Raw genomic sequence first — 134,123 nt, 5'->3', positions numbered from 1 at the left:
ATATTTTTAAATTTAAATGCTGATGTAAGATTTTTTTTATTCAGATTATTGGCGATGTATTATGTCACAGTGGATAAGTTCCCGTGGGGAGATAAAATTTGGATTGATATTGATGTAATGTTACTCTTATCGTATAAAGTTCTGCTATTTATTTCTTTGAAAAACCTCAAGTTTCCTCTTTAGGCGCATTAAAGTTTAATGTAATAACCATTGTCGTGAAAAATGGCAGAGTTGATTGTGTAAGCATTTTACCAACGCACCAAAAAGGTGCCAATGCTTCCGTATCGAATTTTTGTCGTCAAATAAGATCATAGCTGTAACAATAGTTTTTCCCAAGACTCAGTGGTTACAATGAATTCTACTACAGCTGAGCGTTGTTTTTTTCCTAATGCTCTTAGCGCTGACACACCTCTTTGTCCACACCCTAAATACGCTACGTCACGTTTCTCTCTACGATCATATTACGCAATTTATATCTTTTTTTTCTCGATATCCCGGCTTTCTCGACTCTCCAACACAAAGCGCGTAATTTATTGGACATCTCATTTTTTTTTTTTTTTTTCCACTACATGCTTATGTTGTACTCGCCGCAATCCGGGTTTTTGTAGTAAATTACGATTCTCTGCTCCGTGAACGATAATCGTTCTCAATTATCTACCTGCATATCGATGCCATTTGATTTTCCCTATATATATCGTACAACTCGTAATTTAAAGCGATTAATGATCGCGGTGAAATTTTATTCGTCCAATTGTGTGAAAAAACACATTTCTCCGTCGAATTTTTTAATAAAATAAACTTTGGCGTTGTCCATGTATCTTCGATAACTTATAAGTGATTTATCAGTATAGTTAAGATATGGAAAACATATTTTTATTTTTGATGCTAACAAATTCATAAAGTTTCACAATGAATAAAAAGCATTTCCAGCTGAAACAATACGTGGAAAAGTATTCCAGATGTTATTTACACTCATTTACGCAACTATTGGGAAAAAAAAAAAGTTATTCACGAATGGCTAACTGTCCAACGCACCTGACCCACATATAGTATATAATGTGAAACGGTAATTTTGAAAACAAAGAATCAGCGATATCGATGATTGTAAATTTTTTTTCCCCCCGCTAATTACATGCCACAACAATGACTTCCCTGTTCTCCGCCGTGCACTTGTTCAATGTCAAGGAATGACAAAAAAAAAGTGTAGATTTATCTGTACGCCATTATCATCGGAACGAGTACAAAAATAGCTTCGAAAAATCAATAAACATCCCATGTCTGTAACTGTCATTTACGTAATAGTGTTGAGCGTACATGTGGTTATCACTCATACGGCGCTGTAATTACATTACACCGATTGATTCGAATTTTCGCCCCACGATGGGCATTAAAAATTCCTTCTGATGTCAAATCTGATGAACGTCCATCATCCACATAAACGAACGAGCGTTATAATAATCCCCAACGCGCGTACGAGCTACATTATGCTGTACTCTCGGCCAACTTGATTCCTCTCAATAATGCAACAGTTCGGGCTTGTCCATTGAGCGAGAAAGTTCCCTCCAATTATTACACTCGTCGCAACGTCTAAAGCATTGGGGGAAAAAAAAAAAAAAAAAAAAAAAATTAACCCACTCGTACTTCGCATCATTTACCCGCACGCCTCCACTTCGAATTCCACTGTTCAGGAATTCCCTCTGCCAACGACATATAGTATAGCATAAAACATTCATCGCGCGGGATATCCTCCACTCGCTGCGAGCTCATGACTTGTGTACCTATATATGTGTATGCGTGTGCAGAGAGACTCTTGGAAGGGAATCCTTGATGGGTAGATACACTGGAAAACCGTGCATAAATCGCTCGTAAGGAAAAGCGCGAAAATTTGAGGCGAGTCGTTGGGAAAGTAAGTGTAAGCGCAGGTGCAGCTCCTTTGTACGAAAAGCGTTCACGCGGGAAACAAAAAAAAGCCCCGCAATCGAAGAGGACGATGAGAGGACAATCGATATTGTGTGTGTGTGTGTGTGTGTCGAGGGAAAAAGCATATAGGAGGTATATATAGGAAAATGGTGCACGGGAAGAGCGAGGAGGAAGCTCGGTGTACACGTATAAATATATACGGCACGTGCAGGCGTGTACGTCTAGAACGAGGGAGGCAGGAAGGGCAAAAAGAGGGCGCTAAGAGGTGAAATACCGGAGCAGGAAAAAAGAGGTGGCTCCGTGGGTGTGTGTGTGTGTATATGCAGACAAAAAAAAGCCATATTGTACGTACGCGGGATGGCGGAGCGAGAGAAAAAAAAGGAGCCAGCTTGCGAAAAAAAGGGGGTGGCCGGGGAGGACGCAACGAGATAAGCAGCGATAGAGATAGAGAGAGAGAGAGAGAGAGACTTCACCCACATCGATTCTCCCCGTCTTTATCTGTCGTTAACTCGACGCCGCCACCACCACGCGCAGCGCTTCGTCCTTGGTCTGGCTCTCTATCTCTTTTACACCCTGTCGCAAGCTCCTTCTTCTCTCTCTCTTTTTCACCCCCATCGGAAGAAATTCACTTTCGAGGAGAGACGAAGGAAGAGGGTTAACCCATACGCATGTCGCAGTGGCGAGAGCGAGCGAGAGGGGGTGAGCTGGGAATAATCAATGGGCGTGCCCCATTGGTCGAAAGCCCTTGCTCCGGTCCGTGCCCATTGGACGTAACTCGCGTGGCTGGGCGTGGCTTTTCAGATGAGCTTTCGTTGTGTGTCATCGCTTATATTGATCACGCGCCCTCGCTCTTTGCCCGTGTACTTATGTATATACATTGTCCACACGTACAACTTCTACTTTGTATATATTTATGTACATGTGCACTGTATCCGTCCTGTGTTTCTACACCCACACACACACACATATATATATATATAATTTCGTAATAGCGTGAGGAAAAGGACGCGCGAGCGCAGAAAGAAAAATCCACGGCTTTGCGCTCCCATTTGACCTTCTCCGATAAAAACTCGAAGTACTTGCATTTTTTTTTTTTTTTTTTTTTTCCGTCAAGCGACAGAGTAAAACTGTATTTATCAGTATGGGTCTGCCTTTGTACTATTAACGAGACGTTACACAATTATGAAAATATATGGTAATGCTTGCGGGACAAACTCGGAGGTTTTGCCTCAAGAGAGAGAGAGAAGAACTACAAGACTACATAGTCGGGAATCGCGGCCGCGCTCTTCAGCAGGTTTGCTTTATTTGTACACCGTTCCATATTTAGAGGATGACTGCAGGGGGTGAAGTAGAAGGGGAATGGGGTAGACTAACGTGGGGGGGGTAGGGAAGGGGGGAGTGGGTGAAAAAAAAAATGCGAGGACGGCGAGGGTATAGCCGGTACGGCGTTTTGATGGATTAATTCGCAAGCCGAGCGGAAAGCCAGCCACTGCTCTAGAAACTGCTCGTTTTTTAACCGGCCTCTCTTCCGCGTTTGTACCCCTGATGGCCGCGAGCTCGTGTTTTTGGTGTATACGCACAGGTACACCAGCTATACCCAGGTTGTTGCGCTATACTCCCGTACCACACTGAGGGAGCGCGGCAGCCATCTCGAATGATTTGTTTTCGTTGAATTCTTCATGGTGACGGAGAGCCTTAATCGCGGCGCGTGATTGGAAAATGAAAAATTTACCAGTCTCGCGTTTTTGCGTTGCCGCACATTTTTTCACCACTCGTATGTACGCGTTGATGCAGGCTTTGGTTTTATTATGTTTCTGTCCCCTCTAAATATTGAAGGACAAAGAGACGCTATGCGTATCAAGTTGCAAGGGGCTCTTTGATTTTTTTAACTTTGTAGTTTATCGCTAAAGTCAAGATCATTTTTACTACATTCCGCATGAAGGAACCTACGTATACATTTATACTGAATTTTGTATAAATTAATATATATGTACACGCTCACGGAACATTCGACAAGCCATACTTTAGTCAAACTTTACTGACTCATCGAATCAACGTTAGTTCAGTTAATTTTATATGGTTTATCCTCCAATAACATTTGTGTAATAAGAAATCTAACTACGCTCATCGAGACTAATACTTAATGATGTATACTCAAGAAATTCGGCTACTATTATGTGTGTATATATATATAGGAGTCCTTTAACAATTAACTAAAATATGAGAAACAAAAAAAAAGTATAATCGTATCAAAAGCTCACTGTTTTACTTACTCTTCTGTTAATTTCGTATAATTGTTATTTTTACAATCTATCACAATTCAGGATTCATTAGCTAAAATCTTGATAAAAGATTTGACTAATTATTAATAAATCAATTTTTTAATAAGTAAATAAATTTTGCCCAAAGGTAATTTATAATTACAAAGGATACGTTATTAGCTCAAAACTAAAAAAAAAATAAAAAAAAAAAGGTTAAATTTCATAAATTCCAATCCATAACCCATCAAAGCTCATCGACAATGTCACTAAATAATACATACAGTCAAAGGAAAATTCATGGTCCCATCAGAGTATCATCTCCTGTAAATTTTCCAAAAACCAAGCTGATCCCCGTAATCGCTAAAACCGAAGGGGGTGGGGAGGGGGGTAGTCGTCCTTAGCGTGGGCGTCGTTGCAGATTGATTTTGAGAGCATGTGCGCCTCAGTCGAGCCGGCATATGGCCAAGTCATGAAGCCACTGGGAGACATACACACATACCCGGGACAGTAAATAACCTCGTGCTATATACCTGTCTCGGCATCCCTGCAGCCATGATATACACAAGCAGAGGGTTCGCCGGCCGTACAGCCATTTGTATGACACCGGGGCAGATTTGTTGTCGCACGAAGGAGGAAGAAGAAGCTTTCCGTTTCGAATGGGCAGTGGTGATGGCCTGCAATTACGACGCTGTGGGGTATCGTCCCATGAGTGTTATCCGCTCTTGTATATTCGATAGACAATGCAAAGAGACGCGTATTTTGACGTTGAATTTTTTTTGTCCTTTTTTATTCTCTTGTCTCGAGTGGGAATTAATTGAGTGACAATTTATTGATGTTTTGAACGCGCGAATGGTTTGGTTCATAGGCCATATTACTTGAAATATATGTACAAGAAAAATTCATGTCATCTTAGCAAAGTCTTATAAAGTGTAGGAGTATCAATTAATACAATACTACAAAATGGATCAAGTGTCATCATAAAAATACAACATTTTTACTTATTTACATTACTTACATTTTAAAATACCACGGCATTTATATTGATTCGATAAATTGAAATTTTGAAAAAAAATTATACATCTTACAATTTACATTGTTTTGATTTCTTAATTTTAAAGGCAAACTATCGTAATATTTTACGTAATAATCTAATCACTTTTTGGATTAAAAAAAAAAAATAACTTTGAGGAATAAATTTAAATAAAAAAATAAAATAATGATAATAATAATAACATTTCTTGACTTTGATATATGATAGAGAACATTTTAGTGCTGCAAATAAAGGACAAGCAGCATACTTATCATTTTGCAATCAGATTTTCAGTATGAATAAATGCTTCTTCATTTCAACCACTAGATTTAAAGTATACTATTTATTTTTATTTTTCTCCCTTATTTCTGCAGGAACTAAAATATTTTGACGATGTTATCTACGCGCAGACGCTGCGAGAAACTTTTTTCCTCGCTTTCTTATATATAGTAACGCGCGACCCAAGTCGTACATAAGCGCTTTCTCACGCACCACCATCAAGTGGGGATATAGCTCAGTGGTAGAGCATTCGACTGCAGATCGAGAGGTCCCCGGTTCAAACCCGGGTGTCCCCTACAAAAATTTTTTTTTTTTGCTGATTATTTTTTATTAATGGTAATTAACAAATAAAAATCAAGAGTGCATTGGAGAAGAAGATCCAATGTACTTTTGTCACGTTGATGTTGATTGCACAATTTTATTTCTTTTGATAAATAGTCTTTAAAATATTTTTCTTCTACTAAAGTCTATTTTTACAACAATCGTATATTTATCATTCCTTTTTATAACAAACAAGTGGTCTTTTAACGTTTAATGCATCGACAACCCCGGATTTTACTGTTTTTGAGACAAATTTACTTTACTACTTTGAGAACTAACAGTCAGAAACCGATCGACTCCCCAGTTAAGTAACATTTATCAACATTTACTCTAATCAGTTGCATAAGCTAAATTAAAATACTTTAAAAAAACGTTCTTTACTTCTCGTTTGCCAGCATCTTCCAAAGAGTAGGCTTAATTCACGATTTTCATTATTTTTTTGTGTCATAGAATTTAATTCTTAAACTTTATATTATATGCAACCTCAATCGATAATAAGTAAAAATACCTACATCGTGTTTGTGTCTAAGGACCAAATTTCTTATCATAATTGGCTCAATATACCTATTTCAGATGTATAATAAATTGAAATTAAATTTTTTTTTTGTACTATATTAACATTAAAAATTGCGTGAAGATTGCGTGAATTCACGTAACAATTAAAAACTCATTCTTATCCAACTGCTATACATATTCGGCTTAAAGAGCTCTATTAAAAAAAAATAATTCAAGTGTAAATATTGTTGTTTAAGTTAACTTGGAATAAATGTTTTATGAAAAATAGTTACCGTTTCAATGCTTAAAAAATATTAAACTTGAAAAAAAATATCATAAAGTATTCAATCACAAATTGTACATCTCTAAATGTAAAATTTTAATTTGTACTATAGTTAATAGCAATCTAAAAAAAAATCCATGTACTTATAATTGTTGATTGCAGATTACTCATTGCATATTAATCACAACAAAGCTTGAGCCGATAAAACAATTCATACACTGAAAAGTTTACGTATTAGGAGCTTGTGTTGGGAAAAATCAATACAATATACTTATAAATCAACACAAAGTCGCCTAAAATCTCAGCGTGTAATCCGCATGTATAACCGATAGCGCACGGTATGTATTAGTATACATGTATTTAAAGGTCAGTGTAATCTCGAAGCGTTTAAGCCGCAAACAGCCATCAGAGCTAAGTACTTATTCGGCAAACCCGTGAAACGCCCGCATTTCAGGCTCTCTCTCTCTCTACGGCTAATACATAGATACTGTCGAAACAACGCTGCTCGCTGGAGTCACAAAGCCGATCGCGCCAATTGGCCGCCGTCCAAATGAAATATATAGGTATCCCGAGACGAGTCTCCCTTTATTGGTGGTTCGTGGTGCTACGTACTTTTACCTATACCTTTGACAGATATTGAACTATTGAGAGACTAACTGTAAAAAATACATGTGATGGTTATTGTTGGGCTGTTTTTTTTTTTTGTTTTTTGTTTTTTTTGTTAAATCGGCAGTGCCAAATGTAAATTTCTGCAGCTGAGTAGGCGGTCTAAGCATTATATTAAAAATATTACATAAATACGAGTGATTGCTTTAATATTGCTGATATAAACTGTTAACTTAAAATAGTTGGGGAAAAAAAAAAAAAACTTGTTAGGTTGTGTTCGCAAAGGCAGCATTATTTTAAGATGTTTGCTCATCATTTTTTCGCAAAAATTGGACGTATCCGCTCATCCGATCCCAACGACATTAAACTACCCGGTACAATCAACCGGTAACAGATATCGTTAAAATCCATACCGGTCACCTTTATCCCTAAAACTGATACAGCTCATTAAGACAGTCAAATAATATATGTATATTCCAACAATAGGTGTACTGCCACCCCGATCGGCACTCAATATAATGTTTGCGGATGAAAAATAACCCACGCATCACCGGGCGCCCCGAAAATTTTCCAGATTGTCCACACATGACTCTTGGCATCAGCCAAAGCGAATAAGCGACAGACCGACAGTGCACCCGAGCACGCACATATACACACTGCATGGGAGTACGTAGGTAAATATAACGAGTAAGACCACGCGCTGCACCATTTAATCGTAGAGAGAGAGAGAGAGAGCCGACGACAGATGGGACCCCACTGAGCCACCATAATCGGCAGCAATGATCGGGGGCTCATGTACATGTATATATATATACACGCACAACCATACCATCAGAGCCCGTGAATTTCTATTCATGAGCTCGAGGATCAATGACAGTACCCATACAGCCCCCCCTCCTACCCCCCCTGAGTTTGTAGTGGCACAGGAGCGCTTTGCGAGGATTATACTGCCGATGCCGTGACGACTCGTTTTTGTATAATCCCGAGCCTTCTCCGACGCGTACTCGTAAAAAGTGATAAATCCTCCAAATGTGTTTGCGCCCGTGGTACATTTGCATGGAAGGGTCGGTATATAAGGGCGCAGGAAAGACGTTTTAGGCTTTTTGTGAAAATCTCGTGAGCGTCACCGCCCGCCAGAGGACACGATGATGTGACACTGCGCGTCGTATATTATATACATATACGCATTCCGTATATACAAGTGATTTATATATTTTTCACAAAGAGAGAGATGCACGTGTATATAATATATGCATGGGTGGTCGTGAGGTGGGGCCCACTCGTACTTTATTACCCACTGTTTTGACAGTCATTAGTATAATGATGCGGACATTATTGGCATTCCAAATCTAGGTATACATGCATTGCGTGATTTTGTTTTTATTTATCATGAAAAAGTGTAAACAATATATTAATACGATAAATCTTGGTATAAGTTATATGATGACTGTTACAGAGGCACTGTAATTATTACAGATAAGAAGACGTGAATGATTGTTGATGGGAATAATTCACTGCACCACGAGCAATTATGTGAAAAAGCACATTCAATCACGTTAAAAGAAAATTAATAAAATAAAATAAAGAAAAGTAATGATCAACCGATCACCCAATTGTTACCCCAAGTTTTCCTGACTCATCGTTTCATGGAACGGAATCTCCCAAATTTCAAAGCTGAGGAAAGGTTTTTACGAAATTACGTCACATCTCTCTATCAGAAGAGATAAAGCGAGAGAGAGAGATAGAGGTATATATAGACGAACAACAAACACCAGACGCGAATAAATAATCCAACGAGGGGCTCTTATCTCGCGGGCTATTTCCATTTAATTCGCCAGCAAAGTGAGCCACCGAGAAATCTCGCCAGCAAATCTGCTGACAAACTTATACATTGCTCTTTGATTTTGAGTGAGTATATAATGTATTACTCCTCTACTCCTCTTCCTTCCCATGTATACCCTCTAAATGATCGCCAAAACACGATGGACGGCCCCTTCGAGCGAATCAGACGCAATAATAACAATAAGCAACTCGCGATACTGATATACAGAGTCGGAAGAAATTTATCGAGCCGGGCGTTTTTTTTTTTTTTTTTTCCTACCCTCCCACCCTCTGTTCCTTAATACGTTACCGGAGCAGAGGATGTGAGAGAGGGTCTTAATTTCTCTTGCGCGACTTCCTCCACGTGGGTAATAATTTAATTGACACACTCTTCATGCGCGAGCAAAGGTCGTTACGGGCGCCCCCTTTCCCCCGTGACGGGGGTGTAAGTGAAGTGCGTGGTATAGAGATGGAGAGAAAAAGGGTCGTCGATGAAAACGTATATGCCATAAACCATAGGGGGGTGGGGGGACCGCTCCAAGAGCCGAGATGCATGGGGTGAAGACAATTGAATTTCATGGGGGTTTGCCCGCTCATCCAGCTAATTGGTTATACGAGCGTATCCGTTTTATTTTTCCGCCTCTTCCTCAATTTTCTTCTTTTTGTTACTTTTTTTTTTTTTTTTTTTCTTATCTTATCTTTTTCACGCGACCAGTCGTATAAAGACATGGAGTTTGAGGTCACCGCTAATGTGACAATGTTCTATATACACAAGTGTGTCTACCATACGCGCAGAAGAAAAATTTGATCCATATTAATATCTGAGACGTGCGTGCGTTGGCTTTTATTTCTTCTCCTCCTTCTTCTTCTTCTTGTTTGTCCTTTCTATTTTATGATGGTTGACGTTAGTGAGGAAATTACTGAGGTAAGATGTTATTGATAGGCTTTTATTGGAGTCTCATTGATCAGACAATTGGATTGCAATTGATGTAATAATATGATTTTTATCACGAAGACGAGTTTTATTGTATTTACGTGACTATTAATCATTTGGAGTCTTCTAAACGTGTATATATAGTATTTATATAATTGGAGAAATTCTTTCAGCTGTTTGAGGAATTTATCAATTACGTTAGCTGAGGGGAATTATGATTAGATTTTTTTTTTTTTCTGAAACTGGTGTAAATGTAACATAAATATCAAGTTGAGGAGCTAGAGTTAATGGACGATGGCTGGGAGTCAGATTTGAATATACATCCATCGCCTTTGGAAATATATTTTCTTTTTATAGTACTCCTTAGGATCTTCTATTGGTCGCTTTTTAAAGACATCAGCTCTTTTAAAAATACATTTTTATGTAAGATAAACTTAATTTTTTTTTTTTACAATAGACATTCTTAAATCGTAAACAAAATGATCGAGATCGTACATACATCGTATAGGCTGAGCGGCAGTAGGTGCGTTCTAAGGGTGTACGAGGAAAAATCGTCTCATACCTACTGAGTAGAACCACTGACCGTGAATTTTTGTAAAATAAAAAAATTAAAAATTATAAATCGTTTTTTTTGTATAAACAGGTAGGTACCGAAGTATGTGTTGCAACGAATAAATAAAAAAAAGGTCACTTCCTCGGAAGTGACTCTTTGTAGGCTCCGGAGGGATTCGAACCCTCGATCTCCTGTTTACTAGACAGGCGCTTTAACCAACTAAGCCACGGCGCCGTATGCCCGTACGCTGCAATATAGTGTATTTCAGAAGTGGAAAGTTCTGAAGTTTCAATTTCCATTCAATATCGATGTTTAAACAAAAATGTGATAATTTTACAGTTTATAATTAATAATCTCATGCAATATTTGTATGCATTAATAATAAGGTGCACTTTTTTGTTTGTAAATAGCCCTAACATTACTGTACATGTTTGTAATACTTTTGACTGTATTGTGATGATAAAAAAAAATCTACAAAAAACAATATTTTAAAGTAAAATAAAACAATAAATATGAATGGTATCTTCCTTATCGACATCGCCAGACAATATTCCGACCATCACTGCGTGTCCCATGGATCGATAAAATGTTGTGTATATATTATGTAGACATTGGGTGTAAGTCAAGGTATTTTAAGTGCTTTTCAAATACTTTATAACGCAATAATTTTTTTTTTTTTTTAATATAATGCACTATTCATGTTAAACATTCAGGTATAAAGTTAAATTTTTTGAAAAAAAAGCACTACTTTTTTCAACCCTACGTAATTAGAAATTAATGAGCTAAAATTTTTCCTAGAAAAATACAGTATTCCATTAACCAAAGCAAAATACTACTGCTCGAGTCCGAGAAGAGGAAACTTTATTTTGGTTTATTGATTCACCCATATCGTCAAACTCATTAGCAACATTTGGAAAAAAAAAGAGATCGGAAAAACGCGATGGAAAAAAAAAAAATAACTCGAGCAATGCCGTAAGTATACATGACGTATCCGTGGGTCACAGCGTCATGCAGACTCCATATAATTTTCAGCCTCGTATTTCTTCGGGCAAAAAATATCACTCGGGGGAGGAGGAAAAAAAAAAATCCATCTACACAGCACCCCCCCACACACACACACACATAGGGAGAGGGCGCGAAAAGTCTCGGGCGCTGCTACAAAGTTCTCGTGCTCTATTTTATGCTTTATTTTTATTTATTCTTTTATTTTTTTTTTTTTTATTTTAAAACTCGGGCGCGTTGGCCAACCGACTGGCTGCTGGATACTTTACACATTTACACACACACACACTGCCCACATAACGGGGGAATGAAAAGTGAGAAGAGGCCGCGAATCGTCGTAAATTCTCGCTCGCTCGCGCCCGTAAAATATACGTGCACGCCAGAGGATATAGGTGTATATATATGTGTGGGGGTCGACCCCCGGGATCTCTGCATATGTCATCCGCCCTCCCTTTCTTTCCCTCTGGTATACACACGAATATACTTACCCCCAGCACATGTCATGCCAACACGCATACCTATATATACACGCCATTACCAATACGCCCGCGTGCATGGGTGGCTGTTTCCGCAAAAGACGAACCGAGCGTGTGTGTATACATAAATGTGTGGATGAGATACACCCGTGTATGGGTCGCGGGAGGGATGCTGTGCTCCTCGCACGCAATTGCGGTAGCTACACGCTACTCCTTGCTCATGTGTCTACCTACACGCTTTATATGTATGGTAAGTTCGGTATGTGCGGTTACGCAAAGTATATTGGAAAGGACGGGCCGCAAGATGCGGCGAATATGCTAAGATATATACATTTTGCGGATGAGCAGTAGACTGCTTTGGCAACGGAATGGAGAGGAGTCTGCTGCCACCCCCGACCCTCCTTGCCGGGCTTGCTTGTACTTTTTTTTTTTTTTTTTTTTTTTTTTTCCCTCTCCTTTCCTTTCTCGTGTCTTTTATACCAACGACCGCGAGCTGCAGACGCACTCGGACATTTTGTTTCGCTCGCCTCAACCCTTGTATATACCCGTACATATACGTATAGGCACTGTGGGTACATACCCGTCCTCTCCGCCTCTTGTCTTCCTTTTCAGCCAAGACGCTCCTTTTTTTTTTTTTTTTTTTTGCCTTTTCCGTTGTGTACACGCTGTAGTTACATGCACAAAAGGGTTCGGGACAATGCCGTTTGCAAGCTCACTCCCGTCTACCACGGGCAACCATATTTTTCTCTGAAACACGCGTTTTTCGGATTGAATTGCTGCTTATACGTCTTACTTGTGCCTATACGTACATACAATACAAGTGAGTGTGATCTAACGTCGAGCGATGGGCTGTGGGGGATGTTGATGATTGCACTGACTGAAAAAAAATGAAGTACGAAAAAAGAGTTTTTCTTTGAAAAAAAATTAAACAAGCTAATCGCTGGTTTTTTTTTTTTTTCATTGGACGGACGGTTTATGTGATCTTGTCTTGTCGAAACAAAAACTGAAATCTATGGGGGTGATTTTTTTTCAACCCCTTTCATTGGAAACAAAAGAATACTTCAAATACATGTCCATCGGAAGGGTTTTAAAAACCGTCAATAAATAATCCTCCGAAAATGAAGCATACAACGATCGAGCTTTCACAAGAGACACTGTTTTATTTGACTCTCAAGGTACGTTTGAAATTTGTTAATTTCCATCGAAAGCTTAACTTTACACCTGAATGAATACTCTTAACATCGCGTACAAAGCTGATAGTTCCAAGGTTCAATCATACATATGCAAAATAAAAAAGCAATGGGGACACCGCTCAAAGGTGCACACCCAATCATCATCATCCACACGGTTTGGGAAGGCAAGTCGCCTGAGTAAGCGCATTCTCGTTAACGCGAACAGGAGCACATCGGCTATACACAGCACCATCACGTAAAACTCTACATCTCTGACCCTTACTCAGGTGTATATGTGTACACACACAAGCAGCGTGTACATACAGTATATATACTATATAAAGCTCGGAAAGCACAGCCAAGAGAAAGAGAGAGAGGGTATATATACATATATATATATATAAATGGACACACTGTAAATACGAGTGTCACGTTACCATGACAACCAGCTCGCCCTAGCATCGTTAGGGGAGGGATAGGAGGGTTGCAGAGTCTATACACGGATATACCATCGTGCACACGGGGGTGTGGAACTCCGCCCTCGCTGCTCGCTGTCTCATTCTCCTCGCGACGCTCTGCTCCACATTTTTCCCGTCCCTTACTCCTCTCTTGCTTTCGCGTGTAAAAAAATATACATATGGCGGAGAAAACGCGAGTGTCGCGATGGAAAAATTCGCCCGTTCTATTCCGCCCTCTCGTGCGATGGAATACATGGCGCGACGCACAACATGTATGTATGTATGTATACTCGGTGTCCTGTACCATACACATCACCGCGTATGCCGCGTGTCACGGGCTTTTAATTATTTTTGCTCTTTTTCCACCTCTCTCTCTCTCTCTCTCTCTCTTTGCTATATGTACAAGTATACGCGTGGCGCGAATTCGGTGGGCGGATGTAACATAGAGCAATGGTCTTTTATTTTTACTTAATAATGTGCTTTTTGAAGATTTAAAAAAAATTTTTTTCTAAGCGTAACGATGAAAATACTATTTGTTTTTTTTCCAGTCTTTATTTGTTAATGATTTGCATACCGGTCTCTCTTTGTTCCATAAATTGCATGCAACACCTGCATCTTCGCGTACCTAGACATAGTTCTTACAATGAAAAACGAAGATATTGTGGCTGTTAAGAGGGAGTGAGAAAGAAAATAATGTAAGTACCTTTAAAAAATGAGACAAAAGTTATTGCCAGCACCGATACCTAGAGTGTGCCTTGATTATGGTCGACCTCGCCAGTGATCGAAGATGTGAGAACAGAGGTAAGGACGTTTTGCCACGAGATAATTTCTCGAGATCAATGAGGAAATAAATACTTTGACAATAAAAGGTTGGCTCGCAGGACTTTGCTCTCTATCTCGGTATACAAAAATAATATCGAGGTATCGGAAAACCATACTGTTACGACGCTGGCAAGACCCTGTCTCTCTCTCTCTACAGCTCTTTCTCTTTTCTTCGTTCAATTTTGTTGAGTGCATCCGTACCGGCGTGTACTTACCTACGGTCCTCACTGTATACACTGTATCGTTAGCCAACACCTGTAAACGTCTATACCTTCCGATGATTTTTTATGTGTACGTGTAATCTTTCGACCGTCTCTGCGTCACCGAAAGTTGCATATTTCACGTCTATAGATATCAATAACATCGAAAATTTACAACATAAAGTATATATGTATTTACCTCGTTTTAACTGCTATTCAGTGATACAAGAGCTTGCAAATACGTATATATACTAGGTACATTTCGACACTTGTTCTTTATAACAAATAATACGTGCAGTGGAAAGAGAGCGTTACACGCCATGATACCCAAAACGTACTCGTGTGATGATCAGTACACACTTATTTAGGTTTGGTACACTTAACTTGGCTTTAAATAATATATTATTGAATTTGGATGTATACGCATATAATGGTTTGTCGTTGGAAATTATTATTATTTCTTTATGTAAGTAGTATTAGTCGTATTACATGGTATTTTCATCATATTAATTCGATTTTTTCGTACGACATAAATGTCACTAACGTATCGTATTTTTTTACCAGACTATTATTATAGAGCCTTGTACTGGACATTACCAGCATGAGGTATTTGAGATTAAGAGATACTTCGTGGACAATTACGAGTACGTTATGTAATTTTTTAATTTTGATGAATGCATTGAAAACTAATATTTAATGAGTACAATACTATGATATATATATGCGCGTTGAATCTAATTTAAATTTTTGTATCGTTTATTATCAAGTAGCGCTTTGTTGACAAGTTGGTTGTAAAAACTGTACATATGTGTACGTATTTGATTACAAAAGAAAAAAGATACGAGTATCATCACAAACAAAAAGGAAAAACAATCGTCGGACTTTTCCCCTCGTCCAATTTTTAAATAGTATCGAATTTCCATATAATACGATAACAGTAAAATGCACAAAGAAAAAGAAAAAGAAAAAAATCTCCTGTCAAAACGACCGACCGAGAGGGCCTTTTGTGAATTTCAAATTTTCCAACTCAAGACTCCGATACCATTATTTTTTTTTTTCCCACCCCTATGGTCGTTCAGTTTGTATTTCAATGTATACATTACAAGCCCAGTTTGACAAAACCACCAGGAAAACGAAAAACTATACATGATCGTCTCCTGGCGTCCATGGCTCACCCAGTACATACGTCCAGCGCCAAAAGCTGGGCACGCCACGTACACCCCCAAGCACACCAACAGCCCCAGGGAGGGTGGGGGTGAAAAAAAAAAAAAAAAAGTAGTCGGAACCAGGGGAAAGGACAAAGAGGCGCGCGCATCGGGAGCGAGCTTGCGGGAGCAGACCTCCCTTTCTCCTCCTTTCGCGGGCCAATCCCCCTCCACTTGCCTCTCGACGACCCCTTTCGGCACTCGCGCAAGCTCCCACCCACATTTGCCCCACGTTCATAACTATATCACGCTTACACCCCCCCCTCACCAGCCGTGGCGCGCAGAGGGACGGACGTACGTATCCGGCTTCTTGTGTGCGTTTCCCGGTTTCCTGCGCCGGCCCGCGACGCCCCGGCCACGCAGGCATACAGGCTGGCCGACCAAGGCTCCGAAAGGACAGAGGCTCGCGCTCCAAGCCACCACCAGCAGCTACGAGACCGACTATAGTTTTTCTTTGTTGTTGTTGTTGTCGTTTTAAATGCTCGAGTCGAACCTGGTGCCTCGCTTCCTCGTTCTTCGTACGCGCCGTCGGGGTGACCGTTGACCCGCCCCCAGTTTTGGTGACTCGGACCGTGTACCGCTGCGTGTGTGCGCGAGTTTTGAAGAAAAAAAAAAAAAAAAAAAAAAAAAAAGTGAGGGTGAGAAGAGAAAAGAATCAAGTGGGGTGTAAAACGGAAAGAAGCCCGTAACAACATTTTACGGTACACACAATGAAACGCTAATGCGAGGAAGGTACTTATATACACAACAGCCGGCCATGAAAGGGCTGTAAGTACCCCAAACAAGAGGAAAAAACTCCACTGCACATATATTCACATCGGTGTTTATTGTAAACCCATACAACGAGGACGAGAGGACAGGAGGGGGTGTGGGGTCCTCCTTATCTCATTGAGGATGCAGCTCGCGAGAGCAGTTGTCGTCGCGCGAGCGAGACGCCGGCAACAAGAGCGAGCCGTCGCGCGGAACCCGACGTTTCTTGCCACCACACGGGAGAAAGAGGAGGAGGAGGAGGAGGACGGCCAAGGAAAGGCCAGCAAAAGGCTTCGGGACGGGATCGCGTTTTTGTTTTCTCCCGTTTTACTCGGTAACCCGCGCGCACATTAACATCGACGCGCGAGCAAAAAGCCACCCCGTCCGTTCGGCAGGCACGTCCCCCTGGATTTTCGGAATCCACGATTGATTGATCGCTTCTGACCCTCCTCCGCCTCCTCACCTCGCGTTTTTTACCCGTCCTCGGCCTTACGTGCATGGAGAGCTGGCAAAGAGTCTCGACGATCCCGAGAGAGCATACACGCTAGTTGTGTTGCATATACTTACCGATCGGCCAAGTGTATCGGCGAGCCGTGTGCAGGGGGTGCCCCTGGTGATCTCTCTCGTTGTCGTTGGTCGCTACCATACGATATCGTAGCCACGGAAGAACCGCAACACTCTCGTGTTGTGTCTCGAGAAGAAGAAGACACGCTGGTGGTGCGAATCTGAGAACAATAAACAGCAAGAGAGAGGGAAGGGGAGACCGGGCAAGGTTATGGCCACGGCGATAAGCCGAGCGGGAGCCAAAGATAAGCCGGCCTCCGTCGTCGCTCTCGTACAATTATTCCTCTTTTTGTTGTTTACCGCCGTCTGACCTGCCGCGCGGACTTGTGCATAACGCGCGACATAGCACTAGTATATAGAGCTGTGCCGATGCCGTACTTTTTGTTTGGCAATGTGACCCCAGTTACCGCGTGTTGTGCCGTATGCAGTGGTGTTCCGTGACATGTGTTCCCGCACACGACTCGGCCCCGAGATAACCCCGTAACCCCGAGCGGAGCCGAGGAAGCCAACCTCCAGAGGGGTGTGCGCTTAAGCTGGAGCTGTACCTGCCTTACGCGCCGCTGCCGGCCGGCGGCGGCATCCTGCCGTCGGGTGTCGGTGGGCCGGCCGGTGCCATCACTTGCCGGCCGGTGCTGCTCGGCGGCGTCGACCTATCAATGTCGGCGGCCGCGGCGGTCCACCACCACCACCACCACCACCTGCACCACCACCACCAGCAGCAGCAGCCGGCGCTGACGGGCCCTGGGGCACTGTTGCACCACCGCCATCCTGCCCCACCCGGACTGTTGTCCCTGCCTCCGGTGGCCGCTGCTGCCACCGCGGGACCGATGATGCTGCCCAGGCCCAGCCAGCCGGCGGCACAGCCGGCACGGAGCGCTTCGCAGCCGTCGGCCCATCAGGAGCCGCCGTCGGATGCCGGTGCGGCCGACGTGCCCCCCAACCCCGACGTCCTGCTCGCCCTTTTGGCCAGAAACAAGAAGCTCGAAGGTGAGTGTGCTTTCACACCCCTATTTGGGTCAAGAGTGCGCGCAGACGCGCTTGATATTTCATACGTCTCTGTGTGTCTGTGTGTGTACGCGTTTATTATCGGCTCATCGATGTGCGCTCGATAAGATTGGGTCCTGATGTGCTCGCGGCAATTGCCCGAGATTTCTCAAGAGTATATTATCGGCCACCTCGGGTTATTTGGGTGACGCGACCGACGGAATTCTTATGCGATTCGGGGGGCGGGGGGGTAGTTGCGTTTAGACGAGGAAAAAAAAAAAAAAAAAAGTATGAAAAAGCTCGTCGAGAAAACCGGGACGATGGGTGCAAAAGCAGCTTTCTTTGAACTCCCGTTCCCTTTGCGTTTCTCTGCACGACTTTGTCCCAACGGGGCGACAAGTGTGAATGCAAAGCGGTAAAACACTTTCTCGCCCGTCCCTCAAACTGCACCCGTTAGCCTCACAGTTGCAACAATGAAAACAAATTGCACTCTATAAATTTGAAATAGTAAAAATTCAACTATTTGCGAAAACGAGCGAGATTTTCACTGGCGAAATAGTAAACAATTTGGATCGTTTATTCACGCCCAATCGATATAAATTTTAATCCTAAATCTTTATCTACTTTGAAAAACGTTGTACATATACCCACTACTATTGTTAATCTAGAGAGTAGTAGGACTGACGATCCAACTGTATTTTGTGGGGTAAAGTAAAGAATCAATTTTAGAAGAAAATAAAAGAAAAAAAAAAAAACAAGCCCAAAAGAGCACTCATTAAAACAATATACTTTTGTCCCAGCACGCATCAAAGCAGAGCTCCCTTTCCACCTACGTGGTCGTAGCTGTACTCCATCACATCTAGAGTCGCGTTCTCGCGCGCAAGCAACAGCTGATAGTGTCCCGTGGAATTCCACCCCCGCCGGTCGTAAAAGACCTCTAATGTCCTTACTCCGCGAATAAAACACCGTAGAGCAATCTTCCCAAAACACGCTCACACACAGTTGCGGGGACGTATAGCACAGATTCGCTCCCGGTAATGCCTGCAGCAGTACCCAAGATCAGTCCAACCATATATGTATATATCCGTTGCAATGTGTCTCCGTGTACACGTGCGAGCGCAACCAACCTGAGTTATTCATCGGCTCAATCTCGGTGAGTGGAGCAAGGTCGTGGGCGGACCCTTTTAATTATGCACTCGTTCGCGAGAGAGACGATGGTTATAAAGGCTTAGAGAGAGACGTGACGCGAGAGAGTTCTCGGTCGTTCGGGGATGCCTTCACGACTTACCTATTAATCGCCACTTGCACCGTACCAAAACCCACCCACCTTTTGAATATTCCAGGCGCGCCGTGCTTGCAAGCTATACTGCACCCGTTATACCGTCATACCTTACATATGTGTATGGCTCGCCTGATCGTCCGCGAAACGGATCGTCGCAGGCGACACGCTACTGTTCCGCCGATCAAGTGTAGTGGTGATGATTATGATAGTGCCATTGGCACTACAATGACCCTGCTCGAGGACTACACGCCGAGATTTTTCAAGGAGTCACGACGTTTGAGAGGTGCATAACATAATTATATTGTATAGCGTCATCTTTTTTTTTTTTTAGTTGCATTCGCGCGATGGAACGTTGTTTTTGATACAATATGTCCCTTATGCGGATAGTGTCGGGGTTGCAATTAAGGCTGAAACAAAATGGCACTTTTAAAGGCAAAAAAACTTATGGAAAGGTGTATTGCGTACAAATTAACAGAGGGCCGTTTGGTAATCACGAAGCACCGGCAAAGAGAGAGAGAGGGAGAGTGGAACAAAACCGCTGTTACCACCGCGATTACCAGTCATACCTTGTGCGAGGGGGCAGTATATACGAAAGAATGAACGAAAGAAAAAAAAAAAAAAAAAAAAAGAGCAAGGAAACGATGCGCGTAAGCAAAGAGGAAAAGAGAAAATGGGCTATAGCTGTTATGGGGGTTCAAGGGTGGAGGGAGGGAGGGGGGGGGTCAGTCGCTTCGGATATTTTAATAAGGTAAGTGCTGCAAGCACGTACGGTGCGCGTGTGTACGTGTGGCCCCACGTATAGGTATACATCACGTAAAAGTGCGAGGGCTGGAAACGACGACGAGTACGAGGACGATGTTCGGACGAGAACGGTTTAATCATGTAATGTATTCGCGGAGCCTCCCTCCCCCCCCTCCCCACACGGTGTATACAGTTGGGTGCTCTCCCGCCCTCTGCAATCAATAAATAGAATATTGCTCCAGCGCTGCGCAACAACGGATGTACTTTATCCTAAATCTAAACTCCCTCTAGGCTACACAGTTATACGTGTAAATGCGTGCGAGGATGTGTAGGTGTGGAAGGATACACGCATATAGGTTGGGGCGCGATGGCAGCTTTTTTTTTTTTTCTCCCTTTTTACTTTTACCATTCTCTCGGCAGGTTTTTCTTTATTTGACCGAGCGAATGTACTTTTTTTTATATATACATATAATTTGAGCCAAGCGCCTTTGTTGTGTATAGACGTTGTTGTTGTTGCTCCAACACCTCGTCACTTGGCTGATGGGTATAGAAATATTAGTATTCTATTCTCGTTTGTCGCTCGAAATGGCTCACACGAGCGCGATCGTATCGGCTGCACATATAGGGAAAACGTCAGAGATGACGACTGAATTTTGTTACATTTTCTACCCGTGTATATTTTCTACCTCTGGGGTTTTAGTTCTATATCGGAACACTGTAGCATACGGTGGTGCCATTAATCATTCATACCGTTAATGGATAGTTATATGGCCGCGAATTGTGGAAAAGCTGGCGGATAAACACTCGCCAGCAACGCTATCCTCGTCGCGTTGGTGCTACTTTCGGCGCAACTATTCCGGGACGTGGTGCGCGTAATCCATCATTTCCCTAAATACACCCGCGGTGATGAAAAATACAATATTGATAGCCGAGAAATCCAATCCTCGCGTTATTGCATACACACGCAGATACTTGGCGCCACCACTTTTTATCGCAAACCTTATAATTGTCGCTCGGCCATTCATTCAGGCTTCGCTGACGAGTGGAACATCAAGGAAATTGATAGCACTACCATTAAATATTTCATCCTTCAATCGACGAATCGGCACCTCAATCGGCTAGTACGACAAACTACCAGATTTTATGAGCAAACGGGATCCAAAGTCCATTCAACCCCTTGAAGGAGTCCTTCGATAAATACCCCAATTCACATACCCTCTCATTACATCACCATGAGTCCACGTGCTTCAACGACATAACCCAACAACCCTGTAAATCTGCAAATATGGGACATTATTTTTACAGTTGGCAAACTTACCCGATGTTATGTCACGAGGGGGGTTGTTTTTACCCACCACGTCAAGGTCTTGCAACCCTCTCGGGATTAAAATCGAATGACGCTCGTACAATGATGAAAGATCTCATGGATTATTATTGAAAACAACATCGGTCGGATAATTGACATTTGTGAACTTGCCAGACATACAAGTTTCATTAAGCTTTTCTAGCATCAACCCCGTACTGCACGTGGACGTACCTTGTGCACAAATAGTTTGATAGGGAGAAGCAACGAGTCAATCGCGGATACGATTTTCCAGTTGAAAATCGAAAACTCGTCGCAAAAGTGACGAGGTATATATTATACAGTACATATTATATACCGGGAGCGCCACGAGAGAACAAGACGGCAAAGAAGTACGATCGGTGAAAAAAGTCGTCGCGATCGGCAGTAGCGACTCGGAACTCGACTACCCACACAAGTTATACATCGAGGAAGAGAGAGGGAGAGAAGGGAGCTCTCGGGCGTATATATAGCGTATTCTTTTACGACTGTTAGGGAGCGTCTGCCTTTGAAATGAGCTTCTCCTCGTTTTTAGGGTCTCCTTCGGCTCATCGTTATGGATGACTTATTGCCATGAGAAAAAGTGTCGCTGGAACATTATCGACCGCCGCGTGCGCATACCTGTGTACATATGCACACATGAGCGACCCGAGAGCCGCAAGGCACGCGTCCGTGTATATACCTACGCGCACGTATCGAGTTACAAAAGGTCCTCTCGCTTTTTCTCTTCCCTACACGCGGCGCATTACCGCATTATAGGACGGCCCCTTTGTTTTTTTCATTGTCCTTTATTGTCGTTATTATATACATATATACTATCTCTCTCCACGCGCATTCCTCGCCGCGTGTCCCGACGACCCGAAATTTTTCACCAGCGATCGATCATTGGCTTCATACAGGTAGACGTGCCTCCGTGTGTTGACAGCGTATATTTTTTTCTTTTTTTTTTTTTCCTCCCCAATATACCTACTTGGTATAACAAGCTAACAGGCCGAGCTTTTTTAGCTCTCGGTGGCATAACAGGGCGTAGGTATATATATATACGGCCTATACCCGTGCGAATGCTTCCTCGCTGTTTATTCATAATGGGCGGAATAAGGGGGTGTTTTGTTTTTTTTTTTTTTTTTTCTTCCCTCCAGGTGGCTCGTTATGGATTGCACGCGAGTATATTCTTGGCATCGCAAGAATGCCGGGGTTCGCATGAGGAATTCGCGAAGCGTAACATTTTTTCAGGGTCCCCCACGAGGTGGGGGGGGGGATGTAACTATATGGTCTTTGCAGACGTCGATTTAGTATTCGAGTGCAGTACGGATGTGGTGGCAAAAAAATGTTGAAGCGCCTAGCGACAACGTATCGTCGATGGCTAATAACATGATTCAAATGGTGTGCGAACCTGGTCACCCCTAAAGGGAAAACACTCGAACAAATATGTATCCGCTCATCAGCAATACAGTATAAGTATATACAAATACATCCAAGGGATAGCTCGCCGTGAAAATCAGCGACCGCATGATTTAAGCTGCAAATCTGTAGAGTGCAAGTATACGCCCAGGGTTCGTTGCAGGCGTCGAGAGGTAACCCAAAACCCACTCCGAGGCTGTGTATATTGTACACCCTTGTATACGCCCATCGGTTCTCCGCTTACGCGTGTGGGAAAGACGATTGCACTAGACCCACGTACATAAATATATCCATACACGTGTGTATATACGTATAGGGAAAGCCCGCGGGGCAACCCACGCACAAGCAGTTGAGGATGGCCGCAGCAAAGGGCGTGTTCGCGGTGTTTGGGTGCAGTGCTCACTTTGACGGCACGTGGCCACCGGCTACATTATGCTTGTATATTTATATGTTCAGTCGTGCTCGTGTCCCGGACATAATCATGTGTATCGCGGGGCTATTGTTACACGGCTCCGTTATATGCCTCCGAGGCATCGGGGAAAAAGCTCTCGTGCGTGTGTATACATGTACTTTTACGCCCCCGATTTGTTTCTCGAGGGCTATAGCGCGTGCACGGAAATCACCATTGTACCACCAGTGGGTTTGCGCGAGATTAGAGATTAAGTGGTCCTTGATGGGAAACTAAACTGTTTTGCGTTACCGCGCGTCCGTACCTCATTGTTTGTTATTTGTTTATCTTGAGCTTCGACTAACGTATCGGATGTTTGGCAGAGACTAGACGCGACTTGTTTCGAGACAAATTTTTTTTATCGCCATTCAAGTTTTGTGGGAAAAAAAAAATAAAAAAAAAAAAAAAACGAGGCCAGACACACTCGTGACCGTCTTACATGGATTGATATTTGTGTTGCTGGCATATATATTTTTTCGCGCGCATATCTAATGAGAGCTCGATTTTATTGTCAAGCGCGCAGATAAGATTAGAAAGATATTACGTGTATCTATATAGGTGTTGGACGCAGATACGACGTTTAACTCGAGATTGAAACTTTTATTTATTATATCGTATCGTCTTGTCGACGAAAAATCTTACCCTGCAACTATCGGATTCCTGTTTTTCCCCACGTCTATATCCGCGGTATCTGGGTTACCCACATTACGTGTGTCACTTTGGGTAGATTATTTTTTTTTTCTTTCGCTTCATAATCGATGATGTAACGTTATACATGCCTGTCGGGTAATTCTACCAAACTACGGATATTTTTTACTCGCTACATCGACTCAGAAGTATCGCCTTAAATATTATTTCATAATTTATAAATAAATGAAACTTAAAATCATCGCTTGTTGTTTTGGTTTGGGCATTTTTCCCCCGGAAGTTGTAGACGTATTTTTACCTGATGTTAAACACGATTTTTCATCGGTTACTGCGGTACGATATGGTGACAGACAACCAACACGAATGAACTGATTATTTCCCCTTGATCATCCTCGTCCGAGATGGGAAAAAACAACCATACACGGAGGAAGAAAAAAAGGGATTGACAATTGAAAAGGTCTCATCTCGAGTCTCGTACCTCATCGCGGGCTTTGCAAAGTAGGTATACCAGACCCCGATCATCGAGAGTATCGATAAGTACCTATATGTATATAATAGTAAATCAAAGCATCGGAGCCCGGATGACGTGTATAACGTGTACGTATACATGATGGGTGTGCGCACAGGAGCCTTTGAAGTGCCGGTATCATCGTGATCCACCTCTTCCGAAGCTCACTGGTCCTGCACCGACATCGCTCATCCTCAGCCGTACGTGAAACTCGTATACAAAAGCACTCGAAAAGCCCATATGGCCCCGTACGACCTCTACTCGCGTCCGATAGCAGCCCGTCCTAGCGTGCACCCCGTAATGTGTATACCATTTGGCCCCTTGAAGCTCGAGCCTCTCTTGACTGTCTTTCGGCTGCTTTTTCCTTTCTCCTCCTCCTCCTCCTCGTGTGACAATGGCTCAACGGACGATTAGGACACTCTGCTCGCTTTGGTCTCCATCATCTCTTTGGAGAATCAAAAAAAAAAAAAAAAAGGTGCGCCCCGTGCGCTGGTGTGTCTTTATGGAATTGCAAAGAATACAAGGGTGCCAAGTGACCACTCGAGCGTGGCCCTTCTGGTATGCGTCCATCCCAGCAGGGAAAATTATGCGGGTACATGCACATGAGTGTTGTATTGAGACATATATATGTCAAGTGGTGTCTTTCGAATGGCGCTTACGAGACACTAAATTCACTCGAAACATTTGGCAGTACGAATATCATGAGGGTAATCGCGTGGACTTGGTTTTCTTTTTTTTTTTTTTTTTTTTGTTTTTTTTTCTGCGGGGACGAGCCGAGAACTCCTGAAAATCTGTGAAGCACACTCAAACGTGACTTGTCGAAGATGAGCTAGTTCACTCCCTTTTCCACCCTCAAAGTTTCAAAAGCCTTTTTAAAGGGGTGGAAAATGATTTGTGGTCATCCAAGGACGTAAAAAGCGCGTGCAGCCTCCGTAGCTTGGGCAGTAAACAATGACGCCCGCCAGGCACACAATAAGGTGCATAACAGTCCTCTCGCGCCAAAGTCACTCCCGCGAGCACTTGACATCCGAAACTATACACACGCACGCCACAATACAATCAGCAGTTGCATGTCAATATAGTGGTATGCACGTGTACACAAACGCGCGCGGCTTTGGACATAAAGCCCGGAAACAATGAGCCCGAGAGAGGAAACCCAAACGAGCCGAAAACGACGAAACAAATCCCTCCGTTGCAACGACATTCCCCGTATACATGTAGCTCATTGGCAATGAAACGAGCGTATATTATATACGTACCGTAGATTTTTAACATATACCCTATACCAAGGTCGTCGGAACAATGTTTGTCCGTCTTTTCTCTTCCTGTCAATTGCGTTTTGTTTCGTGGGGACAAAAAAGTAAGAATAACGGCCGGTGTCCATAATATGTATATACTTGTACATATATGTGCGTAATGTCGAACGTATTATGCGTGTACCGATTGTGCGCATCGGAAAGATGGCACGTCGAGAGGAAGAAAGAAATAAAAGAGCCCGTGCATGAACTGCCCGAGAGAGAAAAAGGCGTGAGGAAGAGTCAGCAGTGGTCCGCGCGCCCTTTGTAAAGTTAAGGCTTCGTGTGCGCCCATGTGTTGGCGGACGGGCGGTTTTGCAGCTCAAAGCAACGCACAAGAGAGTCACGTGTCCCGGCACGTGGATGGATATATACATGCATGGCCCCTGTTGTTGCGAGTGGATTGTTCATTCCGGAGCCCGAGCTCGTGTACTTGCATATCGAAGGGAGTTATAGTATACGTGTAACGTGCGAGGATGGGATTCTGGACTGTAAAACGGGGGTGCCACTGGAACCGATGAAAAGCACAATGTTCGAGCCCACGGGCACCCAGTGGAAAAGTGATTGCGCAGTTGCACCTTGCCCTGTGTGTGAAATGGGTCTCGGGAGGGGTGCGAATCAATTCGATCGATGATCGATCGGCCGTCCCTGCAGGTCAAGACAAAAAAAAAAAAGGGAAAAACCACGCTGATAATTCTTCGATGGATCGCTCGTCACCGACGCACGCTCGTTTTAACTTTTAGCCCCGTGGGGGGGCGCTCCGCGTGTGTCGATTTGTCGAGTGCAGGGTATACATCACGAGAACGACCGATGCTGTTGGCGCCTCGTGCAAATGTTATGTACCGGTGGACAACCGGTTTGATGAATCGGGTCTAGATCCGTGGTATTGCAAAGTTTTTGGCTTTCGTACGTATACCGAATGGGAGGATTTTCAACCCTTACCCAAAAAATGCGCTTCATCTCCTTGTATCGAAATATGATTTTCAAAACATGTAGCGCGTAATTTATGTACAGTTGATAAAATATTGATCATTGCCCCGCTGCTTTTTTTTCCACGAATGTAAAGTCACAATATGGTCACTCGTATACGGTCCGCGTATAAATCGATATCAAGTTCACCGCTGTCGGTGACACTACCTACATGCGACTCCATTAAGATAATTGCTCGGCAGTTCACTGGTGGCGTGTCCTCCTTTCCATATACATGTACACTTTTGTATACACTTGGCTGCACCTTTCGTTTTTTGTCTCCTCCCATTCGGACTTTCCTCTCGCCCCTACCGGCCATTCGTCTTTTTCCCTGATCCATGTATGCTTGGTTTTTTCTTCCTTCTTCTTTTGCCCTTGTACGAGGGCGCGCGTGTACGTAAAACTGCAAGGGTACGAAGTTTTGGATCGCCCACGCGATTGCGGTCACGTTCATAACCCAAGTGCATAAGTTATCCGCTTGGCCGTCCCTCCGCTCCACGCCTTTTATGCCTTTCCACCCGCGTTCGCGTAAGATATCTTACTTAAGGGACGGGGCCATTAAAAACCACGGGACTCAACAAGTTACGTGTCCGAACAACGCTCCATACTCATTTTTATGGTCACTGTTTGAATCAATTGCAACAGTGTATTGCTGTAAAGAGAAATTATTTAACAAGTTGTTGATTGGTCGACTCCTTGAGGAAATTTCTCTTTTATACGACTGAGAGTGTCCAAAAATCTGGATACATGCAGGAGTGTTAAAAATGGACCAAATGCGTACGTGCCTTACTTTTGGTAGTTTGGCTCATCAGGAACTATGTACCATCCCAACCATTGAGGGGCCAAAAATTGGCTCTGGTATTTCGTGTGTCCTAAATGGTTGCACGTATCGCACGATGAGCAGAACAAAACAAAAAAAAAATCTCAACGCGGTGTCCCGTCGAGTGTCGCAGTTTGATGGTGCAAGAGGCGCGTTGAAACAAAATATATTTATATAACTCTGCTGTTTTTTCAACAACGCCACTCCACACGCTTGTTGATGCTCCACTGCTCAAATTTATCTCTCGCGCGATGAATTTTTGTAACGCAAGATTTCGTGCGGACCACATTGATGGTCGTCTCTTTTAACTCCCTCTCTCGCTCGTTTGCATTATTTTCAAGCGACAAATACCAATATATGTTCGCGCCTCGTTGTCCGGCGACTGCTATTTCTGGCGAGCCAAAGGTCGAGCCGCGATACGCTCGGATTGCATAATACTTTTAATCGCTCCGTTGTTGTCCGGCGCGCGTGCACGGAAACGTGGTGCGACGTTTGTGCCAAACCGCGCGTTCGCGAATACACAAATTTCATTGAAAACCCATTGCTCGTCGCCACCGGAGTTACATTGCGCTCGATTGCAACATTCACCCATTTTATTTACATATATGATGTATAGCCCTTTTTGAGCGCGCGGTGGCTCGGTCGGCTAGGTCGTGGATTGGCACGCGGGAGACCGTGGTTCAATTCCCGGCCAGTGCGACTTTTACGGGCAAAGTACCTCTGTGTCTTTCACATGTGCTTTTTCACCACGCAATGCTCCTCGAGAAGGGGTTTAGGCGACCTTCTCGCAGCAAATTTGCCTAATTCCCCCTACCCCCCTCCCAGTGATGGGAGGCCTCCCATCCCTCTTCCCTTCCTTCCCCCCCAAGTGCTAAGTGCCCATAGTAGTGCCCTTATTAAAAAGGAGCCGGACGTAGAGCACTATAATATAAAAAAAAAAAAAAAAAATGTATAGCCTTTTTTCTGTGCACAATACAAATGTTTTCGAAAAGCAGAGTCCACCCCCAGTTGCCGGCTACAATAACAATGACAGCGTAAAATCGTCAAACCCAAACGTCCGATTACGGTGTTGATCATCATCACGGCAGAGGAAACGCCCACGCTTTTACCGCAAACGGCTACGGACAAGTCATGTACGGCACTTGAACGCGTGCGAGGTGGGTGTAACAAGTAGTACACACAACACGCGTGCGTGGAAAAGTAATGGAAAAGACGGTAAACGCGCGACAAAACCGTGGCATCCTGTGCGCCACGGGGCCGACACGTGGCTTATGCCCTTTCAGTGCCTCCTGATGCGCACCTTCATCCCTTGCTCTTCGGGGTATGTATATATATATAGACGCGCGGGCTCTCTCTCTCTCTTCATTACTTACGCTCTTTTAGCTTCAGTCGGCCTTTGTTGTCGTCCGGTGCGTGTACTTATTGTATTAAGTGTAAACACACACTCGAGCATCAAAGGAACTCGCTGTGCCGTGTAATTTTATGGATTAAAGTAATCTACTCTTCTTTTTTTTTTTTTTTTTTTTTTTTTTACTTTGTCGATGAAAGAGCAAACAAAAGTCCTGTTTTGGTGGGGTTTTTCACGTTAAATTATCAATAAACAATACTATAGTTGTACGGAAAATCGGATGACGTACATATTATTCAAATCCCCCGTATGCAGCGAGGATCGGTATATTAATCAAGAAAAAAGATACCGTACAATAATTTTTATAGAAAAAAAAAAAAAAAAAAAAATTAATTCTCCGGACAATGCGAAGAAACCTTACAATGCAGGAAGCTTTGCCGATTGATAATAGTCGGAAGAGCAGAGGGGGTGAAAAGAAAAAAAAAAACGAGAGCAGAGCTTTATTAATTGGCGCATCGAGGCTGGAATCCGATGGTTGGAAATCAGTGATCGATCGGAGGCAGAGAAAGAGTTTAATCAACCATCAACTGGAGCGCCGACTTTTTTTCTTTTTCTTTTTTTTTAATAATAAAATATTAGCCATCCGAGCGTGGTTTTTCGTTTTCGCTCTCTTTTTCTCCCCACCACGCATACCCCCCTGTGTCCGCATTCAGTTATCATCTGCCTTTTTTCCCGAGCGTATGGAGAATTTTTCCGGCTTCCGGGCATTGTCGGCGGGAAAAATAAGAAGACCGCGCGAGAGGGGCATCGAAGGGGCTCTTCAATAGCAGTCAAGCTCAGCTGTAAGGCTCGACCATCGTCTTGAGCCGAGTCCAAAAAGACATGCTTTCAGATGTACGATTACCTTATCCAAAATATACAATAAAATACACTCCAATTACATTGCAGTCTCGGCAGAGTGAAAATTCAAATCGTAGATATCCTTCCCAATCACAACATTAAACTAATGGGATATTCGACTGTGTCAAATGTGTTTAACATTAAAACAAATATTTACCGTATGGATAATCGTGGTTTCAGTCGCATCAACAACAGCAGTATATATGTATTGAAAGTAACGAGTTGAAGCCCCGAAACCCTCCCCCATAGTTGAGCTCGAATTCCTCACTTCCAGGAAACGGACAATCAACCACAACAGCAAAATCACGGTCATCATCGTACCAGCTGACCAAAAGCAGTAGGTAGTAGGTAGGTATACGCTCGAGTGCTAAAGAGCGAGCGAGCCGGAAGAAAGCAAAGCCATGTATTTATATAGGCATGCGCGGGGAGCAGGAAAAGAGAGAAGAAAGGAAAAAAAAAAAAAAAAAAAAAAAAAAAACAACAACACGTATGCACGCATATCGTCCTCTAATAACCCTCATTGACACCCCTTTCGAGCTCCTTTCCTCGCTCTCTTTCTCCCCGTACCTACACACACCCGGGCTCGGTGTATCGCTCTTGTTCGCTTTCTGTTTTCGTTTCAATTTCCACCCCTCGGCGTCCAAGCCGAAGGGACAGATGGCAACCACGCGCTCTCTCTCTCTCTCTCTTTTGCCTTTAGCCCGAGCACCACCAGCAGAGCAAACGGGAGGATGAGAAAGCCAAGGGGACTATATATATATGGATACGTATACGCGATCAAGGGGTGGAGGGGGTCATGGTGATCGAAATGATTGAACAAGTCAATGTTTGCCCGACTGCGGCGGCCGACTCTCTCGTGCAGTGTACCAATGGCTTATTCGCGTGCTCCCTTTTTTATACGCTATATACACCCATGCGGATTCGTTTGTTTTACTCCGCGCTTATACGTGTATATATTATGATACGTTATATTTGTACCAATGTGCTCGAGCCTCTTCAATTGCACCAACAAGCACAAGTATATATATATATGTGTGTGTATATATATGGATGACTTTCTTTGACCCGTTTCGCGAACTGTGACGAAAGATGCGTAATCAACACTATATACCTATATACGCGGGGATCCCGTGATTTCTAGGGAAGATTAGGCTCGAGTGCACAATCATATATGCGCAAATATACTCGTCGAATTTTTTTTTCTTTTTTTTTTTTTTTTTCTTTCTTTCTCCTTGGGATTCTGTTCTTATAATCTCATTCTTCCAGTACAACGTCATTACTGCGCGAGTACAAACTTGATTACAAGAAAAATGTATTTTTCTTTTTATCTCCATGAACAACAATTGTTGATACGTACCATCGAATAATTGACGATTGACCAAGTCACCCTTACTACACGCGAATACAGTACAAACAAAAAAAAAAAAAAAACGGCAATAACAAGGGTAACGATTAACTTTATCGATGTACCTTTCAACCCTTTTTAGTTTGTTTCTGGTAAAAATTGTTTATCTTCAAACTGCGTATTTTTTTTCATTAACGAGAACAAACAGTAACCTCCAATTTAGAGACGCGCGGGGCTGGAAGGGGCGTTGGGAAAATTTTTAACAATCGGATAAGGGCTTTCGTCGGAGGGCAAACAGAAAATCCCTGCCACGGGCGTAAACACTCCGTATACCAACAAGCCTCGGGCCGAATTACAAATTTCGACTGCTCTCTTTTGCCCGTTTCCCTCCCTCCATTGGCGCGCTCTGCCGAAAACGATTCATTAAAATTTACCCCGAAATTTTATCGATAAACACGTTTGTATATATATACGCCCCCACACCGAAACCTCGCTTTGAGAGTTAAAAAATCGGTAGTTTGCACGCGATATTAATATAAACCATATACAGGGGAGGGCGAAGCCTGTCACTCCGACGCACGCGGCTCGACAATCGGCAAACACAAGATCGGCCCACCGGACTTTGTTCCACTGTTTGGATCAATGTATAAAATAATAAGATCAAACAGCCACTGCGTCAGAGTGTGTATGCATACCCCCGCAGCGAAGAGAGAGGGAGAACCGCATCGCAAATAAAACGTCTCGCTATGTACGCGGAATCGAGAGGGTCGCCGATGTTGTAATCTCGAGGGGGGTATACCGACGAGTTATGAATGTTCAAGTGCCGCTGCGGGGGCGAGTTTTGTATTTTAGCTGCAAGCTTGAGCTGTGTATTCCCTTGCCATAAAGGAGGGAACAACAAAAAAATAAAAAAAATAAAAAAAAGAAGAAAAATTGTTGGGTCAGGCAAGAGAGAAAAAATAAAAGGATGAAAAATAGAGGAGGCGCCCTGCTCAGCTTGGATCGGTATATGCGGTAGCGTAAAGACATAAATCACACGTCAAATTGATGGCTATGTATAAAACATTCAAGACCGCGTAAAAAATAAAACAAAAGCCCCAATGGTCAACAACTAGTGTATACATATTATAGCTTTGAGCTAGGAAATCGTTGGGGCCCCAACGAAACGATCGGCCACGCTCGTGTACCGGATCATAGACTGGGGCGGTCTTTTGGTGGTATATAGCGGCAGCTGACATTACGCATTTAAAGCCATACCGTGTACTTATTACCACATCGCACGGAACTCTATACATGCACGCCGAAGCCGTGCTCGAAACGCATCATTCGCGTAGGAGTGATTCACCCAAGGACTGCGCGGCAGATGCGCGATCTCGAAGAAGATATAGAGCTGGTCTGGTGCATATATACACCTATACTCGCCTTTACGAAGAGTCGACGATGACGATGATGATGCGGTGTGTTTTGGACGCTTAACTTTTGGATCCCCGTGCATGCCGTGTTTTCACATACGAACCGCATCACACGCACGAGAGGCATATAAGCTAACTATCTGGGTTATCGCGCCCCCGGTGTACATTGTATATATATATATGTGTAAATCTACCGATCGGGCGCGTCAAAGCGAGAGCACCTATATACGTGTATATGTACCTATAAATTGTACAGGAATAGGACGCGCCCGTGCGTTTTTTTGAGGGATATATCGTACATATATATATACATGTAGCGACGAGTAAGGGGCTAATAAGATAGTATCGCTTGCATTAGCCGTATAGGTATATATTTATACACGGGCGTGTACACATTAGGTGTATGTGCTACCGACGAGCCATACCATTATCTGTCGCACTCCATCTCGAAAAGGCTTCCGTGTACACAATATGGGGTTGTGTCATTTGGATTATTCTCGAGTGGCTTTTGTATACAGCTTTTTGTGTTTACTTGAGTCTATAGAGTGCAGTGCTAGTATGCATGTTGATAGTGTACCTTAGGAGAAGAGGATAATGGAATAAAGATGGCAGATTCATTGCGATCGTATCATAAACAAACGATCGGAGGAAAGAAGATCGGTATTGGAAGAAATGAGTTTTTTTTTTTTTTTTTTTTTTTTTTTTTTTTTTTTTTTTGGTACATTTCGAGTTTTTTTTAAATCAGTTTAACGGTTTTGTAGTAATTGTTGCACGGGGTTTTTCTTATGAACGACTTCATAAATGTAATACCGTGAAAAGAGATCGGTACTTTGTTGCGAAAAAACGATACACACGCAGGGGTGTAAGTTGGCACGTATAGGTATATGAAGATACAAGTAGATGAATAATTGGTCCATTTTGTTTTTTGTTTAAAAAAAGCATATATTTCACACCAGGAGACATTGAGCTTTTGAAGGGTAACTAGCATTTCCAAAGTATATCTAAAACTGGAAAAAAATTCCAGGATTGGTAAACGCTGTACATCCGTTAAAAACAAAAACTGATTTTGAAAAAGGAAAAAAAAAAAAAAAAAGAGTAGAAGGACCTCCAAACGAAACGCAAAGAAAAGCCATACCGCAAAAAACATATGCCCAACACGGTCGGGTAACAAAAGCAAAATTAGTTTGTTCCTTAAAATCGCGCATCGCGTTGTAACACACATCGATAACATCTCGATGGCTCACAATGGCCCCTTGCCAGTATGTCCACGTTTGCCATTTCCTCTCTGTCTCTCGTGTTCTTTTCATTTTCGCAGCTCTTTTGCTACAACGTAGTGCGCGAGTGCTTGAAACAATGGAGAAAAGAAAGGGAGAACAACAATAACAACAACAACACACGATGATATTTATGTGTATGTATACATGCTTGAATTAAAGTCAACGACGACACACACACCCACGAGATTGTCGGGGGTGTGGAGGAGGGTAATGGTTACAGCGATGAACAAAAAGAAGTCGGGCATGCGTGCACATGTACACAGCAGGCAAACCGGACGTGACGAGTGCATGGTGTGACGCGTGTGCTCTCGTTCGGTTGAAAATCAGCCCCTTCGCTGGGGCCATTGTCGGAGAGAGAGAGAGAGAGAGAGAGAGAGAGAGAGAAAAGAAAGCACGGCCGCACAGTATGGCTCGCTTGGAGGGCGTCGCGAAGAACATGTTGCACCAGGGGGGGGGGAGGGAGGGAGGGACGCGACCGGTGATGGAAGAAGTATTAGCAGGTTGCGAAAGAAGAAAAAAAAAAAAAAAAAAAAAAGGGAAGGAAAGCAAATGAAAGGAAAAAAAGGGGATGGAGGAGACGAGCGAACGATCCATCCTCGTATACACCAACGCGCTCAATAAGCGGCCCTAATGGCTATACGTGTACATATATACGTACATGCACAAGCATCCGCCGTTGATTAGAACTCTGACGTTGCGGGTGCGGTGACGCTATACATGAGTATGTATATACGTACAGACAAAAGAGGGAGAAGAAAAAGGAAGCAAAGATTCGGCTTCTGACTCCCGGTGGGTCGTTCGGGCGCGTTTATCCATGTAGGTATATATATACACAGAGACGTGGCGGGGGTGTAGATAATAACAACAATGATGACAATACAAAAACAGCCAGACGAAGGAGTACTTATCTGGGGTCTGTATGGCCCGACGATGCGTAACCGAGAGAGAGAGCTGGATTTTTCATGATTCCGACGATGCAGCCTCCCTCTCTCTCTCTCTCTCTTTTAGCAGGGCCTCGAGGCGTACAAATCGACGAGTCGCGCCCGGCTATTGTACAGCTCTTCCATTAACGAGGCCGCGCCACCGCAACGTGCATCTGCTCTACGTGTATAGGTGTGGATATATTATACCGCATGCACCTTCGCTTCGACACGTTTTTCGAGCTGGTTATACGTATAACCCATGCATATATATATATAGGTACACGTGTAGCTTTGACGAAGGAATTAACTCGCTAAGATGTATAACTATGTGGTAATTCGATAAATCTAAGAGACGCACACGCCCGATGGAGCTGCAAAAAAAAAAATGAGGGAGAAAAAGGTACACGGTACCGGTGAAATGTGTACGATATCGTCAGACGGCCGCGAAACGACGTGCTTCGTTAGTCTCCCCCCAAGCACGGAGGGCTCCTTCTACGGTGCAGTAATTATGCAAACCTTACGACCGCGCTTATTTTAAACGGGGGGTGGCTTTTACATCGGTGCTGTTAAGTGTTTTATGTGTATATCATTAAAATCTGGTCCTGCTCGGATCCCTGAAGTACCTATATTGTACCTTACAATGAAATAGACGAAAAAAAATAAAACAAAATAAACATCTGGTCAATAATTTCACGTGGATTTCGGGTAAAATATACAAAAAGCACCCCCTTTTATGGTCAAGAAAACCATGACCATTACCTGCAGAGAGAGAGAGAGAGAGACCGTTTTACGACCAGTATACTACACATACACGCTCCTAACGAGCTGTCCAACCAACCAGACATGGTACAAGCCATAGGCTCAAGAGAGGCGCACCCATATACATGAGCACGCACGTCACAGCTATATACGTGTATATGATTGTTGGTATAGTATAGAAACACGAGGAGGGCAATTATAAAGAGAGAGAGGAAAAAAGGTCGAGGACTGGCTCGTGGCACGGATTACCGTTTTGACGTCTCGCAGCCGATGCTCTTCCTTCCTCCCCGGGGAAGTTATTAGCGTGCCCATCATCCGTGCACGAGCGTAAATAGGACGCGTGCACCGAGAACCAACTACCCACAGGAGCTTGTCACGCGCATAATATGTTATATACACGCGGGGCACGCTGGGCATTATTATCGCTGATGATTAGTCCCTGTGCCCAGAAATATATATACGCATGATGCACTCGTATGTATGTAAACGTATTGTAAATAATGTAAATATACAGTTAGACAAATATGCACAAACGTGAAACTGTTCATAACCACTGTGCGCTTCAAGGGAGGCGCGTTAATTGGGGACGTTTTTAATTGGAGCTTTGCAGTCATAGTATATACTGTTGTTGGTGCCCCTGTCAATGATTCAGGATGATTTGGAAAAAAAAAAATCATCTCTCTATCTCCAATAAATAAACCATAGTTTGATAGGTTGGGTGGATTACGTTATCGAAGGGCATGTGCAAGACTTTGTGACATTATATGACTCGTGATTTCGGGCAAACAGTGGTAGAAAAATTATGTTGGGTGTACCCGCATAATAATTGATACTTGTACCGATGATCGAACAACTGGACCGAGCCCAATTTTACCGAAGAGATTCCTAACCGACTGTGAGAAGTAAAATCTTCGGGATGCAGCATCAAAACCCCTCCCCGATAAGCCACATCGAGTGCGCGTACCGGGACAAACAAAAACGCTGTTTTTCAATTTCCACGAGTATCCCCCGATAACGATCAGTCAACCCTCGCGGTGCGCATACATATATACAAGCATCGAGCGATAGACGATCTTGATTTTCGCGTTTCATAGAGTTCAGGGTCGCGTGTGCGCGAGATACATCCCCCCCTGCCCCACTCACCCCCAAGGGAGGAGCTCCCGCTTCTTCTTCTCCGTTCCCTCAACGCGGTATACGTATAGCACTATGTCCGTGCAACGAGCAAAACGAGAGGGTTCAGTGCACGCTCCCGCCCTTGTACGAGCAGGGGAAGAGGCCGGTGGGAGCGTTTTTCCGCTTTAATTATTCCGGACTTGTGTATAACGGGGAGTTTCTCCGGTGTACCCTTTGCACCGCAGCGCGCGAGGATGATTGGGATTAAGGAGCCCTCGTTCTCCTCCGAAAATTGCACATTCGCTGGCTTTAATTTCTCCCGCTCCCTCGTCCCTCCGGGGTTTTCCATTGTACGCGTGTCCCTTTTCTTTTACCCAACAAGTACATGTAGGTACAAACAATCTGTCAAAAAAAAAAAAAAAAAAAAAAAAAAAAACAATGTAAACCAGTATAAAATCTGCGCATTCATGGAGGGGGGAGCAGCGATACATAAAACTCGTCGAAAAGTCTTTTGGGTCGTTGTTATTTCGCTCCACCGCCATTCGTCGTACCAAACGTAACCGCCCACGGCGAACAACAATGGAAAAGTACTTATTTGTTCATAAAAAGCAAACTATGTGTATACGTACGAGGCGCCTCCATCCACATAATATAGTCCCGGCAAGTGCACACGTCCGAGTCACGTGCGTGGTATTCATCAAAGAGTAGAGGTTGGGTCCTACACACGCGGGACAAAGAGATATAGGGAGAAAGGTTTTCTGGTGGTCTCTGGATGATGCTTCGCATTGCGTCCGAGGACGCGTGGCGAGAAAATTATTATTTCCCATTGATGGCCTTTTTTTTCTCTTCTTTACTTTCTCGTCATTCCTGTCCACGAGCACGTATTGCTTATCGAAGAAACATCGATGGACCAACGAATTTTTTTTAGGCTCCACTCTGTTTCATTTTTTTTTTTTTTTTTTTTTTCACGCGCGCACCTGTTTTTGGTCCTCAAATCGTACGATCACGAGTACTCATACTTTTCGCACCAGACAGTGCCGAGAGTGATAAACTGTAAAATCCAGTGTGCACGATAGATAGAGAGAGAGGGAAAAAATCAATAAATATATATACATAGAAAAAAAAAAAAAAAAAAGAAAAAGATAAGCAGACCCGCGAAGAATCCATAAACAATAGAGCCGTGTATACCCAAGACTGAGGGTGCCGCCGAACGGTCTACACGTGTATATACATACAATATACACCCAGGACGCGCTTCGTATACGTATATATACGGGGGCAGAGTCGGTGCGACTGTGTCTTCCATGATTTCCCAGGAGAGGAACCAACCACCACTGCTATATACGTACAACGCGGGTGTGCACGCGACCGCCCTGTCTCCGGAGCTGTCTCCCGCCCGCGCCCATCCACCCACTCCCTATACGCTCGAGGAAGAACTCGCACGGCTATGTGTGCGTATACGCTGCCGCGGAGAAGCCTCCCTTCGAGAGACCCCCTCCTGCGCGACGTCCTTTCAACCCTCACCGTCGCCGCCTGAAAAATCTTTCCTGCGGCCTTTTGTTCTCTCTCTCTCTCTCTCTTTGTTTTTCCTCGGCCTCGTGGTTTTTCTCTTTTACTCCTTTCTGGTGACTGTACGTAAAAAAAGTAGGAACATTTTTCCTTCAAACGCACGGCATGCTCCTGATTGGTGTATATACATACAGGTTATTGTACCTGCAGTCACTTTGGCCCATTCACAGGTACCTAATAAATCATCATCATCATCGGTCCCTGCGTGCAATTAACGATCGGCTCGGCTTATCCGTGGGTTATACATCATATACACGTTACACATCTACGGGGTACCTATGTATAACACGCAACACAAGAGAGAGGCCGCGTAAACACCTCCAGGGCAACGTGGCACATGTGTACATGTATGTGTGTGTACATGACATAAGGATCTGTTGTGTGTATTTCCTTGTAGTATATGTTGTACCAATGCATATGCGTATATATACGAGGGTAGCGGTAAAAGTAATGGGAGGGAAGACGCTGTGAGCCCCTCGAGGCGAAAAGGGCCGGGGACAGCTTAATCCGTTTACACATGTGATTTGTGCATTGGATTCTCGAGCGCGATTTAATCCGCGCTCGCTCGATCACCTCACGTTTCGGACCGACGCCTCCTCTCTCTCTCTCTCTCTCCGACATATTATACATCGGTCATCCCCTATATATATACTACGTGTTTGCTAGACGAAAGTCACGGTGTGTATACGTATACGTAAGTATATGTGTACATTGTGACAACTGATGCAATTTGTAACACATAGGTACAACATATCGATTTCTCGTGAGTGTGTAATTTCATCATCGGTACTTACCCTCCCCCCCCCCGTCACACGCGGGTCATAAACGCACACACATATAAGGGTGCCTTGTGACGTTTGAAACGTCCATCAGTTCTGTTACTAAAGCTCCATTTTTTTTTTTTTTTTTTTTTTTTCATGCAAAACTTGTAACTGTACGAGAGCCAATCGTTCCATCAAAAACGAGCATTCAGTAAACCTATCCTATGGTTAATTATCCGGGGTATATTGTTTGCCGCGAAGGACAAAAGGCGCGCGCGTATAGCGTGTGACAATCAAGCCTATTACATACATCTCGAGTGTATCCGATTATACACGATGCCCATGTAACAAGGGACATCGGGGTAGTTATGTGCGCGGACGCTCTCAGCAGGCGAGTCAAAAACCAAGTGTTACACACACGCACCGCGGGACGAAGCGTGCGAATCTACGCTCGACTTTTCTCGCGGCTGCACGATGCATGCGACCAAAAGGGTCGGTCGATCGGCAATATGTTGCACACATATCTCGCGGGATGTACCCTCGGGGGCTGCGTATACGTGCGCTCGGTGTTCCCAGAAGTCCCTGGCGGCTACTCCCTCTCCGGCTCGTATCCCGCGAGACACCCACCGACGGTGATATAACGTGAGAATTCAATTTTCCATTTCAACTATGGGCGCCGAGTTTGGGGAGCACCGGGTTGGAGGCCATTTTCCGGCCATCCTATCCGAAGGGAGCTTTTCCGGCTCGACGGAGGGCACACGCGCGTTAAACGTCTCCGATCAGCGGCGGACAAGTGCGTAAGACGAGAGCTCGGTAAACACGGCCGGTTAGCCCCGCCGTATCAGGGACATGTGTGTATATATATGTATTACACACCGCGGGGTAACTCGAGCCCGCGGGCCGCTCCGTGGGAATCCGTACGACGTTAACGGGGGACGATCATCGAGCCGGCGATTCGCTCCGTCGAGGGGGAAAAGAAGCCGATCGGGGACTCTTGGGTTACTCGCGTGCACAGCTGCGCCATCGGGCAGGAGAAACACCCGCGGAATCGCCCCGTGCGTGTATACACCGGGAGAGTTTCCGGCCCGACACTTGTACGTCGGACGGACGAGCTCTTCGAGGCGGAAGTAATTCGGGACACGCTCGACTCGACACCTTGGCTGGCATGACGAGCCCGTGCGCCCCGTGGTTGGCCGAGGATCTACAACCCTGTACACGGGGGTGGTGGTAATGGTGGTGGTCGTGGGCTCGAAAAGCCACACACAGTCTTGCGCAATTAAAGACATCTGCAGCCGGATGCGGAAATGAAAAGTCGAGCCGATCGTTACTCGGCGCTTTTTTTTTTTTTTTTTTTTTTTTTTTTTCGGGACCTACGCCGATTGCGCTTTGATTTCTGACGAGCGATGTCCGGCTCGGTTGGGCATTGGATTCTCGGGGACCCTACATTCGGGCCGAGTTGTCACGGGGGGCCTCGATATTTCTCGCTTTTTTTTTCCTTTCCTTTGATTTTAATTGTCAGCAAAGGGGCGCACAGTTGGGCTTGTTTTGATTAATGACTTCTTTCGCACCTACAGACAAATTGTCGCTCTCTCTCTTTCTCCGTTGATGGCATATGACTGACATTGACATGTTATTAAAATATGTGTACTTTGTCACAAAGCTTGGATATACATTAAAATTTTAAAAGGTAAGAAGAAAAAAATGGTTTGGTCGAGATTTTGTAAATAATCCCAGGGATGATGAGGTAAAACAAGTATATAGGTTTTGCATTTCCACACCCATGTATATAGTTTCACTGTCTCACAAGAGAGTGAGGATCGCGGTAAGTGAGTATGTTCTTTTTTGGTCATTTTTGCAGTCACAGGTGCCACTTTGATGGACACTTGGTTTACACAGTCCCTTTGTCCAAACAGCCGCGATTCCTACATAGAAACGCTCGATCGAATGGCAACGTCCATTTGTTATCCCCCGCAAGCTCCGATCCATACACACCAAACTGTAACGTGTCCTCTGCTCGTGCGAACAAAACTAGCCCTCGATAATTTTTCACAGCAACTCTCGGTAGCTACCAGATACCATGAATTTTTAACGAAGAGCAACAATATCCCTCCCCTTCCCGTATAACGTCTCCACTCGATGGACACCTAAGAGAGCGTATAGGACAGCCCAACCCAGCCCCTTTTATACATCTCTAAACGCAAGTGTAAACGTCCCCGCGTTTTACAGCCAAGGGCACAACATGCGTGCGTACGTACACATACATGTATATTGCAAACGAGCGTATAACAAGAAGCCACTTGTCTGCAGAATGGAAAGGCCCATGGGTTGCGTTGTACTTGCTTATATGTATATACATGTATACAGCACGCACGACAACCCGGTAATAGATTAAAGCCATCTTCTCACCCGTCCCCGTTGGCTTTGCTCTCCTCTTTCGCACCCCCGCAGCTTTTGGCCCCAAAGCTCCATTCGCTCACTTGACCCCATATCTAAACCACCCCCTCCCCCCAACCCCCAACCCTCGCTTCTTCCAGAGGAGCACGCACCGATGCACACACACCCACACACCCATGCTTAAGGTATAAAGAGAGCCTTCTCAGTCGTCCTAGTTTTCGTTTTGAGATGTATTGTACTTAAACACATATACATATGCACATATATGTACGGATACTGCACGAGGTTTTATATTCTGTGTAGCTTCTATAATATATATATATATATATATATATATATATGTATAATGTATACGAGAACGCTGACGATGCCGATACGGTGCGGAATAGGAAGGAAGAGGAGATATTGGGTTTGTATGAGCCTCGACAGTTAAAGCTTCCGTGCAATTTTCTTAATGTACTCGCTAAACGGCCCATCTGTAAAAAGAGCCGGGGCGTCTCTGTATAGTGTATATATGTGTGTGTGTGTTTGCGAGTGTATATATACATCACACGCTGGTTGTGTCACAGCCCCAGCAGCAGCAAGTGCAATGAATGACGCATGGTATATAGGCACCAGGTATTATACAGCGAGGGGGTCGACTTTCAACCCTCGTTGTATCATCCCGTGCCTACTTCTGTTCACGGCTTTCCCGTCTTTTCCCATTTTTTTAGTATCCATACAGAAAAACTCAATAACTGTGTATATACCCTTTCCACGTGACTCGCGTATACGGGATATACTCGTACATATATAGGTACATATACTTTTTTCCGGAGTTTGTCGCTAAGCGTTTTCTATTTCCCGCAGGAAGGATTTCGTATACGTGGCGGTGGAATCAAGCTGCGACTGATAATCCATCAGCAGCGACCTCTCCCTCTCGGGTTCCCGTGGATAGCCGGAAAATTGTACTTTGATCGCAAAACTTTCGATGCCATGTCGCGCTTCATCTTCTCTTGGGTAATAATCCATTAATGTTTGGGGGGTCCATGATGGATTGCAACAAAGTATACCTATAATTGACCTGCCCGGTTTTAGCGCCGCTAACGTTGATTTGATAAAAATTTATGTGTATTTTTTTTTTTTTTTTTTTTTTTCGACGTAGGTGCGATGGACCCGTGATTTTTTTCTCTGTACAATATGATTTACAGTTGCGTTTTTAGGTAAGAATAATACGTGATTGTTTTTAAATAGTTGCAAACAAAGACTCGGTAAACTAAAAGGAGAACTCGAGAGAAAACAATGGGACAGGGGGGGGGGATGGGGAAAGACAATAAAATTTTTCACGCGTATACAAAAGGTCGAATCGTCCAATCATGTATGCACAACCTGCCCTGGCTGCCTCGTCAGTCGGTAAAAGTTAGTCGGTCTCTCGAGGTGATGTCGCTCAGGCGCAGGGAAAGCTCCGGCCAAACAAGCTCATATATAAGTATATAAAGAGACGCGACCATGCAAGTGAAATAAAGGGTCCCACGTGAACGACGGCTGTACGTACAGAGAGAGAGAGGGATATGAATAAAACGGGTAATAGGGTGGCTAATGTCCCCATATGCGTGAATCTCGCCGGGCTGCGATATGGGCGGTGCCCATCGTGCGTTTATGTATACCATACGATATCTACCTCCTGTACCACCACTCGCCAATGACTCCCGGGCCATGTGCAAATCATCCGAGACGCCGATTTCATTCGGGTGCGCACTTCGTTTTTGCATGTGCACGTATAATTTACACATACACGTCGCTCCTGGCTGGGCATCATCGGTTACCGAACCATCAATTTTGTGTTTATATATTTATATGCGCGGTCCTCCTTTATCCTCGATCCCTTTCTTCTTCACTCTCGTGCGTTATCGACGATCGACTGAACACGAATTCACCAAAAGTTCAGGCTCGCGTTTCTTTCTTCTCCTATCCAGATCTTCGCCGATACTTGTAGCTTTTGAGACGATAAAACACCCCACCTACGCCACCTGAATCACCAAATTAATCATCAAGGTTCGCATCGGTTTGATCTTTCTCGCGTCACATCTTTTTTTTTTTCCCTTTGTTGGTAAATTTACCCTCCTCCCCGGCCCTTGTCGACAGAGCCCAAGAGCATACACATGTATATACACGGGTGCACGAGCTTTTTTTTTTTTTTTTTTTTTTTCCTCCCTTATACTTTTTATCTTGTACATATCATCCATAACGCGGGTGCGCGCGTATTAGCCAGCTCCACGGGCACATTGTTCGGATTTTATACTTGTTTGCACAATTCCCTTTTGCGTTTTTCGTATGACCGATCATCTTTCTCTCGCTCATGTACATACAGAAACCATCCACGCGCTCTTTTTTTTGGGTACACAGAGTACCTATACACATAAGTACACACGCGTGACGCCAAATGTTGCAACGCGAGGGGAAAAGATGAGACACTTGGTTATTATACCTACCCGTGTGTAAATATATATATATATATGTATATGTATATGTGGTATGAACTGAGCTCGGTCGTCGTTTTATCGGTCGGAAGAGCATTTGGATTTATTAACGCGATTGGCCGGGCGCGTGGATTTATTTTATGGTTATTCTCTGTCCGTGTGGTGCGTCATGGCACTGTTCTTTATGGGCACCTGCGGCCCGTACGTACATGGACAAATTTCCCTCTGCTTTTCTAGTTTTATGGAAAGAAGGAGAGGAAGAAAAAAAAAAACCTAAGAACCGTAATTCAACGCTCGAGTAAAAATTTTTCAATCTCCCGTTGGGGTTGTCAGCCTATACGGTGCAAGCAGTTTACGAAAAAAAAAAAAAGAATTCGATGTGATTTTCACGTGGTACTATCAAACGAAGCATATCGCGTTTGCACGTAAGAGACGCGGCTCTTACATTTACAAAATAGTAATTTTAAAAACGATTTCCATCTCGGACCAATAGCACATCATATGTAGGATAACTTGCATACGATAGAAAAAAAGAAGGTTTTTAACAGATCAGATAATTATTTGCCCCTCACGATTACTATATACTGCAGATCACAATTTGCGTCAATTTGGACACGTCAATGGGGGACGTTAGTATTTTTTTTTATTGCATCTCTCGTGACCCCCGTAGCGTCCAAAATGGTCATCCGAACAAAAAAAAGGCAAAATAATCGTATCTGTCTGCAGGCAACATATGCAAAAGCAAGACCGACGAGTGGCCCTGTGATGACCAATGACGTATTTTACCGAGGGACAGGCAAAAAAAAGTCACAAAACAACCAGGCGTAATCGTTTACGCATCAGCATTTTTGTCGTCACATGTGTATACGCATACACGCGACAAGTAGGTGATGGCCCGGCCAGAGAGAGAGAGAGAGAGGCAGTAAATTTTTCACGAGAGGAGAGCCACCGGATTCTCCCTATACGCCTGCCCCCTCCTTAATCAATTTAGCTAAGAGAAATGTCTATACTCCGCGTACTGTACTCTGTTACACTTATACAGCCTCCTATCTCTCTCTCTCTCTCTCTCTTTTCCGGGAGCCTGGCCGGGCATGGTTGGGCACCGGCAGAGTGACGGGGGGGTGGGTAGCTGTATTGCCGCTGCACCCTGCGCGCACCATCGTTTCTTCACCCCTCGTGTACCTACCTCGTTTACCAACGTATACGCGTGTGTATACGTGCACTTATATACATATATATATGTGTGTGTGTACCTATAATGTAGCAAAGTCGGTCCAGCCGATAAACGCTCCAGGGGTTTTCGACAATGAGTGGAACCTGTCATTGTGCTCCACCCCCGATCCCCCCCCCTCCCCCACCTTTTTATACCCTACTGGCACTAGACGCGGACGTACGATTATGCGTAGACTTTTACTACTATTGCCGATACTTTTTCCATCACCCGTATATACTTATGTATATACGTATATATGCGTGTGTATTACCTATACCGTGAGCACGAGGAGGGAGAAAATCTGACAAATATATGGAGATGCTGTGCCTGATGTATATGTATACCTCCTCTGATTCTCGGACACCCCGAACAATCATGCAAATGTAAAGGGTCTTGATGGATGGTCCGTTCGATGTATAGGTACTATTAGGTACGGCTTTTCACTACTTTCTTTTTTCAAGTCACACAGTGCAACAAGCGTACATGTACATTTATGTTTGCGTATAAGAAAGTACACGCGTCTATATCTATACTGCACACCCAAAGATGTAAGAGTTGAATGACGCCGAGGCGGGCGATTACGAGCTTCCACCTCGCAACTTTTGATCGTTGGGCACATGACATTCGTATATACCTTATACATATCCTGCCAGGAGTCGCGTTGGGGAAGCAGAGGTTCGCGTATATCGCGCGTTTATATACACGCGGTTAGAACAATGGGACATCTGTTTTGGCTGGCACCTTGCTTCGAGCTTTTTCGCTCGTATATGTGTATTAACAAGCGACAAAGTACCCTTTTCGAGTCTTTGCTTCCTATACGCGTGCAAGCGTCTACCTATGCGATACGTATAGGAGCGATCGGAGGGGGAAAAAAGGGATGCTGGGCTTTCTTTTGTTCCGTACCCATACGTGTATCTCGCGGTTGCCGTGAATTTTGACGTCTGTATCTTGGGGGGGGGGGCTGTTTTTTTTCTAAGGTAAAAAAAAAAAAAAAAAAAAAAACTGCACGCACAAACGTATTTGTATATACACACACATGTGTATTCAGATAGCAATCCATGCGTATGTAGATACCCACAACGTGGACGCTTAAAACCTCCCGTAGGCAATGAAAAATCTATTTTCCAAACCAAAAAAAAGGGGGTACCCCGGCGTGGCACACACGGCAGAGGCATGTAATAGCTCTCAGTCGCGCGTTACGTTAAATTATTCACAATTTGGGCTTGCGCGTGTAGGTCCAAGCGGTAATGGAGGCTGTGCACATATATATGTATCACATGGAACGCAACAACGAAGATTCATGGAAGCCCGTCGGAATATTAATTTTCATCGGCGCGTGCAGGCAGGCCAACAGAAGCCCTTCGCTTTTTCCGCTCTATGATTACACGTACATACATCAAAACGTACACGTATACTCATACAACACGGAAACCATACGCGCTCGCGTTATTATTTTATGTGTATATACACGTATAAATGTATGCGCAACGAAAGGGGGGTGCAGGGCAAAGTTGCGGCGTGAGCGGGGGCTGCGATTTGAATTCGATCATCCACGGGAGTTCGAAGGGGATCCTTCTTCTTTTTTTTTTTTTTTTTCCCCCTTTTCGGGATCGCTTCTGGAGTAATTTATGACTTTCGGGCCTTTCGATCCCGAATAGGTGCCCAGCAACGGAGATTTTTGTGCAACGATACACTTTGAGCCGCAATGCGTTTACTGGTTGTACCGTGGATGTACGCCTTTCGCACTGCATTACGTCGCAGATGTGGTTTTTGCCTATACCGATTCGTTGATTTAACAAGGACAATCCCCCCTCGAAATGTCGTTTAGGGAACTTTGAAATGGATCTGTGGCAATAGTAAATGAAAAAAAAAAAAAAAAAAAAAAAAAAAAAAACCTTTGGTACACTATGTACATCAGAGGGTATTTTACTATTGTACCACTTGGCAAAACATACGTATGCGGGCTCGTCGGTCTTATTGCACTACTTTTCTCGAGAGAATAAATTCCAGGGGCAAGTTGGTACGTACCTGTATTTAGATTGTTCAGCTCGGCGGCGAAGAAAATGAAAATTCACGTATACATGCATACATTACACGGGCGCCCGTACGCCTAAAAGAAGTGGAACGAAAGAAAGAGATCCTTTGCCACGTGCATACGGAGGAGGTGGAGTAAGGGTGCGCTCGTTGAACGGAAACATATATGCGAAGGCGGCTGGAAAATTTGCACCCACATATACGCGCGGGGAAGGAGAGAGGGTGTAAGTGCGCTGTTTGCTGGAAAAATGAAAAGCTACAAACGTGTAACTTGCCCCCGGGTGTGCATAGGTATGTACATTATTGGTAAACGCGTAGGGCATCACGCTATTTAAGTAAAGGTATAATACATGCGAGTTGTATGTTGGGGAATGACAAAAAGAACAATGTACTCGAGAAGAGCGAAAATTGCAAAAATGGCCGATGCAAGGGGGGAGAGGGACCTACGGATAGTCTTGGGTTATTACACACCCATGCACACACGAAGGGAGGACGAACCTTGGGGAGGCTCCAAAGCGTCTTGAATACGAGAGGGTGAAACTTACAGCGCAGGAGGTGAAGACAAATCTCTCGCACAGAAAATTGAGAGAGAGAAGGAGCACTGCAGACTCCACTCGCTGTACGTATATGTATAGTCTTCGGAGGCGTGCCGACAGCAGTGCTGCTGGTTCCCCGTGGAAAAGGTCGGAGGGGAGAGGCAAAAGCTCCCCGGGAGCGCGGGTGTGTGCTACAATTGGCGAGGGATGATATCCATTTTTTTTTCCACTCGACGATGGAAAATTCCACGCGCTATACGTGATGTTGCAACGAAAAAAAAAGGTACCATGATGTTTCGTGTTTTAGTCACGGTTGCGTGCAATATCGTCTCAAAAGTCGAGCCAAACGAGCGCGCTCCTTTTTGTATACAGAAGCGACGACTTTTCGAGCCTCGCAAATTTTCGCGAAACATCAAACGCCCCCCGTTTGGACGAATTCGGGCCATGTACACTTCAACCCCCCAGAGTTTGGTTGGGGGGTGAGGAAAGAAAAAAAAAAGATAATAATTTCGCTCCCTCCAATCTCGCGGGCGCGCGGCTCAAATTAAAAAGTTTACTTTCAATTTTAATCCTCCTCCGTCGCCGCGTTTTTTTTTTTTTTTATTTATTTTTTTTTTTTACCAAGGGACGCCCGAAATCTACCTTAATTAACGAGGGAACGCTTCATCCACCCCCTCCCGGCAGCTTTATCGCTACGCGTCGGCGGCAAAGTTGTAAAAGCTCGCGCGGATGGCGTCTTTGCCGTTCACGGAAAAGATAGAATGCACCAACGGGGGGTAGGGGAGTTTTTCTTGGATACTCGAGGGTTGGGGATGATAAAATGGCGCGAACCCCCCGATAGGTATGCGCTCTATTTTTTGCACTATATGTAACTATTGTTTGCCGTCGACTCCTCTTCAATTTCTCCGTCGTTAATTTTCATCGCCTGCCGATCCCTCGCGGTTCCTTGCACTCTTTCATTCCCTCCTTTCTTCCGATGCGCAAAAACCGACTTGGGAATTCATCGGTCCCTTTGTTGGGTTTCTGCACTTTGATGTATACCTTGCACCGATTATCGCATGCCAAGGCATATACATTATACTCTTCTTTTTCGCATCGAATCGCGTATCCGCGAGAGATGGACAGCGCCATCGCAACGCTTTGGATCGTCTGTCCGATGATACACGAAAACTCTCATCTCAATCTTTTCCATTTCGGGGATGCTTGTATTTCTCTGGAGGCTCAACGAACGCGAAAAAATTGTTTCACAATTCCGCGGCACGGATGAGACACGTGTATCCGATTTACCCCTACAAGAGTACAAAATCGTGCGATCGGTATAGGTACATACGCACTTTCTCAATCGAAATATAGGAGCGCTCGAGCGTTACATCGTTTCGTATCAGCGACCATACACGAGCACTCGAGCTCAAGTCCTCCTTTTGAATTTTTCATCCAAACCTTTTTTTTTATTTATTTTTTTATTTTCTTTGTTCTTTTATCGGTGTACTTCAAGCAAACGATTGAAACCTCGCGCGTGCAGTTAAGGGAAGATAAGGCACGTTTATCGGAAGGTCAATTGATGCGTAAATCGTGACAACTGACCCAAGAGCAACGAAAATATAATACACGAGGGAAATGTCATGGTGATATAAAGTGTAACGATTGCACAATGTAAACGTTATTTGTAAAAGCTTTCACTCTCTGCGTGTATGCAGTTGTTTGCCCGTAACTGTTCTGTTTAAAACACCAACGATCCCATACGTAATCCCATGGTTAATTCCATGGTTAATCCCGTAAGGGATGGTTATATAGATGTATTTGCGGACGACACGAGTCTATCAAAGTCCGAAAAAAAAATCTGTACAAAAGTATACTAGTGAGGACTAAGTATGCACAGCTAGGGCGAAAACTATGTTGGCCCGGATAGACGTTCCAAATCCTCCACTACAGTATTGTTCTTTTTTTCCCTTATCACCACACGATCGGCAAACCATGACACCCCGCGCCAAGAAGAAGAAAAAGTCCATGGGCATATATATATATATAGAGGGAGAGCGCCATGCTGGTGGAACGAGGGCGGCTTCGAGGCCCCGACGGCCAATAGCACGGCTCGGCGGGGGGGTTGTTTCGCCGCACCGACCAATGGGCGCCCGAACCCCATCCCGCCCCCCGCCGCCACCCTCGCCACGTGCGCACTCCGATGTATGTCTGTCTATACTCTCCTCCGTCCCGTTTTCGTGGCTCTCTCTTTCCTGCCTTTCTTCGGTGGCAGTCTCGCGCGTGCCACCGTCGCCGAAAGTCGCGCGCTCGGCTCTCTTTTTTCGCCTCCACACGCGAACATTGGTGCCGGCAGTGTCAAACGACAGCCACACCGATCTATAACCGTATATAATCGAAGACAGAAAAAAAGAAAAAAAAAAAAAAAAAAAAAAAAGAAGCGCGATTAACCTTCGATCGTTATGTGTATATACGCGTGTACACGCACGCGCTACGGTGCCATTGATAATGAAAAGTGATAACGACGCGCGTGACGCGGAGTACACGTATAGCCGGAGCGACTACGGCGTGTATAACGGAGATAACAAAGGTCAGCGCTGATTTTCCGAAAAAATATTTCAAAAGAACGACTGTGTATTTATACGGCCGTGTGCGCCGTGGGTCACACAATGGAGGCCTCCCTGTCAACGACGCTCAGCTCGTGCGTGTGTGCGGGCGCATAGAGGGACCCGATAAGACTCGCCCCCACCTCGCGCAGTGATACTTACACGGCCGATAAGTCGACGCGGAGTTCGGGAAAAAAAAAAAAAGAAAGAAAAAAAAAAAAGTTTTGTATACGCCAGTGGTGTACGTCGCAACAGTGTGTACTGTATAATAGGGTGGAGTGTGTTGAAGGGAGGAAATAAGCCGGTGCAAGGATAACACGAAGGAATTTAATTATATGTAGATCGACGGGCAGGGCGAGCTATGAGCTTTTCGGTACCCGTCACCTCCGAGGCAAGATGATAGGCTTCGAGTTGCACGAGAGCGGCCACCGCGCCCGCCCCGGCAACGTGCTCACTACGCCCCAGAGCAGCCCCGAGTCGCGACGTTGTCGCCCCGACGCCCTCAACTGCTCCAACTTCAACAACCATTGCGACAACAGTAGCTCCAGCAGCAGCAGCAGCAGCAGCAGCAGCAGCAGCAGCAACGGTAGTAACGGTTGTGCTGGTGGTAATTGTTATTGCGGTGGAGATAATAGTGCGACGGCACCGAGTTTCGCCGGTGGTGGTCCAGGGATGCACCCGCTCGAGCAGCGTCCAGCGGCCGAGCTCGGCCTCCCGTCCAACATTCCAGATTTGCTCTACTGTAAGTTGACCAACGGTCCTCGAGCGACATCCCTACCCCCTTTCTTTTCTGTCGTTTTCTCTAAATTGTCTTGCGAGGGCATCGTTGGCATACACACATGGCTATTGCCAGAGGGATACACCTGGTGACTAATCGGAAAAACGTACACGAGTAAAGTGAAAATTGTTTGTGCCCAAAACTATATTTATCGCGCTGCGATGAGCCGATACACATTGTACAATCGACCGATATTTGCTTTTATGAGTCAGAATATATATATACATACTTGTAAAACAATGTATTTTTACATTAAAATATTATCGAAGGAGAAGGTACAGAAGGTACTTTTTCCGTCGCCTATACACGGGGGCTCGTAGTTTTGTTTCAAACATCATCCATGCAAAAACCACGAAAGTGGAGGTATGGTGAAAAAAAAAGGAAATAACATAATGACAATATGTAAATATACATCACATGGTATATACATATAGGATTGATTGTTGGAGTCAATATGCGGTACGATATGATTGTTGTGTGTCGTTGCAGCGTCAATACCAAAGTGCGGGGGCTGTCAGGAGACGATCCTCGACAGATACGTGTTCCGGGTGATGGACAGGTGCTGGCACGCCGGTTGCCTAACGTGCCGAGACTGCGGCGTCAGACTGACGGACAAGTGCTACGCCCGCAACGGCCACGTCTTTTGCAAGGACGACTTCGTCAAGTAAGCATTAACTTTTTTTTTTTTTTTTTTTTTTTTTTTTTTTTTCCATCCCCTCTCTATCTTGGCATCGTGAATTTGAAACAATGATATATCGTTGAATTACCGCGATGATGAAAAAAAAACACGCACACGTAAAAACTCGAGCGAGCGATAATCAGAAGGTAAAATTGGTTGGCCGCTGGTGTGGCAGGCGTTTCAGTACAAAGTGCGCTGGCTGCGGCCAGGGTTTGGCGCCCAAGCAGGTAGTCCGCCGGGCCCAGGATCTCGTTTACCACCTGAACTGCTTCTCCTGCGCCATGTGCTCCCGCCAACTCGACACCGGCGACGAGTTCTACCTCATGGAGGACGGCAAACTCGTCTGCAAGCCCGACTACGAGCAAGCCAAGGCCAAGGGTAATTATATACACATATACACGCACACATTGCGACCTGTCGATTGTTTTGCGTATGGATGACCATTCAAAAAAACGTACGGTACAATGAGCGCGTTTTTGTAGAATTGGCGGACGGGGGCAGCATAGACGGCGAACAGCCGAACAAGAGACCGAGAACGACGATAACGGCCAAGCAGCTCGAGACCCTCAAGATTGCGTACAACAACAGCCCGAAGCCGGCGAGGCACGTGAGGGAGCAGTTGTCGCAGGACACGGGCCTGGACATGCGCGTCGTCCAGGTTTGGTTTCAAAACAGGTGAGGGTGGATAGGGTATACTTGTTTTTTTTTTTTTTTTTTTTTTTTTTCCCCCTTCATAACCCAATGGGTGCGCAGGAGGGCGAAGGAGAAGAGGCTGAAGAAGGACGCCGGGCGGACGAGGTGGACGCAGTACTTCCGCAACATGAAAGGCGGGGGTGGCCACTCGCCCCGGCACGACAAGCTGCTCGACAAGGACGAGCTCAAGGTCGACCTCGACTCCACGTTCGGGCATCACGGTAAGGCGACTTTTTGTTGTAAAATAATGGCCCAACGGGCAAAATCACGGCCGTGTAATTGATAGGCGGTGAATTTTCGCCAAAGTTTTGCCGGGAGGCGAAGGGACGCCCGACCCTCGCTCAATTATTCAGCGAATCGGTCGGCTGCTGTAAGTGCACCTGCGCCGGAGTTTTCGCGGGGGTCCGAGATTTCAGGAAATATTTCCCCCTCCCGAGCTTTTACGCCTTTGTTTTCCGAAGGTACATGTTATACCTTGTACCCCACCTATTATATAGGGTACACCTATACATTGCCCGTTCTATTATTCACGGCTCGCCGGCAAAGAGTCTTTTTCTTTTTTTTTTTTTTCATTCACTTAATTCGACCCTGTAAGCTGTATCGAAAGGAAACAACGTGGAAATGCGATATTGTTTAAATAAAAAAAAATTAAAAAATCACGTTTCACTTTAAATTACATAGGAAAAACATGTATATTGTAATTGCATCTTGCATAAGTGATGGAGCAATTTGGCGCGGCACTCGCGGTAATGAATTAACCGATGGGGACGAAAAAGAAAATGGACACGGTTGACGGGGACGCGCACGCGAGCGGTAATTATTCATACGGGGCCGATGGTAATATTTCCCGTTCGTGACGCTTTATCATCGAACAACACATTATCGCGTCGAAGCGGTAACGTACATATATAGAGATGACGCCCGTCTGATGTATCAGCTAATGCAGCTTTGTTTTGTTTTTTTTATTTTTTTTTTTTACTTCGTGTATACTATACACTCGTACGCTTTGGTCGAGAATTTTTATGATGGGCCGAATAACGCTTGCTGGTTCATCGCATGCGAGTTGCTTCGTTAGCTTGAGAGCTCCTCGCGCGTACCGAAGCCCTCGATGGTTGATATTGTAAATTTCGTTGCACGTGAATTGTTTCCATACGAATTATGTACGAAGCGATATTATACCAATTATCTTGGATGAAAAATCATAATTGCATTGTACCGGTATAGATTTGAGCAACGACAGCTACGGCACTGTGGTTAACATGGGCCTGGACGAGGGCGCGAGTCCCGGAGGCGGGGGTGGTCCACCCCGGGGTTACTTGGGCGCGGCGACGCCGCCCTACCTGTCGACCTCGAGGTCGCCCTCGTTGCCGCCCCAGTTCCCCTACCCCCCGGACGCTGGACTCTCCGTTTACACGACCCTTGGTAAGTATACCTCTACTTTGCACACATAATTTCATACACAACAACACTTTCATCCGAGGAGGAGACCCGTTCTCACATTGTTTATCGTTTACTTTCACAACAACAAAAAACGTACCTCTATTCCAACTACTGACGAATCGGATGATAAAATTTAAAATAACAAATGGAAATTCGAGTGCTTGGTTATTATTTATCATATTTCCACCGAGAGCTTTGCTGTTCCACATAATGTTTTTTTTTTTTTTTGGTAAACATGTATTTCGAGCCTCGAACGATTTAACGGTCCACCCAACAAAATGACACAAACGGGGGAGGAGCCTATGATGAAACCTCCCCCTCACAACACCATGCAAAACCCGTAAAAATGAAAAAGCCATTAAAATGTAATAATCGGGTAAAAACGATTTGCCCTTTGGCAGGTGGCCCCGGCGGAATGGTGGCCGGTCCGACCTCCGACCTGAGCAACGAATCGAGCGGCGGCGGGGGAGGTAGCAACGCACCCAACAGCGGTGGTGGTGGCAACGGAGGAGCCGGCGGTGGTGGTGGTTACCCCGACTTTCCACCCTCGCCCGACTCGTGGCTCGGCGAGCCACCGCCCGCGCATCCCCCGCATCCCCCGCACCACCCGCACCACCCACGCTACCCCATATAGCCCAGCGGAGCGGCCCTGCTTCTCCACCATCATGTTTTGCTTTATGTTGTTGTCATCATCATCATCGTTATTGTTATCATCCTCCGTTTTCTTCGACTACCCCTTAATGTTCGTTTCTGCGTTTTTGGCGACGACATTGGGGAGGTACTCGCGCCGGTGCTGCTCCCGAGCATAGTCGACGGCTCCGTTTGGCCGATGGCGTCGCTAATAGCTAGTGTGGCCTGCACCCGAGCCCTGCGGAGAAAAACAGCGCCGAGGGTTCATGGTATCATTCAGCTTTGCCGTACTTGATACACCCACAAGAGTGCGTCCGATCGTGCGGTGGGTGCACAGCCACCGGCAGCACCGGCATTCAAAGAGGAGCCTGTACAGTACCGGGACGAGAGGGATCAAGTCCTACTCGCTTCCCAAACAACTACTCGTATATACATAATTACGTCATACCTAGATTATACATACATATATTTATGCAATGTAACACATGGGGGAAAAAAATTGAGACAAGGAGAAACTAAGGTCCCATGCGTTCGTCAAACACACTGTTTCTCTTTCGTACGTAAATAATGCATATATATATATACATACGTGTAAAACAATTAGGCATCGTCGTCACCTGTACATATTACGCCCACATTAGCGATACGTGTAACTTGTATATTTAGGGAAGATAACGGCCCACTCTGATTATACAATACGTATACGTGTATACATGATATGCGACGTATTTTGAATTACATACGCACGGACACACACACGAGCGCGAGCAAATTCGCCGGATTTGCCATTAGCAGAGTAAATATAATATAAATTCACGCGCGCCGGGGTTCATGAACTCTTTGTGGGTCGCTGAAAAAAAATTTTACGGTACACGTGGTTTTCGAATCGTAAAACAACAAATGTGCAAACGTGGATGGGGTACCGGTTATTTATATATGTATACGTGTACGTTTGCACGGAGTACAGCGCACTTTTTTCGACTCTCGAGTGTCCATATATGAAACGTGCAACGCAAAAGTATAACAAATAAACGCGAGATATTTTTCTTTCCCAGGGTGTATGAATGCCACGTATACCTCGCTGTATAAACACACGCAACCATCACAAGCTCGATGTAAAAAACAAAAAAAATAATCAAAAAACTGTACTATACGTAACGCGTCTTGGCTACACTTGCGTCTTTACACTGTAAATCCAAGCGTGTTAACGTACAACTTTAAAGTGTGGTTCACCAAGTGCAGGTTAACCAGTTTTACCAGAATAATTACTTTTGAATGGTATAAACCAATGTGGGAAAGCTGTGGAGTTGAAAAACTTCAATGCGTTCACAAGTGTGTAAAATCTGTGACAGAAATATTTTACTCTCCACAGCCTTCGTACGTCAATCTTTGGAGAAAAAAAATTGTTTAGTTCAATAGAATAGGTGCAGCAGTTTACGAAGCATCGATTCGATTGTTCTTGATACATTTATCAAGAATATTATAATGCATTCGATAAAAAACCGAAAATTCAACTAACGCTTAAAACGTGTACTTCAACGCAGTTGGATTTTACAGCGTATGGTTGATCAACAAGTAAATTTTCTCCCGCGCAGTGGATACAACATGTATGTATATTGGGCGTGATTATATTATAAATTGTTGTAGTAATGATCAGAGGGGAGCACGAGGGACAAAGATACTTTCGAGTCGGATCGTTTGACGCCGTCCCTTCTTTGTCGAGTGATCGAAGAATATATAGTATGCCAGTACACCCGCACACACCTGCTTGTATAGTGCACACGTTTATATAAACATATACGTAAATATTGAAAATTGATTGACCACTCGGTGATTTCCAAAGTGTCGATCGCAAAATCCATTATTGGATATATATATATATATACATTTTTTTTATCGTTAACGCGATAAACGATTATTTCGAAAGATATCAGAGGGGCTTCGATGGCAGAATTTACTTTTTATTTCTTTTTCTTGTTGCTGTGAATTGATTTTATGTACAAATTTTTCAAGCGATTTTTGATACCCTCGTTTAGCGCCAATTTTTCATTTGTGTATATAAAATAAAAAAAATAAAAAATAAAAAATAAAATAAACCAATACTCATGCTTAATAAAGATGTAAATTACGCAAAAGTCGAGGAGTATACTTATAAGTAGAATGTAATCGCAGCGACTTCGTGTTGTCTTCATCCGCCATATTTAGAATGTAAGAGTCACTTGTAAATATATATACACTTCAGCTTTAGAGCCGATTTTATCGTCACGAAACGAATAGATATATCATGCGATTTTGAATTTTTTTTTCTTTCCTTCACCCACAAATTTTACTTTACACTGGAAGTACTATACATAGGATTACAGGGATTTGTGTAAAGATAAAGAAAAAGGAAAGTACGAAGCTAATTCGCTAGTGTGTGCATACTCTCGTGTGTACACAATTTGCAACGTATACATAACTGTGTATGTCAAAGTAGTGTATTATCGCAACGATTATTAAATTTTTGAGATACCTACACCATTGTTTGACAAACGAAATTTATTCGAATTTGATTGTTGGTATGGAACGTTTATAAATGCACAAAATCATTTGATCGAGAAAAACAAAACTTATTGCAATTGCATCGAGTGATGTATACGTGTGATTTTCATGTTCAAACGGAACTTGTGCACAAGGGATAAGTATAAGTAATGGTAAGAGAAAAAAAAAAAAAAAAAAAGAAGAAGAAACAACATTCAATTCAATTTATATGAGTGAATAAGTAAAAAGAGAAATCGTTTTAAAAGATTCGAAATAAAAAGATTGCAATGATGAATATAATGTATTAATAATAGGCAATGAATAGTCCAAATATTCGTTGAGAGATTGTAACACGATGCGTCACTTATTGTAAATGAACGAGCAAAGAGGGGTTGTTGCGTTGGTAAATATGCGCTATTCGTGTCTTGATCGAAATCAGTTATTACGGATCTTTATATTATCTAGTCATCAATCAGTGATAATAAAGATTTATCATAATCAGGTATATACATGCGTATGTCGTTGTTGATTCATTATTCCCTATCCCCAATACAGTATTTATAATTTTTTAAACTCACATTTCAGGACAAGGAAATACAACTCCAAATTATAATTCAATGAATGAATGGCACTTTATTAAAGATTTATTTACAGATGCATTCTTCTTTTGGTAAATTGTAATTTATATACAATTTTGGAAAATCTTTGTTTCTTAAGATGCTTCAAATCAACAAAACACGTAAGGGGTACGTGGTTAAATAATAATCCATAGAAAGAAATCAGTACCTGTACACTATCGTAGATAAAATAAGAACAAGTCGAATGTACTACAAAAATTTTAAGAACAAATCGTCATTCAACTCGTGGAAATACATAATATAAATATATACATATAAAGTCCAATGTACATCTTCAATTGACATCTGTAATAACAATTGATGTAGTTTTTAAATATTTTTTTTCTTTTTTTTTTTTTCGTCGTCTTATTTTAGAAAAATTTTCGTTCAATCTTGTAAAAATAGGTTCTATAAATATAAGAATACGAAATCTCTGCTGCTGAGAATTGTACGTGTAACCAGTTCACTTGAGTTGATTATGTCAACCGACATAAATATATAGAGTAATCACGTGCCAACGACAACGGGCAGGTGGTCGAGGAGCGTGGAACACGTGTTTGAAATGAATACAGTCATGGATTCGAGAATAGAGTACATAAAAAAGATAATACCCCATCGGTAAGTGTTCGTGGACGTTGTCGTCGTCGTTGCTTATTCAACGCGTAAGAGCAACCAATAATGCAACCGCGCAATCTGCAACTTTCTTTTTTTTTTCGGTTTCGACTGTTAAATCCTCAATTGTCGCGAGGTTGCGTTTCTTCGTAGTTTCTCGTCTTCTTGAGTATGTTTTTTGTGATCATTAGCTGTATCGCGATGGCTTTTTCGACGCTTTTCTTGTTCTTGTTGGAAGCCGACAAATGATGAAACGTGTCCTCCAGAACTCGCTTTGTTCTCATCAACCTCCTCTTGAGAGCGACATTCTCTTTTTTAAGCGCTCGCACTTCCTCGAGACCTGAACACGGAAATAAACGATTATTTTCAAGTTATCAACGAGAAGGAAATGATATTTGCGTACGAAAATAAGTAGTTGAAATTTTTTAGCAAGCATTCATCATTCCTTGATCTATCGAAAAAAATGGTTCGTAATAGTTCTACACGAATAAATTATGGCTGAATACTATTTTCATTCAACTGTTACTTTGTACTGTACGATCATTGCATTTTTCTTTAGTATGTGGCAAAGCGGTAAAATTAATATTATACACGTATAGCGCTGTAAATAAAATGGTGCAACACTGACGAGTATTTTCAAAAGGTTTGAAAATTGTTGGAATAAATAATTGACATGAATCTTAATCGGCATGCAATGAGCTACTACTGAACACGTGGATGCTTGGATATTACGTTATTTTTGTCTGATAATATTTAACCAAAAGTTCTATGATTTTCGCGAACAGTAGATTGTACTGAGGAAAAGTGAAATTGAAAGTAATGAGTAATGTTATTACAATGATCATGCAACAATGCATGACACGTGTTATACAGCGTACAATGAACTATGGAACATCGAAACGATAGTTGTGACGTTATAAAATTAGCGTGCTATAGCTTATACGCAACTCGCGACATTAGCCTGCCAAAAGCTTTTAACAATCAACGAATTGGAGTTTGATACATACTATAATATAAAAGCCCACCTATAAAAATAGAAAAAAGTTGGCTGTGAAGTATTCCGTGTCTCAATTCACAAAAGGTGGTGTTTATGATAGTGTGTTCATAGTGGTAAACTCGCAAAATTGAAAATAGTTCTTTTGACAGATTATAGGTAACGTGCTCGGCATTTCTGTGCATCAAGCTCAGCAATGTGAAAGGTCGAAGCCAGAATCATTGGTTTACCAATGTAAAATGGGTATTGTCCAACTCTCGAGACAGCGCTTTATTATACTGCTGTGTAGCCAATTATCAGTAGCACACAAGTGTAACCAAACTCTGTCGCACTATTCGAGAGGGGCTATGAACACACTATAAATCTAATAAAATCGAGGGCAATAATCACGTGGTGAATATAATTACTTTCTGCACGTAGTGGGCTATTGTTGTCGGTGTCTCGTTGTCCGGGATTGTTGTTGCAGGTGTCGTCATCGCTGAGCATATTGTTCATGGACTCTGTGACCTTTAGGGATCCTTCGTACGGTTTTGACGATGTACCCGCGGTGTCGCTTTCAATGCCGAGATCCGGAGAACAGCTGGACTTGCTGCGCCCACTCGACGTTTGGTAAGTCAAAGGCAACCAATATCGGACGCACTACAATAATAACAAAAAAAAAAAAAATTAAAAAAAAAAACACTCCATTAACATGCAAAACATAAGTGTGATTAGTAGTTGACTTTCATACGTACGTTGTAAGCGTCGTATTCGCCGAGGATATCGTCACAGATCGACTTTGCCCCGACGTCTGGTGGAATCGAGGATATTCCGCTGGAGCTTGGAGCAGAATCACTCGCCTCGCACACAACCACGTGTCTTCGCAGTTCCTTGTTTGTCGCCTCGAGCTCTTGCAATCGGGCTCGATGAGATTCGTTGGCTTGATTCAAGTCGGTTACCTGTTACACACATAACCATTGTTGCGTTTCAGAATCGCACATTGCGAGAAATAATATGATGGTAATGTCAACAATGCACATGTCGCTTACCTCCTTGTGAAATTTGTCTTGAAGATTCCGAACTGTGACGCCGTAACGATTCTCCGATTTTCTCAGATCTTGCTCAAGCCTGAGTTTGTCGTTTGTTAGATGGGTATTTTCTACCAAAATTTGACTGTTCGTCATGGTCAACTGGTCCAAATCTCTCGTGAGCTTAGAAACCATCGCATTCGATTTTGCAATCTCATCCTCCAACTGTTTAATTTTCAGCCTCATCTAGAAAAACAAAACGAAAAACAAAAAAAAAAAACCAAGTTACAGCAAGAGTCAACCGCAAAATCAAAAATTAGACCCCATTCGAAATTTACCACTTCGTTATCTTTGTTAAACGCAAAGATCATGTCAGCTGTTTTCTTATCCATCGTCTCTTTGAACTGCAACAGCTCTTCCTTCTGCTTGGTCAGCTCGAGGGCCCTGCCCTCCATCTCCAGAATTTTATTCTCCAGCTGGAGTTTCCTGGCGCTGTTCTGCTTGCTCTCCTTCTTAAGGGAGTGGCACTCGTGAATTTTCTTCTCCAAGGTATTCTGCAGCTTCTCGCAGTAGAGACTCGACTTTTCCAGCTTGGTCAGCAGCATCGACAGCTTGTTGTTGACAAAGTCGTCGCCGAGCGTCTTCATCAGCTCCCTTTTCAGGGAATTCAGCTCGGAGCACAAAAAGTTGTTGATGTCCTTGAGCTCGAGTATCTGCCGATTGGCGTCAAAGTCGGTCCCGTCGCTCTGGCAAGAATTGGCCAGCCCTGGCGCCGAATCTCCCGAGTCCTCGGAGTCACTGCGTTTCTTTGCGTACTTGAACAGTCTCGCTCTAGTCACCTGGAATTTCCGCCTGATCTCCGGTAGGCCCATACGCGCTTGCGAAACCGTCCGATCGGGCTCCGAAAAAGTCTCCGAATCCGACGGAGTGGACAACTGGTTCTTCGAGTCCATCAAGTTGTCGGATTTGCTCTTCCTCGCCGATTTGTCTAATCCAGAGGTGCAGTCAAGCTCATCGGGCTTGATGCAGTCGAGGGTGTTGATAAAGTCCTCGGAGAGGAAGTTGGACTTCATGAGGGCATCGTAGACGATCTTCTTCTGCTTGCTGTTGACCTTGGCGCTCTGCTCCCTCAGCATCTCGTTCATAAATTTGACCAGCTCCTTCAAATGTGTCCTGAGCATCTCGCAGTACTTTTTGTCCTTCTCGACCGAGGAGTCGCACCCACTGACCTCGGCAACGCCAATGGGACTGCTCGGTTTCGAGACGACATTCAGCCACTTGAGGTAATCCACCTTCTCCTCCAGCTCGGCCTTCTGAGCGAGCAGCTTGTGTATGTAACCGGTGAGAGTCGACGCGTCGACGCTAGTCTCCGAGTCGGCGTAGTTCAGCTGGACAATGTCGTCGGTGAGCGTCACCTGGATGCCAATGTCGTTCAGCTCCTTGATCAGGGCCCTCAGCTGCAAACTCGCGTCCGTACTGTCCGGACCACCGCACTGCGTGGCCGTCACGTAATTCTGCAACTTGGCGATCTCGCGGTTCTTACTCCAGAGCTCGGTGTTGACCAACTGCTGGAGGTTGTGGGTCTTGATCTGCAGCTCTTTGCTCAACTCCTCGATCTGCCGGTTCTTGTCCTCGAGCTCGCGACGCAGCTCGTCCTTGTTATACTGTTCCTTCAGCTTGTCGTACTCGTTGGCTTTGTCCCGCAGCTCGCACTCAATGGACTGTTTCTCGCACTCGAGACACTCGATTTTCAGGTCTTTGTTTTCCAAGCGCTCGCGCAACTCCTGAACAGACGACATGGATTATGTTATTGCACCTCCGCTCGCCTTTCCTCGATTGCAGGAATCAATTGTTCGCGGGAGGGAAAAGTATAAGAAAAGTGGTGCTCTCAACGACTCGCGTTGCGCCCACGTGTTGTTAGCTGGGCCGATGCTCTGCTCGGGCCTTCAATTACATCCATTTGAAACGTGTACAAGTCAACGCTCTCTGTCTCTCTTTTTTTTTTTCTCCTTCCCCTCCTCTCTCGACGAGGCGGAAACTTTACATTAAGCTATTTATAGGGCCGGCGATTCACAAGACAAGCCCGGCCGGCAGGGCAAATTGACCGAGTGTTCTTTTGTGCTGTGCGCGCGGTGCAGCTTCGTGTTTGTCTAATTGTTATTCAATTCGCTGATTTTTACGTTATGTATATGTATATATATGAACGGCGCGACGTGATGGCTCCTTGGGCTTATAATTTGTACGCATACATGTAATTGGGATTCCCCTGCTTACCTCGGACTCGATTTTCGTTTGTTTTTCCAGCAAACTCTTTTCGGCCTTGACGGTATCGATTTGGTCTCGGAGATCGTTGATCTTGCTCTCCAGCTCCTCGAATCGTTGCTGCGCACATGAAATTATTCAATACATTGTCGACGCATCAGTAAAACGCAAGACACTAACGTCGGTTATCGATAAAAGTCGTTTTTATTCAGACAAGCATTAGTTTTCACAATTTTACAAATTTACAATTTCAAGGCGTAGGCATGGAAAATACGTGCAGTGCGAAAAAGAGAAGTAGATAAAACAAAAATATACGTTTACAAAGAGTACGAAACAAAATTAAAAAAAAAAAATAAGTTACAAAGTGTCAGTATTGGAAAGTTAGTGGTGAGGATAAAAAAAAAAAAAAATAAATAATAAAGCTTGAACGGTTGCAGTCGTTTTAGTTATTTTCGATCAATTTTTCGCTTTCTTTTGCCAACATCTTGGAGGTACAAGAGTAACAATGATTGGCTCCTAAAAGAAACAAATCAATTCCAGTGTGTTGAACGTCGTCAAAAATGTTAAATCGCCGCTCTCAATACTGTTAAGTTATACAAAAATTACACTCACACTCTCTAAAACTTTGTTTTGCTTATTTGTACAGAAATGTTTCACACAAACACAAAGCAAAAAATTTGGATGCATGAAACACACAGCTTGCAACCTACCTCCACTCGCTCTGAAGCGCAAAAGCAGGAAAGCATCGCCATTGTGTGTGTGTGTGTGTATATACGTGCGTAGTCTATTATTCTCTCGTTTATCTTATTCCAAATTTTCAATGTATAATTAGTCACTGCCTAGCACTATTTTATATACAATATAAGGCGTCGTTACAAAAAAAAAAAAAAAAAAAAGTATATAAAATAAATTATAATCGTAGTTCAACTGTTTCGATTGTTAATCGTATAAAGCGACGACCACAGCGAGTTATAAAGCGATTGTCGCGTCGATAACGTAAAAGCTAAATATCAATAGATCGAACGTTAGTTATTATGTTAAAAAATTTCGTTGTTTCGTCGTTATAGTTGCAAAGGCGCGTTTTTTCGTTGCGATACGGTTCGATTTTTAATTTAAGAAAAAAGGCCCGTTCTGGTGTCGTCTTTGCCCACGTGTATGGAAAACAAAAGTTAAAGCAACGAAACAACAATGAATGTCGAATTCGCGAGCACACGAGTCGTCGTTCGTCGATGCAAACTCGAGGCGATCGCTCGCTCGAGTCGAAGTGAATTTACACACGCGAGTTCCCCTCGTCGGGCAGAGCCTCTCGAAAAGCGTCGCGACGCCGACCGTCTTTCTCTCTGTCTCCCTCTTTTCGATGTTTATTAATAGAGTCGGGCCGAGGAGGCTTTTCTTAGTGAAAGTGCAACAACCGCAGATTGATAATCAACCTCCTTTGCCTCGTGCACAAATCAAGCGGCAAATGGCACTCGCTCGCCGCAACTCTCTTTGAGTATTACAAGGAGCAACTTACGGCTTTTTCTTCCACATTGCGCGAATTCGTTTTTGTCAAGAGAGCGAGATGGAAAAATTCGCCGATGGAGGTCTCCTTGGCGCACCGAGAAAAGGTACACCGCGCGCGCGTATTTATAAAGTGGCTATACGTTGTTCACGGCATTCGCGCCTTGGAGCGGTCGGGTCGACTGATGCTCGGATTGGCCCCGATAGCGCGCGATTCGCTACCGATTGCTCCGGGACACTGGTCGAAAATAGAAATCGGACGCTCGACTTGATTGGATAAAAAATATGCTTCTTTTTTTTATGTTAGAAATCTCGCCGCTGTAAAATTTTGTATTACAATGGTAAAAAAAAAATAAAATAAATAAGTAAAATTAACGCAAATCGGTCGTCTGGCAACAACTTTGTCCATTTGGCTACCAGCGTCGTTGGGTGTGCAAGCTTAAGCTAGGTGCGTGTGTGAATGAATGGGTGTGCGATGAAGCAGAGCAGAAAGAAAATACGCATGAACGATAAGCATCACGTATTCAGCGCTTCTGAAATTAGAAAGAAAAGAAGCCTTGAGCTTCTTTGATTCTCTTGCTCGCGAGGTAGCTTGTAAGCTTCATGCAAACTTTCCCATTCGTATGTATTATCTGATGCAATTCAACAGCAGTATGATACAACGAACAGTGAACGAAAACTCATCGTGGCATGCAAAAGCTATTGTTACAAGATTCAACGTTAGTTACGATTGTTTATCGTTTGAGGTATTGTAGAACGATGACAAACCTGGGCACTGCTGTCACGCTCGGGACTTTCGAGATACTCGCCGCTGAGCTTCTTGCGCACGGGCGTGCTGGTGATGCTGGTCCTGCTGGCCCGCGAATAATCGTTGCGCAGCTTCGAGAGCTCGGCTTCCAACTCCAAGATCCTCCGGTTTTTCTTGGTCTCCTGCTCCACCGACTGTTCGTGACGCTTCATGAAACTCTGGATCATCTGGAGGGCTTTTCGATTCTCAACTTGTAACTTTTTGTAATTTTTTTCGCTCTCCTGAACCGATTCCTGAGCGTGGTACAGCTTCAGGTTCAACTGTTTTTTCAACTCCTCTTGTTTCCTGAGCTCTCGTTCCATTTCCTCCAGCTCCTAAAATCATCACGTCGCATCGATTGTTCCAACACACGTGCCTCCAACTATTCCAAAATGATACCTACTTTTTTCATTTCCTGAGGATCCCTCCTGTCCAGATAACCGCACAAATCGCGTGTCTTGGCTCTTTCGGAACTCAGATCAAAGTCCAATGGGCCACAACTTCTCGTGGGACTGCACAGGCCGTACGTTTTACCATAGAGTTGTTCGTCGGCCAACGACAACGTCGACGAGTTGACTCTCGAGCCGTCAAACTACTCAAATGGCCAAGCCAAAAGATTCGTTAAACGATGCAAAAGAAAAAAAAAAATCATTGGATACAGGAAAAAAATACACCACCTTGGCCAGCAAATTGCGGTGCTTGATGTTGAGATCCGTGAAAGAAGCCTCCATCGCGATGATGGAGCTCCTCTGCTGGTCCAACATCTTCTTCCGCTTCTCCGCGACCGCCGAGACTTCCTCGTAAACTCTGCTCTTCTCCTCCAGCAGGGCATTCTTTTCCCCGATCACCTTGTCCTTCTCGACGACATCCTTCCTCAGCTGCTGGCACGAGCCCTCCTTCTTCAAGACCTGCTCCTCGAGCTCCTTGATCCTCTCGTTGAGCGCCTCCATCTCTCGGTCCCTCTTGAGCGCCAACTTCTCCTTGGATATGACCTCCGCGTCCAACCTGATCCTCAACTGGTCCCGCTCGTTCTCCACCTCTCGAGCCCACTCCCTCTCCTCGTCCAAGCTCGCCGACAACTGCTTCAACTCCGACTCCAGCGAGGCCTTGATCTCCTCGACCTGTTGCAGCTTTTCCTTGCACTCCAAGGCCTCCTCCGGCGCTATCCCGAACGTCTCCTCGAAGTACGCGGCGTCGTTCAGCTTCGCCTTACACTCCTCGACCTCTGCGCAAGGACAAACAAACACGGACAATTAAAAACAACAATCAAAAGGCTGAGGCAGCAGCGAAAATTGTTTCGTCGTACCTTTCTCGAGCTTCTCCGCCCTCGTGCGTTCCTGCTCGAGAGCCTCCTGGTCCTCGGAATGTTGCCGCTCGAACGACGACTTTTGCTCGACCACGAGTTCCATGGCCCTGGCCGCTTGGACGAGGAGCTCGTGCTTCTCCATGAGGTCCTTCTTGAGGCTTTCGTTCTCCATCTGGCCGAACAAACACGTGGACAATAAAGATTAAAATGTAAAAAAAAATGCGGGGCAGAGGAGGGGCAGGGGTACCGACTTTGGCATCGAGAGCCTTTTTCATGACTTCCTTGTCCGAGGAGTTGATGCCCAAGCGCTCGTCGAGCATGAAGATGCGCAACTTCAGGTTGAAGTTCTCCTTCTGGAGGAAGTTCATCTGCTCCTCGTACTCTTTCATGGTCCGGCGGGGGGCCCAGATTCCTTGGCCGCCTTCCATAAAGGACGAGTTTCCCGGCGACTTTACGTTCGTGTCTGGAAAAAAAAAAACACGAGGGTCGTGTCATTGCGGGTGCCGAGGGAGAGGCGCGTAGTGTTTACTATTGTAAACGGTTCATGGTTGCGTGGTATTGAATTTTCGGTTGGTAGGTACTAGGAAAAAATAAACGTTGACGCGATGCCGCTCATGTTGTTGGGAAATTGATTCGCAAGCGCCGACGTCAAGAGGCGGAAGATTAAAAAAACAAAAATAAACAAAAAAAAAAACAACACGTTGGTTAATCACGACAATGATCGGCCTGTCACATCTAGGAGGAATGGCTTGAACGTGTCGACGGATGGATCTTGGCAATTTTATTATAATTTGTTTCGCATGTGAATTTTACACGCAGTGGTTCACCACTTGGACATTTTTTTTTACATGTTTTATTAAAGTATTTTAAATAACACCAAATAAATCGATTACTAGCTTATACGTGGAATACACGATGATTGTCGCGTAAATAGTTTCGGTAAGTAAGTATGAGGTAGGATATGGTTTCCCATACTTAGTTGCGCCGTTCGTTTTTTAGCAAAATTAGAAGTTGAGATGATTTAAAAATTGTTAAAAATCAAAACTTAACATAAGCAGAATACAACGAATTAGTTCTTGTCCATTTTTACAAAGTCTAAGTCATCAGTGTGTTATTTTTACCATCCCAATGCATAATATTAGAAAAAAAGGGCTCTAAATATGTCTTTGATTAACAAAGACTTAGTACTCAACTTGGTTTAAAAAATCGACGATTTTATTATTGTTGAATAACGATTATATGTACCTACCACTAGGTATCTATTAATTAAGCTTCCAATATAAGTATCAGATGAAAGTATAAAAAAATGTATATATATTTTTTTTGCATGAAAGGGAATACTGGCCTAACCAGTGATCGGAAGGTTAATAATGATAAGGGGAATAGTTTAACTACAATAAAAGCGATATCGTGTCGCGTTAAATCGTACAATTGTTGAAACGATTGTCCCTTTATGATATTTGGTTTTAATAAATCTGAACTTGAAACCGTACGAAGCAAAAAAACAATAATGGCAAATAATGGCACCACTTGTAAAATCCATTGAATTGAGTAACTATTAATATTTCAAATTAGACGGTTATAAATAAATTTACCAAGAAATCCCTCGCACTTTCTCGACCGTACGTGTATTACTTAACGGCATAAATCTCTCGACAAAGGAACTCGGAAACGACTGAGCAAACCGCGACGTAAATCAACAACAATATAATTTAATCAGCCCATATACGTGAGTATACACGTATCTATATGCAGCTGCGAAATTTTGATCCCAAGCCAACAAACGAGCAAAAAATAAATCATCTCTCGGACTCTAATGGTTATGAATAAATACATATATATATATCAATGTACTACTCGAGTTGACACTGTATATACGAAGTTGGCGCGCGCGCGCATCCAAAGCTTTTTGCCTGCAGGTACAATAAATATTATAATATTCTCTGGTATCTCGGAATAAACAATCGAATCGTCTCTCGTGTTGGCGCTATTGCTCCAAATTTTTGAGACAACCAGGCACACAAATTTTATAAAAGCAGCTGGTCATAGAGCGTCATAAATACAGAGAAAGAGCGTCTGATCGTTACGTAACGGAACGGCTTTTTAAGCGAAACGACGACAATATAGCCCATCACCGGTCAATGAAGAATCAACGAGCGCGCAATTCACGCGCCAATAAAAGCTCTTGGATGCATATATACACATGCCTACTCGTAGGTATACCATATACGCTAGCAACAACGTCCGCAATTACCCAATTGAGCAAACGCGACTCTCTGGCTGGTAAAAAAAACACACGCAGTACACATCAACCCTCACCCTTTACCATATATGTACATGCACCCAAAAGACACACAGCGTACCCATGGAATCGGCATCAGCGGTATCGGTAAGAGCACAACCGATCGGCTCGTCGATTCTAACCCAAAGTGGCAGACCGTCGACGATGGGTGGGAAGATCATTGACGATACCGTCGAGCCGCCGGACCCCATCGCCCCGCAGGAAGTTGGCTCGGCTCGCAAGCTCCGCGTCAAACTTCATCTTTTACCACGTGACGATTTCGCGCGCGCAAGTGAGAGACAGTGGATGTGAGTAACTGATGGGCAAGAGCTCTCTTGATGTTTTATAAGGTGGTAGACTCGTTGGGGTAAAAAGTGGCACGCGACGGGCACGGGCTCTCGGCCGAGACTGGCTGGTTCGGAGCACAGCTGTGCACCTTTAACACGGCCATTGGTTGCGCGCGTGGTATTTCTGTATACCTGCAGGCGCGTGTGCCCGCTGATGATGCTCCGAGACTGACCCGTTCATATTGGTGGTATGTGCGAGGACGAGAGTAGCCGCTTTTTTTTGGCTCATGTACTTACAACTTTGGACTCTTTGTTGGAAATTGGCGCTGTTTTTGTTTTTCACTTGTTGCGATTGCGAAAATAAGTGTAGTATCACCGCGAGCTTTTTTTTATTTTTAAAAGAAGCAAAACGAAAGTACGGTATTTTTTTTATTTCTAGTGTTGCAAAGTACGAGGATTATGTTGATGCTTTTTACCATGTAAAAAAGAACCATGTATGATGCAATGAAGCACCAACTGAAAGCTCATTGAATTTTTTCCAAGCGAGTAACATAATTTATCGATGTGACTGACAATTACCGAATTTGCGATTATTATTGGTTATTACGATTAAATGCTTCACGTTCTTGGAAAATTAAAAAAAAAAAAATTATATTTTCCAGATCAAAAAAATTATCATATTTTCTACTCGAGGAGCAATAAATCAGAATCCGCTGTCCTCGAGATGTCGTGATTCACGCGATACACTTTGATTTTCATGCGAGGGATATACAAATCGACAATAAGAACAAAAAATTTATTTTGTTTGCGCTACACCAAATCCGGAAAATTCAATATCATCCTTTATTCGCTGTGTATATTCTACATCATATACTTATAAAAATGTAAATGTATACGAGAACCATAACTTGGGTGACAAAGGTAAAAAAGATCCATTGTTGTGGTACACACTCGAAAAGTTATCTAACGCAGTGGAGTAAGGTGAGAAGTTTATGTTTTTCTTTATTCGCGAGGTACAACGCTATATATTATGAAACCGATCGAGTGCGCACAGGTTACCGTCTCGGCGCGCGTGCTCCGTGAAGTAACACAGCCATATTGAATATCTTCCGCGGGAGATTCTTTACAACGAGATCTCTATACTCGTGACGTTTGACGTATCGATCGAAAAAAAAGAACAATTTTTGTAACTTTTAAACTCTAAATTGAGAAAATAATATACAACGCACACCTGCGTTTGGTATACTTTTTTTTGTATTTACTTGTTGTTGGGAAAATATAAAGATAAATCAAACAATTTCAAAACATCGAGTGATGAATGGTACATTGCGACGTGATGGATCATCTTGGCAGAAACGACAAGCCAAATGGCGAAAGCACAGTGTAGGTGTGCATGTATATCTGTTTCATCCCGAGTATTTCTGTTGAACTGGTGAAAAACCTATAGGATGCATTTGAATATCGTTTGGGTAAAAAATATTTCTCGATTTTCGAGTCTACAAGAACCTGGATATGTACATGTCGCATTAGTTTGCACCTGAAACATCACGAAGCGCTAAAAGATCAAACTGGACCCCGACTTTACCTGTGGGCTATTTACAGATGACACATTTAGAAAATGAGACAAGCCGAGACTGCCTTTATTTCGGTAAAGTGCACGTGTGCATCGTCACCTTCCATTTGCCGGGGGAGAAAGGTCCGAAAATAGACAAGTAAACATTATTTCCTCACCTCAAGCCAGAGTGCCACAAACCATCTGATTCGCGACTAATAGTATATTGCTCTCTGCTTCGATTATTCATCGGAAAAAAGTGCATTATTTTCGTATATCTACATGGATAAACCATAACTCAATAACCCATTTCAGCTCCGGGCGCCGACCGCAAACAGCCACACCTGTGATGAAAAAAAAAAAAAGAAAATTGTCATCCGAAACAAAAGGGACCCTCTGAAAATAACCGTCGCGATTTACCGACAAGATCCGGACAGAGTCCAGAATAACCCATCCATCGCGCTTGGAATTCCCGTACGGGACGGTCTAGCCGGTCGTGTTGCGTCTCCGAGTCCAGTCCCAACGGGACAGGAAAAAAAAAGCGTGTGTTTACGCTGCACATCTCGGGGGGGATACGGGGCGACTGAAAGCTCGAGTCAAACCGGGCCGACGCCGAAAAACGAATCAATAGAAGCACCGGGTCTTGACGAGCAGAAAAAAAAAAGGATGCTCTGTTGTGCAAAAGACCAAAGTCAAGAAATCGGTGATTTGGAGATGATATGTTGCGTAACGCGCGCGATCCTCCCCTTTCCACCCAAGGCGTACTTTGGCGCGAATTTCAAGCAAACCGGAGCGCAAGCTCGACCATCGAAAATAGCCCCCAGCGTATGGCCGAGCTTGCAAAATTATTTCGATAGACAAACTGTCCCATCAACCACGTACATACGCTACAGGCTCCATGTGCCCGTTTGGAGAGCTCAAAAGAGCCGAAGGGGTAGATCGGTCGGCCGAAGATCGCGGAAGGAGAGAGAGAGTGTATCTCTCGGCCTGGGCCGAATGTCGGGCGTGAGCGTCTGGCACAGATTGACCTCGGCAAAAGCCAAATTTACTCGTCCACCTGCAGTATATGTTGGTTCGTGCGGTGGTACAGAAGAGGTTCCAAACTAGACTATGAACGGTTCAATGACTTTTCCATCTCCCTCGATGACTACACGATTATTCATCATTGTTTTCTTCCCTCTTTCAACGTGTGCTTGCGTCACGTTGTACTGCATCACCGACAACGCGGACCGAGCGAAAAGAGAATTAAAAGCTGGACGAGGAAAAGTGACTTTCATTTCCGTCTTTGTACCATCAAAAGCACTTGACGCTCCATTCTGCGAATCCACTCGAGCTTGGGTACATACACTATAAATACACCGTTTCAGGACCAGACTGCGCGTCGTGTGCCTATATATTATTTACGCTTCCGCGCTTTTTGCACTTCCTTCGCAACAGATTCATCATTTATGCTGAACAATCGGTGGTTTTTGTTATTTTAAGGATTTAAAAAAGAAACCCCCCGACGACATACATACGTGCGAAAAGAAATGCCATCCACAACACCGGGCGGTTGGTCCAAAATTGGCACAAAGATCGAGTGCGTATAGGTATTTTAGTAAAAAAATGTCTCTTCTATAAACAACAACAACAAGAAAGTGCGGCGCAGGGAGTAAATGTTCAAAGCAACCCAAAAAGAGACGGAGTCGCGAGGCTTATTAATAACACGTACCAGCGCAAATTACAGCTGAGAGGGATTCCTCGTATTTTCTCGATGTATAATGTTAAGTTAACTCGGCCACCGGTGCGTCGCTGGACCTATTAATCGCGGAGGGAGTTTGGTGGTGCCAAAGCTCGGGCTGCGCTGTCGCGATGACGCGGCGTCGTCACCGAAAAGTGAGTGACAAAGTTACCGGAAAGCTCTTGCACGGCGACGGCGTTTTCTGAGAAAAGGCAACTAGCTCGACCGACGTGGTTAACCTTTTTTTTTTTCTCCCTTTGTTTCTGCTTCTCGACAAGTATTTGTGAAACGTGCGAGTTGACTGACGCCGAGGCAACGGCGACAAGGGACTCCGAGGGGATGGAAACAGGAAACGAGAGGGAAGAGCGGCGTTTCATTGAGGCTTCATTGAGGAAACTTTTCGAGACTTTTATTTTTTTGCGTCCCTCGTTCTCGTTGTCGCGCAATGGAAGGAAAGTGGGTAAAAATACACACACGAGATGTGAACGACGGGAGGCTGAGGCGCGGTGTGACTCGTATCACTTTGACCTCGACGAGGGTTAAAAGAGAGAGTCGAGTCGATGGTGTACTTGAATTACGTGACCCGCAATTGACAGACAATTTTTCCTCTCGAACAATGTTATGATGCACGGTTACTTAGTCAACAAAATATGTATGGATTGTCTCAAAAGTACAGAAAAGAGAAGGTGATGATGATTGTCAAAGTAATTTACGTAAAAAATAAAGATAAGCAGTGTATCAATAATGTATATAAATCATCATTGAGGCTTGTTCGCTATTTTTATACTTTGTCATCCAGAGGGGAAACAATGTCAAACTTTTCGATATCGCTGAGGTTCGTTAGCTCGAGTAATATACCATCCAAGTAACGCCACCCGTGTATACCCCTTTTTTTAAAATATAATCAAGATGAAGAAAAAAAAAAAAAAATACGTGCAAGACGTTCCGATTGTTCTTGACCAAGCACCATGATGATGCGGGACCGATTAATAAAATGTCGGCAACAAATGAGACGTATCGAATTTATGTACGCAGATTTTACGGTCGATGCACAACATAGGTGCCCTATGGTAGGTATTATGAACGAGAGGAAGTAATTTATCGATAATTACAACTCCCCTGTTCCGGTCATTTGTCAGCCTGTAAAAATAGGATAATTTCAACGCGCCCTACGAATCATCTCCGTCGTCGTACATCCTGTATGATTTATTTTGTAAACAAACGGATAAATTTAAAAGAAAAATTTATCATGCAATAAGTCTGAGACGTAAAAATGAAAAAAAAAAAAAAACAACAACAATCTTTCTCTCGTGTATATACTCACCATTTACCGCTCCAGGCATCGTGAGGTCCATCGTAATACTGGGAAGCGGCATATTGCTGCTGCTGCAACAGAAAAAAAATTCACACGAATGAAACCATCGTTATGAAAAAGAAAAGAAAAAAAAATCATTTCTGTGTTAATTCAACTATTTCCAGAAGCCCAACTGAGATTTCCCTCGAGTTGCGAGTTTAAAGTGGTCACTTTCTAGAAATCCAAAGAGAAGATAATGTAAGCGAGAATGCAGGAAGTATAGTCGTATATGATTGCGTGAAATAACGCCGCATCGCGAGGGCGAGCGCCAAATTCGCCAAACGAATGGGAGGTGATTAACGAGGGCAAACATTTGTACTTGTCAGCTTCGGGGTAAATAAAGGAAACAATGTTCCTGGAAGGGTGTGTCCCTATGCGAGTGATCGCAATGTTTTTGATGAAAATTGTACAAATGAAAATAATATCTTGTCTTACTCAATTGCACCGAAGACCCATTCCATTCCTGGACGGGTGGTTATATAAAAGCTTTAGTGTATACATACGTGTGTACGACAACCTATACGCTGTATGATTAATGCAGGTATACCTACTCGTCCATGCGTAACTCCTTACGGTATATTTGTTACTTCCTTCCATGAAAATGCACGCCATTTAAAAAAACCATTAACCAAAGCCAGAAAGGACAACAATCATTTACACGTGCATCACAGAGTCAACCCACATCTGTGTATATATATGGTGAGTAATTTCGAGACGCTTCGCTATGTACCGTCCGAGAGCTAAATAAAGAAAAAAGATAGCGTTGCCGAGTGCTGGAGCACTTTCGAGAGCACATGAGAGCGGTGTGTATGGTTTTGTCCTCTTGGATGCGCTTACGGGGGCCAACTTAAATAGCATCGAGCGACAACTACATATTGGGCCGTATAGGTCAAGTTATTGTTGATAACAAGATCACGTACTATTTTATCAATGTTACCTCGACATGACGCTTTTATCCTCATTTTTATTGAAAATTGCCCAAGCCAATAAAAATACAACTCTACATGTCAAATATTCATTTGAAGCCCCTGTTCATAAATTCAGCTCGATCATTATATGCTTACGTGGGTTGTGCATCTGGTTATTGTACAGTAAATAATGTCCTGAACAAGCTCGACCGAATCGGTATGAGGTAAAATTAAGCACAAGAAGCTCCTCTCAAAACTTTTTTATCGAGCCTAGTTGTCTACTGTATAAGTATTTCAACTTCAAACGAAAGACGTCGGATAAGCGCAGGGTTCGTCAAAACAAGCAGGGAAACTAAAAGAAAACATTGAAACACTACCAGAGAGACCAAAACCAATTCTTATCCGAAACTGAAAAATATACGTACTAATCCAAATTAGGAGCGGTCACAATTAAATAAAGACGAAAAAAATGGTAACAATGGCAATGTCACAATAACCATAAAGATATTATATCATCGGCCAGTGCTAGTCCATAACGTATAGTTTGATTATCGAAACGCATGCGTATATAATGTTATCGGCCGACGAGCCCTCAACATCCGCAGGAAGAAGGTACTACACTCAACAGTAGCACTTTGCCACCCAGCCTCATCTGGCAGATGCACTTAAATTTACGATTTTTTTTCGTTTAGCTCTCGAATCCACAAGAGAGAGAGAGAGAGAGAGTACCCTCGATCTCTTCCTCCCTCGTTGTGTATGTGTGCCACAGGATCCGTAGGGGCTCAAAAGCCTAGATGAAACCAGAGAACATGGGGGTTTAAAAATAAGTGGTCGCACGCCTGTAAGCGTGCACTTCCTGTCTGTAGAAAAAGAGAGAAAAAAAGCTCCCGCAGTAGAGTATAGAGTCCATAAAGTTTACCGCTGCGATGTCTCTGTGTGTCCACATTATGTACACGCGACTCTCACACTTTACTCCGCTTCGGGGCACGTGTGGCACTGTCCAAAACATTTCGCTGACTTTTCTTTCTTTCTTTGTTCCGTGCGCGTGTGGGGATCTGAAGGATTTTCGGCGAAAGTAAGGCAGGAAAAAGGAAAAAGTACTTCCACTATACGCATCTTGCGCAAGAATTTCTAGTCATTTTGTTTCACCGGACTTGGACTGTGTTTCTTTCTTGCAAAACTTTTTTTTTTTTTTTTTTTTTAACGTTACTTTGTTACATCTGCATGTTATGGATGGTAAAAACAAAGTAAATTTGCTGAAAAAATTTTCATGCAAAGCTAATCCTCCGAAATCAAGTAGAGTAATATGTAAAACTTCATAGCTTCTTGATTTCACCTTTTAAACCCATAAACTTATGTTTAAAACTCGAAACTCCGTGAGATGACACTTTTACAATATAGTTACTTCAGACTTCACATCCTCAATTTTTTTTTTTTTTTCAATTTAAACTCGGAAAATTTTATAACTTCATAGCTCGAGCTAAGTAGATATCATTTTGAAATTTAAATTAATTTTCACGATTATAGAAAATGTGCTTTCTGTATTGGAAAAATTATTTCCAATAAATTACTAGACAGTAAAAACTTTATTTGATCTATTGTCCAACAAAAAATTAATTTTGTAACTGGTTGATGCAGAACTTGTGATAATTTTCAAGTGTTTTATCTAATAATAGAAGTATGTTATTTAAATTTACAAGCGTGTGTAAGAGAGTGAATGAAATTACTTCGGTTTGCCAAAAAAACGTGAATTGAACTACACGTATAAAGTTACCTTTTGTAAACAAATCAATAAAATTCAAATGAGAGGAGGGCCGTCGTCGTAAGCCGTAAAAAAATAACGTAAATCGATTATCAGAGGCTCAGTGGCATGTGCGAAAACACAAAGGAATCTAAAAAATCCCTACCCTTGCAACAAATATAATTACCTTTCCCTTTTCGCACGCATGGCCTTGGCCATAAGAACCAAAACTATGCATCTCGTTAAAAAAAAAAAAAAAAAAATCCATAGTACAGAGTAATTTGAGCTTTTTTTTTTTTTATTCTTCGAGCAAAAGCACGCAATACTACGCTGTTTCTGATCCACGCATCTGATTAGCGCAAGTGGGAGACGCATGCGCGAACCCTTGGGATATTTTCACACGTGCACATATTTTTATCAAAGTGAAAAAGGACAAATTATTTATAAAAAAAAAATAAATAAATTCAACCACAACACACAGACACTCTTGCCTGAGACACTTAACTACAAAATTTGCGCATCATAGCAGCAGCAGTGAAGCTCTCTGCGTTTGGATTTCAAGTGCGTTTGCTCCAAGAGGGAGCTTTTACAGCTCATAAAGAGAGCTTTTGGCGAATCTCAAAAACCAAGACTTTATATCTATACGTAACATTGGCAATGACGTCGGGGTCTACGTGTATAACAATACATATAAGTACCAAATCTCTTTCTTGCTTATACACATTATAGGTATGGTTAATAAGTGGCAGCTGAATATATTACATATACAGAGACGAGAGAGCAGAGCAGAGGTCAGGTCACGCGATACAAGCACACACACACACACACCAAAGTAAAGCTACTTCTCTGTGTGACGTCACACGTGCATGTTCACACGATATATGTATACTAACACTTGCAGCTGCCCAGCGGGATATGTTGTACAGCTGTAGCGGCGGGTGCTTTTCTTCATCTCTGTTCTGTCACTGTACGGAGAGAAAGAGAGAGATGAAAAAAGTGCGACGGGGAGAGGGAGAGAAGATCGATATCCACGACGAGGAAAGGTTTATTGCAAGTATATACAAGCGTTGGTCCAGCTGTGCGTGTCTGTTTTGTATACGTACATGGGTATATAGGATTGAAACGTGCAAAAGTCATGTGTACTATGTGTAGTTTGCTTTTCTCTTATTTTTTTACGAGTTATATTTTTTTCATGCACTTCACCTGTATGTATAGTATGCAGGATGCGATTGGACTAGAGTCTCGAATGTTGGTGTAAAAAAAAGGAAAAAAAAAAAAAAAAAAAAAAAAAATAGTTATCGTAAATGTAACACACCGCATAGCCCTTTCTGTTTGGCGAAAATAGTATACAAGGTCAAAATATGTATTATTTTCCTCAATGTATGCCTATTTATCAGCAATGTATCAAGTGAAACACATATTATGTGAAGATGCTCTAGCTATTTGAGTTTAATATAATAATATGTACTTAAAAACTTATTTAGTATACACGTTACATTCACGCGTCATATGTGACGCAGTGTTGAGATAATATGTATAGCGTTAAACGAGCACTTGACTTTTTTTATATTTTCATGTCTACCGCGTGCAGTTAAAGCTCTCGTAATATTCGTTACGAGAATGTCAAGTGGCCGTATTCGACATTTCGGGAGGTCATTTTTGTTGTATAATAGCTGTATGTAGGCTACGGCAATGACTTAACAGATAACAGATAGATTCACTTGTACTCCAAATAGATGAGTATTCTTCTTTCGACACACTAATACATAATGGCACTCACCGGTTTTTGCTGCGTCCCAAATCACCTTACGCATCCTCCCAAAACCTCGTTGACTTTTTTCTTCACAAAACCAAGAGGGGGAAAAAAAACAACAACGAACGTAACACTTTGAGCACTCTAATTATGCGAGACACCAGCGGAGGACGTCCAATAAGTCGGTACTACCCCGAAATTATACAGTCTCGTCCGTCATCTCTTCGAATTAATCCCAATCAGAGGAATGCCTCGTGTTGGTACGTATACGGACCCAGCCCGCATTCATCTGTCGTCTCTCGCGGTTAACCCGTCGTATTTCATTGCTCGATTTGCGCATTGAAAATAAGCAATTCGAGACGTGTAATTACCAAGAGGAAGGGGTGACGACAACAAACGAGATACAAAGATGTGGGTGCAGCTCATTGTTTTTCCTTTCTCGCGCGAGACGTTTGTTTCTTTTTGCAAATGTGCATACATAAAGCGACGATGATTTTTGGCGTGGGCGGAGCGATTATCCACGCGAACAGCGCTTGTGACGACGGGATGTATATATATAAAAACGCGGAAACACGGACGATTTTTACGAAGAGATCGATCCTAAATCGATTTTTTCTGTGTGCGAGCGTGTATATTGTGTACGCGTAAACTAATTGTGCACGAGCACGATACCGCGCGCTGCACGTGGGACGACCAGGTGTGTTGTTTTGCATATATAATATAGGCTCGCAGGTGCATAATATATTATAGATCGGTAATGAATCAAACACGATTTTACTTCCGCGGCTGTTTGCTTGGGAGCATATTAAGTACCAACAATGTGAATCTCAAGATTTTTAGAGCCAAGTACTCGAGTGTTTCCTTTCGTTTCAAAAACTTTGATCCCTTTCGTCGATTTGATTAAAAAATTTTTTATTATTAACTGTACTACTATTAATAACATTTACTCCTTTTGAGTTTTGAATCAAAGATATTCATGCTCCGTAAAAGATCGAGATAGCGATTTTATTTTTGGATTCCATGGAACATTTTTAATCAAACTATAGCTATGCATTTTAAATTTTAGATTTTGGCAAAAATGCAAATTACGCGGCGTTGGTGATTTATAAGACCGCAGTTGAATTTTTTAAGTGTACTTCGTGCCAAAAGTCGACGTAACGCATACCTTTGGTATTTTTTTATACAAGTTGGTGTGAAATACCCACGATTCAATAACATTTGTGTAAAAATTTTTTAAAAAAATCCATATATATACTTACTTTTTGAACGGACTGCGAGAACTGCCCCATAAACTCCTTTTTGGCGATAGAACGCTACTCGGACTGTCCGAATAACCGTACCTTTTGGACAACATTTTTGGCAATCGTACGGATTCTTACTTTCTATGTACGTATAGTAATATATGTATAATTAAATTATTGTACGCAATCTTATGTTGATACGATTGAAATTCGATAAAGGAAGACCCGACGCGTCTCTATAATACTATTTTCTAAAAATACCAATATTTAACAACGACTTTCTCTTTTCTTAACGTTTGTCCTGTTTATTGTACTTGATATTTGTTATCAATACCACGAAAACACACTTTGCACTTTAGCACCAACTTCCCTTTGGCCAATCTAATGTTCCTCTGTCTATGTCCACACGCGAAATCGGACGGATTGGCAAAATTGTAAAAAAAAAAAAAAAGGATCGTCTTGTCCAAAATCCCAACTCTCGCGAGCGCACGCACGAGCACTTGAAAAGCACACGCTTATGTTACGCACGCACACTCAAAGAGACAACGACACTATAATATGTGCACTGAGTCAACGAATAGCGACTCTAATTGTCGATAGATAAGAATCGTCCGCGGAAGCCAAGTTCCTCACGTGCGAAAGATAAGATTGTCGAAGTGGTATATCAAACACTCCCGCACTGCACGAAAAAAAAAACAGAGTCAAGCGACGAGGTCGGGTGTAATGATGGCAAAAAGCAGTTTGTCCTTGACCATCCTTTTGGCGTGAAAGATCCTCTTTTTGACCAAAGGTCTGACCTGACCCATCACTTTGTCCGACAAAAAGAAGAAGAAAAAAAAAAAAAAAACGGTGCCTCCCACGCAGACTCCGTCACGGGGTGCGACACGAGAGATCCGCAACTGTACACGCAGACTCCGCACACTTTATCCGCGTGGCCTTTCCTCTTCCTTCTTTTTTTTTAATTTATCAGCTCTTGGCGATGTCCCACTGTGGGGGTTGTGTCCATACAATGTGATGCACTGCATGCACCCGGGGGACTGCCGACACGTGTGAAAGAACCGGATGGAGAAAAATTGTAGCCGAGGCGGACGGGACGGCGTGCCAGAAACGACTGAGCCGAGCGTTGTACCCCTGATGGCCGAATACGAGGATGGAAAGACGGAGCGAAGAGCTTACACGCCACTTCGACGCGGGGTACGACTGACGGAAAAAGGGGAGGGGAGACAGTCGAGCGTATAATATCGTTGCAAGCTGCAGCACACACACACAGCCGTGCTCTGTAATAGTATATATATACGTACATGCATGTGTGTACGTGAAGACGTGCCCCCCTCCACTGATCGAACGACCGACGATACTACGTACCATCAGGGAGGGAGAGAAAATAAAAGAACGGCACATCTTTTTTTTTGGGATGAAGCAGCTTTTCTGTTTGATCAGAAAAAACAACAGTTTTTCAATTGGACCGTATACGATATGTGGACGAAATTGTAAGTTGGAGTGGACAATCGGGGGTTGGAAAGCATACGAGTACTGTTGGCGATCGACAGATTTTATCGTTAACTTGAAATCCGCTCATGCTTTTCAAAACTATTGCACATCACCATGATGACGCAAGACACGGGTCGGCATATACAATATCATATATTTACCTACTGCTTGCATGAGTTTTTGAAATCGAGAAATAAAAAATCTGCGAACCAAGGGGTATACTTAACGCGGATTTAGTTGGAGTTTTGTGTTAATTATGGAGCGCAAATGGCTTGTTTTAGAATGGCACGGATTAGATACCAAGGTGATCGATTGCAGTACTTACGAAATAAGCACTGATGCTATTTAAAAATTAGTCGTACGACAATGGGGGTTGTGAACATCATTCCGTGGAATTCCAGATGAAGAAAACTGGAGAACAGGAAAACCTACGTTTTTCCCCTACATGTAAGAACAAAAGATGGAGAAAAAGCATCGGCGGTAGCGACAGTTTTTCTCTTTGTTTCCACGCATAGATTCCTGTGCAAAGCCCAACTAATAATGTCGTGCGTGTAAGTGTATGAAAATCTCTCGGTCGTCAGGCCCGGGGAGGGAATCGTTTATGCGATGACCTGATTGACCTCAGGCCAGCAGTAACGTTTAATGTAAGCAGATACAGGCGGGCTTCTTTACTTCCATGCCCTCCTTAAAGCGCTCACAAAGACGAGGGGGCGGGTTAACCGATCTAGGTGGTCGAAATCGTATATTTACTTGCAACATTTTATGCATAGATGATTTAGAGTTTTTTGTAAAAAACCTTTTACATTATTTATAATTAAGAAGAGGATAATACAGAGCTCATGGGCAATATGGAATTATAATCACCTCGAGTATTCACTTGCACAAGCATTGCGGTCATTGTTTGTTAGTTCAGTTTTTTTTTTTTTTTTTTTTTTTTTTTTTCCTTTGTGTTCACTATCAATTTAGATGTTAATACTTAGCGTGTACAACTTTTTTCAAAAACATATTGCGATAATCATTTATAACGCCATCAAAAATTAAGTAGGTACTTAGCTTAATGAGCAAACCTATTTGATAAAACTGTAGATTAGCTTTCAAAGTATTGATTAGGAAAAAATGTCAAAAGCTGTTATCAACGGACAAACAACTAAACGCTTATGGACTACGGAAAAACGTTGCATATACAATATCGAGAACATAAGATATCGAGACTGGAAAGAATGGAATTAATTTTTTTTTTATTAGATTTATTTTAAACCACACAGCTAATGATTTTTCGCGGAATAGAGTGTGTAGTGGACTAGTTTCAGCGACTTCTTGATTCATTGCTCACCACAGCTGCACACGTTAACGCAAATGTAGTAGACCACACCGGCCAGCTTAAATTTGAACAAAAGAGCCAAAGTCCGATAATTTTAACGCAGTGATGCAATTTTACAATAAAATTTCGAAATTCACGCAGTTGCTAATTCGACTTTGGCTCGGGTCATAATCTACATACTTATTATTAGTGGAATTCTTAATTTTTTTTACTCCTTAAGTACAATATACAGAATTCACGTTAACCATAGAGCCGTTCAACTAAGTAATGAATGTTTAATTTGAGAAAAATGAAAGTTCTCGAATTGTTTAATAGAAATTAACTACATAAAAGTCAAGAACTACTTCTTCATCTATACTCGGTACAAGTGGAAGCAAATCCTACCCCCTACTTATGTGTGAAATGAACAGCAACAGTTAAGAATCAGACCAGGTCAATAAATTGCAGTCACCAATACTGCTGTCAAGTTGCCTGCGGGGCTTATTATTCCAATAGCCGCCAATTCATCGGCGATCACGGAAATAAAATCTAAAAAATTAGATAAACGAAGTCTAGAACTTTCTCTTTATTCTCGAATTAAAAATCGTTTTACCAAAGAAATCACTAAATATTAACGGAGGTATTCTACTACGTTGTAAACCTTAATGATGCTCGAGTAAAGATAACAATTTCTTATCCTCGTATGGTAGTCAAACTTTTTGATTACGACTTTCGGAAGGCTTTAATCGATTCTAAGAATATGTAAACACTTGTTATCACACGAGTTGAGAACAATGGAAATTGTTGTTCTTAACTAGTTATTTCTGAAATCGAAGCACAAAACTTCAAACGTAATTTCGTCACTTTTATATTAGAAAGGAAAATGTTAAGTACAAACAAGAATATTTGTTTGAGATTTAAAACTTTTAAATTTAGCGCTTGTTTTATGTGAATAATATAAATTCGACGCTGTTAGTGATTTGCAATTATTTGTTAAGTAACGTGGTATTAAAATAAGTGCAAGCGAGACAATAATATTTTATCTCTTTCGTACTTATTCAAATGAACAAGTGACTTAACAAACGATCGCAATGTCGATTAAAGTCTTAGACAAACTTAAAACCTTTTTTGTTACTTCGAACCTTACGACGAATCAGAGAAAGCTATAAAAATTTTAATGGGTTTGGCAACATATATTTCCAATGTGCATGTGTCCCGATTCATCATTTCGATAAAAGTTACGTAACATGAATATGGTGTAGTCAAGAATGACGAATCTCATTTGTTCTCGATTACCATACAAATAATTTTTCAAACGAGTGAAAAAATTGTCAACCTGATGTTACACACACTTTCTGAAATACAATGTATGTATAGTGAATTTGTAAATGTAAATAATGGCCAACGAAAACGTTAACAGGAAAATCCACTACAATTCAATAACCACGTATTTTATTTTTGAATTGAAAGAAAATTACAATTAGAATACTTCAAAAGTTGATATGAAAATGTGCACTCACCTGGAAGACTCCAATTCATCACGAATATTTGGAATAATTTTATATAATTAACGATAAACTTATCTTGACGAATACATATTAGGCCATTATGAAGCTGAAACTATCAGACACATTCCACCAGCGATACGGCCAAATGACAAATTCTACTTTTAAAACTAGACCAGGTACCTTTCGAATTTAGCAAAGTAAAGGGGTACCCATTTTGGTTTTAAGGGTAGCAAGGTAGAATTTACTATTTGACGGTATCGCTACTGTAATTTGTCTGCTAGTTTCAGCTTCATTAGGCCATTGAGTTTGAATATAATACAGCCATATTCAGTGCGACCACTGTGATCTGTATTATTATACTATATAAAAATAATGTGGAATATTACTATAATAGATGTTACCAAAACTCCAATTGTAATTCATACACTAGATTATAAAAAAGAAAAAAAATCATACCATCGTAAAATAAAAAAATAAAAAAATCAATAATTTACGTTCTGAAAATGATCGATTAACTGAACAGCAAAAATACTTCTGTACTTGTGTGAAAAAAATAGTTATGTTCTCATCCATTGTAAGAATGTTTAAATTATAATCAAAGCTTTTAAACACTATTCGTCATGAGACGCGACTATTGGCGCCGAAGAGTTCTTGCAAAAGTAAATGAAGTGGCTAAAGTTGAAACTAAAACCTCTACCATTTTAAATAATATAATAACTGTATAATAATGCAATAACTGGAACTAAAACCTCCCCCACGCGTCTCATGACGAATTGATATTTTGTGATTGACTTCATCAGTTGTCAACAACAATCTACAGTATTGTAAGTACGTACACTGTTGACACAAAAAAAATTTTAAAAAAATTTTGCAAGATAGTGACGGTAATATCGAAATTAACGTACATATAGAGGTGATTCCGTCGTAACTGACTTAAAACGACTTCGGAAATAGTTCTGAAAGAAAAGTTGTTGAAAAAATTGTTTTTCATGATATTTTAATATCAAATACTATCTACAACAAGTATTTAAAGCGATTCTACCAGTAAGTAAGCTGTTTGTATAATAGAAGTGCTCCTACCCGGTTTAATTTATTTAGTGCCACCAATCGAAAGTTACAGTGGTTATAAAAAGTAGAGGAGCAATTAAAATCGTTTATAAATAAATAAGATATGGTACATATTTGCTAAAAAAACGTAATTTCTGTTTCGTACCATCAAAAATTATATAAGTCGCAAGATGAAGTTTGAGACTATTTACTTGTATTCAGTAGTTTAAAAATTTATTGATACATGGTGGTATCGAACCATTCAAGGCCCAAAGGGTGATGCACTTCTTTTTGACTCAATTTTGTTAATAAAATGAAATGAAAGAATTCGGTTACACGATTGGTGGCGATAGATCGACACCTATACCCTAAGGTTATTGACTTATACCCTAAGGAAGTGACGAATTGATCATCATGACGACTTTAAATGCTATTTTAAATTGTGATCGGAGCAAAAAGAGCCTAAATTTTTACGTAAATATTGACCTTAACGTTTATGCATTTCACCTCATTAAGCGCACACTATCAGTGCACATCGTCCGCGTCAGTTGCGGCTCGAGTTGCGGCGGAATCATCCATATATACGAGGAAAACAACGCATCTGAACGCCAAATGGACCGGACTATAGCAATTCATCTCGGCTTTAAAATAAACGTGTTATCAACAGCAGTCCAGAAAACTCGAGATCACGAAAAAAAAGCAGGGTATCGTTGCCTCTTGGCCATTTTTATCTCCCACGCGTTATTGTTGTTGTCATCATCGTCGTCGCAGTTAAGTATACGAACGGTCCAAGTGAGAGTAAAAATAACGACAGCACGCTAAGTACACGGGGGAGAGCTGTTGCATAGCCAGGCCAAGGGAATAACGCGACTGTGTATAAATATAAGCACATAATATTAACACATTTATACACAGTCAAAGCTTCAAAATATACGCACAGATCATTTAAGTTCATGCGTGCGAAAATAAATGCTTAGGGGTATAAGTAGTACCTTTTGTGTACTAAATTCAGTAAAAAGTGTACACTTACATCTCGAAACCGTTGACCGAAGCTGTCGTATCGTCCGGATAGTACGACGCCATGGTACAGCCTTTTGTTCATATATTTAAACACTTTTGACTTGGGGTCTCGGAAGAAAAAACAGGCAGACGCAACTCATTTATATTTTAACCAACTGCAGTGATCTTGACAGATGAAAGTAAGACACTTAAAACTCAATTATCTGTTGTCACTGTTGACGGGCACAACCAGAGCACTGGATAATTGTCCATGTACACGCGGTTTTTAAAATAACACCATGGACAACACATTCCCCAATCCCCAGAGCCCTGTGAGCGCCCTTGTTGACGGTTGAACCGCTCAGTTTTGACAACCTTGTGGTGCTTAATTTCACTAAATTCGCACTGCTAGGGTTTTTTTGCTCTGTTGTACCTAGTTTTAAAAATATTACCAGAATGCGGAAAATTTTGAATTCTCAAGTGTAGAGTCTGGTAGAGTACAGCAGATGCGACGCCTAATCTCCTGAGGACCAAAAACGACATTGTTTTGCTTTTATATTAGCAAAGTTGAAAAAACATATGCCTCTCTACATGAAGTGTGTTTTTCGTACCTACTTTCTGGCCACAATGCAGGCAATCACAAAGACACTGCAGTTAACCTCTTTCATCAAGATTTCTCCACGTAACTCAAAGGATAGTTAATAGTATTGGGGAATATGTCTCGCGAAATAATCGAGACGGTGATCAAGGTCTTGCTCGCCCTTATCGTTATTGTCCTCTGCAACGCCCTAACCTACAAAATTATCTATGCGATCATGTGGATCCTTATGATTCTCGCCGGCTTCCAGTTCCTCTTCAAGCTCATCTTGTTTGTCTCGTCGTGATGATAACGATTCTCTAAGCAACGAGCGTTCGCATTTCCCGCTGAATCCGCTACAACCAACCACATAATTGTGCGTGGGCGTGTCTCACTCTCGTGCGCGCGGCACCCCTCTCTCTCTCTTCGCCCTCCTCCGACCTCCGACTCTTCCGCTGATGCGATAAATTGTCTGTCGTGTAAGTACACAGAAAGTTGCTTTTTTATCTTACACGTAAGCCCTCCTTTTCGTGTGTTTAATAGATAGTACTTGGTAAAAAGTAATACATACCTAAGCAAGTGCAAGTATCATTTGAGTGAACGGTGTACTTATTAAGTACAGACTGAAAGATAAAAACATGGCAGTGCGGCAGGAGCCGAAGCTTCCACCTCTTCCCTGTTGTCGTGCAGCAAGTCCGCGTCCTTGTTGTTTACACCTGGTCTCGTTGATGGTGTATTAAGTTTGACGACCAGTTTACATAGTAAATGCTGCTGATGACTGAAAACGTACATTGCGCTGAAGCTCTCGAATCGTTGATCAGTTTGTGGGTGTGAAGTCGTTCTCTTGATGTAAGTTGTTTGTTTGGCTTTTAACGTCAAAAAAAGTAAGTTCAACCCCACATCCTCGCGGCCACCGTGTTCGCCTGCAGACGATTACGCGTCACGTTGACAGGTGGTTGTGCAGTGCTGTTAGCTGGCCAGGCTGGCCTGTTATTCGTACAGGCATAGCATTGCACTCTACTCGACGTCAAAGCTCCGGGAGCAGTTGTCAGAGGAGAAAAATGTTTGCGACCCTCAAGAACAAGATTAAGGAGGAGATCGGCAGTGACGTGTCCGCCGTTATCAGGAACGCTGGAAGCGTCCGTGGCCTCAACAGGCATCTGTCACAGGTATTTGTACATTCCGTCGAGTAAAGTTTGTGGTGTTACATTTTAGTGGGTTCTATATTTAGATTGTTGGGATCTTGTCATGTGTGAATATGTTTTTATTGATTACAGGCTGGTTCAGGAAGTAGTATTAGCAGTTCTCAAATTTCACTGGACGAAACAATTAGAGAGGAAAATAACGTATCCCCCTCGCTTTCCTATCGCCTCAAGAGGGAAAACAGTTTTGAATTGAAACTCGAGGATGGAACTCCTCTTTCTGCCAAAGCTATCAAAAGGCTGGAAAGTAGAGAGGATGAGTGGAGAAAAAGATTGCAGAAAAAGGAAACTGAGTTTCTCAAGAAAATGGAAAAGAAGGAGGAAGAGCATAGAGTCAAAATGCTAGAGACGGAAAAGGAGTGGAAAAAAATTATCGACATGCACGAAAAGGAAAGAGCTAAGCTAGTTGAGGATAGGCAAAAGGCAGAAAGCGCGAAGGCCGCACTGGAAGTTGCTCTGAACAATGCGGAAGGTATTGAGCTAACTGGGTTAGACTTGTTATTCAACTGTCGTGTTTGTTCAGCTGAAAACTGTTGTCATGTAATTTTTGTTTTTCAGAATATAAGAAGAAGTTGTGTAGTTTTCAAGAAGATGTAGAACAAATGGAAGGCCTGCAGCATCAAGAGTTGGCTAAAATTAAGCATCTTGTAAGATTTTTTTTCCATTTTACTTATACTTGTGGATGTTTCATTATATTCGTGTAGACTCTGACTGTAAATTTTTACAGTTACTTTCGAAAGAACACGAGGTTGAAGATAAATCTCAGTTATTAAAAACTGCACTGACTGAAATAGATAATTTAAAAATGGAATTGTCTAGACTGAGGAGATACGAGGACGAACTGAACAATGTGCAAGTGAGTAACAAAAAACAATTTTATCGAATTATTCTGCTTCTGTACAAGTCCACACGAATTTTTTGATTGATTTATCAAAACATTTTTATTAGTCCATTTCTTTCATTTATGTGTTTAATTAGCATTTTTGTACATATATATATATACACTACATCAATTAAAACACTATTAGCCTTCATTTTGCACTTTGAAAGAAATAATTTTTGACCCTTTTGTGTAAGGCATTGATTTTTACATATCTGCTATTGCAAAAAAAAACTTTTAAAGTTGAAATCCATGCATACACTGAATGTCCTAGTGTAGTATGAGTATGCAACTCGTGCACATAGTGATTCTCGCATGACAGTCACCAGATATGTGCACTTGTTGCATAGCATACTATTTTTACCACGTTTTTGTTCCAATAGTACAATACATTCTCAAAATCGCTATGTCAGTCTAGGCAAGGAATTTATTTTTAAGCGTTTTATTATTTTAAGTTACACAACATTGCTTTGAGTTTCGTCATAGTGTGTCTTCTCTGCACTTTTTCGTTTGTGCCTTATACCACATTGAAAGCCTTACCTCTTAGCTTTAACATCACATTCGTGAATGTCCGAAAACATCACATCAAAGCTACGCCATTCATGATCCATCGCTCCAATATTTATTTTGTCAGAGCTCAAGTAAAATTAATCTGCTTTCGTTAGAAAGCAATAATGTGCGTGTCCACACATCTCTCAATTCTGACAAAAGTATATTTAATGGTTGTGGATCATAAAATTTGTAGCTGAGCGAATCATTGGTGTGATAAAAAAAGCATGAAAATCCGATTTCGGTTTGATCATCAAGAATCTTGGAGAGTATGTTTCGAGCGAGGTGTTGCCGCTTACTTACCGCTACGCTACTGCTGATCATTGAGGTACGTCTTTACAGCTTGGCTGCTACTCTTTTGCGTTTTTATACAAATTTTTTTACGATACTTGAGCGTCAAAATTTATAAATTAACTCAACGAATTGCAAAACCACAGTTTTTATTATCAATGAATTCGGTTGGTCGTTGGGTTATATTTTTGTTTGTTTTGTTACTGGCTTATTTTACACAAAAAAAAAAAAACATTTTTGCTTCTAAATCGAAGGCACACAACAAAAGCAATAAGAGCAAAAGTTCACCGAGCTACGGTACAAGCATACAGTGACCTCTTATCACCGCTCGACAAGCCGATAAGGGCGCGCTTTTGGGGCCGAGGAGTTGTTGTTTTTTCGCCGCACGTTTAACTCCTCATTTTCCCTCCACTGCCATTAACCGCAGCATTTTTTCGATGCCAGGACGAAATGGAATCGCTCCGTCACTCCACGCAGCGCGAAAAGGCTCGACTGTCTAGCCAATTAGCGCAAACAGAAGAGGAAGTGAGACACTTGAAGGACAAGCTGTTCCTCCTCGAGCAGAGGGTATCCTTGGAATCGGGAAACAGTGAGATAACAGTGGACGACCGCATAGCCGATCTGATGCGCGAGCGAGCGCTCCTCGAGCGCAAGCTCGAAGAGGCCCACCTGCACTTGTCGGACATAAAAACTAGTTGGTCGGCCAAGATATCGAGCCTCGAGACCCAAGTCGGCAGACTGAGCAGGCAGGCGGGCGAGGAAGGCCTGGAGCGACGTAGAGTCGAGCAGGAGAAGCAGACGCTGAGCCAGAGGATAAAGGACCTCGAGACCGAAATAGAGGTGACGAGCGTTGTAATGGCGACAAAAGATGCTAAGCTTTTGCGCATGACCGAGGACATCGACGAAATGGCCTCAGAACTGAAAGAGCTCCGGGCCAACGTCGACGACGAGGTCGACGAGTACAAGCGGCAAATTGTGAGTTACCGCGAGACGATGAAGTTTCCGTGAGAGACTTGCCGGCGAGGCTCTCTTTGTCTCCTGTCGACGCGTGCATGGATTCTGAATTGTCGTATGGTTTCTGATTCCGAATGGGCGCACCCGAACTTTGTCGTTGCGCTCCAATAAATCGTTTCTCTTCATCGCGCCGTTTCCAAACTGTTTTTGAGCGTTTTTCACCGAGCCGACCGTGATTTTTGCATTCCAATAAGCCCGTCCAGAGCCGCGAATGCACACGATTTGTGCCTTATAGCATACAGACGTTACGTGTATTTTTTTTCCGAACTATTTTATGAAAGAGTAGCCAGTTACCTCATGTATTTTGCTGGTATTTATGTAATGACAATTTTATTACATTGCAGGACTGCTTTGATTGCACGTGCTTTCGTTGCTTTGCGCTTAGACCTTGATTTTTTTTCTTAATTGTTTCTTGTCGTATTATTGTACTCCAGTATATGTTGTTTATCATATATATATTATTTTCCCTCAAAAGCATGATCATTATAGATTCGTAAGTTATTATTGTAATGGCTTTTTTTCATGACGTATTTGTTTTAGAGGTACGTCTTTATTGTATTTTTGTACACATTTAATTCATATAAAATGTAGCATTGTCAAGACACACTATGTACAACCAAATTTTATGTATTATTTTTCGTTATTCAATAAAAGTAGTCTGGACAAATGAGATCTGAAAGGAAATTCTTCTAACCTAATAATCTTCGACTTGAAATTTCGAAGAAACTTCAGACTATGGTCTTAAAGTGTTGGACTCGTGGAAGAGAACGCGGTGTTCTTGGCATAATTCTTTACAAAAATCGGTTGAATAAACAAACAAATTTGTGTTTATAAAGCAGCTGTTGTGTAAAATCGTAAAAACAATGATACGAAAAACCAGTACTGATAATAATTTTGTTTTTTAGCATGTACAAAGAACAGTACCTCAATATGACATGATAAAGTTTTGTAACAAAAGTTACTCTGTAGTGCTAGAAAAGTAGATGTAATAGTATATCTCCAAAATAAGTGATCCCAATTGATAAAGACATGTATCAACAGAAATACAGTCAACTAGTGTTCTTTACAATTTTACCTATTAACATGTTCAAAAATCAAGCTTTAAGATTATGTTGTCATTTTTACGCCATAAATTAAGATGACACAGCAGTAAATCTAAGGTCTTACAAGGGGCACACATTTTTTTAAACTTTACAATATCAGTATACATTACCGCGTAAAATTTAAGAAATGATGTACTTATCAAATTTTAAGAAAAAATAGCTTGAAAATTGAGCTTTAAAGAGAACACTAATGTTTTGACTTTCTTAAAAAAAAAAAAATAATAAAATAATGAATAAATAATACGAATCCATTATGACAAACACAAAAATAAGGTAGTTCAGTTGATTCTACATTGGCATCTCAAACAAAAAACAAAAAACAAATAAAAAATTGAAGGTACATGTGAAATTTATGTGTCAACCATCGAATTTTAAATTTACGGCAAGAGATATCTGCTGCCAACTAGTCTTTTTCCACAGTGCAATTTCACTACGCGTCGTATACACGTGCTTATATGGATGCTCGTGTGCATAAGGTATACTGTACTTTGAAAAAATTTTCCAGTAAAAAGTCTAATTCGTCCAGACCGAAAATGTTGATTAAGTTTTTTATTTTTTAGGCATAACCAGTTTTGACATTTATTCGTAATTTAATTAATTTTACACTAATTAAAAATTAAGACAATTTTATTAATAGATTTAATGATATTTACCTTGTAATATACGTTTTCATCTACAATGGCGTCGTAACACAAAAACCAAAATTATTTTTAATACCTAACAAGTTATTTTCCAGTAATGGTATTTCGTTTTATTAATTTTTTTTTTTTTTTTTTTTAATATAGTACCAATCATTGTACACAAATAATGAATTTTCAAATATACAAACTTTTACTGATCACACTGTTGTAGTTACCATTTTTGGCTCCAATAATAAATGTATTAGTTACACCTTACAAGTATTTTTTTCAACGTTGTTGTGTTGAAATATTTACGATCAACCACACTTGACACTGCGTATATTATGTCTCAGTTCAATTTTATGATAATTTTATAAGTATAATAAATACATTGTATTTATTTTTTTTTTTTCGTTATTAAATCTGTACATAGTCAAAGAAATAAGAAAATACGATTGTCGTACTGAAATGTCTCTTTATATGATCAGGAACAAAGGACGCGAGAAGCCGACGAACAAAAAGCTCTGTTAGAAGAAGCAAAAAGTGATCTTGCCAGCAAAGAAGTGCAACTAGCCGAAATGAAGTCAGTTTACGAAGAAGAGAAATCAAAAATTTTAACGCTGCAATCAGAAGTCGATCGGCTAAAAGCGGAACTGGAATCTGAAAAAGCGATAAAAATTAACATGGATTTAAGTCTCGAAAAGGAAAAGACTGAAAAGGACTCGGCATTGCTCAGGACCGCCAAGATATCCCAGGAGATACAAATCGCTAAGCAGGAAACTAAAACGCAGGAGTTGGAAAATGCGGAGCTGCAGAATCAATTGGATAATTTGGAGGATACTTTGAAAAATAAGACCAAAGATCTAGAAGACATAACTAAAAAGCTGGATGAGGCTTTATTGAGGATTAACGATTTCGAGAAAGCAAAGTTGGACCACGAAAAAATGGAAGGCAACGAGAAAACTTTGAAAATGAGTTTGTTGGACCTAGAAGAGCAGCTGAACGAGAAAAACAAGGTACACGGGCTTATTTTAGTATGTATAGCTTAAGAAGATTCTTGTATTTACATTGTTACCCCAACTTGGCTGTAGATTATTAAGTGTTGAAGGACATTTCTTGTAAATTAAATTTAAGTTATCATTTAAAAGATAAGTATTTTTTCCTTTAATACTATTATAAATTTTCATGAGTAAATATTACTCGACCAATCAATCATTGTTTGAGTAAAAATTTCTCGTTGGAGTAAATTCACTGAGAACGAAACCTTCTTTCATTTCACAAATTAATATGAAATAAAAATTAAAAAGTAACTCGACGTAATATGGCATAGCAATGGTTGAACTCACGAGTCTCAATCGAGTTTAATTATAACGTAGCGAATAACCAGATAGTGCTAATTTACAACTAAGACTTAAAATTAAGTTAGATCGTAGACTAACGCAGCTTACACACGACGAATTCTATCTCCAGACCATCAAAGTTCTGCAGCAGCGGCTGGCCGACATGAAGAAGACCCTCCACCGAGAGCTGCGAGTGCCCTCGTCGTCGCTGGACAGTGACCTCGAGCCAGCAGCTTCCGCAGCCATTCTTAACCCCAGTTCGTCCAAAACCGTCACTGCCAAGCAAAACAATTCCAGGGAAGACGATATCAACTTTGTGTACCTCAAGCACGTCCTCATAAAGTTCCTCACCAGCCGCGAGTACGAGGTTCGATGTCCTATCTCTTATACTAGTTATTTTACGATTCGTATAGGGCGTGAGACGATGGGAGGAACCGATTTTTTTTCTTTTTTTAATTTTAGGCCTTGCACTTGACGAGAGCAGTGGCGACGCTCTTGCATTTCTCGCCCGAGGAGGAGAAACTGCTGCAAGAGACGCTCGAGTGGAAGATGTCGTGGTTCGGCACCAGACCCAATCTGGGCATGGGACAGACTGCCAAGGCCATCCCGCCCAGCTGATAATCGATCGGCGTGGATTATTGTAAATTTTTTTCGTATGTCTCTCGAAGGTGTACTTGAAAAATTGTTAAACTCATGCTTAATAATTTTTTTGGTTGTAACGGAAAAAAAAAAAAAAAAAAAAAAAAACAGTTTTAAAAACGTAATCGTGGTTAAAATATACGAGTCTCCTAAGAGTTGCCTTATTAATCAAAAGGTGATAGGTTGTCGAACTTTGTTGACTAAATTGTATTTGATACGATGTAGCGTGTGTTCGAATGTTAGTATTTTTGTAAAAAAAAAAGAAAAAAAATGCAAACCAAAAAAAAAAATAGTAAGAAAAAAAGATTTTTCCATTCTGCTGTACTTATACACATTCGTACCGGTCTTTTTTTTTAAATTGTTTTTCACTGATTCTATGCTTGATACTTCGACCTCGTATGTGAGTAATTGAGTATAAATAACAGAAAAACATTCTTTACATCTTACTCTACATTATTTAATAAAAAAATGTTAATCTAATTTATTTTTATTTATTGTTTTGTTTATTTAATTATAATAATTAGTATTATAAAAAAAAAAAACAAATGCCATAATTTAAGTGTATTTTATAGAAATCATTGACATCATTAATGATAACAATAAGTAGTGATAGTAAAACTGTTACTTTGAAAATTGTACTCTTTTTTACGAGTATTTTATTATGTAATCTCGCTTAAGCTGCTACTCTTATCATGTTTATCGCAATAAATTTTAGAAAATAAAAAATTAGATAATCAACCGTATGAACAATTAACATTTAGTATTGCAGCTTAAAAATTAATAGGTGATATTAATACTTGAATTTTTAGGATATACATTGTATACAATGTAATAATTATGTAGGAGATTCAAAAAAATTATAAGAAAAATGGACTCATGATTTTAATTGTTCTTTATTTACATACAACAAAAAATGTCAACAAATTCATACACGCAACATTCAGTCGTTTCTTTTCATACAGTGATCTTATTTATTTCTGCTCTAAAGCTCCCTCAAGTGATACGTTCGCATTTATAGTTATCAGTAGCTTGATTTTTTTTTTTTCTTTATAAATTGTCTGACAACAGCCAAAAATTTTTGACGCAATTTATTGTATAATATAATAAATACAGTTGATTTAATTTTTAGAAGTTATTTATTGTGGTTATTGACAACAACCATCTGGTATACCCCACTCATCAATTGACCGATTTAGTCATTTTCCCTCATTTAAAAAAATGTATCGATATTTTTTGCCACTCCAATTTTCGAATAAAAGGTAAATATCCATTGACAGTCATTGAATTTGATTAATCATTATTTTATCTCTTTTTTCAGAATCAATAGCTCTTTTTACATGTTTAATTGTGTACCTTATGATGGGTCAAAAACTTATAATCACCTACAAAAAGTTATTTTATTCACTCGCGATACTCATAAGAAAATCCTACAACCCCACGCAAAAACTCTTTTGAATTTTATTTAATGCATTCAAATTTTTCAGCATCTGCACTCTAAAGGTTTGCATTTTTCCGACGAAATATGTTACACTTATGCAATTGCAGACTCACTGACAGTCATTTATCAATTTACGTGTAAAATGTATTTTGCCGAAAAAAAGTCAACCTCGTTTCCTTTTCTTCAACTATTTTTTATTTTATTTTTTTTTCTTTATTTTTTTTTTTTTTTTAATAATGTTTTTCATTTTATTTTTTTCTGATAAAAAGTCAGTTGCGAGCTTAGTTACACAAGATTTTTTTTCAATGATGCTGTACGATGACCCCAAGCCTGAGGCAAGTCACAAGACCTGAGACGCCTCTTGATTTATTAGTATTTTAATTTTTATCAGTATTTTCTTTGATCCGTCAAATCTTCAAGTGTCGAAGGATGTGGCGATTAGTAAGTGATGTTGGTTCGTATGAAATTGACAGATTTGTTTCGCTTCGAGTAGATTATCTTTTTTTCTTGACACGATATTTTTCTTTCATTAATCCTCTATAAGTTTTTAAGACAAAAATCATGGCGAAACCGAAGTAAAAAAACATCGCCAGTGATGTTTTTTTTTTTTTTTTTTAATTTCGAGCAAGTCTAAAAAATATGAAATTTTTAAATATATAATTGTCAATAAAATGTTTACGGAAAGTGCGATACAAATTTATACATGTATATTTTTTTTACAAAGCCTATAATGGTGTACTTTAGTTGTTGCTAACTTTTTCGTTTCACCCCAAAAATATACCCAATGTACTCGAGTGCCAATTATACCACTATACAAGAAACGAGATGGGCTATTAAAATTACAACGACATTAATAGAAACAACAAGGAATAATATAAAATGCCTTTTTGTTGTACTAATCATACACATACAAGTTAACTTTAGAAAGAATTTCACTAATTTCTCAAGATCCTTTTGCCCTCAAAAAAAAAAAAAAAAAAAAAACCAATAATAATAATAATAATGCACGTCATGATTGCGTCAGCAAAAGGTTCTTTCGAGAGATAGAAAAGAAAGAGAGAGAGATAGAGAGAGAGAGAAAACAAAGAAAAGGTGAAAAAATGTACATAGTATTTATTCATCTTCTCAATCGAAATCTTTGCCATTGTGCACTCAACTATAAAGGTATAGATGGCTACGCGAGTCTAAGCTCCGAGTTTTACTAAATCATAGAACTCGCGTAATGCTCTTTTGACAATTTTCCCCCTATTTATCTAATTACCTCATAATTTTCAAAACGAGCAATTGCACAAATCATTGACAGCTGCTCTAGTAGTCGAAAAACACAACAGAGCAGTGCTCGCGCGAAAAAAAATGCTACCTAGTTAACATAACGAATTTCCTTTACAACATCCGCTCATGCACGTGTTACACTTTTTCCTCAACTTCCATTCCATCACTTGTATTTTGTCGTCTTTTGAAGTGGAATGAATCACACTGTACAGGTAACATGCCACGAAAACTTAAATTGCCGAGCGAGAGTATAAAGAAGGACATACTTTTTTTTTTTTTTTTTTATACACGGAGGGGTCTGTGTTTATGTATATAAATTGTACACTGTTTCTCATACGCGTGTATATAGAGTTTTTACGTCCTTCACGTAGTCGCTGATCCCTCCCTCCCCGTAGTCGGTGTTTCCTTGCATTCTTTTTTTTTTTTTTCTTTTCTTTCGCAATAAGGTGCCATCAGTGGGTCTTCCGTTCATCCATCCGGATGAGAGTTTCCTTACAGCTTCGCCGCGCCGGATATGATCTCCTCGTAGATTTCCGGGGTGACCTCGACGTACTCCTTGTTGCCGGACCTAAAGTACACCTTGTCCTGAATTTTGTTGGGATCGAAGCCCTCCTTTTGCAAGTTGATTTTCTTGAGCTTGAAGGTGCCGGTGAGCTCGAGCTCCTTGACGATCCGCAGGAATATCGGCCGCGCGTACGACGGTAGAGCCTTGTCCAGACCCTCGGCCAGCGCTTTGAAGTCCAGCAAGCTCTCGGGATCGACTATCGCCGCCATTCCCGCTCGGCCCTCCATCCCCGGCACCTGTTTGTTGCGTCGGGCATTTTTCATTAGTTGGATTTTTTGGATAAACGCAATGTATGCCTTGGATAATAATAAAAATAGTGGGCTATGTACCAAGATCGTGATTCCTACCCGAGTTTTGCTATGAAATAATAATAATGCTTCGTGTGCCACAGTGCACGAAAAAAAAAAATCACTTTGCACAGGCACTAGAAGTTGAACTTTATACTTAAAGTGTTGAAAAAAAATATTGAGTCGGATTGACGTTTCGAGGTAATTTCGAATGATTGCACTTAATATGTATGTAAAATCATTTCGTGTTTACCACCAATGCTTGTCTGGAAAAAACGGTCATACCTGGACACCGTAGACCGTCGTGTCCCTGTATCCGGCCACGTTGCTGACTACACCCTCGACCTCGGCAGTTGCCACGTTCTCGCCCTTCCATCGGAATGTGTCCCCCGTCCTGTCTTTGAAGTAGAAGTAACCGTACACGTCTTGCACCAGGATGTCACCTGTACATATTTATTTATAACAATAATTACATGTGGTACAATTTTCGTACAAGGTGACGTTTAGTTTTTCAAGATCATGAAATTGTGTTTCAACAAAGAAATGCCAAGATGTCATGGGTAAAGACAAAAACAAAAAGGGACGACTTGCCGGTAAGGAACGCCTTGTCGCCTTTTGTGAAGACGTTCTCTATCGTCTTCTTCTTCGAGGCTTCCTTATCCAAGTAGCCGTTGAACTCCCTCGCGGCGTCTCCCTGCTTGATCAAGCCGATGAACATGCCCGGCTCGTCTGAGATGCAAACAAAAAAATGAGTCTCTCCTGTTTAGTTAATTCGAGTATGATATATATACGTATACGCACTTGGCTGGGCTCTGATGCAGAAACCACGCGAATCTCGGATAGGCTCGCAGTTCTCCGGGTTGACTCGGATAATCGCGACCGGGTGCAGCGACTTTGGTAATATTGACGGGACGAAGCCTACGGCGCCCACGGTGTTGTCAACGTTCACTGCAATCACACCATGTACGTGTATTTTTCATCCCCATAGGTGCACCGGGGTATCACAATAAATTGTAAGAATCGAGGATTTACCGATGTTAGCGTTGCCCTCGCTCGAGCCGTACACCTCGTTCACCTGCTCGATTTTAAATCTGTTGACGAAGCTCTGCCAGATTTGCGGCCTCATGCCGTTGCCGACCATCAGTCTGACCTTGTGAGCCGAGTCCTCGGGCCGGGCCGGCGCGGACAGCAAGTACCGGCACATTTCTCCGATGTACTGGGTTATCTGCGCAAAATAGGTGGTAAAAACCACTTGTATCACATCTACATAATAATCATACGATCACTCTATAACCCAGTGCGTTGAAGTACACGTTTTAAGCGTTAGTTGAATTTTTGGTTTTTTATCAAATGCATTATAATATTCTTGATAAATGTATCAAGAACAATCGAATCGATGCTTTGTAAACTGCTGCACCTATTCTATTGAACTAAACAATTTTTTTTCTCCAAAGATTGACGTACGAAGGCTGTGGAGAGTAAAATATTTCTGTCACAGATTTTACACACTTGTGAACGCATTGAATCCGGGACAGCCAAGTTTTTCAACTCCACAGTTTTCCCACATTGGTTTATACCATTCGAAAGTATTTATTCTAGTAAAACTGGTTAACCACTTGGTGCGCCATAGATTTGGTTGTTCTCAAATCGTTTATCAACACTTTGGCGATGCAATTTATAAAAAAAAAAAATTAAAAAAAAAACCAGAAACTTCACCTACACCTTTGAAACGTGTACTGCAACACACTTGGATTTCGAGTGATACGAGGGACACTTGGTTTTGAATACCTACCGTGCAGTTGTACTTGATGCAGTCGGTCCAGTACGCGCTCACCGAGAATTTGGTTCTCAGTACGCTGGGTATTCCCTTGGTCAGGGCGCAGACGGTACCTACTATTCCTCCGGACATGTGGTACAAGGGAATCGGGTTGTAGACGATGTCATTGTTCCTCAAGCCCAGCATGTGGTACGTCGCCGTTTGAACCAACAGGTACCTGCAAGTTATGCGAAAGCCCATTGTCGTTCATTGATTTCAATGACATTCTATCTTATACATTTATATCTTATACAGTTTATATGAATTGTAGTCCGAAAAGCTATCACAGTGCATGTATCTTTTTTCGTCGATGAAAATTCCGTGCCCCAAGTTTTTGTCACCAAATATTTTTGAGATAAATTTATATCATACTGGCTAATAATAACAGTGATTACGGAAACTCATTTTTTTTTCTATCAGCAAAAATTAGACCGTTAAACCAACTACAATTTACAAAGTATTTTTATTGTACATTGTCGATACGTGAGCAGTAAAAACAATTTCGAAAATTTTATTTGAAATATACAATATGCGTATTCGCATACGTGGACGATTCACGCAAATTTCGAAAAAAATAATGGAAAATATTAAGTACAACGTGTCATTATGTTGAGCTATACGTGTCATGCACTACATATGTACGTATACGTCTACGTATGCATAAATACACGCGAGAATGGATGCACGTATAGTTGCACCCCAGTCGTAATCTTATTCCCTCACGAGTTGTGAGGTCTCCCTGACAAGATTATGGATCCATCGTTATACGGAGCGCCACTTTCATCCTGACTTTAAACACCCGCGTCTGCACGTAATACATATACCTACTTGGGTACACATGCAGTGCATCACATTACGTAACGTGTACGTTAAACTCGCAAGTGCCCAACTTGAAAAAAAAAAAGTAACGTGGCCAAAGGAAAAACTGTGTGGCTTTGATTTCCCATATCGGTTCGACGGATCGCGCGTTTTCGCCAAAAATTACCGGTGGGTGACTGAAATCCAGTCGAACTCGTGACAAGAGCTACAGCTTCTTCCTCTCCCCTCTGGTGGTCCCCGCTGCGAGCGACCCGTACGTTAATTTTGTAATTATTTTCATGCATCACGCGTAGCTGTACCCAATATGGGTCTTGAGCTGTACATGCATACCATAGTTAAATAAACGCTTTACACTCTACTCTATGTATATATTGTTTCCACGCATACGCTATGTATACTCGGATGATCGGCTTTGTTATTCAAATTCTTGGTTTTCCTGGACTTTGGTACTAACTTTTTTTTTCCCCTCTTAATATTAAAACACTTAATCACAGAGAGAGGATGTAAGAAAACTACTAGAGGCGTTCGACCTACATTCTGATAATCAATAAACGTGAAATTAAAATAGAATATATCCGACTGATTCGCTGGCTTTTTTTCCCATTCTTTCTCCAACTATAGCATAGTATCAAGTTCAAACGTGGATCGCTTGGCTCTCTTTTTTTTTTTTTTTTTTTTTTTTTTTCTTGAACCCGTGTGCTCGACAAACTCAATCCAATTGATTTATTTTTAATGGCTTTGTGAATAAAAAATCGATGGGCCGAAATATGAGGAAAACACATTTAGTTGATACAATTTCAACTCCAAGTTTTATTCCGGCAAGTGTAGGCACGGATCGATGGAGGTGAATCGATGGCTTACCTGGAATTGGGAAACTGAGCCGCCTTGGGTAGTCCAGTGGTGCCACTCGTGTAAATGTACAGGAGATTATCTTTGTAGCCGGGCTCTTGGTCGATCAGCGGCTGCTCATCGCTCGCCTTCGACATGATCTCATTTAAATTGATAGTACCGCCGGTGCATGGGGCGTCACTTCCCTGCCTGTAGCGCTGGATGTTGGGCAACGATTCCAGTATTTCGTCGATTGCTTTTCACCGGAAACACAATTTTTTGTTACTTTCCCACGTTTCATTGTTTTGTGGGGTTTTCTTTCTTCCTTTCAAGTCATACGATAAGTTATCACTCCAACAAATTGTTAAATTGATTGATTTTAGTTTGTAAATAATTTTAGTTGTATTATCAGGCTACATTTTAAATGCATAATAAATATACGTTCGTACGACACGTTTCCCTTAGAGTCTAGTTTCACTTGATATTAGACAGTTGTGCCAACACTATTTGACAACATCTTTAAATTATAATTGCACGATGTAACGTTATTTTATTAATATTGATTATTATTTACTATATCTTATAGAGAGCGAAAAGATATTTTTTATCTCTTGAAGAGTTTATATTTAAAAAGAAAAAAAATTTTATTCAGATCTATACTTTAACTTTACACATCGATTAGAATAAAATAACTTTAATTAGTTCAGATTTCAACTAGAGCTAATTATTTTTGTCTTTAAACTACACACAATCTTTTTCTGCAATTTTTTAAATCAGTTTGTAATTTTAGACACGATCTAAGTTATTTTACTCATTGCATCAGGTAAATCAATTTTGTTGTTGTTCTTTACAATAAACGTAAAATGAGCCATAAATATATGTATGTAAATTTATATTTAAGATTTATCGATATTCTCAGTACGAGATTTACATTGTCGTTATCGAGGCGATATCGACATTCACAAGGTTTTACAAGTTCTACATCATAATCATTAAAATATAGTATCGTCTTTATCGTTAAGCCTTTAAAAATACATGGGACATTTTATCACTGCCAAAAGTGAGTCGATCTTAATTTTTATCTTACTTTTTTCAAAGTATGTAAAACAAATGGAAAGAAACTCTATCGATGTCTCACTCCACAGTTTGACTAATCCGGGCTATTTAAAAACTTACGATTTACTTTTTTATTTTCTACACCCATAAATGCAATATTTGTATTACTAGTAAGTACCAACCAACCATCATCGTGTCGTACAAGGTACAAATATCGTAATTTTTGTTTTTCTCAATAAAACGTGACTCACCAGACGTCAACTCGTCCGCAAAAATGATAGCTTTGACTTTGGCAACAGTCAGACAATGGGCAAGTGACTTTTGTCGCAGATTCGTGTTTATTAGGGCAGTGATGACGCCGAGCTTGCCCAGGCCCAGCCAAGTGGCCACGTACTCGGGCTTGTTGAACATTAACAGCGCCACGGCGTCGCCCTTGACGAAGCCCGCATTTTTGAACACCGAAGCTATTCGGTTGCTGTACTTGTCGATCTGCAACACAAATATCACCGAATACCCTCGTACTTTTTCCCTCAATCCTTTTTTATTATTTTTCCTCGCGAGAAACGATCAACAATATGGTGTTGTACGTAGTTGTAATATTGTATAATCAAAAATGAGCAACCACCATCACGTGATCGGAGTACACACGAGTTGACAACTGAAAAAATTGAGCTCACTTACATCGGCATTAGTCCACGTCTGATCCTCGAAAATAAAGCAGGGCTTGTCTGGATGCTGCCTTGCTCTCTCCCTGAAGAGCTTCATTACAGTCGTGTTGTTTCTCGCATATTGCTTTGTCTCCCGGTGGGCATTAACGTAGCGATAGAGGAATCTGAAAAATGTTAAAACGCACGTCGAACATAAACTATGTATTCTTCTTGAATGTACATTTTCGCAAACAAACAAATTTTGTTGACTAAACGACAAAGGTTAATTTATTGTTATTAATCAACTGTAGAAGGTTCCTTCGAGCGAATACGATGTTTTGGGGCATAAAAATTTCAATTGCATATTTTTTCCTGCGAGTACGAAGAAAATAATTATATGTATAAAAGGTGAAATAGACGCAAAGGTAATGTTGAGTTCTCGCAAACTAGAAAGCATCGGCTGTCGCAGAAATGTTAAAAAATATTACAAAAAAGGAAAACCTACAACTAAACGCGGAAACTTACTTACGAGTTGAAATAAAATAAAGTATTAAAAAAATTTCAGAAAAAAAAAAAGTAAAAAGTAAATGGTTTTTATGAGTTTGATGACTGCCATTTGGCAGTGATATTTTCGCTAATCTTTATTTATGTGGGTCAGATTATGGTTTGTCAAACTTGCAATCCAGTGACCTGAGAGTTCAAGCCTTAAATATCATAAGTATGCGTAAGACAAGCTGTGAATCCATTATAGATATCAAATCAACAAAAAAAAGGAATACTCCCTGACGCTTGATTATTGAAATAATTAAGTATGATTACATTGCCATTTTTTTTACGTATATTTTATGTTTGTAGTTAGAAGAGATTAGCTCTCCATTTCTCTCTGCATCCATCCTTATTTCTCAATCTTTCTAAATTTTTTTTTTTTTTTTTAACAATGACAGCCTCGTCCATATGAGAATATACATTGATAACATGATGTTAAAAAAAGCCAATCTTATATGCGATAGTAGTATTCGGTCGAGATAATGATGTAGTAAGATTAAATCATTTTCAATTTCCCTCAAAATTTAATATTAATTAAATTCATACAAGTTTGAAAATTTGTCACAAAATTATCTTTATGGTTTTATGGTGGGTAATGAACTAATAAAAAGATCTACAGACATTGTATGAGTCTAAATTTGCGTTACATCGATTGCTGTTTCGTTCAAATGAACATACGTGGTTAGAAGTAAAAATAGCTCTTGGATGTTTAATGAAAAATATTCCGATCAAAGTTCAAATAAACTCGTTCATAAATTGTGATAGACCTAATCTACTCAATTTGATCAGCCTGCAGAACAGAAGCATTGAAATTTTGAAGTGTCTTATTCAAGGCTATTTATCATTACTATTTTGATTGTAAATAAATTTCAATTGAATAGCTGTAGGAAAAATTTATTTATAGACGTAAATCATAAGTATATTTTGTAGTAAATTTAATCTTTGTAATGGGCGATATTTTTTTATTAAAATTATTATCAAAATACATTCACTTTTACAAATAACTATTACTCTAAAGGTTCGGAGTAGTTTATGAGTGTGTGTGTGGGTTTGTATGTATATAAATATACAATCTATAGAATTTGTTGATAGTTTAATTAATTTTTTTCATCAAGGTTAAAAAAACAATTTTATACTGCTATCGAAACGCTTATGTATACATGCATGTATATACGTGTACATATACACTGTATATTCAGTATTTTGTTTCTTTGATTGTCCTTGTCTCAAATTATTAGTTATTTAGAAATTTAATTCTTTCTATTAAATTTTTTTTTCATGCTTTTTTCTAGGTATTAAAGTAAAGCTAAACTCTTCCAAGTTTTTTTTTTTATAGCACTTTAGTGTTAAATGTAAATTAGTTTTTTTTTTTTAACCGACATCAGAAGTTTTCTCCATGCACAGTTAGTAAACCCTCAGTCTTGAAGGTAACTGTGTATGCCTAAATCTTTTTTACGGGGTTTTTATCTTACTTAATTCATTTTTTTTACTCAACGAAAAATGTATATGTCACGAATTCAATGGATATGTATCATGCCTCAAAATCTTTAAAAAATTACAAATCGATAATTTAACGTTTGATGAAAAAATGTTCTCAGTTTGTCATTATGCAGTAGTATAATTCACAGTTGGCTTTGGAACTCATCAATGCACAAGAGAATTCGATTAACTTACAGAACCATTTCAATAGTTTTAAGTAACGATTGAAGGAAGAGAAGAAAAAAAAAAATTGAATTGCATTATTTTCTCACAAGTAACGAGCTCTTGAAAAACCCTTAACCGCTCTCCATCGTATGCCTTATTTATTGATTAATTTAAAAAAAGTTCCCTGAATGAACCCCCACGGTCGCATAATAATCTTTTTCCGAATTGTTTGCCAGTTTTGTCACGACAAGTATCTCTGCATGCAGGCAAAACCAGGTAGGTTAGTCCCAAGCGAAGCCACACAATGGGTCAATCGATCCCAGACAACTACTTTTTAAATAACCCAGCAGTAGCGCAAAACGCGAAAGACGACGCGCGGGGAAATAAAAGAAAGCACACACGTCACATCCCTCTACGAATCGCTATACATCACACGTACGTATATACACTTGGGTCAGCACGCATCCCCATTGGAATCCATCGATTGACATAAAACACGCACTTTTTTAAGGAATCAAAAAAGTATGTCAAAGTCGAACTAGTAGGGGGAAAAAAAAAAAACAAAAAAAAAAAAAAACACTCACTTGATATCCCTGGGCAGTGTCCTGATGATGATGTAGAGCTTGCGGTGGTAAGTCCAGACAAGCGGCACGACAGCAGCAGCAAGCCCAAGCTGCACGATCCTGGCGACGAGGCCGAACCTCGAGCTCAAGCTCGCGGCCATCAGGCTGCCAACTACGGCGAGCACTAGCAGCGCGAGTCTGACTTCCATGGCGCTACTGCAGCTCCACTGCTGCTGCTATTCGTTATGCTGGGGACGCTGACAACCGCCGCTTCTGCTGCTGGAACACGAAGAAGAAGGGAGATAGAGAACCGCGGAATATTAGATCAGGGTCGCACCACCCCAGACCGAACCCCGTCGCGTCTGCCCGCTCGACTGTCAGGCGGCTGTGCGCTCCAATAGGGGGTTGTTGTGTATCTTGCCTATACGTATGCGCACCACTGTACGGTAGGGCTACTGTACTTTTACGTGTGTACGCTATTCCTATACCTTGGCGCTCGCAGTCGTGCCACCCTAATAATTATCACCCTCCAGCTAATCGCGTGTACCCGTATTCATATGACGTTTGTTGTGTACTTATTTTCGTGTGCGGACTGTGGTGGCTTCGTCGGATCAGCCGAAGATCAAGCACGACTTTTTTTTCCTTATCAAAAATACCCCCCCCCCTCCCTCCCTCCCGATTATCTCTGTCTTTGAACGTTATCCAACTCTGTGTACCGCATTGCGATGGTTTATTTTCATTCCTTCCAATTTTTTGATGAACAACGGATTCAAGGTTTTGTATACATAGGGAAGCTAGATCATATTATACCAATGAAAGCACCAAACTTTACGTCCCTTAAATTGTTCCTATACAAGTATTGGTGATTTGTTATCTTTGGATTAGTTTTTTCTTTGATTAAATGAGCATTCAATCTCAATCGGATTTACGAGTTCATTAGCACATCGATGTAGTTATATAACGTGATTTATTAATTTTTTTTTTACATTTTAAGCGAGTTGTAGTTACATTTTGGTGTAGATAAATTTTTTTTTTTTTTTTTTTTTCATGCAAACTTCTGCAGTGTATATATAAACGAAGTTTTATAAAACATCTGGTCATTTACACGCGCAACTCGAGACTACGGATTTTCATGAATTTACCAAGCCAAACTACGGTTCAAAGTGGGCGAAGTGAGGAAAAAATGCGTACGAAAATAAAAATTAACAAACCTGCAGTTACAACAAGCTAAATTGTCCCTTCGATTGCTCCGATTGTTAACTAGTGAGCACCTTTGTAGGTATATGTATAGCATTCGCGTCATCGTCTGGTATTCCAACCCCAGTATACTGACGTATTCGTCAATTAAAATCCGCAGCGAGAAAGTAGCGGTAAAAATAACATCTCGTCTGCGTAATTCTCTCTATGCACGTGCACATAATATAATATACGTATAAATCAGCGATCGGCCCATCGAGGGGTGGTAGAACAACCGCAGCGTGCTGGCAAGTGTCATTTTTTCACTACCCCTCGCGGCTGGTACCACCGGTGTACCGGCACGTAAACGAAACATTTCGATGCCCACCGAGAGCTTGTACATACATGTGCGCTCGTGAAAGCTCGAGCCATACACAGATGTAGGTTTTTAACGATCGGCGCTTGCGCTCTTGGGGCCAAATAACACTGAAAACACACCGAAAGCTGACCGACTACCTATACCATCATCGCGCGACCTCTTGGTTCTGCTTCCTTGTTACGTACGTGTCCTTATACATCCATTGCTCTTTTTCACGAGAACCAAGCACTCCAAGAATAATGGCTGCTATATACCTACGGCTTCGTGCACGTGTGCTGGTGTTAATGTATGCGCGACAGCGACCCCGTTGGGCTATATATGATGCATTATTAAACGGCCCCGTGATGAAACGTCGATTTTTGTTACTCCTCGTGGCTACAATTGGTTCTTCGAGCGGCTGGTCGATAATTTATATTTTTTGGGTCTAATAAACTTGAGTTGTTTAAAGTGTACAGCGCTGTAGGTGATGGGATGATGAGACTAAATAAAACGGGCTGATGCCTGTTGGTGATTTTCCATTTTTCACTGTTTCGATTGGATGAAAAAATTTATTGGGTCGGGTTTTGTCTTAATTTTTATTATGTTTATTATTTTTTTGGTGCATAAAATAATTCATACGATAGCAGACGAACGAGCAAAATAAATCTGGTGATGTACTACCGCATAAACTTATTTATTTGTCCTTTGAATTTAGGTAAGTACTTATTGAAATTTAGTAACGATCACTTAAGTTTATGGATCTTTTGTTACAGCTTTTAAAGCAAGGCATTATAACGTTTTGATATTTCTAAAAGTATCTTTATTATTATCATCCGGGTCGATGTGAAAAAAAAAAATTTACGCAGTGACGTGTGTGTACTTGAACTATACCAACCGGAGGATGATATTAATTAATTGATGTGTAGTTACGATATTTTTTTTATTCTCAGCATGGTAGTAAGTAAAAATGACCGACGAGTAATTTAAATAACGTTGACCTTAGATTGTCTAATGAATTTAAATCAACAATTTATTCACGAACCAGTTTTTGGTTGTTTCTACCAAACAGTTCACGCAGTATACGAGTAGACCCACTTTTCCAACCCAATAAATGATGTATACCTGCAAATGACGAACAGTAATGGTGTCAAATGCTGTAAAACCAAAAAATCGAAGGCTACTCTAAATTTTTTATTTCACGAGTTGTGCAACTGAGTTTACTTTATTGCGATCGCGCTCTTTCTGCGTATTTGAAAAATACAATAAAAATTGATTCCCAAAGATTTACGCCAAATTAAAAAAGAAAACACTTTACGACAATAAGGTGCTTATTCACCAACAGTTACCCTCGTCAAAATGCGATTTAACCTGTAAAAAGACGATTTCCAGAACCAAAACAAAGGAAAAGTAAATTTTGTCCGATACACGATTATAGTTATAGCTATACTATAACACGTAGACACAAAGCACACACGATATGCGCAATTCGATCGAAGAGGAATAAAAACAGCCGGATGTGCATATCTGCAGTCTGTTACATCGAAGTGGGAGGAGAGGAAAATATTGTCATGGAGTTTCACATTGGCGATCTAGCATAGGACTTGGAAATTAAATGACCTACTTTAACCAACTGATAAATGAACGGAAAGTTTGAAAATTCTCATCTCTGCAGGGTTATGATTTAATCATGCAGAGATAACGTGATGTTTACTTTGCACAAAAAGCCAACCAGCAGTATAACTATTTTTTTTTTTTTTTTTTTTTATCTCAATTACATCATAATAGAACGATGCGACAGAGTATATACGTAGCCACTCTTCCAACTAAAGCAAACACTCTGAAAAGGTAATTTGCGATAGCACCTAAGTAGTGAGCGTAAAAAAATGGAACTTGCATGAGTTTTAAAACTTTTACAGCGAGTTGGTTCGATCAAAATAAATTACTAATGTATAAATAAAATCTTAGAGTTTGCAATGACTGAGGCTTGATAACAATCAAAACATCGTACATTCTTTGGATAGCTGAGAATTTGGGTGTTTCTCAAAATCACTGCAAGTACACATTCATCACGTAATAAATTTTTCAAAACTTCAGTCACATTTTTTTTCCTGCTGAAGGTAATCTAATTAATTTTTGCTGACATTTTTTTTATAATATTTTACTTACTCGGCAAAATTTTTTTCTAAAAATAGTGCACTATTTCTTCAAGACGATAAAAATCGTTTGAAAGAGGCATTGAAGCATTTTTTTCAAACTTTTTTTCATAAACAAAAAATGTAATCAAGAGCCGTATTCTCAGTGGATGAATAAAAAAAAAATTTTTCAGTGCAACATTATTAAAGCATTATTTATATGGATTATATCACAAAACAAGTAATCATGCCCACCTCCACTTTCAAATAATTGTTTCAACGTCAGTTATAATTTTGATACTTTATTTGCTACTCTTCAAGTGGGCAAAATAATAATCTGAAATCTTGCCATGGTCCTCACTATCTGGAGTATATGCACGTGATATACCAATGATACTCAAAAACAGAATCAGGAGGTGAAATTGAAACCGAATCATTAACCAAACTGTCAAGTAAAGAACCTCATTGAGCCATAGTAAACACCTCAAAAAACGAAACAGCGAACCAACCTGCCATTCAGAAAAATACCCCCCGTATTTACGTTGATACCTGATAGAAATAAAAATTGTCAAAGCAAGAGTATAGCGTAAATCCCGCGAGGGAACACACGACGCGGCGTCTGCTCAATGCCACCCTTAAAATCCGGCCACGCACAGTTGGCCACGTCGCGAACCGCCACAGCACACCTGGCTCGTAAAATCATCACGCAACTATAAGTAAGACTTGCTGTGAAGTAAGTAAAATCCACTTCCGTTCGACACTAAATCCTTATCTATGTATACATACACCTGAACTTATCTTCTTCCGAGTTAACGAAACGACGCGCTTACGCCGCGCAGCTGAGCAAAGTCTACAAGTTTCCTCACGTTAATATCACTGATACAATCATGCAGCCGAAAGAATGTGATGTGATATGAAACTTCGACAGGGCCGTTATTTTGTGCCGTAAAGTTATACACTGTTGTTACACACGCCGAGGTCAAAGGGAAAGGTGGCAGGGAGGGGGGGAGGTATCGATCGCCGCACAGAAAACTTCCTCATCCCCCCCTTTCACTGACGATTTCCGTAAGTTTAGGAGTATAATACGTATCCCTCCGAACGGGTACGTACGTATATACCATGGAGTTGTGGAATTAACCTGTTGGAGGTAACGAGAGAGCGGATTTTATGCAGGGTAATGTCGAATAAGTCGGCGTGCTCCTTGACGATTGTACTTTTTCGGGGTGAAGGGGAGAGGTCGGAGGGGCTGCACTCGTGGGTCTTCCTCCTCGGTGTACAGGCAGTGGCGACCACCGTCGCTGAGTGCTGGTATATATATATATATACATTATAGTGGTTGTATGGTATACGTGCATATATAACCAAAAAACCTGTGTAAAAACACAATCACCCTGCCGCACTTTGCTTCTGTCACCATGGAATTGGGGTGGACGAGCGCGTGTATCTACCGTGTCGATCCCGCGTAAGAAAAATATTACTCGGTGAACCGCGAACAGACAAACAAACAAACGATCCTCACTTGCAGGTTTATCCGCGGAGCTGCAGCAGCCCACAGGGAGACGAGACACAGGCTCGAGATGTTGCGTTGCCTAAGTATGTATGTGCAATTGTACAATCACGATTCAGCCACTGTCGTCGTCATCCACTTTCTTTTTATCACTGCCGAGCGGTGAGCGTCCGTAAATGCCCGTATGGATGGGCGACCCGCGCGACTTTCAACCCCCTACTTCATACTGCCCCCCTTGTATCTATATACCGGTGTACTTTCCGCTGCGTCGATCTGCTGTCGTTCTATCTGTGTCTCGGTGTGTACGTATTGGGGGGTGGAGAGCGGTGTACTGCTGTACTGCATGGACTCGCATGCATACACGTTGTGCAAAGGTATACTCTACCGTTTTTTACTCCTCCTCCTTTTTTTTTTTTTTTTTTTTTTTTTTTTAACCTCCGTGAATACTTTGGTTTGTATACGAAAGGATTCGGGCTGTAAGGCGCGTGCGTATACTGGAACTGTCGGGTACTCTTGCTAAGGGTGCGTTTGCGGGAATATTTTGGATTCGCGGCTGCGTTCTTTTCTTCGTTGCTTGCAGATTTCTTTTTTTTATTCATAAATTGGGTAGTGACTATTGCTTATTTTATTTTGCGCAATTTTTTTTTTCTCAACCCTTCTAACTACGAAAATGATTAATTATTTATTATAATGGTTGAAAATATTCTTGCACCATTAAGAATCTAAATATTTATCAAGAGCGTATTTACATAAATGCAGGTGAACCACAGTGACACTAGAAACAATTTATTATTAAAATGAGTTGAAGTTTTTAATCGATTAATAATTTTTTAATAAAATTATCGATCCGTACGTTATTTTTCTTATTTTTAATTTTTAATTATTGAATTTGCAATAAGCGATTTCAAATTTTTCAAGTTTACAACAAAAAAAATTAATTAATCAACTTTTGTTACTTATAGAGATTTTCAATGATAATTTTAATATATTGATACTTGCGATTCAGAGCTTAACCGCTTATTTTAAAACTGATTTAAAAAAATGTTTTAATATTGATGTAAAAAAATTCATACAATGAACAATCCATATTCTATGACTTTCGTGTCTGTCGCACTGTTTGTGCTTTGCGTGACTAAAAAATAACAAGTTACACGTGTTGTTAATAACTTTTGTAACAATAAGTAGGATGTGTTTGACAAGCCCAGCATTATCAAAATAGCACGAAAAAATGCGCCACTTATACAAATATTTTCTAACTCGTACATTATATATTATTATATGCAGTATAAGTAAAACAGTAAACAAACCAATTGAATGAGACTTGCCTGCCCTACTCCGTATAAAATTATTACGATTAAAAAATTCAAATCATTGTCAATGTCTCATAGATAAGCATCGTTAAAATGACTTTTCTTTTACCGAATCACACCTAGCAAGAAAAAGGAGAGAAAAGGTCGGCGACCCATCGAAATGCAATTTACCGGGATGAAATCGCACTTTTCAGAGTTTATGGCATTGCAAAGGAGTTTTTCGCTATACACGTACCGCCACGTGCCATAAAGAACGAGGACCACCTCCGAGAGAAAGAGGAAGATGAGAGAAAAGAGAGGGAATTCAAAGGTTCCGACGCAAAATTGCATCGGCAGAAATTGCCGCAATGCCGCTGTTCACAGTCATACGTAAGACGTCATCACTGGCCAACAGATAAAAGCCTTACCGTTACAACTCTTACTGCGGCAATCGACTTTTTCTCTCTCTCTCCCTCTTTTTCAGCTATATATATTTTTTTATCCATACAAAAAACACGCAGAGACACATTATGCATACGAAAAAAAAATTTTGCTCAACGCACGTATCCCTTTTCCGAGCAGCCTTGCGATAGTATATAGCGTTATCGCGCACTCGATAGCGAGCGGATGCCAATAAAAGCGTGGCAAGCACCAAATAGGGACAAAGTTCACCGCTTTTCGATTTTTTTCGCCCGCAATATGCTTTTTCTCTAAAATGCTCGAGTACAATTATTTCTAAGATCTTATTTATATATATGTATATCAAAAGTATAAGTACGTACGAGGAATTTGCAAATATGTTTTAATTCATCACACGTGTACTTACTTGTCACTGGTGGGTGATATTTCGCCCGACGCGCATTACCAATCGGGAGTCACCTCGAGCGTAGATCGGGAAATCTTGAATGAAAATTCAACACGTGACGAGGGAAAAGAAAAATTGAAAGATTGGAGCAGGCGAGTTTAGCTGCTGATTTCGAGGCGCTCGATGGCACACTGCTTTTCGCAACCAGATGGAGCGAGAGAGAGAGAGAGAGAAAAAAAAGGGGGGCCCGGCTGACGACGAGTCCAGCAGCCGGTGCGGCGAGGGGTTCTTCGACCGGAACCCTGAAATAGAATTCCCATAGCGCGATCGCTGCCTGGAGCTCGTACGTGTACGCACGTACGGTGGTGTTCTCTCCTCCTTCTTTTCATTCTCTTCTTTCTTTCACCTTTTCGTTTTTTTTTTTTTTTTTTTTTTTTTTTTAAGAGGCCAGTCTCGGTGCTTACTCGCTCGTGAATAAAGGATTTTTTTGGCGAATTTCGAGGAGCTGTTGCTGATGTCACATCGGAGCAAAAGAGAGTGAGTGCATCGTGCGCCTTTCACTGGTGCAGTAAAAAAAAAAAAAACAGAGGAAGCGGAAATAACCGGTTATCTCCTCCGATGCTGATGGTGCATGAGTGCCTATACTCTTTTTCGCTCTCTCTTTAATAATTATGTTTTCCAATTTAACATAACTCGTAAGTTGATAATACGTGGAATCGGCATCTCTCATTGACTCTAAAACTCTGTGCATTTAAAATTTATATTTATTCATTTGTTTATTTTTTAGAAATATAATATTGCTTCGGGAAGGCGATTAAAATTTATTTATTTATTTTTTCTCAAGTTTGGTGGAAAGTAAAATCCTTTTGAGCTTACTTGAAGCAATCGGAGCACGTAAATTTTGAAAACCAACCAATCGATTAAAAATTATGTTAAAAATATCGTCTCAAGTGTATTTCATAATAAACTAAAATGTTATCATGAAATAATAAAACTTATTATTAAAAAAAAAAAAAAAAAAAAAAAAACAAGAAGTATGTAAAAAATATTTTATAACAATAATAATAATATGGATTTCAAGTCTGTGAAATAATGATATATTTGTAAAATAGGTGTTTGTAAATTATTTTTACAGTTATGGTTTCTGATTCTTACCGAACACATGGGTGATTAATTTAAAAAATAGCCGCATAAAATCGACTTGAGTACTTGAAATTTTTAAAAAATACGCAAAAGAACGGAAAATAAGAAACGGTAAAATTTTTTATTCTAAAAAGATAACAAGCAACAATATAATCTAAATTATCGCAACATTTAGCTGCACACATACCCCATTTGACATAAAAATAAATTATCCATTTGGAGATCCTCTCTGCATCACCGACGGCTGTATTTTTTTTTGCACGTACTTAACAAAATGATAAGTGATAGATTTTTAGCTACCATAGATGAAAAAAAAATCGAGTCTAAAAACATAAAAGTCGTTAATAATTAATCGTTGTAGCAAAAGATATATATGTGCTACATTACAGAATTACTTTTTGTTTGCTTATTAGCCACGTACGAGCATTATCTTCTTGATAATAATGATACGTATAATGACTGTGCGTGTTAAAATAATTAATCACGTTTACAATAAACTGATGAGATATTGACCCCCATTGTTGTGAAGATAAAATATTACAATCTGTTGATAACAGTCTTTTCTGAATTTGTAATCGTCATTCCAACAATAAATTCGTAACATTTAATGGGCTTCCGATCGTAGCGTCACGAAAACTCCAGTTGCTGATTATTCTTTGCTTTCTGGAAATTACCTGCCTGAAGGTACTTTTTTTCACCGAACAGCTAACTTCCTCACGCTACTTAAAAAGAAAAAAAAAAAAATGTACATCTCGCAACGAATTGCACCACGTTTTTTTTTTTTTTTTTACAGAAAATCATCGCAGCAAGGACATTACAATAAATCACAAAATAATATATTTTGTCCTCGTTGATCAAGAAACAGATGTATCACAGTCACATACATGCATATACAAACGAAACGTAATAATAAATTGTGCATCGGACGATATAGAAAGTATTGTATAGCTCGTCGAAGAGAAGATAAGGCGGCGGCGGCGAAAGTCATCGAGGCTCTCCCTAATGAAATAAATAATAAAATTGTCTGTCGTTAAAATAAAACTACATGCTAATAAATTGCGCGCATATATGTACGTACTTTTTCTCTCTCTCTTTTACTTTCGTTTTCTCTCCTCCTTCATCTTCGTAAAAAAAAAACATCTAAAACGAAAAAAAAAAAAAAAAACACTGTATACTTACTACCCGAAAGATTCTTGCACTTTGAGGTGCGAGAGAGAGTCAAAAAGCCGAGAAAGCACGATGATTCGCTTGAACTGTGCGTCAAACGCATAAACGCATAACCGACGTGTTCTCGCTCCCGGTAAACCATTTTTTTTACACTATTCAACATAGTTTATTTATTTATTTATTTTTCTCATCTCTATCACTATATCGAAATCATAAGCAGTTTCTCATCGATCACCCTCACATTACCCTATATATAAAAAAAAAAAACACGTGTAACCGATCTCTTTCGATCTCTACCTAAAACAGGACGACGATTTCATCGCCATAACGGACAACAAACTCGCGTTTATCTCCTCGTCCATCGCGCAATGACTTTATTTTTTCTTTCTTCCTTTCCTTCTAACGCCTAAAACGCACTCATCATAATCATCATCATGCCGAACGGCAATGCGTATAAAAAATATACGTGTGTGCAATTTATGTCCCTAATTATCGTACATTGTAAGTATATAGCAGAAACACGAGTCGTCGCGTACGATATAACGTGTGTATACCTTATACACATTGAGGGAGGAAAAAAAAAAGAGGGCGAGTGTCGTACCCCAAGTGTAGCACCCCCCCCCCCCCGATCCCATGTATCGACGACAGCGACGACAGCTCGCGATCGATCGCTCGGAGCGCCATAAAGTATTTGCTGCTTTTTCGCTTGATTAATATTTACAAAAGGAATGTTGGCGAGAAATGGCCCAAGCCAAAATTGCAAGTACATGTATAATTGTGTAGCAGCGGTGGTAGTGCAGGTAATGTATAATGTAGGTACGAGGCATTTGTATACAGCTTTTCCCCGGTCGTCGAGCGATTCCCCCGAGCGTAACTCGTAACTTGCCCCGGGGATCCGTGTGGCGCGGACAGTCGTTTGCTCTTCCTTGCCTTGTCCTCTCGATGACGCTGGTCGAAGCTTTTTTTTTTTTTTTTTTTTATTATTATCGTGTCGTTTTGTACGTTTGTCGGCGGAGCGGCGAGGCCTGTTCCTTTGGTCGCGAGTTCGGTGCTGCTCGCCCATGGCCCCCTTCAGAAGCGAATCTTGCCTGACTGTATTTGCTCGTACACCTCGGGCGTCAGCAGCTGGTAGCCCGCCTTCGGGTCCAGGTAGTACAGCTTGTCGCGTATCTTGTTGGGGTCGTAGCTCTCATTCTGCAGGTCTTTCTTCTTCAGCTTGAACGTGCCTGTTGGATCAAGGGTGTGTTTATCGAATTTTAGCCGAATGAAATTGCACCACCGAGTAGGTAGGTATCTGCATTACCGGTCAGGTCTATTTTCGTCAGTATCCTGATGAACTGCGGTCTGGCGTAGGCCGGGAGCTGTTCCTTGACGTTGCTGGCCAATTTGTCGATGTTCAGGGTGCCATTTTCGTCGTAAATGGCGGCCATTCCGGCTCTGCCTTCGGCACCATGGACCTGAAACACGTTGTGCCACGCGTGAGGGGTGCATCGTTTACACGAGTCGAGCGAGAGGAAAAGGTAATCGTACTCACCTCAACCCCGTAGACAATGCAGTCCCGGTAGTTTATCAGGTTGCTGACGATGGCCTCGATCTCGGATGTCGAGACGTTCTCCCCCTTCCAGCGGAACGTGTCTCCCGTTCGGTCCTTGAAGTACAAGTACCCAAACTCGTCGGCCACGAGGATATCACCTGCAACAATGGACGCGATTATTGAGACATTTTTTCGAAACCATTTTGTATGAGCTCATATGGGGTGAGCGACACGTACCTGACAAAAAGGCAGAATCGCCCTTGGAAAACACGTCGTGGACAATCTTGGATTTCGATGCTTTTTTGTCTACGTATCCCAAGAACGCCCTGGACGGATTGTTGGGGATGATTTTGCCGATGAATACGCCAGGCTCGTCTGAAAGGCAAAATGATTTTTCGGTGCCGATAACGATGATACGTACTGTACCGAGACAAGCTCGTCAAACGCACTCACTTGGCTCGCACACTTGGCAGAGGCCCTTGGAGTTTCTGATCGGCTCCCCGTCCTCGTCCACTTTGATGATGGATATCGGGTACACCGCAGGTAAAATCCGCGACATGAAGCCTATCGCCCCAACTTTGTTATCGATATTTGCTGAAAGTGGGGAAAACATTTTCAATCTCCAACGATTCGCTTTTGATCACGTGCGCAGAGAGAGAGAGGAAAATATTTAGCATGAAAAAATAGGCCCCTCCAGCCTCGATACGCGACGGTATATCCTGAAATCCGATACGTTCTTCTCTTCTAAGCGCACCATGGATTCATCCAACTCTGGAAACTCACCAATGTTCGCGTTGCCCTCGGTGGCTCCGTAAAACTCGCAGACGTGAGAAATGTTGAATCGAGCGACAAAGTCCCGCCAGATTTGCGGCCTCAGTCCATTACCAAATATCGTGCGGATGTTGTGCTGCTTGTCCTCTGGTTTTGGGGGCACTGCCAATATATATCGGCACATCTCGCCGATGTACTGTGCCACCTGTTGGTTCCGAGGAAGAAAAAAAAAAAAAATTGTATTTTCGTTCATTCGAGTCTATCGCTTTGATTGACAGTGACAACAAATTGCAGGAATTGCCATAGTGTGAGTATTGTACACCATTGTTTTAACGATGATGATAATTCCTGTAATTGTTTCTTTGGACTGTCGATGTGTGTATGTTTTCATTTTGTATACATTGACGCGATCTAACCGTGCAATTGTACTTGATGCAGTCGCTGAAGTACGAGCTGGCCGAGAATTTTTTCCTCATGACAACGGTGCCGCCGTACAGCAGACTCTGTCCGACGCTCATGACTCCGCCCGCGGTGTGGTAGAGCGGCAGGGGCGTGTAGAATCTGTCGGAGCTGCGGAATCCACCGATGTGGTAGATACCACCCGCGATAAACATGAACCTGAAAATATTCTTTATTTAGCTACGGGAAAAATGGCTTTTTTTTATTTTTAGTTCGTTAGTTGTTGCATGATAGGAATTATTTTTTCATAAAACCATGGACTTTTTGTACTTGAAATAATCGTCCAAACCAGCGAGCTTTGACAAAAATACGGTACACAATAAAAATAGCTGATGCTAAATTTTCATAAAAAACGTTTAGCAAAAGATTAGTTTAAAACTGATTGAGCCGATCTTACTTTTATTTTTTCTTTTACGTTAAAAATGTCCCACCGTCTCTGTACACAATTTCTTTTTACCGAGATATTAGTTTAAATTTACACGAGGGCTTAGTTTTGTCGATGTTCGCAATCATTCTCCCCTGCATGTGCAGTTATTATCGCGAAAAATCTAGAGAAACATTGTTTCATTTTCGACAAACCACGTTGCTCCTTGTACCCTCGTGAACGAGGCTCACCTAGAATTGGTGATGACAGCGGCCTTGGGCAAACCCGTCGTGCCGCTCGTGTAAATGTACATGAGCTTGTCTCCGTAGCAGCCCTTTTCTTGAAGCACCGGTGGCGAGGAAGGCGCCTCGGCCAAGAAGTTGTTGAGCTCCTTCTCCTTCAGCCCATCCGAGGGTGTGTCCGGTTTGTCCGTCAGCCTGTACAGGCCCAACTTCGCATCCAGCGACGTTGCTACATCCTTCACGGCTGCAACAAGCAAGAATATGGGTTAGTGTGAATTTCTTTTTTCTTTTTTTTCTTTTTTTTTCTCTTGTCGTAAAATGATGTCGATCGTTTTACGCTCAACTCAAGCGCACTAGTCTATTCGACACTGCTCCCGTTTTTATTGTATTTTAATGAATCTTTATTTGAAAACCGCACTTTCATACATGTGCAGGCTGAAGAAAATTGTTGCGCAAGAAATGCAGTTGTCCATTTCAAACGTCTCAATAGAGCTGATTTCGCAACCTATTTTTATTGTTTCTACTTGGATACGTGCAATCGTCTCGATGAAAACAACAACAACACAATCGACTGCGAAACGCGTGTATTGTCTCTACGGATTGTTATGAATGGAAAATACTAGCTGGAAATTTTTCTTTTTCTTTTTTTTTTTTTTTTTTTTTTTTTCTTACACCGACATGCATAACTAACCAATCTTTCGTGTAGGAAATTAACATACGATACACATCCAGTCTATAAATACCTGTATTCTTTACTGTGAAACATTCATTTTTACGTGTTCATGAAAAATTAAGTTAAATAATTAATTGTGAGAAAAGGCTGCGATAAAAGTTTTCCGCTGCACTAATTAATGATACGCGATTGCAAGCTCGAGGGGGACAAAAAACGATATTGGAAAACCAAATTCCTTCGACATCGACTCGTTAAAAAAAAAAAAAAAAAAAAATGCAAACGCAGTACGTTTAATTATTCCGAAATATCCAACGAGAGCGTTCGCTTATCCCTACGAATCGACTTCCACTGCCATGTATATACGCCACTTGAATGCCAGCCAAGCATAGTTTTATCTTTGTAATCGTTTGCTCGCGAGAAAAAAAAAACTGCGACTCGTTTGACGCGCGGCTGAATCGGTGCTCGGTTGTAAATCGGTTGAGCACGCGATATCGGCCGCGCGCCCAGTAACAACTTGTCAACTCGAGGTAACGCATGCAAGTTTCATCATCATCGTCGTTGTCTCGTTCCTTTCGAGTCTTTGCGCGTGCGGCAACGTACGATTTTTTTGCTCGCCTTTTTTTTCTGCCTAGTTATATTTTTGCGTATTCGAATGCGCGCCAGTTGGATGGAAAAACACCGACGCTCTCTATTGTCCGCCGCCGAAATTTGCTTTTCCAACCGGTTCAAAAAAAAAAAAAAAAAAAAAAAAAAAAAAAAAAAAAAAAAAAAAAAAAAAAATGAACAAACAAATAAACATACATTTGCTCTTCTGGAGCCGCGCATTGCGTGTACACCTGCATTATTATTATACCTTCTGACAAATCAGCTCCGTAGATTAGCGCCTGGCATTCCGCCACTTTGATGCTGTGCAGTAGGGTGGCTTTCCTCAAATTGGTGTTGATGAGGGGAGTGATGATGCCGAGTTTGCTGAGGCCCAACCAGATGCAAACGAACTCGGGCCGATTTTCCAACAAAAGGGCCACTACGTCGCCCTTCTTGTAGCCGTGGGTCTTGAACACCGTAGCGACCTTGTTGCTGTACTCCTCGACCTGGAAAATGTCATTGCCATTGGTTTTTTCGTTCACCATCGGGCGGCAAATCGATATCGCGGGCACATACCTGTTGAAACGTCCATTCCTGATCCTCGAAAATGAAACACGGCTTGTTGGGGTTACGGGCGACGTGCTGCCGGAATATGTCGGCCACGCTCCGGTCTTTCTTCTCGTGAGCCTTTATCGTCCACAGCAAGCACACGTAGCGCAATATTGCTCTGCAAAAATCATGTTTAGCTTCTTCGGGGGTTTTACTTTTTAATTTTTTTTGTTTTATTTGCTATTTTGCGCTTGTATTTTTCAAACGCTGCCGATTCGAAGGAAGGCCTGTTACGTTGTTGACAAAGTACGAGTTTTTTAGTGTTTGAAGAAAAAAAAAAGGGACGTATGTTAACGATGTTCGCACATTTTTACATTCGTCATCGGGAATGGCCGAGCAGGGAGGGGAAAAAGAAGCAGAACCAAACGATTGTACGGACATTCCGAGAAAAATTCAAATGGACGTTCCCCATGTCTTTTTTTCTCCATGCACGCTCAGAGACAGAAAGAGAGAGAGTGTAAGAGGAAACTGCACACCAGTCGCTAAATGAGGCGAAAAAGAGTTGGCGTCGGCCAACTTTTCTCTAGTCGAGCCCGACTATGCAACGACCTCGCGGTTTTTTACTTCATTGGTTGGGATTTACTTTTCTCGAATCGTGAATCACGAAATTGTTCGACTCCATACATCGACGCCGTCATGCAAACGTCACAATCACTTTCACGTCACGCGCACTTCAAACCGTGGACGCGTGCGTACCCATACCTACATGAGCGCGCGCGAGTGTATAGTTTTGTACGTGTGCGCGTAAAGGAAAAATAGTCAAATGGACTCGGAGGCGGACACGTGGGTTATTTTGAAAGCTCCTTTTTTCAAGTCACTAGGTACACGTGATGATGTTGAACAATAGTTGACTTCTCACATGTAGAAAATGTTATCATTTTTCTTGTCCTCCTCCCCTCGATAAGTATATAGTAACGATCACCCATGAAATCGGTAAGAAGCACGCGAAAGCGACATTTTACCTAATGTATGGCTTTGGGAACAAAATTTTGAAAACGACTGCACGTACAAATTACATTCACAACAAATCAATAGGATTTTCCTAGTCACCCGCTTGACCTCTAATGGAAACAGTTTCTTTGATCGGTAAAAAATCGCATTGTCAGTATCTTTGAAAACAAACATCGGCGGGCTCTTCCATACGTGATCCGAAATCGGTTTTCGCCTATTAAAAAAAACCCATGACTCGTGAATGCTAAAAAAAGTATCTCGTACTGTCAGATTGTCACGCAAAGGCGTAATTTTTCCTCGTCCACTTATCTCGGCACGTAAGAACACAGGGGAAAAACTATCGTGACTCGGATGAGCGCATGGCAAATGAAATAATTCGAAGTAATCATACCGTGACTGAGCATCGAGCGAAATTGTGACAGATAAAAAAGTGAGTTCACGCACCCACACGCGCGTATATAAGGGAGTGCATCTTTTTTTATCTTTCTCTCTTTGTCACTTTCTTGGATTGTTGTTTTACGAGCTCGTTTTCCCTTTTACGCGCTCACACGTGGGTATCCTTGACGCATGGGTTTTTATACCCCTTCGTTGGTTTCATCATTGATGCTAAATAAATTGTTTTACGCGAATGAGGAAAACGTGGTTGTTTATTGTCGATTTATGTGTTAAGAAGAAGGAAATCGCGAGTTCGTGAAAATTACACCACGTCGGCCTTTTGTCACGTACACGCGAGACAAAATACCAATTTGGTAAGTATTGCCATTCCAATTCAGCTTCGCGTGTTATGTTTTACTTTTGAGGTTTATGATTCTAGGTGGCTCTCTGTTATTACCGATTTCTTTCTATATAGTAGTCGATCGTATATAGTTTTTTTATTTGTATGAAATTCCAGTGACGAGACAATGGGTGTAGTTATATTAATTTGCTTGACTCTGAATGCGTAGAGAAGAAAAGACATCGATTAGTTTCCTGCTACAAAAGAGCTTGTCTACGAAAAAAAAAAAAAAAAAAATGAAAAAATGAAAAAATGAAAGAACTAATCTAACGGTATAATTGTTGTTTCAACCTTCAAGCATTGATGAACGAATGAATCGCCAATCGATCGTTTGACTGTGGAAAAAAAAGGTACGATCGATCGATAACATCATTAGCAATATGCCAAGACTACAATTTTTTTTTTTCTGTCAACATTCTTATATATTCAAGGAGTTTATCATTTGACCAAACTATGAAGAAAAAAAAAAAAACCCCAAACACAAAGTCGCAACTGGGCCCCGATCGCAAACATCGGAAATTACCATAGACTTTGCTCAAAGGCGCATGTACAACGCGGTATTCTCGAAAAAGCCGAATAAATTATGTGGAAGAACAATCGACTCGACCGTGACATGAGATAAAAAAAAAAAAAAAAAGGCACACAACGCGTAGGTACTTATTGTCAGAGTTAGTCCAAAGATTAAACTCCGTGAAAAGCGATAGAGATTAGCCATCACTTATTCTAATCAACGCGCGTTGTTTTACGTAATGCGTCGGCGTTGGAGATGAAGAACAAAAAAAAAAAAAAAAAAAAGAATCGGTCTTCGGACGTATCTTTCGCCGACGCCGAAACATCGTTAAATCGCCAATCAAAATCCAGTGCGCATGTATCGGTACTTTCTTCCCGATTTTCTAATACTATACTTCGCGTGACGGGAGATAGTGAATGACTCGTATAGCCACCGGTATATAGTATACGTATAAAAGGGGGAAAAGTACACGGCGTGCGCGAGAGAAAGAAAGAGAAATTCCGCGCGAGTGTGTGCGTGGTTGGTGTAAAAATAAAGAAGCCCATATCCCGCTTCGAGCGTGAGTACGGATAGAGAGAGTCGCCGATCCCCACTGTATACACCATCGAATCGAGAGAAAGCAGGAGCGCGACCGCGAGTAGGTGTACACCGCTGTGTACTACGCGAGAAATGAAGCACAGCGTATAAATATATGCATGGTGTACACACGAGTGTTTATGTACATGGTGGCGCCAACGCGAAAACCTTGTCATTAGCGAGATTTGCGTCTCCTTGCACGGGAAAGATTGAAAAATTACGGTGACAGAGGGTTAATCGGGGGTACTCTAAACTGTGACAGTATTGCGCTTAAGTCGATCTACGTTGTAGAGAAATGGAGATGTGTTTTTTTTTTTTTTGTTTACTCCAGCACTTGGTACATCTCAATCGAGATTTGCTATAACTTTTAGGGTAGTTTTCGTACACTGTCTGGACCATCGAAATTCGCAACAGTTCCACCAGTACGTGGAAAAAATCACGTGCTCATACGTCAAGTTTACGCAACGCATTGTAATTAAAACTGTGAGGGTTGAAACGAGAAATTTACGTATTAACTTATTAAAATCCCGGATACTTATGGGGTGGCTAAAAATGAAAATGAAAGAACAAAAGCAAAATCTCGCCAAGCGCCGGGATGAACAGTCGAGAGAAAGCGCGGCCAAAGTAAGTGTCGCGTGTGGGCGATCGAAAAAGCCTTACTTGAGGTCACGGGGCGCCGTCTTGAAGGCCACGTAGAACCACCGGAAGCTGCCCCCGGAGACGAGATAGGCGACCAGCACGACCAGGCAGAGCTGGACGATAAACAGAGGTCCGAGATAGAGCCACAGGGCTGCGAGTGCGGCCGCGAGGCCGGCCAGCAGTATCATCGCCAACAGCAGGCGCCGCAGCAGGCGAGCGACTGCGGCCCAGCGTCGGGTCGACGGCGTGCCAGCGCTACTGGAGCTGCCAGCAGCAGGTGCTGCTCCGCCGGCGAGTTCGAGAGAGGAGTTGTTATTGTTGTTGTTGTTGTTGCTGCCGCCGGCTGTCGCGGAGCTGTTGTTGTTGTCGTTGTACAAACCTACTGGTGGTGGCCCCACTCCAGACCCACTCCCGTCCCCGTGGATCTCGACGCTGCTGCTGCTGCTGCTGCCCTTGCTGTTGTAGGTGCCGTCGCTTCGACAAGGGTTCGGTGCTTCTCCCTTTTCAATGTCCTGCGCAAATACGGCAATAGGTGAGAGTCCGGAGGAGCACAGGTTTTTTAAAATCTTTTCTAGAGGTATACTCATCAGGAACGCGGATTTGTCACATGAGCTGGTTGATTAAAAAAAAAAAAAAAAGTGGCCGTTTTGGACGATTTTCTCTTTTTATTAATTTTATTTCCCGATGTTTGACCCTGTCGACCTTCGATATGATGGAACGACGTTTTGCTACTGTAAAATATTTAATGTGTATGAATTTGATTTTTATGTTCTAAAGAAGAACAATCAATTTGTCTCGAATGTAATATAAATTTTTTTTTTTTTACTCAATCGATTAGTCACTCGTCCGAACAAATTTAATTTCAAAATATAGATAACCCTGTTTCGAATAGGTATGACAAAACCAAGTCCTAGAAAATAAAAAAATTTTTTTTTTGAAACGTGATAATTAATATTAACTTTTACGGTATTTTTCTGTTATATCTCCAATTAATTTTTTTTATTCGATAAGAAAAATTTTTGTTACCACATTCCTTTGTTTTATAATGCTTAATATAATTAATATAAAGCTTAATATAAAGCTTCTTTATTAAACTAAAAAATTCATTAAATCTTCGTTAAAGATTTCAACACATTGTTAACGTCAACTGTTTGTTCTTTGTCAACTAAAACCAATTTTCGAATGCTAATGCTCTGTGATAGTTTTGCTCGTCCGATAAAGATGCTGAGACGGAAAATGTAATTCACCGAGTTCCTAGTAGATGGAACTGCGATAGAAAAAAAATTGAACCACTCCCTGCGTTTAATAACAATTTTGTAAATAAAAATTTCATCATCTCATTATGTCTAGGTGTCAAAATTTAAGTATGGGCTGATTCTACATGCAACTCTACTGTTGGCACCCCCCTTTGAAGCCCCACAAAACTCCAAAATTATCGCGGAACTGCATCGTCACACACAACACTTATACCAAAATGCACTTACATCTCCAACCGAAATTTTAAATTTTAATAAAACTTACTGCAAAATAGTAAGTTTTTTTATCCATTTGTTTACTTTTTTGTTTATTTTTGTTTGATGAAAGAAAAAAACCTTTGTAACAAACGCGGCGATGATCGAGCACATCGTCGAAAGCCGAATGAGCGATGGACTGTTCTAAATGTCAAGTGTTGCAAGTCAATTCTACGCACCGAAACCGGTATTAAAATTGCAAATTCGCGCTAACCCGTAGACTGTTTCGATTCGTTCTTGCACTTCCTTTCGCCTTGTTAATGCAAACCGTTTGGATTGGCAAAAAAAATACACATCCAAGTGCAATGACATGCACTCGCACGCCTTAAAACACGCATTACGATCTACCCTGTCAATTATACCCTTTGCACGTTTCATTGAAATGTAGTTGCTTTATATTATATTTTTGATCGAGAGAAGTGTCAACAAATTTATACCAGTTTTAACTTTAAAAAACATCGATCAAGTTGAGGCAATTTGTTCGAAAGTTGGGCAAGAAAGAAAAATATAATATCTAATCGCCCCATTACGCGATGCACTGCTCCTCACAAGAAAGGTAAATACATCCGAAAAAAACAAGACGCTATCTCTCAAAGATAATCATACAAAAATTAATTCTACTTGTAGCATGAAAAAAATTTGCATAACACTGAAGGAGTGACATTTTTTGTAAAACCCAACATAATAATTGCCGCTTGCTAGAAAATCTCCGAAGAGAGAAGAGCTGCAGTGACGAAAACCTGTCCGCGGTCATTGAAAAAGTCTCGATTGTTGAATACACATACATACAAGTATACATACTTACAGCAAGAAAAGAAACAAAAATGTTGTTACTATTTAACGTCATCTGGTGTTGGGGGGATATGTGAGGGGAGATCGCAACTTTGAACTCGTGGCAGAAAATTTATGCATTAAGGTCGTATGTTTATACAGTACAGTAGCATTAGCGCTTATCACGTAGAGTAAGCGTCTGCGTGCACTGTATTTTTTGTTCTCCTCCATCCTACTCTGCTGTGCTGCATACAATTGAAGCGCGAGCGCACGACATAAGTATACCAGAGCAGTACGTAAGTTGACCTATTGGTGTTTTTGTTTTTTTTTTTGTTTTTTTTTTACCCAGCTTCGCAAAATGTATCATTGTGCTCGATACTTGAGAAGGAGCTACTCGTCTGTACAAAGGGACCGTCATTTTTGTATTGTGATATTTTCGGATGCACCACGTAATACGTATCTAAAAAAAAAAAAGTAACGATTTATTTATTGAGACGTAATTTTTTTTGTTTTTTTTTCAAGATGACTCTGGTGAGTGTTGTTAAATAACCATGAAGTGAGACCAAACGATATTATAAAAAATTTATTTTTTACGGGACCAAACAAAAAAGCCTAGAGCATTTATGCACAAGCTAATTTTCTCTATTGTAGTACCTAAGAGCACGCATTCAGTCGCGTGGCAAGCAAGTAAGTGGGCGGGTAACAGCTTGGCGCGTCTCTTAACTAGCAGCAATTGTGTTGCGTGTACGAAAGATTATTCGAATGTTGACGCCTCTTGTTCATATTATGCATGTTTATATTTCGAAATAATATAATAATATAATAATACAAAAAATGTAGCAATATAAGTATATTCTTGAATTCTTTGAAATACAATGTGGACACACAGTTTCAAATTATAAAATTTTTCTTGCGTTTTTAATTGTTACCATAGAACAATTAAAGACCAATTTATTCAATCGTACCATAAATTACAAAAAAAATCATCCAATTCCAACGTGAACGGCAATTATTTCTTTTAACTGTGTTAAAGTGCTTTACCCAATAAAATTAGAAATTAGTTTAATTAATTGTTTATACTTTTGTCACTTGATTAAGTATACTGAAATTTGTCAGGATTTAATGTTTTTAATACAATCTTTTTGTAATATTAGTAACTCTGCAAACATTAATTTTTTTTTTTAATTTTGTGCCGCTGCCGACTAAAAGTTTTCCGGACTTCAAAAACAATTTAATCATGAAAAATTACCGCACTAGGTTAATAACTCTGAATAGTGAATGTGACAAACTTCTGCAGAATTAAGTAATTAGTAATTAAGTATGGGAATATACTTTTAATAAATTTTTTTGTTTCAGATTCCTGATTGATCTTGAGAAGCAAGTTCAAAATTTAATAAAATAAAAACTTAATTTCTGTGAAAAAAAAAAAAAACTCAAGTTATCATGTACAAATTTTTTTGTATCTCGTTATGAGCAAGTAATCCAGTGTGCGACGAGAATAAATTGTTGAATTGTTAGAAATAAAGATACATGCTCTGACTTTTAATGTAAGGTACCGTTTAACGTCATTGAATAAAAATCATATTAATTCTATCATGAATAAACATTTTATGAATCGAAGGTAGGAATATAAAATTAAGATACTTCTACTCTAAAACTGGTCCTTCATTACTTTTTATTTCTGAGTTTTGACTTGAAAAAAAAAAAAAAAATTGGTTTTTGTATGACCAGCTCATCATCCACTGTATGATCCATAAATTATCACTTGAACTTGACCTATAACTGATACGATGAATTGTAAATGGTTAAATTATATTAGAGGCTAAAGGGTATTAGGCAAGCACTTGTGGAATCGATAGATTTTGGTACGTCCTCGTACGTAACAAGACCAAACTATATTGATAGATCATAAATATTTTAGAATCTAAATTTTTTTTTTTCTCTTGAAATTCTTAGAATTCGTTGGAAGGAGTCATATTGTACGTCCATACATAATATATGTTGGTCGTTGTTGCACGTCAAGGTTCATTGACACTATAAAAAATGGGGGAAATTGAATTGAGTTGTTAAAAAACGAAATTTATTTTCTTTACGAGGCCATAATAATTTGTTATTTTTTTTTTTTATAATAACGCAATGATGCATATTTACACAGAAAAAATTAATTACCGGTATTTTTATAACAGAGGTATGGAAAAAATGGGTTTTTGTTATAACCTGACACCTTACTAAACTTTTTATGCATGTGTGTTCCGAGAAGAAATTGTGGATGTCATTGAAACGTATATTTATTTTTGTGCTCCGTGCATTTTCTTAAGAAATTTTGTCATACTTAATATCGAAAAAATTATATCCTGTATATTTTCCGTATTCTACATTTCTTCTACAACGTCATTTTAACACTGTCAACGATAAAAGTCGTTTTAAATCAGAATGAATTTATTAGTTGACACCCCATTTAACACAAAACTTATAGGTTTCATGATAATATAACTTTTTCATACAAAAAATTACGCACATGTCTTCTGAAAGGTTCTTAATTTTACTAACTTTGTTTTTAGCGAGTAAACTATTGATTTTGGATTTTAAACACATGTACTAACCATCAGGAATAATTAGTAACATGTAAATAACCACGTTTAAGCGAATCTTTGATTTTTTAATGGAATGCAGCAAGTCGAGATTAACAAAAAAAGAAAAAATAGACACCAAAGGCAATAGGATGAATTCTATAAATAGAAAAATCAAAGTCGCATTCCTTGACCAAGAACCAAAATAAAAATCAACATCGTCATTTGCATTAGGATCGCGCATGAAAAATGAAACTTTCCTCGTTCATCAATCCAAGTTGCTTCCAGTTCTTTTGCAATGGCTGCACACTTGACTTGTTCTCGCGTTAGCTATATCAAAAACATTGAACTATTTATGCGCAAAAAACCAAGCATTTACTTGCATGTGCCATGAATTCCTTCATAGTCGCGTCGTCTGTCAATAATACATGATTTAAACACCATCAACTTGAATAACATTTGAATTTGTAATACGAAATGTAAACCATTGAAAGTTGTTTAAGTAGCACGCGATAAAAATATCAAACCGTAAAATGCGGGACGGAAAAAATCACGTTAAACAAAGTAAAATGCATCGACGTGGTGACGAGCAAGTACTTTCAGATGTCTTTTTCATTTGGCAATCTGACCCGGAATACTGTACTATACTTTGCTATACTTGCATCTCACGCAGCGCGGAGATCATGGCGCCTGCAGCTCTGGTGTAAGTATACGTGAGAGGCGATCGACCGACTTCGAATCGGAAGGTGCAGGAAGAGAAAGTCTCCTTCTCGCGAGTAAGTATCGTCGAGATGCAGCTATAGCGTATTTACCAATTTTCGCGTCTCTGAATGATGGAAAACAAGCCGTTTGTCTCTCACGTTTTGTCCTATCGAAAAAAGACGTCAAACTATTTTTCCACGGTGCATTGAACATTTTTCAAAAAGCGGGCACAACGTGCTTTCGAATTTGAAAGGTTTTTTCAGGACGCTTTGTCGTTATGTAAATAAATACCTACTCGACAGCGAGATTTTGTAAGCCAAGTCTCGTGGCGCGTATAACGACTTGTCGGAAAACGTGTATGTATACATATATATGTATGCGTGTGATTAATGTAAATGCGCCGCGTTATATTTAAAATATGGGTTTTATGCGGTAACTTGCGTTTGAAGACTGATCTTTGTGATATTACTGACTCTCATTTAGTAAAGTTGGGTTTATTTTTTATTTAGTTTTACCTTTTTTTTTACTCCAAAATCCTATAAAATGAACAAATATTTTTTCGAAGATAATTCAAGTATTGAAAAAGAAACAGTTAAATTTATCCTGTGCCTTTTGTTACGTTAAAAAATACTCAAACGCATTACTTTTATACATTCTATTTTTTATTAATTAAATTTTACTTTTTGTTAATCTTTTTCCGCTAAAATGCGCATAGTTTTTACGCTCAAATTTTTACCGAAGGTTGTTTTTTAACGCTCATCGTTTAATACAGTTAAAGTGTTGTAGCTTGATTTTACGGGACATAAACACCCATGTGCTGCAATAAGCTATCGTTAATATTTAATTTGAACAGTCTTCGTCTGTAAACCAAGTTATTGAAAACTCTTCCCCACAAAAGTGTTGCTCAATAATCCAGCACTTTGGATGTTTTTTGTTTTTTTTTGCTGTCATTTCCAGCCACATATGAAAAGCACCGCGGACTGCTCGAGCCACGATGAGCAGGAAAGGAAAAAAATCCTTGAAATCTTCGTCAAAAGCCCGGACTGTACGGCCAAAGTGGAACAGTTTATTTCGAACTTTCCGGAAAATCAATATCCTCGACAAATTTCACGTGCCCTTCGACGAGCCAACGCGCGCACGAGACGTTGGATCTAACTTTTGACAATACCCGCGTGAAAAAAAAAAAAAAAAATCAAAGCGCTGTACCAGCCCCGTGATCTTCCTTACATTTTTGGAAAAACACTCTTGGCCAATCTAAAATCACTCAATCCCCACCACTTCGGCCAAGTACAAACTTTTGGGTCGTTCCCTCGCACATGCATGTATATGAAAAAAAAAAAAAAAAAAAAACATCATCGAAGAAAACTCGCGTGTGCCCGCCTCGTCCCCCCAACTTTCTCCGCGAACTCTCCCGCCCAAACGAGCGACAACGCGAGGATATCGCCGTCACGCCAAGCGAACAACAACCGCCTGTACCCCACGTCCTCTCCTTGAGGGACTATTACTCTGACACAACTCAAAGGTAAAAAAAAAAAAAAAAAAAAAAAAAAAAAGAGGAAGGAACAATGACACAGGTGCAGACGCGTAGAAAGCACCTTCTATAAAACACACTTACCCCGAGGACAGCGGAGAGGTGGCCAGCGACCTGGTAAGCTATGCGCGTGCATGACCACCGCAGGACGCGCCTTAGCCTCCTCGTTGCAAACGACGCTATTATTATCGCACAACTAGGTGGCCCCTCCTCCCTCCTTGCGTGCTTATTGTATGTATACTGTTTTTTCCACTGCTTCACCCTGACCCCGTTCAACTAACGATCAGCGACGACGTCCTGTTTCCCCGTCTCCTCGACTCCTCCGTCTGCTGCTGCGTCCTCGTCATCTCGCACGAGAGTACTCCAGATGTGCACGGGGGCCCTCGATAGAGGGAGGAGTCGAGCTCTCGGAACGTAACGTCAACAAAACACACTCGCTCGCCCCTGCGCGAAGATACTGTCTATTTTCGTCTCCCTTCCGATTATTGTACTATTGTTGTTATATCCTAGATTTTGATTTCACCATCGTACCGTTTTTATGACTTGTACGGCTAAACGAGCAAACATACCAACACCGCAAGGGATGGTCGGCCACTGCTGTGGCACGCACCTTTCCCTGACCTGGCTTGGAGGGGGTGCTTTTCACCCTCCGGTTATCTCAGAGTGGGGTGATGCCGAAATCAATAGGGGCTGCGGTGCTGCTGCCCCGTGGCGAAGCCGGCACCCTCTCCCTGTACCGAGCAGGGGTAGCGAGTTTTCTCGTGACCGAGTGGCGGTAACGTTTGAACAATCCCCTTATTCTTCCGGAAGTGAGTGGGAATGTTTTTTCTCTCTTTGGTTCGCGTGTAGCAGAAAAACTTGGGTTTTTTTAATTTATTTTTTGCTTTAGTAACAGGAGGATGGGTATACAAAAAAAAAAAATGCTTCGCGGAATAGCGTAGCCAGGTGGTTGTTACTGTCCGGTCGGGGTGACGATGAACTTTGACTTTGCACGTGCCATTACAAATTATGATGCTGCGCAAAAACGCTCATACTGTGACCATTTTTTTCCCCCTTCCCCATTGCGTTTCTTCATTTCTAGGTATTTCGAGTAAATGTGTTGATTCGCGTGTGTTAATAAAATACGTGGTTTCGTATGCAAATATACCTTGCAAAACACTGACCTTCTGGAGGTTGGAAAACAAGCTGCACGAAAAACTATCTAAAAATGTCGCAACTCACCCTTTGGTAATGTGTACGTGTACAATGTACTCATATCATCGTTGAAATACAAAGTGTATTAATTTTGATATTAAAAAAAGTCTCAATGTCTTTCCGAATCGGGTCCTGATACGCGTGTAGGGACGGCAAAGAATCACCGGTTTTGTCGCGCTTCTGTAATTACCTTGGCGAACATTACAGTGCGTACTCCGGCCACTGCTCTTGAGAAATCTGGCCGGCTGAACGTGCGCGTATTTATACGATGTATATGTGTGTTCGTGTTGCGTTATTTGCGGAAAAATTTTTCATAAATTCGTTTAACCACAGTCGTGCGGTCGTTTGTCCATTTTTTTTTTCTTTTTCAAGACTTACGTAGGAAAAATTGAAGGCTTAAGTTTCGTGTTTGGAGCTCGGGTCGATGGATTCGGTGATCGTGCTAATTGTCTTGTATAGTTTTTCAGCAAAAATAGTAAATTACAATTAAAAATATAAAAAAAATAAATAAGTATATTCAAATTTTTTAAGTATTTTTTTAAAATATACCATACAATAAAGTTTTGTACCAAAAGCGTATTGCCCTCTGCTGTTGGAAAAAATGTATCCTTTATTATTGCGTTGTGAATACTGATGAAATGTTTTTTTAGCCAAAAATATCTCAGCTCTTCGTTAAAAGAAAAAAATATTTCTTTTGAGTATAAAAAAATCCATGAAACAATTGTGCCCAAGCCTGGACTCACCTTCAATGAACGCTTGACGAGAAGCATCGTCGCGTGTCCTATTACCTCGTTCATTATGGATGTTAAATTATGGAAACACTAGTAAAAGCGACGTTACGTCAATAATTACGAAAACCAATATCTTTCAAGAGCACAATGACGACGATTTACCAAAGCTTGCCCAAGATTTTCAATTACCCTTTGACGTAGTTTTTGCTCGTGTGGTTTAAGCTAAACATTAACCTTTGTTCATACTAATGAAAATTGATCTGTCATCGTTAGATATTTTTGTGAACAGTAGTGTCAACCGATACCCTTGCATAATCTTAAAAATCAAATTTAAAAAAAAAACCGAATCATTGAAAATCAAATGACGCAAATTTCTTAAATTAGAACCCAAAACTCACTCGGTTTTTGTTATTATTGTTGTTGTTGATGTTGTTGTTGTTGTTGTTATTATTACTGATGATGATCGAACTGCTCGACCTGCTGATCCTGTTTCCCATGCCGATGTTTATCATGTTCTTCTCCATCGTGCTGTCCGACATTTTTGCAGCTTCTTTTTTTTTTTACTTCCCAAACACTCACGCAAACACTGACAAAAACCAACCTACTCTGCCATGAACCACTGCAACGAAGAACCAAAAACTCAAACTTCACTCGAGGAAATGTAACAACTATCTCGACCAATGAACCGCGTGATTTTTGCACGAGCAGCTTCGGCAGGACCAAGTCCACGGATCCCAGCTATTTCCTATCCTCTTCACCAATCCATCATTGGCATACATAAATAAAAATATGATTAACTGAAAGTAGGTAAACTATGACGAGTATCGGCAATGGTCACGAAACTTAATGTTTACTTGGCTTGTTTTACGGACGCGTGCGAAAGTTTAGTCGCCGGCGAACGACTGCAGGGTCGAGTCGCGCTGCGGCTGTGCGATCGGTGAGATTCCCTCTCTCTTCTCTTGCCATGGCTTTCCTGTTGCCGTTGAGCTGATACCTATGTGTTGTAGTCCCTGCTACGTGATGGCTGATGTTTCTTATGACGTGTATCCTGTCGTTTGCCTTTTGATGTATAAGTATATACATACACGTTTCTTCCGATAGTCCTGATGACGACACGTGCAATGTTCGCAGCATGACCACCGATTTCGGGCCATTTTGTCTTCGTGTTTGTTTGATCGTTTCGGTTGTTGTTTGGTCCCGGGCTTGAAAAACTCAAATCAAGATTTTTGTTGTCGCCCTGTCGTATGATGAGTTTTAAGTATTTTTTTGACGTGACAATGACAATTTATGCGGATGGACATGAATTGATCAGGTGAGGTTCGAAAGACAAGATGGTATATTTTTGTGTTTGTTCGCAACAATTTGGGGTTTTTTTTTTCAAAGAATTGCGTCAGGTCGAAAAATACATTTTTATTTTATACTTATTTGTATGTCTATTGTTTTTTGAATGTATTGGGGTTAATTTTTGATTATTTTCAAGGAATTTTTTTTTTTTTTTTTTTTACGCTTATGATGAAACTATACCTATAAATAATTTGAAAAATTAAAAAATCGGAAACTTTAATTACAAGCTACGTAAAAAACATTCTTTTAATAAATTTGAAAAACTCTTTGAGAATTGAAATACAATGACGGAAAAAATTATAAAATATAGCGCTAGCATTTTTTTTTGTCTTAGCATTTTGCTCTCTTTTTTCAATCTTTGTGACATACCATTCGAAGTGAGTACTCATTATTTTTTTTTGCGTCAAATTGTATGTTTCACTTGGCGGTTCACATTTATCCTGTTGCGAGGCCAAGAGTTGGTTGAAAAAAAGTAAAAAAATGTGTTCAAATTAAAAAAAAAAAAAAAAAAGAAACAAAGTCCCATGAAAAAATTGACAAGAGCCATGCTCTTAAAACGAAGAAGAAAAAAAAAACCCATGC

At 41.3% G+C, this 134,123-nt stretch overlaps 5 protein-coding genes and 2 non-coding genes across 15 annotated transcripts; 3 read left to right on the top strand and 4 right to left on the bottom strand.

The window, feature by feature from the left end:
* Positions 1-5,714: 5,714 nt before the first annotated feature.
* Positions 5,715-5,786, top strand: TRNAC-GCA (transfer RNA cysteine (anticodon GCA)). The gene has a single exon. It is a non-coding gene; the product is annotated as a tRNA-Cys (tRNA).
* A 4,877-nt stretch (positions 5,787-10,663) lies between these two features.
* TRNAT-AGU (transfer RNA threonine (anticodon AGU)) lies at positions 10,664-10,737 on the bottom strand. The gene has a single exon. It is a non-coding gene; the product is annotated as a tRNA-Thr (tRNA).
* A 39,347-nt stretch (positions 10,738-50,084) lies between these two features.
* Positions 50,085-54,442, top strand: Lim3 (Lim3 homeobox protein). Its single transcript, XM_014349479.2, has 7 exons — positions 50,085-50,960; positions 51,486-51,660; positions 51,851-52,053; positions 52,158-52,350; positions 52,429-52,589; positions 53,593-53,790; positions 54,210-54,442. Exons 1-7 carry the CDS (start codon positions 50,615-50,617, stop codon positions 54,440-54,442), a joined length of 1,509 nt encoding a protein of 502 aa, XP_014204965.2. The 5' UTR covers positions 50,085-50,614.
* Positions 54,443-57,571: 3,129 nt separating this feature from the next.
* Positions 57,572-85,519, bottom strand: cnn (phosphodiesterase 4D interacting protein centrosomin). Of its 2 annotated transcripts, none has more exons than XM_089593508.1 (13): positions 85,257-85,519; positions 73,208-73,269; positions 66,295-66,506; positions 66,044-66,215; positions 65,415-65,962; positions 65,141-65,329; positions 64,719-65,072; positions 62,463-62,570; positions 60,527-61,972; positions 60,210-60,434; positions 59,916-60,119; positions 59,589-59,820; positions 57,572-58,527 (listed from the first exon to the last, which is right to left on the bottom strand). In XM_089593508.1, exons 1-13 carry the CDS (start codon positions 85,307-85,309, stop codon positions 58,310-58,312), a joined length of 4,023 nt encoding a protein of 1,340 aa, XP_089449634.1. In that variant the 5' UTR covers positions 85,310-85,519; the 3' UTR covers positions 57,572-58,309. The 2 variants fall into 2 exon arrangements, with proteins under 2 accessions (XP_089449634.1, XP_014205041.2); XM_014349555.2 differs by lacking the exon at positions 85,257-85,519 and adding an exon at positions 78,899-79,646.
* A 749-nt stretch (positions 85,520-86,268) lies between these two features.
* LOC106636933 (uncharacterized) lies at positions 86,269-94,514 on the top strand. Its single transcript, XM_014349491.3, has 8 exons — positions 86,269-86,971; positions 87,080-87,476; positions 87,563-87,651; positions 87,732-87,860; positions 89,169-89,699; positions 91,950-92,477; positions 92,932-93,168; positions 93,264-94,514. Exons 1-8 carry the CDS (start codon positions 86,864-86,866, stop codon positions 93,417-93,419), a joined length of 2,175 nt encoding a protein of 724 aa, XP_014204977.2. The 5' UTR covers positions 86,269-86,863; the 3' UTR covers positions 93,420-94,514.
* Positions 94,515-95,942: 1,428 nt separating this feature from the next.
* On the bottom strand, positions 95,943-112,305 carry LOC106636984 (long-chain fatty acid transport protein 4). Of its 7 annotated transcripts, none has more exons than XM_014349586.2 (11): positions 112,210-112,305; positions 104,943-105,200; positions 102,203-102,353; positions 101,773-102,010; positions 100,499-100,721; positions 98,795-98,996; positions 98,035-98,227; positions 97,804-97,950; positions 97,594-97,731; positions 97,288-97,445; positions 95,943-96,951 (listed from the first exon to the last, which is right to left on the bottom strand). In XM_014349586.2, the coding sequence occupies exons 2-11, from the start codon at positions 105,128-105,130 to the stop codon at positions 96,643-96,645; spliced, it is 1,947 nt and encodes a 648-aa protein (XP_014205072.2). In that variant the 5' UTR covers positions 105,131-105,200; positions 112,210-112,305; the 3' UTR covers positions 95,943-96,642. The 7 variants fall into 7 exon arrangements, with proteins under 7 accessions (XP_014205072.2, XP_014205069.2, XP_014205070.2 ...); XM_014349583.2 differs by lacking the exon at positions 112,210-112,305 and adding an exon at positions 110,107-110,389; XM_014349584.2 differs by lacking the exon at positions 112,210-112,305 and adding an exon at positions 110,107-110,389 and having other exon boundaries at positions 104,943-105,197.
* A 1,128-nt stretch (positions 112,306-113,433) lies between these two features.
* Fatp1 (Fatty acid transport protein 1) lies at positions 113,434-132,753 on the bottom strand. Of its 2 annotated transcripts, none has more exons than XM_014349572.2 (12): positions 132,596-132,753; positions 123,209-123,699; positions 119,703-119,853; positions 119,395-119,632; positions 117,878-118,112; positions 117,220-117,421; positions 116,816-117,008; positions 116,486-116,626; positions 116,270-116,407; positions 116,033-116,190; positions 115,802-115,955; positions 113,434-115,724 (listed from the first exon to the last, which is right to left on the bottom strand). In XM_014349572.2, the coding sequence occupies exons 1-12, from the start codon at positions 132,734-132,736 to the stop codon at positions 115,570-115,572; spliced, it is 2,397 nt and encodes a 798-aa protein (XP_014205058.2). In that variant the 5' UTR covers positions 132,737-132,753; the 3' UTR covers positions 113,434-115,569. The 2 variants fall into 2 exon arrangements, with proteins under 2 accessions (XP_014205058.2, XP_089448900.1); XM_089592774.1 differs by lacking the exon at positions 132,596-132,753 and adding an exon at positions 124,709-124,832.
* Positions 132,754-134,123: the final 1,370 nt, after the last annotated feature.

The sequence above is a fragment of the Copidosoma floridanum genome, unplaced genomic scaffold (assembly GCF_036245765.1).
Source record: "Copidosoma floridanum isolate Cflo_tuat_1 unplaced genomic scaffold, Cflo_Japanese_pri ptg000019l, whole genome shotgun sequence".
Classification (NCBI taxonomy): Eukaryota; Metazoa; Arthropoda; class Insecta; order Hymenoptera; family Encyrtidae; genus Copidosoma; species Copidosoma floridanum.
This window is presented reverse-complemented; position numbering and strand designations above follow the sequence as displayed.

Coding starts and splice junctions, on each gene's coding strand:
- LOC106636984 (XM_014349586.2), bottom strand. CDS start 105,130: ATGGAAGTCAGACTCGCGCTGCTAGTGCTCGCCGTAGTTGGCAGCCTG. Junction 102,011..102,202: donor AGACGTGGACTAATGCCGAT/GTAAGTGAGCTC, acceptor TTTGTGTTGCAG/ATCGACAAGTACAGCAACCG. Junction 98,997..100,498: donor GCTCAGTTTCCCAATTCCAG/GTAAGCCATCGA, acceptor CATAACTTGCAG/GTACCTGTTGGTTCAAACGG.
- LOC106636933 (XM_014349491.3), top strand. CDS start 86,864: ATGTTTGCGACCCTCAAGAACAAGATTAAGGAGGAGATCGGCAGTGAC. Junction 92,478..92,931: donor AGCTGAACGAGAAAAACAAG/GTACACGGGCTT, acceptor TTCTATCTCCAG/ACCATCAAAGTTCTGCAGCA. Junction 93,169..93,263: donor TCACCAGCCGCGAGTACGAG/GTTCGATGTCCT, acceptor TTTTAATTTTAG/GCCTTGCACTTGACGAGAGC.
- Fatp1 (XM_014349572.2), bottom strand. CDS start 132,736: ATGTCGGACAGCACGATGGAGAAGAACATGATAAACATCGGCATGGGA. Junction 119,854..123,208: donor ACGGCGCCCCGTGACCTCAA/GTAAGGCTTTTT, acceptor TGATTTTTGCAG/AGCAATATTGCGCTACGTGT. Junction 116,408..116,485: donor CTGCCAAGTGTGCGAGCCAA/GTGAGTGCGTTT, acceptor TTTGCCTTTCAG/ACGAGCCTGGCGTATTCATC.
- cnn (XM_014349555.2), bottom strand. CDS start 78,993: ATGTTGTCCAAAAGGTACGGTTATTCGGACAGTCCGAGTAGCGTTCTA. Junction 66,507..73,207: donor GATGCCTGGAGCGGTAAATG/GTGAGTATATAC, acceptor TTTTTTTTCCAG/ACACGAACGTAAAGTCGCCG. Junction 65,330..65,414: donor ACCGCAATTTGCTGGCCAAG/GTGGTGTATTTT, acceptor CCATTTGAGTAG/TTTGACGGCTCGAGAGTCAA.
- Lim3 (XM_014349479.2), top strand. CDS start 50,615: ATGATAGGCTTCGAGTTGCACGAGAGCGGCCACCGCGCCCGCCCCGGC. Junction 51,661..51,850: donor TGCAAGGACGACTTCGTCAA/GTAAGCATTAAC, acceptor CTGGTGTGGCAG/GCGTTTCAGTACAAAGTGCG. Junction 52,590..53,592: donor CTCCACGTTCGGGCATCACG/GTAAGGCGACTT, acceptor GTACCGGTATAG/ATTTGAGCAACGACAGCTAC.